The 143061-nt window shown below is 43.9% G+C and overlaps 3 protein-coding genes across 7 annotated transcripts; 2 read left to right on the top strand and 1 right to left on the bottom strand.

Moving 5' to 3' along the window:
* The first annotated feature begins 24841 nt into the window (after positions 1-24841).
* On the top strand, positions 24842-32377 carry GGCT (gamma-glutamylcyclotransferase). The gene is made up of 4 exons (XM_051963423.1): positions 24842-25383; positions 26956-27101; positions 28436-28571; positions 31685-32377. Exons 1-4 carry the CDS (start codon positions 25255-25257, stop codon positions 31820-31822), a joined length of 549 nt encoding a protein of 182 aa, XP_051819383.1. The 5' UTR covers positions 24842-25254; the 3' UTR covers positions 31823-32377.
* Positions 32378-34275: 1898 nt separating this feature from the next.
* NOD1 (nucleotide binding oligomerization domain containing 1) lies at positions 34276-81143 on the top strand. 3 transcript variants are annotated; one of them, XM_051963421.1, is made up of 12 exons: positions 34289-36820; positions 58526-58830; positions 60696-60870; positions 62674-64489; positions 66650-66733; positions 68404-68487; positions 69822-69926; positions 71206-71289; positions 71957-72040; positions 72426-72509; positions 75460-75543; positions 79973-81143. In XM_051963421.1, exons 2-12 carry the CDS (start codon positions 58630-58632, stop codon positions 80040-80042), a joined length of 2871 nt encoding a protein of 956 aa, XP_051819381.1. In that variant the 5' UTR covers positions 34289-36820; positions 58526-58629; the 3' UTR covers positions 80043-81143. The 3 variants fall into 3 exon arrangements, 2 of the variants coding, with proteins under 2 accessions (XP_051819381.1, XP_051819382.1); XM_051963422.1 differs by having other exon boundaries at positions 34293-36820; positions 69843-69926; XR_007947900.1 differs by lacking the exons at positions 71206-71289; positions 71957-72040; positions 72426-72509; positions 75460-75543; positions 79973-81143 and having other exon boundaries at positions 34276-36820; positions 68355-68487; positions 69843-69856.
* Positions 81144-96510: 15367 nt separating this feature from the next.
* On the bottom strand, positions 96511-139096 carry ZNRF2 (zinc and ring finger 2). Of its 3 annotated transcripts, none has more exons than XM_051963590.1 (5): positions 138694-139096; positions 117959-118054; positions 106398-106503; positions 104197-104272; positions 96511-102564 (listed from the first exon to the last, which is right to left on the bottom strand). In XM_051963590.1, exons 1-4 carry the CDS (start codon positions 139094-139096, stop codon positions 104215-104217), a joined length of 663 nt encoding a protein of 220 aa, XP_051819550.1. In that variant the 3' UTR covers positions 96511-102564; positions 104197-104214. The 3 variants fall into 3 exon arrangements, with proteins under 3 accessions (XP_051819550.1, XP_051819551.1, XP_051819552.1); XM_051963591.1 differs by having other exon boundaries at positions 96511-102543; XM_051963592.1 differs by lacking the exons at positions 96511-102564; positions 104197-104272 and adding an exon at positions 110146-110222 and having other exon boundaries at positions 106422-106503.
* Between the last annotated feature and the right edge of the window lie 3965 nt (positions 139097-143061).

The following is a 143061-nucleotide window of genomic DNA, read 5'->3' as shown; positions in this document are numbered from 1 at the left end:
AAAAAGAAAAAGGCCCTCATTAGTTTAGCCTTATTTGATTTCGATTCCTAGTTGATTCATTTACACCATAATGGATCCTTAAGCCTGTGGTTCTAGCTGCAGCTCCAGAGTGGCAACTGAAATGTTATTACTGGAAAATATCTCAGGGCTCCCAGTCAGGTGCGAGCTACCTTGGAAACTCAATTGTGCTCCCTGCAGGGGAAACAGCGTTAGTCAGAGAAAATGCTCCCCATTCAAGGCTCTGAGACACACACTGAGGAGGTCGGGATACTACTAAAAACTCATCCTTCCATCTAGAAGAATCTTCTTAGCAACAGATGGATGGATAGACAGACAGATAGGTGGATGGAGTGGTGTTTGTGGTGGGGAGAGGGATGGTATATTTTTTACAGTTCAAGTCTAGCCCCCCCTGAAAATGTTACTCTTTATTCAAGATCCCATTTGCCTGCAATCTCCTTTCTCCAGATAATAGATTTTGATGAATATGATTCTACTTCAGGGGTTAAAAAAGCAAAAAAGAACCCATCCAGTTCACCAGAGTCAAGCCTCGTGTTTCAACACACACTTGGTTTTAATGACTGTGTGTCCAAAGCGCTGGACTCGGCTGGGTGGAGCAGTGGAGAACATGCTAGATTTGGGGTGAGGAAGACCTGATTTCAAATCCTGCCTTAAATACTTAGCTAAGTGACCCTAGGCAAGTCACTTAAACTTTAGCCATTTCAGTTTCCTCATCTGTAAAATGGGGATCTCATGGGGACCAACTTGTTATTGCTTGCATCTCCCATCTCTGGATTTTGCAGTTTCCCACAATGCACTTCTTCTTCATCTCCGTTCCTATCTTGTTTCTTCAGAGCTCAGCTCAAGTGCCATCAACTACACAGGGCTTCCTGTTTCCTATAACGCCTGAAAAATCATAATTACTGATGATGCCAGAGAGCATCATGGGACTGGGTTAATCAGACCACAGCATGTCACCAGTGATGATCTGGGCCTAAGAAGGGGTATGAACAATTTCATCTGAGGAATAAACGGTAGGAGAATGAGCTGGACCACTCACAGAGGAAAGTGAGATAGATAAGAGATGGACCCTACAAGCCCAGCACAGATGCCCATGAAATGTTAGGGGGTGCAAAGGGAGGCCCCCAGAAAGGTGAAGGAATCATCCATAGTCTTGTGGGAGGACAGGGATGCAAGTCACAGAGAATGAAAGGTGTGGATAAAGAGCAGTTTGTCCTTCCCACACTCTTTGGCCCAGCCCAAGGGGCTTTCTGATTCTCTTACCACATGATTTCACCTCCATATATTTATCCAAGCTCTTCCCTGTTTTGGGATGGCGCCCCTTTCTCACTTCTGCCTTCTAAAATCTAGAATTTACTCTCAGCTCAGTCAGATGCTAGCTTCCTGATCTACAGTCTCCCCTCTTCCCCAAAGTTACCTTCCTTAAAGGGGGGGGGGGGAGATTTGCTTTTCTCACCCACCTGTTTTAAGATAAAATCACAAGATGACATAAAGGTCAACCCCTGGATTGTCCAGTCATCGCTGACTCTTTGTGACTCCCGGGACCATAGCTGTCCATGGAAATTTCTTGGCAAACCTCCGGATTACAGCCAAGGATAAAATCACAAGATAATAAAGAAATGATGAGTTTTAGGAGTCTGAAAGCCTTAAGAAAGTTAAGCAGACAGATCTCCATTCACTGGCTGAAGAGTCATGTACTTGGGGCATGCACTTGAAAGTCAGTGCACTTAGTTTGAGAATGAGCAGCAGCTGAAGGGACTCAAAGATGGGAACCGGCAGTCCAGGAAGAGTCTGGACCTTGGGAGGGAACCACTCTGAGGATAAGGAAGGGTATTTCTCTTTCCTTCATCCTCCTCTCCTCTTCCCCCACTCCCTGCCATTGACCATGGCACTGTTCACCCAAAGGGCGACACTTAACCAGCAGTTGGAAAGTCAGTTCAAGAAATTTCAAGGCACAGTTGAGGACTGTAGATAGCCAAGAATGCAGAAAAGTAGTCACTCAGGGATGGAAACGGCTTCTAAGCATCCAAACACTACAAGTCAAAAAGAGAGCTGGTGGTGGACAGAAAGCGAGCTAGCACTGGAAAACAAGACCCAAGCTCTTAAGGACTCCAGAATTGTAGTAACTCGAAAGAAATGAGATGCTGGCTGTGTGACCCTGGGCAAGTCAATTAACCTCAATTGCCTCAGAAGAAAGAAAGAAAGATAGAAAGAAAGAAAGAAAGAAAGAAAGAAAGAAAGAAAGGAAGGAAGGAAGGAAGGAAGGAAGGAAGGAAGGAAGGAAGGAAGGAAGGAAGGAAGGAAGGAAGGAAGGAAGGAAGGAAGGAAGGAAAAGGAAGAAAGAAAGAAAGAAGGAAGGAAGGAAGGAAGGAAAGAAAGAAAGAAAGAAAGAAAGAAAGAAAGAAAGAAAGAAAGAAAGAAAGAAAAGAAAAGAAAAGAAAAGAAAAGAAAAGAAAAGAAAAGAAAAGAAAAGAAAAGAAAAGAAAAGAAAAGAAAAGAGATGCACAAATTTAGAGACACATCCACTTTCAAAGTTCATGTGGACAACTTGTGCCCAGATGTGGTAGAGCCTTTTGAGCTTGTATTGGTCTGATCAGCCACGGCCAAATGTATTGTACCTTGACTCCAACTCAGTCTTGCCATTTTGGTTCTCTTGGAGAACAAAGGACAACAACCAACCATAGATTTATCTAGCTAAGAAATAATCAGAACTTGGCTCAGAAATGCCCCTTTTCAATGATCACACAAGTATCTCCATAACACAGCCAAGGGCTTTTTGTGTCCCCGCTCCTATCTTTTCCTTTCTTATTGTTATCCCTTCTGTCCTGGAAAATAAATATATTCATAATCTCTTTGGCTTCCCCTTCTCTTTGGCTCAGGCAGACGGAGGCAACTGGAAATAGCAGCCCTTGGGATGTCTCTGTGGCTTGGAAACCCAGGCAACAAATGGAAAGCCAGTCCAAAATGAACTAGACAGAATTGGTCATGAGGAAAGTGATCCCAAAGGGCTTCCTAGTTAATCCAATTTAATGCTTCATTTTAAAAATTAATGGTAGGAGGAAGAAATAAAAATATACTGTATGCTGGGTCTGTTTGCCAGCTTCTATTAGCCTCTTTTTAGACTCATGTAGAAGTACCAAGAAAACTCTTCTTGTGACCATCCTCCATGCCCCTCACTTATCATCTTTTACTCTATTATTCCTCATTGTCCTTCAAGGTTAAGCTGAGATTCTTTCTTCCCTTTGAAGCCTTCTATGACCCTTCCTCCTACCCAGGGAATTATCTTCTTTTTCAAATTATCTCTAAGTTCCCAGTCGAAGTTACAAACCGCAGCCCCCGTTATTATAGATTCCTTAAGGATAGAGACTGTCCCATTCCATTCATGTATCACCAATACCTGGCAAAGAATAAATGATTTATAAATTGGACCTGCCTACCTGGTCCTCATTTATTCTGTGTCACTATTTGTCAAAAACCAGAGGAGCCCCAAATAAAAGACAAAGAACCACCCCTCCCTCCTCTTGAAGACAAGCGGGGGACTACTAGAGCCATCTACAAGTGTCAGATGGGTTCACTGTCTGATTTTGTTTTATTATTTTTCTTTGCTAAAAGATAGGGTTCAGTCTGGAAATTGAGAAGAGGAGGGAGGTGGTTTGCAGAAATGATTGTGATGCAAAACCAAACCCCGCTAATAGAAACACTAAAAGAGAAAAATGAAACTGGAAGATTTCAATGAAATAAGATATCAAGACTTTCCCTTACCTGTCTCCGAGAATGACGATCAACCACCCTCATTTTCAGCCTTTCCATTTTGCCATTTTCCATTTCTATTTTAAAACTGAGATTGTTTGTGCAAATGCAATTTCCGTCAATGTTCAGTAATTTTTAAAACCTCATGCTATATCCTGGTGACTCTCCTGGATGCCTTGGGGGATGCAGAGATGGAGGAGCCACAGTCATTACTTTAAGGCTTGTATCTTTATCACACCTTAAGTTGTCCTCTCCAGATCATCTTGATTTCCATTCAGTTATCAGCACCGGTTCAATTCAACACCAGAAATATAACTTCAACCCCAGGCTCAGCTAGAATTTTTATCCTTTCTAGGCAGCTCTCTCTCTTTTGGGGGGAATATATTCTCTGGAGCTCAGGGGAGCTTATCTGTAAGATCAGTAAATAGAAAGGGACCAAGACGGAATAAGATTTAGAGAAGTCTTGGAAGAAAAGCTAACACGATGAAAGACTTCAAAAACATGACCAATGTGGAGGAGAATGGAAGGAAATTGAAGCTCCTGATTCACTTAGCCTGAGGTACCCTGTGTAGAAATGGATCCTAGAGCTAGAATTAGAAGTCACCTCAGAGGGACAAGGGAAGGGAATAAGCATTTCTTTGCCACATATTGTGCTAAATGCTTTGCAAATATTGTCCCGTTGCAGTGTTATTATAATTTCCATTTTACAGTTGGAGAACTGAGGAGGAGGTTAAATGATTTGCCCAAGATTATCAGACAACTAGGAAGTGTCACAGGGTGGATTTGAATTCAGGTAGTCCTGACCCAGGTCCAGCGCTCTATCTGCTCTATCACCTATCTGCCTCCAGGGACCATCTAGTCCAACGTCTCTCATTTTATGGATGAGGACACAGACACAGAAAGGTCAGAGACATCCAAGGTCACAGGTGACCCTAGAACAGCGCCATGTCACTTCCCAGGTTTTGTGGGAAGAGGAGCCCTAAGACCACTGTCTGAAACATCCAAGCAAAGGGACTGAATTCTTTGGACAGCAAAGAACCAAACAAAAGTGGTCAACAGAGGGTTCACATGTAGGACATGGAGAAGACAATCGGACGGCTTCGAGCTGCCCATAATGAGCTCAAGTCACCAAGGAGGGACTGCCCCTAAGGGAACTGAAAAATATGGATAGGACTGCTGAGCTGCTGTCAGCGAGCTCTGAAACAAAGATGAAGAATGGGAGACGTGCTCCAGAACCGAAGCGGGCAAATCTGCCCCATGTTCTCATAGAGGGGAAGAAGGGAGTGTCTACCAGGGAGCTTGACCATAAATCCTAGGAACCCTGGGATTTATGAGAGAGTTATTTGTTGTGTGAGAATTTAGAGAGGGAAGCTGCTATCACTAGGAGCTTTATCAGAAATGGGCCAAGCCGGACTCAACTCATTCGGTTTTGTCAGTGCTACCAGAGCAGGAAAATGTCAAGTCTCACAAATATGTGGTTTTTAGCAAAGTTTTGACAAAATTCCCCCGATTATGCTTGTGAACAAGAAGGAGAAATGCATCAGGTCTCACAAATATGTGGTTTTTAGCAAAGTTTTGACAAAGTTCCCCCGATTATGCTTGTGAACAAGAAGGAGAAATGCAAGCCAAATGATAGTCCAATTAGTGGATTCCAAGAGGGTTGAATGATGAGACCCAAATGCCTCGCTATTCATGGATTTCAGAGAAGATCCCCGTAGAGTGTTTCCAGAATCCATACGCGGCTCTTGGCTTGGCTTATCAGAGCCAGGAGGGGTGAGTAACTCATCGGTTGGCTGAGGTAGGATCCAAAAAATTCTCAACAGACTAGAATGTTGGCTCAACTCTTAAAAATAAAGCAACTAAATAGATAGCATGATTGGTTTCCAGTTTAGAAATGCAATTGTGTGTGTGTGCATATGTGTATCACTTTCTCCTGTCAATATGAACTTTTTTAAAATTTAATTTTATTTTTTTTCAGTCAATATGTACTTGGAAGCAAGGAAACTTGAGCTTAAATTCTGCCTCAGACTAGTGATTCTGGATAAATAATTTAACTTTCTCAGCCTCAGTTTCTTCATTTGTAAAACGGGGAACCTGCTTCACAAGGTTGTATGGATCAAGTGAGATCATCTCAGGAAAGTGCTTTGCAAGCCTAAATTGCTATCTAAGTACTCGCTGTTGTTATAATAAGAGAAGAAGGTCACGGATTTAGAGATCTTAGGGGTCATTCAATGACAGGGATGAGAATAAAGTCTTAAACCTGGCTTCAAAAAAATCATTTCCCAAGTCACAAAAAGAGTGGTGCTGTCTAAATAGCAGTTCGTGTTTAAAAGATATAGGGACAGTTAGTAATCTGCAACCTCCTGGGACTCTTAATTTTGTGGGTATACCAGTCTAACTCTTGGTCTGTCTTTCTTTCTTTCTTTCTTTCTTTCTTTCTTTCTTTCTTTCTTTCTTTCTTTCTTTCTTTCTTTCTTTCTTTCTTTCTTTCTTTCTTTCTTTCTTCTTTCTTTCTTTCACATGTATTTCCCCAAGTATCGTGCTACACAAGAAAAGTCATTCTAAAAAGGGAAGAAATGAGGAAGAAAAGAAAAAGCAAGTAAACAATAGTAGAAAAGGTGAAAACATTACGTTGGGATCCCCACTTGGTCCCCACAGTCTCTCTCTGGACGCAGGTGGCTCTCTCCATCCCAAGTCTATCGGAATTAGCCCGAATCAGCTCTCTGTTGAAAGAGCCGCGTTAGTGATGACTTTTATTTGCTTGCTGACACGACTTCTTTGGGTACAAGACAGGGCCTGTCCCCCTCTCCTGGTCCAAGGTCACCAGCCTCCCTCCCGGGATCCCAAGCTGCCTCTGGAACCCGTCGGGAAGCTCCCGGAACCCAACCAGAGAGAGGAGGGCGGCCACGGTTCTTGTGGGACAAGCAGGACACTGGGGACGATGTGGGTTTGGAAGCAGAGGGGCCTTTTTCAGGCTCCACTTTGGCTGCTGGATCCTAAGAACAAAGATGAGGATGTGTGGCTCACCTGGGGGTTCAGGGGGATGATCACCATTTTATGGCTCTAGGACTGGAAGGACTAAGGATGCCATCTAGTCCCGCTCTCTCATTTTGCAGAATAGGAGACTGAGGCCCAGGGTAGGGATGTTACTAGAGTCCCAGGAGCGGAGGCAGCCTCCCTGTAGAGATGGAACATTGGGGGGAGGGGGTCTTTCTGAGATTGCCCCCCCTCCGCCCTCCCACCAGGTCCTAAGAGAAGCCACTGATGATGACGAATTCTCTCTCCAGCACAATCAAAACCAACCTTTAGGCTTTCCAATGGCTTTTTGAATTAAAAAAAAAAGATTTTAAAAGAACAGGATGGTCTTTATTTCACAGTGGAGTGCGGGCACCCCCTGGTGGCCGCAGGGTCTCAATGCAAACGCTGCTGGTCGGGGAGTCTCCGGGGGGTCCCCCGCTCCAGCCAGCGGTTTCCCGCCCCTGCGTCCCCCAGGCCACCTTAACGACGCCTCCTTGCAGCGAGTGCCTTCTGCCCCAGCGCCCTCTGCTCCCCGCCTTCCTCCCAGAGTCGGCTCGGACCCTTCTGCAGGAACCCTTTCCTGGCCCGGCCTCCTTCCCTCTCCTCCAGGGCAGGGACTGGGGTCTGGCTTTGCTTCCTGTTCTCCAGCGTCCGGCCTTGTCGGGAAGGGCAGGGGCCTGTGGGTACCGTGAGTCCCTGGGCCCGCGCGCTGGAGCCTCTGGCGGTCCGGGCCCCGGGGGCCACCGGGCCAGACACTCCCTCCGTGTCCCAGACTGAAGCTGCGCTTGTTGCACCTATTTGTGACACAGTGTGGGGGGTGGTCCGGGCGCTCAGCCTGGAGGCAGGAAATCCCGGCTCGGAGAAGAGACCTCTCCACACTCCGCCCCCCAAGGCCGAGTCCTTTACTCTTCTGCATCATCCGTCCCCGCGCTGTTTGTGTCCGATAATACTGACTAAGCAGCCAGAGAGGCGATGGTGAGAGACACTGGGAGCGCCAGCCTAGGGTGAGGGAGAGCCGAGTTCCAATGTATAGTCCCAGACCCTCCCTGGCTGTGCGATCCTGGACAAGTCATTAACGTCCGTCTGCCTCAGTTACTTCAGCTGTAGAATGGGAATAATAACATCATCTGTGAAAATCAAATGAGATAATATATAAAAAAGCTCAGCACGCTGCCTGGCATAGAGTAAGTTTCTTCCTATGTCAATGAAATCATAGTTGTTTTTTAAATCCACAATTAGCTAAGTACTATATAACATACTCTCAAAAAAAAAAAAAAAGATACTCTGTTTTTTTCCCCCAACTTAAATTCATAGGCGTTGACATTGTCCCTGGTACCTGGCTTTTTCATCTGGTGAGTGCCTGAGTCTCCGGAGCCAAGCAGACCAAGTTCCCAGACTCCTGGCACTTTGCGTGTCCTGTGCATAATAGATCATCCCTCCGGCAAATTGTCTGACTTTTAGATCTGAAAAAAGCCAGTAAAAGATTCTGTGATACAGCCAGGCTTTGTAGTACCGAGAGAAAAGAGACCGTGTGAGTCATTAAAAATAGACCCAACAGGGCCGAGGGATGCTCTTCTTTTGTATCCCGCATCCGTAAAATTTGAGGTGACACAGGTGGATAATGGGGACTGGGAAGAAGCTGAACTGGCTTCCTTCATTCCCCTTTTAAACCTCCGGTTTTCTCTGGGCTCAGCACAAAGTATACTTTCTCTGGGAGGCTCTTCTTGATCTCCTACAGTGCCAGTGTATTCTTCCATCCCATAATCTTTGTCTATCTTTTGAACGTAATTATGTAAAATTAGGGACAGGGGGTTGTTGATGGAGTAAATCAACCCAATTACCTCCGGGGCTCAAAATAACTAAGAATAAGGGAAACCTTTGAAAAATTGAAGTAATCCATCAATTATCAGCTAATTATGAAAGGGGTCTAGCTATCTCTCTTCAAGGGTGTTTTAATTAGATGACAGAAATCTTTTTGGATTGATCAGGAGACTTGGTCACACCTCCTGGGGTTGGAGTCCAGTTTGGAGTCAAGATATCCAGTGGAGGGTAGCTGAAGATGGAAGCTCCAGCCAAGTTCCTGAGAAGGGGCTTTGATCTTTTTCCAGTTTTCCTTGTCCAGGAAGGACCTTGTGAACTTCAAAGAGCCAGAGGATTTATTCTTTTTGTTGGCAATCTTTGTGGTTGTGCTCGCACCTACAGCTAAACATAGACTAGATATAGGGAGGAAAAGTAGATCCAAGACTACCCAGAATGCAGCAGGAAAGCTATGCTATAGCGAAAGGGAACACTCGACACCTCCCGATAGGACTTCTTAGAACCGTGTTACTCTTTCACTACATGTGCTCTCTAAGCTAGAATCTACTTTCCTCTCCATGGATTGGTGGGAAAGTGTGCTCCAGACTGAGATAGTGATGGTGATTGTTCCAGCTTTCCATTTTAGTAAATAACCTTTCTAAACTCTAAGGAAATCTGATTAATTGATATTTTCAGATGATCAAACTAGGGGAACACACCAGTGGGGGCTCGGCATACAGCATCAGAAAATCACACGCCCTTAAACGCTTAAGAGCTCTGGAGGTGGCAGAGCAACATGCTTTTGAGGCTCAACTTACTGCTGAATGGGAGCTGGGAAAATCCACTCCAGTGTGTAATGTTGCTTCTCCTGATATAATGTAAGCTCCTGAAACGGAGGCTGTTCATTCTTGTCTTTGTAGTGTAAGTGTCTAACTCATAAGGATACTGCTTGTTGATTTGGCAAATAAGTGAAAACAGAAAGCTTTGCAAAGCTAGTCTCCACTCCTCCCTTCTTTATCTCCTCCCCCCTTTCAATGTCCATTCAGTTCTCAAATCTTGCAATTCTACTTCCACAACATATCAGTACTTTTCTCTCCACTCTCATACTCACTACCCTAGTTCAATCTATTATCTATTCTCCACTAAACTATTTAAAAAAACACACCTTTTATTGATCTTTTTTTATTTTTACAAATGACAGATTTCCCCCCATATTCCTTTCCTTCTCTTCTGTCCCAAAGAACTATCCTTTAAAACAGGTAATTTCCCTAGATTATTAATTAGCACATCATCTTTTTGCAGAAGGAAACATGATAGTAATTTTACTCACTATTTCTATTTTTTAAATAACTTTTTATTGACAGAACCCATGCCAGGGTAATTTTTTACAGCATTCTCCCTTGCACTCACTTCTGTTCCAATTTCCCCCCCCCCTCCCCCAGATGGCAAGCAGTCCTTTACATGTTGAATAGGTTACAGTATATCCTAGATACAATAAATGTTTGCAGAACCGAACAGTTCTCTTGTTGCACAGGGAGACTTGGATTCAGAAGGTAAAAATAACCCGGGAAAAAAAACAAAGATGCAAGCAGTTTATATTCATTTCCCAGTGTTCTTTCTTTGGGTGTAGCTGCTTCTGTCCATCCTTGATCAATTGAAACTGAATTAGCTCTCCTTATCGAAGAGATCCACTTCCATCAGAATACATCCTCAAACAGTATCGTTGTTGAGGCATATAATGATCTCCTGGTTCTGCTCGTTTCACTCAGCATCAGTTCCTGTAAGTCTCGCCAGTCCTCTCTGTATTCATCCTGCTGGTCATTTCTTACAGAACAATAATATTCCATAACATCCATATACCACAATTTACCCAACCATTCTCCAATTGATGGGCATCCATTCATTTTCCAGCTTCTAGCCACTACAAACAGGGCTGCCACAAACATTTTGGCACATCCAGGTCCCTTTCCTATTTTGGGTATTTCTTTGGGGTATAAGCCCAATAGTAGCACTGCTGGATCAAAGGGGATGCACAGTTTGATAATAATCACTATTTCTAGAAACTGCCCTCTCCAAACCATTCTCAACCAGCTGACAAAAGAGTATTCCTCAAGAACAAATCTGACTTTCAAAGTTTTGCTTTTGGCTCAAGGACAAAATATAATCTCCCTTATTTGCCATGTTATCTTGTGACAATTTCCAACTCGACTTTCCGAATTTATCTTATATTGTTCCCATCAAACGTTCTATGCTCCAGCCATATTAGCTTGCTTGATGTTCCCCCAACTTGGCTTTCTACCTCTGGTCAGCCCATGACTTTGCACCAGCAGCCCCTCAGGGAGCTCAGCTTTAGAAGGGCCAGCTTGCTCCAGATCTCAGCTCACAGATATCCTACCAGGAACTGATCCCACTCCGTGACTGTTTTCCCCAAACCCCTCTTCAATTTTTTTGAGGCAATCAGATTAAGTGACTTGCCCAATGTCACAAAGCTGATAAAGTTCTGAGATCAGATTTGAACTCAGGTCCTCCTGACTTCGGGAGGTCATTGCTCTCTCCTAGCCACCTAGCTGCCTTACCCCTCTTCAATTAAAAAAAAATTCTTTATTGTGAATTTATCATCAACAAATACAACTTCAAGATACAAAGAATAACAAAACAATTCTATAAGAAACTTCAAACCTTTGTGAAATTTAGCTTTGTTTTGTTTTTAAGAAATACATATATGTATGTGTGTTTATGTTTTTATGTATGTATGCATGCATGTATTTGTGAAATACTCTTGCTTAGTAAAGTTTGTCAAGCCAGAATAACAAAACACTCAATTTCAAATATTGAAAAGTCATCAAGACTGAAGTTGGAAAAAATGGACAATTGGCCAAAAATCGTTGTTTTTGTCCTGTTTTCCAAGAGGATCATGACATCAGGGAGGTGACGCCATGACATGCAAGTGAGTTGGATTTGAGGGAGGGAGGAAGGGCTGGACAAAGTCACCTACCTCACTTTCCCCTCCAGAGCTACCTGGTCCAGTGGTCAGAGATCAATCAAGAAGACGGGAGATGGCTCCCAGTGGGAAACCTTGATCAACACCCATTTAGTGATTAAGGCTAAGTAGCAATTGAGGCAAAGAATCTCCTCTTTCACCCAGTCCCTTCCCCCCCCCCCAAAAAAAAAATCTAAACAAATAAATGTGGGAGGGTGACTCTGGGTTTCTGGCCAAAGCAGAAATGATTGCTATTTACATTGCCAAAAGCAATAAAAGTGTGGCTCCTTAACAAAGCCTTAAAGACACGTCCAAATCTTGGGAACTCAATGCTGACACATATTAAGGTCAGAGATTGCAGGACAGGACACATCACATGGTGGTCAGGTTTTTTTTTAATGTAAAAAAAAAGATATATATCTAGCTTCTTCATATATATGTATGTGTGTATCATGTATACATTTAGATAATATATGTATAAAATATGTCTGCATGTAACATAAATATATGTATATTCTTATATAATATTATATCATAAATATTATACCTATTCTATAAATAATATGTATTATACATATAATATATAAATATTATACTATATAATAAATAAAATATCTGTGTATATAAAGTACCCAAATAGCCACAAAATGGCTCTGTTATGTCCCCCTCTGCGACTCAGACCACAGTGGATAGAATGCTGGGCCAACCTCACAGCGGGGGCCGATAGACGCTCTGAATGGTTCCTCTGGCCATGATGTCAAGTTGCGTTGGCTACTGAGGCAGAACTCCATTTATCTATTAAAGGCAATCTCCTCCACTCAGGCCTCGTCTTCCTGCTGATGTCAGGGAATAAGGAGGCCCCAGGGTGGGAGGAATGGGCAGGGAGGGGTGTGCCCTTCTCCCCATCAAATCTTCAGGTACATGGCTTCCTAGACAAGCCTGTACCTGGGATCCAGCCACCTCCTGCGGTATCCGCTTTCCTTTGGAACATGGTTTTGTGAGATCCCACAGTAGACACCATCCTCTCTTCCAGGTAGCAAGTTATTGGCTACCAGAGCCAAAATGGCAGCTGAACAAGAAGGGAAGCAAACAAGCGATTATATATCTCCTACTGTGTACCAGGCACTGTGCTAAGTTCTCTATAAATATTTATTCTCATGATAGCACTTCGAAGTCAGCAGAACAGCAAACCAGGAAAGACACTCACTCAGAGAGAACCAGCAGAAAGAAAAAAGTCCACTTAGTGTTGACCAGGCTGTATTTAGAACCAATAAAATGGAAAATGGCTAGCCAGCAGCCCTCCAAAGGACCCCACAGGGTTTGAATACCAGCCTCTTTTTGACTATAATAATTTTATGGTTCTTTACTTAGGCTTCTCTTTCTGTGTGGGAATAAAACTGTTTCATCCACACCTGACTCATGTGGAACCTCTGGATACCTTTCTTACTTCCTCTTTCCTGGGGGGTGAGGAGGGGGACCTCTTAGACCAGAACCAAAACCAGAATCGTTCTCCAAGAATCTGAGTTGGGGTTGGGCACGGAGGCGGGGGACTAGTTTCCTTATTGAGAAACTAGGCAATCTCCAAGAAATGATTTAAAGCAAATTGGGGGTGGGGGAAAAGTAAAGGACAAGGATTGGGGAAGAACTCCTCAGTTTGGCCTCAGTTTGCTGAATATACAAACACAAGAAAAGAAAAGTCTTTTTCTGGGTCAGTACAAAAATTTATAATCATTAGAATCAGCAAAACACAACTGATACTCTCCCAAATCAAGTTTCTTTGAAGGCTGGTATTCTTATTAGAAAGCCTGAAAAAATCCCAAACCAATTCATGATTAGATTATGTAACTAATCAAAATGTTAGTCTCATATTACCTGGCTGGAGACTGTACCCCAGATTCTGGGAAAATAATTCCATTGGACAGCCTAATAAACTGACTTCCTCACTGGCAAAACACAATCACAATATATTCAAAAGATTTGCCAAAAGAAAAAGCAACATGTCTAATATAATCAGCAATAAGAAAATTCTTGTTCAGTCATATCTGACTCTGCCTAACTCCATTTGAGGTTTTCTTGGCAGAGATATTGCAATAGTCTGCTACTTTTTTCTCCAGCTCATTTTACAGATGAGGAAACTGAGGCAGAGTTCGGTAACTTATCCATGGCCACACAGCTAGTGAGTGTCTGTGGCCATATTTGAATTCAGGTTTTTCTGATTTCAGGTATTTTATCCATTATGTTACCTAGGTGCCCTAACAAGAAAATCACTCGCGGTTTCTCTGATCCTGTATTTTCCCTTAAGGAGGAGATAAGGTTATTGTTATTAATAAAATGCCTCATTGTGGGAATAAGATTATACAGAAGACATTATGTTTGAGGACATCACCCTTCCCACCTGTAGGAGGATGGTGAGGGAGAGGCTGGCGGGGGCAGCTCTAAATTCTAGATATCATAGTCTATCCTTCCAGAGAGATTCTAGCTCCCTTTGCTCTTGTCTTGGGCTGAGGAGGACACCTGAGATCCTGCCTACCCTGTATTTCTTTCATCTGGACATCTCTTCCCCACTTGTTCAAGGCTTGATGTGAGCCCTACTCACAATGTGTTTGTTCTCATTGGACTGTGGACAGGAATAATTATGTTACTTGGGGATCTTGAGGCCTAGTATTGGTCAAACCTCTGCCCCAACTTTTTAAATAGCTCCAAGAAACAGAAATGACCCAGAAACTTACCTGTAATTTTTCCTAGTCAGAATAGCTACTGTGGAGGAGGCCCAGAAGCTCAGTTAAAAGAGTCCTACCGGGTCATCGCTGGAGGGAATTCTCTGAACTTTCTTTTCTAGCGAGACCCCTCTTGTTGGGTTAGTCTAGAAATAGTCTGGAGTCTTGCTGCGGGTGGTATAGCTACTGGACATGCTGGGCTCAGAGTCAGGAAGACTCCAAACTTATACCTACTCGACTCCTTCAGCTACTACTTACACAGAAGACCATCACAAATAGTGAACACATTTCTTCCAGTAAATTAAAAAATGTATATAGACGCCAGAAAATAAAGTGAAAGAGCTCTCCCAATGGGAGAAAGCTCTCAGTCCCAACAAAAAAGCCCCCTCATCTAAAGAACAATACATGGCAAAGGTTCAATTTCACATTCAGTCAAGGTTTTCTCTTCTTCCTACAGAGAAATGCTCATGTTTGCAATATTCATAATAATAAAAGGGAAATTTTTTTAAAGAAAAAACTAGAGGAAATATGGGAATTAAATCCTTAATTTCTTTAAGGTAGAATTTTTTTTTAAAGAAAATAAATGCTTCGTTACACCCAAAAAAAGAACACTGGGAAATGAATATAACTGCTTGCATTTTTGTTTTTCTTCCCGGGTTATTTCTACCTTCTGAATCCAATTCTCCCTGTGCAACAAGAGAACTGTTCGCTTCTGCACACATATATTGTATCTAGGATATACTGTAACCTATTCAACATGTAAAGGACTGCTTGCCATCTGGGGGAGGGGGTGGAGGGAGGGAGGGGAAAAATCGGAACAGAAGTGAATGCAAGGGATAATGCTGTAAAAAATTATCCTGGAATGGGTTCTGTCAATAAAAAGATATTAAAAAATAAATAAAATAAATGCTTCATTAGAAATTAATAATGAATATAAGTATGACTAAATATTAGTGCCTATTTACATTTTAAAAAGTTCACTTCATTTATAAAATAATCATGAAATATTTCAATCACTCTTTTTAAGTCCCAGTCAGGATTCTTTGTATGTTCATTTTTCCTTTATTTTTCTTCATATTTAGGTCAAGTATAATTTTTTAAAGATCTCCAAAATGTTGGTTATTTTCCAAGCCAGGTAAAGGGAGTCTTTTCCAAGTATGAGCTATCCTATTGCTTTAATCCATACAGTCCTGGCCCCTAGAAGTTATCACTCACTCATTCCAGGACTGCTTAAAGTTCACTGTTCTCCCAAGACTTTCAGCAAAAAGGAAAACTATCAAATGTTACATACTAAGTCCAAAGGGCACACCATCGTTTAATCTGTCCTGTCAATTCATTAGTAATTAAATCTAATTTAAAAAGCTAATTTGCACGGAAGGACTCAAAATCAAGATACACTGAAGGAAAAGGAATTGTCCAATGGACCGACACTCTAAATTGGAAGTTTGGAAGGAAAAAAAAATTCTTTATGCTGAAGAATTATTCATTAGAACTTGCAGGCACTGAAAAGCTTTAATAAGTAAACGCCAGTATTCAAATGTTAAAAGTTTACTGGCCTAACAAGATCTACCAGTATTGCTAAAGACAGTTGGGAAGGTTTCCATGTGGTTGCCTAATCATTAAACATGTAAACTACTTTAGTGATTTCTTGGATTGGGGATGAGACATAATGAACATCTGTGATTTCATCATTATGATAAAACTCTTGGTATGGGAAGGAAGTTTCTGGTACATGACCTGGAAGTGATGTGGAAATCTTGTTCTGGACAATAGAAAAGTTCACTTCTCAGAGCCAGAGAGCAACCCTGGGTGGTTCTGATAGGAAATGGTTGAGAAAAATGGCAGGAGCAGAGGTGGTAGGATCCAGAAGATCCAGTTACAAAGATCATCAAGGATTCTGGAAACAGCAGTTCCCCCCCAAAAGCATACATACATTTCTGGGGTCACTGGATAGACCATAAGGGATAAGTAAACTTGAAGTGATAGCTGCTACCTCTTGGTTTCCAGGGATACTGCCAACTCAAAACAAAGTGTGGGATTGGAGGCAGTTTTTTTTTACTTGCCAGATTGTAGAAATCCTTCTCCATCTGCATTACCCCACTTGATTTCTTGTGACCTGATACATTCTTGAACTCTTGCATTGCCCATGTGTAGGAAGCACAGGAACTAAGGTGTTCCCTTCTCCATTCAAACCCTGACACGTTGCCCTCTTGGGCTCCACTCAGACAGGGCTATGGACAGAGTAGGAGGCCATTCTCTGGATGTTTTGGAGATTTCTTTTCCATGAGCACGCCAGCTCTGATACTCGTTTGTCCACTGCCTCGTCTTGACAAAGATGAAGACTGATGGACTTGACTCATCATGCAACTGAGGGCTGAGTCATAGGAAAACCACAAAAATCAAAAATGGGTAATTCTCTGCCATACTCTTCTGCAATCCATCTAGATGATTGACAGGCAAATGACAAACACATGATAGCATTTTAAGGTCAGACTCAATATTATAAAAGTCAGCTACTATGATAATGATGGAAACCTTTGCAGCTAAGTTGTTCAGAGGGTAAGACATCGGGGCAGAAAACCCCCAAGAGATCCAATTTGGAGGGAACGATAGATTGCTGGTACACTGAAGATGACTCTGTAGCTACAATGAACATCTGTATATCTAGGACTGAAATCACCTCGACAACAGTAGAAATCATTTATTATGTACCTACTATGCACCCAGAACATACTGTGCTCAGCACTAGAGCACAAAGAGAAGCAAAAACAATCTCAAGAAGCTTATCTTCTAATGAGCAAAATAATGTGCAAAGAGCTATACCCAACATCCCTTCTGTTTTTGGAAGGGAAGATCCATTTAGGAAGTGTGTGTGTGTGTGTGTGTGTGTGTGTGTGTGTGTGTGTGTGTAGTATTTTCACACCTTTATTTCCCCAAAACATTTATGATTAACATTTTTAAATAATATTTTCCCCCAGTTAACATGTCAAAAAAATTTTAGCGTTCATTTTTACAAAGTTTTAAGTTCCAGTTTTTTCTTCCTCCCTCCTTCCCCTCCCCTTTTCCGAAGATGGTAGGTTATACGTGTATTATCATGTAAACATATTTCCATAGTAGTCACTCTTGTGAAAGAGGAAACAGATCAAAAGGGGAAAAAACATAAGAGTAAAGTAAGTGGAAAAAAGTGCTTTGATTTACATTCAAAGCCTATCAATTCTTTATCTGGTCATGGATAGCATTTCCTCCATGAGTTCTTTGTACTTGTCTTAGATCATCGTTTTGCCGGGAAGATCAGAGTTATTCATAATTGATAATTACACAATGTTTTCCTGCTTCTGCTCACTTCACTTTGCATCAGTCGAGACAAGCCTTTCTAAAAGCCACGCACTCATGATTTTTTCTGGAGCAATGTTTTTCTCAGATATAAAGGAAAAGTGAGTATTCCTAAACTCCTTTGGCTTTCAAGTAATTGCCACATCCTATAAAGTTAATAATAGTTAACATTTAGATAATGCCCACTATGAGTCAAGCACTGGGCTAAGCAGTTTAGGTCCCTAGCTGCTAAGGGGTGCCAGGTTTGGAGAGAGGAAAACCAAGTTCAAATCCAGTCTCAGATACTGACTGTATGACCCTGGACAAGTCATTTAACCTATTTGTCTCAGTTTTTCCTCATCTGGAGAGAGGAAAACCAAGTTCAAATCCAGTCTCAGATACTGACTGTATGACCCTGGACAAGTCATTTAACCTATTTGTCTCAGTTTTTCCTCATCTGTAAAATGGGGATAATACTATAGCACCTATCTGCCAAAGTTGTTGTGAGGATCAAATGAGATAATAATCATAAAATGCTAAGCACACAGTGACTGGCACATAGTAGGTGCTTAATAAATGTTAACTATGTGTGTATGGAGAATTTACTGAGATCTCTGAGGAAAGAAATGAAAAATAAGTGAAACACTTCTTAGAAAGGTGGTAATCTGCTCCCTCCCCTCAAGGGCTCATCAATCAGTCATCAGATTGGCCACCCTTGCTCCTGCAACCCTACAACTTTCCTACTCCTTCCTTGGGATCCTACAGTAGGAAGGTTCTACTTGAGGGAAATTTATATGTGCACGGTGGGCTTGAATCAAGAAGACTCAACTTCCTGACTTTAAATCTGGCCTCAGACACTTAACAGCTATGTGAGCCCAGGCAAGTCACTTAACACTGTTTTCCTCAGTTTTCTCATCTGTCAAACGAGCTGGAGAAGGAAATGGCAAACCAGACTAGTATCTTTGCCAAGAAAACCCCACAAGGGGTCATTTGGAGTTGGACATGGCTGACCAACGACAACAAAATAAACGAACAAGAGTTTATTTTCAGTCAGAAAAGCCAGCAGGGATGTGCTGGATTGGGAAAGGAGGGAGCCCAGCTCCAATCAGAAAGACACAAACTAGAAAGGGAAGAACAAACAAGATAAAGATCGGCCAAAGAAAAGGGAGAGAGGGTAGGAGGATCTCTAACGGCTTTGAACTCATCAACAAGCTTTTATTAAAAAGCCTACTATGTGCTAGGCACAGGGATGCAGATACAAGAGGTGGTACCAGATTTCGAGGCGTTCTGCTTACATTTCACTGATGAACTAGGTCATCTCTGAGGTCCTTTCTTGGAGAAGGAAATGGCAAAGCAGGCCAGGCTCGCCGCCAAGAAAACCCCAAATGGATTCACGGAGAGTTGGTCGCAACTAGAAACCCACTCAACAAGAGAGCCTTTGGGCTGTTAGGAGGATGATTGTTAATGATTCATCATCATGTTTTTTAGCAGACCTATGATTTCATTGGCATAGGAAGCTCCATAGAAGAACTTCTACAAATGGAGATCAAGCGTTACCTCAGTCAAATGGAGACCTGTTGAAGACCTCCCTCTACATCCAGGGCCACCTCCAGGTATCCTGAGCTGTATCTGGCCACTGGACCCAGATGGCTCTGGAGGGGAAAGTGAGGCAGCCCTCCTTCACTTCTTTTTACTGAGGCAATTGGGGTTAAGTGTCTTAGCCAGGGTTACACAGCTAGGAAGTGTTAAGTGTCTAAGGATGGATTGAACTCGGGTCCTCCTGATTTCAAGGCTGGTGCTCTATCCATCTAACTGCCCCAACCCTCCCTCCCTTCCGTCCAATTCACTAACACATTATGGCATCACCTCCCTGATATCATGATCCTCTGCCAGAACGAAGGGCAAGCGACCTATAATCTTGGACATGTCTTGGCTTACTATGTGCCAGATGCTGTGCTAAGTGCTCTACAAATGTCCTCACAACAACTCTGGGAAAGTAGGTGCTATTGTGTCTAAGGTTGGATTGACTCTATCCAGTGGGCCAACTAACTGCCTGAACTCCTGTCTTCCTATCTATGCCCTTTCTCTCACTGCATCCATAAATGAAATAAATGAATAAAGTGCTTATTAAGTGCTTACTATGTACAATGCACAGTATTATACCCTGGGAATATACAGAGAAAAGGCAGTCCCTGCTCACACTGTAATGACATAGACAATAAATATTAATAAGAATAATGAAGAATAAATAAACTGACATAATCTTTCATATTTGGCAAGGCTCTTCCAAGCATTATCCCATTTGACCCTCATGAACCTGTAAGGAAAATGCTAGAGGTAATACTTTTCATATTTTATAGATGAGGAAACCAAGTCTGAGGGAGGTTGGCTGACTTGCCTACAATATCCCAGCCCTAAGAATAGGAGAACTCAGTTCTTCTTGACCCAAAGTCCTCTCATGAGATTCTGTGACTTAACTGTTAACAGTTGAAATGAATGAAAAATTGACTTTAAATGAGTTCACCTTCCCAGACTCAAATGCCTTACATCCTAGTGAATCTCGCATGTGTGATCACAGAACCTTTTGATATTATAGAAATAAGGACAGACTTAAATAATTGGGAAAAAATATTCATAACTCATGAGAAAATATCATAAAATCAGTCTATTACCTAAATTAACTCAGACTGTTTGTACCAAACCACTAACAGATTCTCTCACAGACCTGGAAAATAGAACAACAAAATTATTTGGAAGAACAAAAGGTCAAACATTTCAAGGATTAAGAATGAGAAGTGGCAAGAAGTGGTCTGTCTATACCATCTCAAACTGCACTATAAAGCAGACATGATCAAACATGATTTAGAATTGGTTATAAACAAGAGACACCAAGGACTGGAACAGGTTAGGGATGTACCATGCAGAAGCAAGCAAATATATATTCCAAGGTTCAATAAATGAAAAGACCTCATCTAATGGAGCAAGTATTCAATAGGTGACAAAGACTTCTGGAAAATGGAAAAACAGTTTGGCAGAAACTGGGAATATATGGAAACTCACACTCTATGCCAAGATAAACTCCAAAGGGATACGTGACTTACATCTAAAAGATGACATCATGAGCAAGTGAGAGCGAGGAAGAAATTACCTTTCAGATCTACGAATGGGAAGAATAAGGGAAGGAGAAAATCACAGACTATAAAATGGGCAATTTTTTAATATAAAACTGAAAAAATGTTTGCACAAATAAATCTAAAGCTATGGGAATTAGAAGGAAAACAGTTAATTGGTTTAGAAAATCTGCAATAAGTTTCTCCGATAAGTTTTCATCTCCAACATTTATATGGATATGATTCAAATTTATAAGAAAAAGAGCCATTCCCCAAACCATAAATAGCCAAAAGATATGAATAGAAGGTTTGTAAAGGAAGAAATCCAAGAATCAACAACCAAATGAAAAAATGCTCCAAGTCATTAATCATTACAGAAATGCAAATTAAAACAACTCTGAGGCTCTACCTCCCACACCTTCATTGCTCTGTATTTCCTGGATTCTACTATTTACCCCTTTTGTAGAATGGGCAAATCTCTTCCAACAGGCCTTGAAATATGTTTTGTAGAAGTGGTGATCAGCAGAAGCTTTCTTACGTTCACTAAGAACAGGTCAAGCTAAACAAACCTCATTAGCTTTTCCTAGGGCTACCAGGATGTGGAGCAGGGATATGGCATAGAAATCCTGTTAACTGGATTTAAACAACTATAGTGGAGGGAAAGTACTAGTGATTTGCAGAAGGCTCTGTCTTTGGTCCTTGCCTGTTTAATATTTTGATTAACGACAAAGATACACAGTGGAAAGAACGTTGTTCAGCAAATCAGAGGGGGTCGTTCAATGTTGGAATCCTTATTAACTGCTAACTAATTAGAGTTGATCTAATCTTACAAGAAGATTTTGGCCAGAACCTGAAACAAGGTACTAAGTAGAACTAATTAATACAAGGCTTGTGTTCACACCTTTACTCATTGGAGTCCACAAGTATGCTAGCTTCACAAAGTAAACTTTCTAACTTCAAGGGAGTCCACACCTCCCTTAAAGCTCTTTGGGCCAGAGAGCACTATGGGAGAAAACCCATAATCCCATTCTCTCAGAAGATTCACATATAAGGCGAGACAGCCATTCCAGAATACATTTTTTCCTCTTGGCTGGCTGGTCGCAGAAGAGAGTTCATCTGGACTCGAGAGGAGCGACTCTGGTGCAGAGAACACTTTGACGGATCTCAGTGGAGCTACGCCAGAAGCCCTCTCTCCGCGGCAAGTTGGTGGCAAGAAGGAGACAAGAGAGACATTCCATCTTTGTGTTGGTTGGAGGCTGAAGAAAGCAGAGGCAGAGGCTGAAGGACAGAACCTTTGGATTTGGAGATATTCGGAGGGCTCTAAGCCTCAATGCCTGTGTTTTGAGAAGAACAAGAACTCCAACATTTGAACTCATAACAGTTCAAATCTTAGTTCTCCTGCTTACCACCTATGTTATCCCTAGGGGAAATTTGTGAAGCCCTTTGAGACTCGGCTCCCCGTCCGAAAATTGTAAATTGGATAACGTGTCACTTGAGGTCCTTCTAGTTCTACATCTGTGAAACATGCAGGCAACAGAAAACTGGGAGGAACGGATAATGCATTGCATGACACAGTCATGGCCTTCAAAGATCTAAGATGGAATAATTATACCACCATAAAGATCAAATGTAATGTCTGAAATTAAATCTAAAAAATCAACTCTGTGAGTATAGTTTGGTTCAAGGTCATTCTTAGGATGGGTGGGTATCAATCCTATAGAGAAAGAGCCTGGCTCAGTATAGTCAAGAGCTTTCTTGTGACTGCAATTAGCAGAGTGTCATACGGGAAGGTTTCCATCACTGACCATATAGCCATCTAGCTTAACCTTGCATATTCCCAGGAACGAGGAGTTTGTTACTTAACATGGAAGTCCAGCTTAGTTTGGATGTCTCTACTTAACAGAAATTTCTTCCTTCTCGTTAGGGAAAAAAATTAGTCTTTCTGAAACTTCTACCCCTCAGCCCTAAGGACTCTGTCCTCTTTGCAAAATATATATATATATATGTTTCTTCCCATAAAAATACACTATTTGAAGCCATCTCCTATAATCTTCCTATATTCATTTTTCTATGATCAAATTTTTTTCTATTATGGTTTTTTGACCTTTAGCCTTCTTGACCACAACTCTAGACCAAACTCTAATTTGTCACTGTCTCTTTTAAAATGTATCACCCCCAACCTGAGTATTGTAAATGTTTGATGAGGGCAGAATTACATACTTCCAACATTTCCCTTGACCTGAACTCTATCTTCTCCATTTTAGCTTAAAATCATATTTAATAGTAAAAAAAACTGGACTAAGCTGATATTTCCTGTTGATGTCTTGGTCATATAAAGCCTTTTTCATATGAGCTGCTGCTAAGCCAGATCCTCCTTTATTTTGTATATTTGAGTCTGAACCTCAGTTTAGAAGAACTCATGACATTCTGTTCACTTTCTGCAAGTTCACTTCCAGGTGCTTGAGGTCATTTCAGGTAAGCATTCGTTCATCCAGCTAGCAATTCTATTTCCCAACTGGGTGTTATTTGCAAACTGGGTAACTTCACCCTCTGTTCAGTCATGTCTCACTCTCCTGTGACCCCATTTGGGGTTTTTTTTGGTAAAGATACTGGAATGTCCGCTATTTCCTTCTCCAACTCATCGTACTGATGAGGAAACTGGGCCAAACAAGGTGAAGTGTCTTGCCCAGAGTCACATGGCTAGGAAGTATCTGAGGCTAGATTTAAAGTCAGGAAGTTGAGTCTTTCGTGCTGAAATGGGCCTTTCTAGGCCAAGGTGGTGGAAACCCCTTATTTTATAGATCAGAAAAATAAGGCCCAGAGAGGTCAAGTGAGCTTCCCGATCTCACACAGGCATTGTGGCAGGCAGAGTGCATTGTGGGTGGGAGGAATGGGTGCCCATTCTCTGCCACACACTTCCTGGTGCTTTCTTGGGCCAGTCACTTCACCTCTTCCTCTCTCGGCTTCTTCATCTGTACAATGGAGAGGGGAGGGAGGGGGACTCTACTGGCCTCCAATATCCCTCCTGGTTGGATAGCCTATTAAAATCTGAGATGAATTGGAAGAAAATTAGCCCAGGTGGCTCTGTCCTCCCCCTGGGATGGCCAATATGGGTCAGCATCAAAGAGAATAGCACCTGCTGGCTAGGAGTGGACCTAGGAAGAAGGCTCTAAGGCTCTCTTTCGTGGAGGGAGGAAGATGGATGAGAGCGATGACCTGGAGTCAGGCAGGTCCGAGTTCAAATTCGACAGTGACCCCGGGCAAGTCAGTAGCCTGTGGCCAGCCTCAGTTTGTTCATCTGTAAAACTGGCTGTTTTGCATTTGCCTTGGCATCTAAATGACCGCTGATGGATGGATCTCCCCAGTTTTTAGACGTTTCCATAACAACGCAGAGGAGCTCCTACACTAGGCTCCTATTGACCACTTGAAAGGTCTGGGACTTTCTAAACGGGATTATCCCCTCCAGGGACGCTGGCCACCACCCACTGCAACCTAGAGCAAGGACTTCAAGGAGCCAGTCATCCTGTCAGGGTCAGGCTGGCCCTTGGTCTCGGGTCCCAGCTCAGAGTCACGGTGACTTGCTGGTCACTCTGAAAAGGAAGCTGGGACGAGAAAGGCCCAGAGCTCTGTGAGGTCGTCCCAGTGTGGAGGAGCATCCTTCCCTAAGAAGCGCCTTCTGGGAGCGCCTTCCTGGCGCCGGGCACCATTCTTAGTCTGCTCACTTGCCTGATGGGCTCGGGGCAGACGGCTGCGGGGGCTGCCCAGGGGTCACTCGGCCTCCGCCCTCCCCTCCCCCCCCTCACTCTGCGGGCAGCTCCCCAGGCCTGCCCGGCCCCGGGGGAGGGGAGGGGAGGCTCTCCCTTCTCCCTCCCCCCTCCTGGACCCGGCCACACGGGCTGGACCCGCCATCTCCCGCCTCTGCCCCACGTGCCAGAGATGTTTGCCTTGGCCTCCTTTCTCGGTCAGCCCGGAGGCCGCCTCCTACGCGAAGCCCTTCTGGGCAACTCGGGTGGCCAGCCTCGGACAGAGCTCCCCAACACTTGGACCAGTTCCCGGACCGCCCGTCCGGCTCCTCCCTTCTCTTCCATTTGCCCGCGTTTCCCAGGGATACTACGCCCCTCCACTGTGCCACCAATGGAAGGAAAAAAGAGGAGGGGCTTTATATTTATTAGACCAATCAGAAAACAGCTTGGGAACCGCTGTGTTTGAGAGGAGTTAAAAGAGAGGGCCGGGAGTTCGGAGAGAGAAAGGGAGGAGCTCGCGTCGGGACGGCCAATCAGAGGGCGCAGCGAGAAGGACCCGAGGGCCGGCGGCCAATTAGGAGAGGCGTTGCTTTCGTCCCTCCGTGCTGCCGGTCCGAGGCGGGAGCCGGACAGCTGAGGGCCAAGCACTAGGCGCCTGGGAGCCCCGAAGGCTCCGGATCGGCTTAGCCGGGCCCGGCAACGGCGGCGCGGGCGGCGCGAGGCCGCCTCCGATTTCCCGGGTCTTGGCCTGTGGGCCTTTGTTCTCCGCTTATTCCTGCTCCGGCGGCCGCGCATGCGCTCGGCGCTCCATGGAGTCCGGAGGTCCCGGGGAGTCGGGGGAACATTTCCTCTACTTCGCTTACGGCAGCAACTTGCTGAAGGAGCGGCTGCAGCTGCAGAACCCCTCGGCCGAGTTCTATTGCGTGGCCCTGCTGCAGGTCAGGGAGCCGAGGGGGGACGGGCAGGGAAACTGAGGCATGCGAAGGGAGGGGGAGCGGTCATTGCAGCGGGGATCCACCCCGGGGGCGCGGAGGAAGAAGGCGCGTCTGGGGCAGTGCCTCCAAATGGGCAGAATGAGGCAAGACCCCCTCCCCCAGCCAAGCCCCGGAGACTCAGGGACTGTACAGCCATCTGGTCCGAACCACCCCTCCCCCTTTTAACAGGTGGGGAAACTGAGGCACAGAGCACTGGCTCGCCTAGGGCGGCCAACTGGTGTCTGGGGTGAGACACCAACCCCAAAAGGGCACGGGGCCCCGTGTCTGTTCTGATGTCACCGGCTGCACTGCCTCACAGACGATAGTGACTCCCTCTCCCACCCCCGTGAGCTAGTGCGCAGAGGGGAGGTTGTCCTGTGCGCCCCTCCCCCCCCCCTCCCGTCCCCCCGCCGGAGTGCTGGGGGAGGGTCCTGTGCTCCCCCCTACATCTGCTAGGTTCCGGGGATCTGATGCCAGCCATGTCTGATGGGAGGGTGGTAACTGCCTACTTACTGTGTGCCAGGCATCGTACTAAGCCCTTGCCCCGAGGGAGGGCAGCGATCATCCTTATCCCCATTTTACTGGAAGGCAGGTCGAGGGACCAGGGTCAAACACTTCCCATAGCTAAGAAATGCCTGTGGTTGCATTTGAACTGGGATCCTCCTGCCTCCGGGTCCAACACCGCATCCCCTAGCAGGGAATAACGCTGGTCCTTCTCTGAGGATGGCCTGGGGACCCGGCCTGGTCATCCCAAAAAAGTCTTTGGCTGTGGCCCGCGGGGACTGTCACGGGAGGGCCAACCGAGGCTCGTCTCCAGAAAGTTGGCCACCAGCTGGCGAACTATTTAAAAAAAAGAGTCATCATTATTAAAGTGGGGAGAGCTGTGCCCCAGGAAGTCTCCACTCCCTGATGAAACCCCAGGTTTAGTGATGTTACAAAATAGAATTATGTGTGAGAGACAGACACAGAGACTTCTTGGGCCAGCAGCTCCCGATAGGATCAACTCCTGATATCTCCAACAAACCAAACGGATCCGTTTCTGAGGGCCAGCAGAAATCCTCTGTGGTGACCAGATCTGTGTCCACCTTTCCAGAAAAGCCTGGCAGAGAATCGGCCGCGAGGACAATTGGCGGCCGATTGTGACAGAGTCTTTGCAGACTGATTGTCCCTTTCGCTGGTGTTTATTCAGAGTGTAGGCACAAAAATCCACTAGGAAAGCTAAATCTTTAGAGACGGGAATAAAGGTATTGGTGTGTGGAGCTGATGGATGAGATGTATATGTAATACGGAACCTCCTTTTAACGCAAGGCCCGACAGGGGAGAGAACAAATTAACCCTGGAGGGTATTCCACCAGTAGGATGTTCCACAGACATGACATGACCCTGACGGTGGACATAGCCACGTTGTTCACGTGGATGAGAAAATGCTAATCTGTGCATGTTGTGGCTAACCCAGCCTTAAAACCAAATCTTGATATCGAGAGGTCTCTGAATTGAAGCAAAGACTGATCATAATTTCACTGGTTTTCTTTACAGGATTTCAAACTTGACTTTGGAAATTTTCAGGGTAAAACAAGTACCTCTTGGCATGGAGGTATAGCTACTATTTTTCAGAGCCCTGGAGATGAAGTGTGGGGAGTCGTATGGAAATTGCACGTGAAAAATAAAAGTTCTCTGGATGAGTAGGTGACTCCTAATTACAATTTAAATGATACTAATTCAGAAAGGATATGTGTGTATGTTGGGTTCTTAATGGTGCTCAGCCCAGTGCCTGGCACATATCAGGTGCTTAATATATACTTGTTGACTTCTCTACTTAATGCTATGTAGCATTTAAAAAAAAAGAAAGAAAGAAAGAAAGAGGAAAAAAGAAAAGAAAATATTACACAGAATTTAAAAGTGGCTTTGGTTTTTTAAATTATAAGGATGTGGGGCCTACTCCATTCAAAATTATTTTAAACCAAGTTTATGCTAAGGAGATGATTTTGTTTTCAAAATTATGATATACTTTGAAATTCATCAGGCTTGTTTCAGCAGAATGTATTTCCCTTTTTAGAACCCTTTGCATCTGAAGATAAATGCCTTTCTTTCTTTTTCTTTTTTCAGTTATTTGATATTTTAACAATAAATATACACTAAGAAATTTTTTTAGTTTAAATTCTGAAAAATGAATATTTTCAAAGTAACTTGTTGCCCATTTCTTAAAAATTCCAGAAGATATTCTAGCTTTATTAGAACTAGTCTTAACAAAATGCCATTTATTTGTTCTGATGGGAATGGTCTAGAACAATAATGTTCTTTGATCGAAACATTAAGGGAACGGTCTTCTTTCTAACAAGCTGGGATGGGTGAGGTGGGTAAAGGGAGTGTATTATTATAAATCTTGATAAATTGTCGAATAAGGGGATGGGAATTGGAGATATCTTTTGTTTTTTGGTCTCTTTAGAAGAGAGAGATATTTTTGCCATACATTTCATAGCACAGAGAGTAGTAATATTGTAAGTATGTATAGATTGAAACAGTTACTTAGTAGCATGGGTGCTGATATATTATTTTTCTGATAACAGAAGCTGAGAGTTACAAGTAAAGTCATATTCACTTGTAGGATTACCTATTTGAAATCATTTACTTTTAAGGAGAAGGCTGCTATCCTAGTGCTCCTAATTATTTTTGCAAACATTTAGAACATAAATGTGGCAAAAAACATCTTGAGCAAAGGGTTCCGAACCCAAACTCTGAGCTTTGTTAAAAAAAAAAAAAAAGTTACGATCACTCTCCAGCTATAATTGAGTTTCTTTTTAATCCTCTGTATTTTATTTGCTGCATTTAACAACATGGTTCTGAGAAGGGGCCTAGGGGACAGCAAAGGTGAAGAACCGTGAGCTAAAAGAATCAATGTTTTTAATATCATTGGACATTCATTCTGTGTGTGTGTTGCACTTTGAACAAAGGAACTTGCAGAACACATGAAACTGGGGAAATCTGCTTACAGGGACTATCTGGTTTTGGGTTTCAGACAAGAAGGAGTTGCAAATGGCACGTATATTCCAATTCAAGTTAAGGTTTCCACTCAAGAAGGGAAAGTGTTAACCTGTCGAAGTTACCAGATGAATGATTACATCTCTGCACCTCCCTCACCACAGTATAAAAAGGTAAGGCCAGTGAAACTCAGACCTCAGATAAATATGTTTTGAGGGAAATAGGATTAACTTTTATGGGGAAATTTGTCTCTAGGGAGTCAGCAGAATACTGTGGAGACTCAGGAGGATTTCACAGCCAGGGTGTGGTTCACATCTGAGCAAGCATTTGCTCGCTGCTGGTATTACTTGTATGTCCTTAGGAAATATCACTTATCTCAACAGGTCTCAGTTTCCTAATCTGTAAAATGTAGGGGTTGGAATAGATGATAGTAGAAGCTCCTGGCAGCTCTAAATTTATTATCCTCTAAGCTTCCATTTGTTAGAGAAATGAAAAGAAGAATTTTCAGTGTTGTTTCAGGCTCTTTAATTATGTTTTGTTTTCTTCTAGAAGAAGAAGGGAATAAGCAGTTATATAATATTTGCTATGTGCCTGGCACTGTCCTAAGCACTTTAGATTTATTTCATTTGATCCTCATAACAACCCTGAGCAGGAAGTGCTCTTATTATTTCCTCTTATAAACAGCTGGTGTTCTGAACTCAGTTCAAATCTAGCTTCAGAAAGTTACTAACTGTAACTGTGACAAATCACTTAATCTCTGTTTCCCTCCATTTCCTCATCCATAAATGGGAATAATAACAGCATTATCCTAGGCTTGTGAGGATCAGATGAAATTTAGCATAGTACTGAAACATAGTAAGCACTATATAAATGTTAGCCATTATCTAACAGCATTATTATAATTATAAAGCACTTAGCACAACTTAGCCTAACACATAGTAGGTACTAGCAAATGCTTATTCCCTAATCTGTCCCCCATGAGGTACCTTCCTCAAATGCTTTTCAGCCCTTCAGGTCTTCTGTTTTTTTCCTAGAGTGAAAGTTTACAAAATGTGTTGAGGCAAATCTTATTTAAAGGAAGAAGTGTGTTCTGGGAAAGAAAATATCTCTTATTCTAAAAAAATTTAAAAACTGGAAGTATAACTACAAAATACTTTTTGTAGAACTAATCCTCATGTGTTCTGAAAACACAAATTGATTTTTATAGTGGGAAACTTCTTTGCTGAGATGGTTTCTCTAAGGTGTAGAACACTGCATCCTACAGGCCTGAGGTGCTGTGGGTTAGTTTTATTGAGCTGTCTTATTTTTCTTTCTTTTTTTTTTTTTTATTGTTATAAGATGTGGCTCTCTGAGTGAGGAAGAAGGGAAGGGTCATATTTAAAGGTGAAGGTAAAATAAAGATGATAGCAACTTTTTTTCATTTTAAAAGGTTAATGGAAAATGTGGTTTAATTTATGTCAGAAAGACATTTTCATACAAAAATAGTTTCCTATAAGCAAAATATATTGGTTCCTGCCAAACTTTCTCCATCTTCGATAGCTAAAAAGTGCCGGACTCGGAGCTGAAGCTCATCTCTGATTCTCCTCTCTCATTTCTTCCTCATCCTCACATCTAGTCAAGTTCTAAATCCTATTGTTTCTACCTATGCTGAATCTTTTGTTTATCCCTTCTCTGTAACTGTCCAAGTTTAGCTTCTTATTACCAGTGTACATGATATACCTCAGCTCAGTAACTTTCTGTGGCTCCCTATTACCTATCAGATGAAGCCTGACACCCTTGGCTTGATGTATATAAGGTTTGCCTATGGTTTAATTTTATACTAAACTTTTTCATGGGCTTTTTTTTCATGGGTCAGAGGATGTTAGTGGATTAATAAAGTGCTGGGTTGGAGGTGGAGGGTGTCTATCAGCACAAGACAGATCCTAGGTACATCCTGTATTTGTGACAAAGTTACATCTTTCGAGGTAGGTCTTTACATCTTGGCATTGAAACTCTAGTGAATCTTTTTATTGTTATTTGCTTACATTTTGTTTTCTTTCTCTCTTTTTCCCCTTTTGGATCTTATTTTTCTTGTGCAGCAAGATTATTGTATAAAATGTATGCATATATTGGATTTAACATTTATTTTAACATGTTTAACATATATTGGATTACTTGCTATCTGGGAGAGGGGGTGGAGGGAAGGAAGGGAAAATCTGAAACACAAGGCTGTACAAGGATCAATGTTGAAAAATTATCCGTGCAGATGTTTTGAAAATAAAAAGCTTTAAAAAAGAAAGAAAGAAACTCTAGTGAAAAGATTTCACTTGTCTGGCAGTTAAATGTTATAATCATTTAACAATCATATAATCTTAACAATTACTATATAGCACTATTCAACAGAGAACGAAGAAGAAAATTTCTATTTAAAACTCCTCGAAGAAAATCCAAGTGGAATTTCACAGACCTCAAAGAGAATCCAAGTGTTTTTTCACTGAACTGGACATTAATGGGGGGGGCAGGGGAGGGCCTTCTTACAGCCACCTGGCCTAGATGCTGGGTCTCTTGTATGTAACCCAGTGAGGAAAATGCCATTAAATTAGCAGAGCTATTTTGGGAACATTCTTCTGTTTCTGTCCTAACTAGGAAATATTTCTTGTGCATTTGTGCCTTCTTGGAGAGTGAGATTTTTGAGAGCAGGGATAGTCTTGGGTTTTATTTGTGACCTCACTGTACAGAAGCAATACTTGAGAAGTGATTGGGTTTGAATTTAACTAATTAATTAATTTTCTTTCTTTTTTTTTCTTTCTTTCTTTCTTTTTTCTTTTTTTGCTGAGGCAATTGGGTTTAAGTGTCTTGTCCAGAGTCACACAGCTAGAAAGTGTTAAATGTCAGATCAGATTTGAATTTGGGTCCTTCTGACTTCAGGACTGGTGCTCTATCCATTGTGCCACCTAGCTGCTCCCTAAAGTAATCTCTTAAAACAAACAAACAAAAAAATTTAAAGGGAAAGAAGGAAAAATCAATTCAAATTAACCAACATTTTAACCTAGTCTGCCCATAAATGCTCTGTTTCACACCCAAAGTCCTCCTCCCCATGCTCTCCAAAGAAGAGAGGGGAATGGTATCCATATTTCTCTTTGGGGAAATTTAACCATTAAAGATTTAAATTTGGCATTTAATTCCCATTTTATAATTGCATGTAAGCATTTTTTTAAGGGCCATGTAGGCCTCGAAGCTGCAGCATTTGGCTCTTTGAACAGTCACGCTTTCTAAAAATCTTGTTTGGTTTTCTGTCCATTTCCAGGTCATCTGCAAGGGGGCCAAACAGAACGGTCTTCCCGTCGACTATCAGAAGAAATTAGAAGAAATCGAAACAAATCACTACAAAGGTTCCATGGAAATCCTTAAAGAAATTGAAGCCATCATCAATGAACCGTTATAGCAGACATCCATTAGAATTTTAGGATGTATATCTAACCCGACTTTTTGCCTCTTAATTTATTTTCATTATTGTCTCTCCTTGCCACTTTTGCATTTTTTAATATCCGATAGGATGAATCCCAAATTGTCCATAGGAACTTATTCAGGTGATAACACTACGTCCCTATCTTTATCACCATTTTCTGAAATGCTGCTACCTATTGATAGTTTCTCTTGTTTCCAACTTCCCGCGGGCATTGGGGTCAAGGCTGGGCACTCAGTCTAAAGACATTGTAGGAACTGTGCGGGGTGAGATCCTTCTTTGGACACAGGCCATGATTTTAGGTGTGGTCCCTCAATAGAGAAGGGGACGCCAACCGTCTTCCCCCGGAGTCCGTGGGGGGCCACTTCCTTTTGTTTAGCCAGGGTGGGGAAAGTGGAAATTGCTTTAGCTAGAGGGTAATTTGGATAATAAAATGAATGTAAATGACCTGTTACAGTTAGAGGAATAAATGTACCTTATGATTCCATATTGATTTGATTCTGTTCTAGGAAGAAGTAAAAGTTTTTATCTGAACCTTTTGTGATTGTGGCTCTGGCTGAGAACATTTCCTCATTTTTTACTCTCCTTTTTTTTTATACTGTGTGTAACCCCCAAAATGAAAGCGGGCTTTTGAAGATTCAACCAATAAGGTTGAGAAGAGGGAGGGTTACAGCGTCTCCCTGGATGGAACTTGAAGCTGAGATCTTGGCCCTCTGGGGCTTGATAGAGAGCTGCCTCCCTGGGAGGCTCATTCTCTCTCAGGCATTCCAGTTCAGTGATCTTGGGCAAGGCAACCAAACCTTCCTCAGACTCAGTGTCCTCATCTGTAAAATGGAAATATGCATAACCTTCACCTCCCAGGGTCATTGTGAGGACCAAAGGGGGGAATGTAAGCGCTCTCCAATTGGAGCTCCAAGATCAAGGTGGCTTTAAAGGAGAGGGGCCTCCTGCAGAAGAAACCACAGTTCTCATTCCTCCAAAAAGCTACCTTTTCTTGAGGATTTCTCGTTTCAATAATCATCCCAACCGGGTATTTGGAGAAGAGTCCTGCCAATTTATGTGGAAAAGTCATCCCAGTTGATGTGGAGAACAATCAACTATTTAAAACAAGTCTCTGAGAAAAAGGAATCGTGTGGGATCATCAGTCTAGAACGGAATGGTTCCCTCATCATTGATTCCAATGCCCTTACTTGGCAGATAGGGAAACTGAGGCTCCATCAGGGATCTGTTAGTCTAACCTTGATTTACTGTTAAAATCTAAGAAGAGTGCAAATTAAGTGACTTCCTCCTCCTCCTCACAGTCACACAACTAGTAAGACTAGAATTTAGAGCTCTCCAATGTAAACAACAGGCTTTCGAGGTCCAGCCATGAATCTCTGGCAGGGCCAGGACTCACAGTTGACAGACCACACTTTGTGACTTTCAGACTTGATGACTGGCCAGAAGCTTCCAACCTCTCCTCCCACCATTAGGAGTGATACTGATACTATCAGGGCCTCAGAACCTGGTGGGATATTCCTGTGGATACTAGAAGTTAAATGTCATTCCCATAAATTAATCCCACCACCCATCACTCTAATGTTTTACCTCAAAGGTTGACCCTTATTAACATTTTCCCTGGTCCCTGCCTTGGAAGGAGCCAGTTTCCATATTCCTAATAGCTACCAAGCTAATTGCAACTGGCATTTCCAAAGCAGAAAAAAAGTTTATAGTTATTACTTTAGGACATCTTAAATGAAGGATTTGGAAATCAGATTTGCCACTTGTAAGTTTAAGGAAAAATTTAAATACATTTAAACTACTATGTAACTTTCCTGCTTCACCATCTCTGAAAAGGCCATTTTATAGTACATTGGTCAATGTGCCAGGGTCTCTTCATTCTGGGGGATGCCAGTGGCTTTGGTCCTCCTAGTTCTGTATAAAGGATAATCCTGATCGTACTTTGTTCTGAGCTTCAGATAAGGGTAAACTGAGAGAGTCACTCTATTAGGTTTCCCTACCTTTCAGATGAACAAATTGAGGTTTTATCTTGTTTATTATGTATCTGTCTTCATGAAATCATAGGATTAAGAGCTTGGTGTGTGACTCTGGGCAAGTCACTTAATCCTAATTGCCTCAGCAAAAAACCAAATAAATAAATGAAAAAGAGCTTGTGATTCTAGTCAGTCTCCAAATCTAATAAGGAAACTGAGGCCCCATTGGTGAAGTCACTTGCCCAAGCTCATACAGCTAATAATAATTTGAATAAAAGCAGGAGTTAGTCCCCCCAGCTGCTCTGCCTCTGACTGAGGGAAACAGCCTCTAAATTGTGACTCTGGCTATGGGGCAAAAGCTTCCTTTTGCAGGAGTGAAACATCCTTATATTATCGTAGGAACCAAGCTTTTGTGTGGATTTTAATTTTTTAACATTTGAAATTTCTTCTAAAACATTGCGCTTTTATTAGTGACCCATTAGTGAACCTCAGTGTCACAGGGACAGCCTTGGACCCAGACTCCAGCCTAATGCTTGAAGCCTCTGGTTTGCTAATAATGCTCACGTGGGTGTTCTAAGACTCACATCGTACTTTACATAATGATCATCACAGATCTGATTTAGAAGGAATACAGACATCAGGAAATCTGACCTCAGTTTACAGATAACTTGTCCAAGATCCCACAGATTGTGGAAGATAGAGGATTTAAAGGGTGTCGTTTTATTCTCACAACCCCAGGAGGTATGAGGTAAAACGATCCCCATTTTACAGATGAGGAAACTGAGGTGATTTCCCGGGGTCATCTACTAGTGAGTATTTGAGGCTGGATTTGACTGCAAAGCCAGACACTAGGCTAAGGTGCCCTTTCTCAATTACTTTTATTTTTAGTGTATATATAAAACTTGGATTTGCCCTCTCCAATGTGGAACCACGAGGTATTTATTCGTTTAACACTAACAGACCATTCACAAGCTCTGACTCCTCCGCCTTCCCCTCCCGGCACTCCCCTTTCCTCCCCCCCACCCTCCCACCCCCGCCTTGGCTCCTTCCAGATTTGGCTCAAATCTTCCCTCTTACAGAATGCCTCTCCCAGCCTCCCGCTTACTGCTAGTGCTGAGAACCTATTGATTTTGTATCTAGCAGTCAGTAAACATTTATTAAGCACCTACTGTGTGCCAGGCACTGTGCAATATTCACAAAGCAAAAGGGGAGCTGTCCCTGCGCCCAAGGAGCTCCCAGTCTCGTGGGGGAATATCATCAGTCAGCAGAGGGAAGGCACTAGAAATAAGGGGACGGGGAAAGGTTTTCTGTACAAGGGGGGACTTTCGCTGGGACTCGGAGGAAGCTGGGGAACCAGGAGGGGAAGTGAAGAGCGAAGGGAGCATCGAGGGAAAGCGTCCGGGAGATGGGCTCCGGAGAGAGACCAACATGAGGAGACAGTCAGAGGACGTTGGCTGGATGGGGGTGGGGTGGGGGTGTGTGTGTGTGTGAGAAGACTGGAAAGGGGCCGGCGTGGGCAGGGGATGAGGACTTTGAACGCCAAGCCCAGGAATTGGGTCTGCTGGAAGCTGTGGGGAGCCTGGAGTTTATCGAGTGGGGGATTGGGACGGGAATGCGTGACGTGGGCAGACTTTTGCTTTCAGAAGCTCTCGGTCCCCTGAAGGGAGGATGTGAGAATAATCGAAAGTGGGAACGAGCGAGGAGGCACTGGAGGGCGGGCAGACCCCATCCCCGCCCCCAAGCCATTGCCTCTGGCCAGGCTGTGGAGAGGAGGACCTGCCCCAGGTGGGAGATGGGAGACGGGCTGCATCCGAGGCACGTACCTGGTGAACTGAACGGGCGTCGGCACCGCGGAGGAGGTGGAGGATGTGCCTCGGCCACAGTCCGGGGGGCGGGGAGCGTGGGGCTGCCCTCAGTAGAGCAGTGAAGTTAAGAAGGTTTGGCGGGGAAAGTGAATGTACATGAACAGAGAAATTTTACTTGGCTGCCCCATTAGAATGTGAGCTTCTTGAGGGCAAGAAAAGTGTGTGTGTGTGTGTGGGGGGGGGGGGGGGGGTTGTTGGTTTGTTTTAACCTTTCTCGTATCCCCAACGCTTAGCACAATGCCTGAGACCCTTTAATGAATGGCTGTCGACTTTCTGGGTCTGTTTCCCCATCTGTAAAGTGGGGGAGGGGGGTTGGTTTGGAGGCCTCGAAAGTTCGGCCCAATTCTAGAGTCTGGACTTTCGGGCAGCATATCCTACGTTGCATCCCCGTAATCCCACCAACTCTGAGGTGAGGGAGGGAGAACCCGGGTCTCCTATTTTATCACTCTTTCAGGACGGAGCTCGTCCGCGGTTCGGCTGGTCCGGGCCAGACAGCCTTTTGGTGCCGTGCCCCAGTTCCTTTCAGCCCACTCTCACTTTGCAAACTTTTTGCTGACTCCCCGGGGCCTTCCAGGCTCATTTCCACCGAAAGGAAGAAGAGCGAGGTCCGGTTCTGAACTCCCTTTGGCTGCAGTGGGCACGCTGGGAGGCCCCACGGTCTGGCCCGGACTGGCTGGCTTCACCCATCCCCCCCAACCCCTCACTCTTCAGTCCCCCAGGGTAGGGGGTAGGAGGAGTACTGAGGACCCCAGGGCGGTGCCGCGCGGCGGGATCCTAGCCCTTGACCCGCCCCTCGTCCCCCTCTCCTCCCCCTCCCCACTTCCGGCTCTCAGCCGCCGCCAGCTCCAGTCGCTGTCGGGGCTGAAGCCGCAACATTGTGGCCACTTGTGGCGCGCTCCCCCTGTCGCTGCCGAACTTGGCCTGTCCTGTCGGTCGCCTGAAGGGGCGGCCGCTGCCTTCGGGGCGGGGCGGAGTCTGGGGCGGCGAGGACGGCTGCTGGGCCGGGGCGGTCGGGAGTGCTCTCCGCGCTCTCGGCCCGTCCCAGCCGCGGCGCTCACGTCCCCTTGCGCCTCTCCGCCCTCGGCTCGCGGATGCTCAGCTGGGCCCTCTCTTGACCCTCCCTCGCAGCCGTGTTGGACGTAAGTAACTAGGGATTGCCCCCCCCCCCCCCGGAGGGAGGGGGAGAGCTGCGCTGGCGGCGTTTCTAGGGGTTCCTCGGCTTTCTGACTGGGATCCAGGAGAGGGGAGGAGACGAGGGGGCGGGACGGCCGGTCCAGCCTCCGCCTTGGACCGTCCTGGGACCGGACCGGACCAGACCGGACGTAGCCGGGGCTCGGTACTTCTCACCTGGGTTCAGACTTGGGTGCTATCGGGATCCCAGTTGGCATAACTCTGAGAGATGGAAAAAGGGGGCGCAGAGTGTGTGGGGGGGCGAAACAGCGGAGAGCTCCTTCAGAGTGCAGACCGTCTACCCCGGGGTCCTGCTCTTGGCGTCTCTCCCGGGGTTAGATGGGGGTCTGCAGGCGGGCCGCTCTCCCTGTCCGAGTGACTCGCTCGGCTATGGGAAGAAGCGGACCTGCTGTCTCCGATCCTCCGGGGGCTCCGTCGCCGGGTTGGGGACGGGGAAAGGAGACAATGTCTGGCAGAGATCCCTGATCCTTGGGATCCCGAGAGCAGAGGATGTGCGGGCTTTGGCTGACTATGGGAAAAACAGGGACTTCCAGCTAAAGTCCCGGCGGCCCTGATTCAGTAAATGCGACTCACGCGTGACTCTGGCCGAGGTCCCTTTCCCATTAGGTGGGCCGGTTTAAGGATGAAGCTTGATGGTGCCGGGCACCAGGAGGAAGGGGATGTGGGCAGTGTCTTTTGGGCTTCCTTTGGAAATGTGATTCTAGGCGGGCTGAAAGGCAACGTTGGGAATGGGCTGGTTCTCAGGCTCTCTCATGCCAGGTGCCGACGGTGAGATCCCAAGCCCGGGCAGATGAGCAGGGAGAGCAGGGCCATCCTCTCTGGGAGGCAGGGCGTTCTCTGAAGCTTGCTGCCTTGGTGGCAGGTCAGTTCCCTGGAAACAAGCAATCGCTTTCGAGTCAGAGGACTTGGCTTATTGACTCTGAGTCGTCTGTGTGACTTGGACTAACTTCTCCCGTTAGAGACAAGTCGAGAATGAGATCTGTGATAAGACCGAAGGGAAAGAAAAAACCAGGGAACCAAGAAAGAAGTGTTTCCAAGGTTAAAACCAGGATCAGCTCTTACTTTCAATTTGGAATTTGGTTTCCAGCAGCTAGCCAGAATTCGGGACAAAGGCTTCCTTGGGGGACTTTCCCCAGTCATTTTTTTCTTCCAAAAATCTTTTACTAGAAGCCGTTCTTCCTGCTGCATTTCTTTTCCCTTTAGCTAAGGGCCCTCTCCATCATTTCCTTTTCTTTCTTAAGGTTGTCTGGTACCTTGCCATATGCTTGCTTAAGGGAAACCTGGTGGAGGAGGGGACAGTTCTTTAGTGACTCCGTGGCTGTCAGCCTCTTCATCAGGGCTTTACAGAAGTGGGACCCACGTGGCCTGCTTCCTCACTCTGCTCTCAGTCCTCCATCAGATCCCCTGATGTTCCCAACTCACCTGCCCCCATGAAAGTAACTTGTATTAGAGAACCGTTTGGTTCTGCACACATATATTGTATCTAGGATATACTGTAACATATTTAACATCCCCTCTAGGGAAGGGGGTGGAGGGAGGGAGGGGAAAAGTGGGAACAGAAATGAGTTCAAGGGATAATGTCGTAAAAAAATTACCCAGACATATATTCTGTCAATAAAGTTACAATTAAAAAAAAAGTAACTTGTATTTACCTTCTATCTATTTGATATAAAAGATGGAGAGTCCAGCATGGTGGATAAAGTTGACCTTGAAGGTTGAAAGTGCTGCCCTCAAGTTTTCAAAGCAAATTTCTCTGATAAAGCCTCATTTTTCAAACATAGGGGGAACTGAGTCAAATTTATAAAAAAAAAATAAGAGCCATGCTCCAGTTAATAAATGATCAAAAGATATGATCAGTGCCCAAAGGGCTGCAAATTTATGCGGATCCTTTGATCTAACAATACTGCTACTGGGCATGAATAGCAAAAGAGATTTGGGGGAAAAAAACAGAAAAAGAAAAAAAGGGAAATGACATATATGTACCAAAAATATCCTTAGCAGTTCTCTTCTCAGGATAAAAAAAAAAAAATTAGAATTTGAGGGGGTGCCGATCCATTGGGGAATGGCTCAATAAACTGTTGTGTGCCTTTGTGATAGAATGTTATTGTTCTCTGGGAAATGATAAGCAGGATGCTCTCAGGAAAAAACACACACAAACAAACCAACCTGGAAAGTCCTCCATAAACAAGGTGAAATATACTGTATACAAAATAATAGCAATGTTCTGGGATGACCATCTGTAAATGACTGTTATTCTCAGTAGTACAATCGTCCACAACTACTCTGGAGGATTTATGATGAAAAATCCTGTCTCTACCCAGAGAAGGAATGGATTGTGTCTGAATACAGATTGAAGCATTCTCTATTTCTTTCTGTCTTTTTAACTTAATTTTTCTTGAGGATTTTTCTTTTCATTGGGGTGGGAGATCTACAGTTTCTTTCACAACTTGACTTCTATGGAAATGTTTTGCATAACTTCACATGTGGTTTCTTAATTGCGGTTGGGGATAAGGAAGAGAGCTCAAAAATCTTAAAAACAAATATTTAAAAAGTTGTTTTGAATGTAACTGGGGAAAATACTAAATAAATAATTTTAAGAGAAAAAAAGATAAATAAAATTAAAAGAGAAAGAAAGAAATTACTGTCCCTGTTATATCCCAGTTATAACATAACCCTGAGCAAATCACTTAAACCCCAAGTATAGCTCTCTAAGAACATACAGAAAAGAAGAAGGAAGAAGCAGTTATTAGGCACCTACTGGGTGCCAGGTTTTATGCTAAGTTTACAAATAAAATGTCAAACCACAGAGAGGGAGTTTTCTTATCAGGGAGTTAGGTCAATGAAATCATTGATTCAGTTCCTATATGACAATGTTTTGCACATATTTATGTGCAATAAATGCTTGTTGATTGTTTGATAGCTAACCCTACAACCAGATTCTTTGGTTGGGGAGAGGTAGAGGGAACAGGCATTTATTAAGTATCTGCTATGGGCCAGGCACTTTTGCTAAGTGATTTATAGCTATTATTTGATTTGATCCTCCCAACAGCCCTGGAAGGTAGGTGCTATTATCCCATTTTACAGCTGAGATAATTGAGGCACACTGAAGTGAAATGACTTTACTTTTTTTGTTTTAGAAAAAAGATTTCTTTTAGTTCTTGAGCATTCCCCATTAGCAGACACATCTTGAAGATAGGGTTTTGGAAAGGCAAGGGCTGTTTGAAGGGACATTTGATTTATTTTGAAATGGATGTCAGGTCCTGAGCCTCTACTTAAATGGTGATCCTTTCATGCTGCTCCCTCCCCCAGCCAGGTCCCGGAAGCCAGAGCTTCAGAGAGCTGGGTACCTTGGGGCATCGGGTAGGAATTCTGCAGCTGTTTATATTCAAGCCCTGGCTGAACCTTTCACCTGCACACTCATCCTCTGTGCATTCATGATTAATAATTGCACCCAGGCATTTCTTTAGTAGTGGTGCTGTTTATGTTAGAAACTTAAGTAGTGAGGCAACCCAGACATAACTTTTGTGTTTGATCATCTTAGTTGCTTAATCAAACAATTGAAGCCCAGTCTCTTTCTCTAAGACTGAAGGAACCTCTTGAATCTAGCTCATAAGCATCTAGTAAGCACCTACTGTATACTCTACAACTCTACCACCCAGCAACTGTTTTGTATCTGCCCCCAGTTAGTTTATAATCCAACCTCAGGAAAGATTGAGCAGGGTCCAGTGGAAAATATCCTTGTGCAAGTGGATCAATGTTCAAATCTCCCTCCCGCCTATATGATTTTAGACAATCTGTGTTGGACCAGATGGAAGGAACTTCAGAAACTAATAACCCCATTGTTTTACAGGTAAGACTGCTTAGGACTAAGAGGGGCCTTAATTCATACTCGTAGTGAGTCTCAGAGGTAGGATTTGAATCCAACTCCTCTGATTCTAGAATGCAAGCTCTTTTTCACTATACCAAGCTATATCAATAATGGGAGGCTTTAAAATGCCATATGTGCAGAATTTTATCTTGCAGAGGTTGGGTTCTAAACTGTTCTCACAATTTACAAGAGCACTGTTTTCTCTTCCGGGCAAATTCGCTTGTTTGCAATATGCAATACCTAGTTCTTTTTTTACTGTCTTCAGTAAAGGTCTAGACTTGTCTCCTGCAAAACGCCCCTTAGGCTCATCAGAGGCTAGTTTGATGGCAATCGTGCCTTCCTGCCTTGACTCGTGTCTTAGGAGGAAAGGAGTTTGATAAGTTGGCATTGCAGCTAATGAATGGGATGAAGTAAAGGAAACCCACTGCCAAACACTCAGCTAATTCTCCTGGCACTAGAATCTGCAGGGACTCTTTTGCATAGAAAAACCTTCACCACCTCCTAGACTGGGGGCTTCAGAGATGGCTGGATCAGGGAAGCCTCTCACACTGTCCTGTTTGTGTAATCGCTGGGAAAGTGCATTGGATCTAGGATCAGTAGAGCAGGTGCAGTGACATTTTAGCTACACGAAGTGGGCAAGTCCCTTCCCCTCTCCATGCCTCAGTTTCTTCTCTATAAAATCAAGGGGATTATACTAAACTAGGAATTCTTAACTTGGGGTCCATGGAACCCCCATGCATAAATAGGTTTCAGGGAATCTCTGAACTTGGATGGGCTTTGATCATAAATGTCAGCAACAAAATGGGATTTAGAGAAGTGGTCTAGAGGCTAATCTAGACTATTGCCAGAAAAAGTGGTAAAGCCTGTCCCGAGCTGTCTCACAGATCTCTTCTTACTCTGATCTTTAGAGAAATGAGCAATATTGCCACAAAAAGTGGTAAAGCCTGTCCCGAGCTGTCTCACAGATCCCTTCTTACTCTGATCTTTAGAGAAATGAGCAATATTGCCACAAAAAGTGGTAAAGCTTGTCCCGAGCTGTCTCACAGATCTCTCCTTATTCTAATCTTAAGAGAAATGAGTAATGTTGCCATAAAAAGTGGTAGGAAAGCCTGTCCCGAGCTATCTCACAGATCTCTTCTTAATCTGCTCTTTAGAGAAATGAGAAATATTGCTACAAAAAGTGGTAAAGCCTGTCTTGAGCTATCTCACAAATCTCTCCTTACTCTAATCTTTAGAGAGGAGCAAACTTGATTTCCAGTTACTACTGCCAGATTCTCGGGTCCTAAGTAGTCCAACATTTCCCATCACCCTTGGAGCATCTTCCTAATAATTCATTCCCAAAGCACTTTCAGTACCTAAAACAAACAAACACATTCATTATTTACAGAAACCCTGTGAAATGGTGCGAATAGGAGTATCCTTGTTTTGCAGGAAAGGAAACTGATCCTCAAAGAGGTGAAATAGTCCACTGAGGGTCACAGAGCCAGGATTCAAAGCTAGGGCTTGGGATTCCAAGTCAAGCATTCCTTCCACTCTGCTAGAAATGAACAAAGGAATGAATGAATGGATGAATGGATAAAAGAAAGAAAGAAGAAAAGAAAGAAAAAAGGCCATAGTATATTATTGTGTGCCAGGCTCTGTGCTATGCTGGGGATACATAGACAGAATTGAGTCTCTCTCTGCTCTTACAGAGTTTGCATTCTGAGAGGGGGAAACATGTCTAGGGGAATAGTGTACAAAGGAGTCACTGAAGTCACTGCAGCTATCCAATAATCGACGGACACGCTCTTTCCAGGAACGATGATAAAATAATAATGTTGATTTGATTTCTGAGCTCAAAGCTAGGAGTAGAAAGTGAAAGTGGGGGTGGGCAGGAACTCTGTATTAAGGGGAATAGCAATCTGGACAGGGTGGATAGAGGGAAAGCACATGATCACAAATAAATGAGTGAAGGTGGGAGTTAGGGTCCAGGAAATTGTCAAGTTGGTCCAAAAGAAATAAGGTTGGGGAGAGGAGCAGCTCAAATTTCCCTCACCCCCAGACTACAACTATTTACCATTAATGTGTGGGTGTATCTGTATAGGAAGGAAGGAAGGAAGGAAAGAAATATTATTAAGTACCTACTGTTTCCCAGGCATTATTTAAATGCTCTACAAATATTCTCTCTTTGGTCCTTAGCAATCCTATTAAGTAGATTGGTATCCATATTTTTACAGGTGAGGAAACTGAGGCTGAGAGACATTAGATGATTTGTCCAAGGTCAAACATCAAATATCTGGTGTTAAATTTTGAATCTTTCAGTCTCCACATCCTGTGCTCTACCAAACATATTGGATACACAATATACACACACATCCTTCCACCATTGTATAGAAATACAGGGGGAAATATTCATGGTTTATATTTTGGGGTAGTTCTTTTTTGCTTCTCTACATAAAACTGAAAGCAGAGTGAAGCAATATCTTGGCTTGCCTTGGAGTCTGGAAACCCAAATGTCTGCCTCCTGCTCCTGCCTCCTTACTTTGTGACCTGCAGCAGGTGAAATGAAACTTCCTGGGATGAGTGGAAATCAGAGGTCTGGACCCCCCAAAAGCACAGTTTTGTAACATGGCCATTATTTGCCCAGAAAGAAAATCCTTCTGTAACTTTGCTCCTTTGAGTTTGTGGGATCAGAGGTCTCGATCTAGAATGGATACATCTCAGGCTTTTCATTTTTCAGAGAAGAAAACTGAGGTCCAGAGAAGTCATGATTCTCATGAGGACCCACAGGAAATAGTGACTTATAAGGTGCTTTTCACAGTATTTGGCCCACTGTGTAGAAGAAGAAACTGAGGCTCAGAAAAATTAACTGAATTATTCAGGATCACAAAACTGGCAAATGGCAATCCAAGTTCTATGACATCTTGTTTGTCTTATGTAACCTACATATGGTAGGAGAGCAAGCAGACCATCTGATTTCTTAGCTAGTGTCAATCTGGATAATACTGTATTAGAATCATCATGGTGGGATGGAAAGAGACCCAGATTTGAAAATGGAGGGCTTAGATTTGAATCTGATTCTATCGCTTATAACATGCGAGTCTTTGGGCAAATTTCTTAAATTCTCTGGCCTCAGTTTCTTTATCTGTAAAATGGGAGAAAGTAGACTAGATGATTTCTGAAAGCCCTTCAGGTTCTAAATCAGATCAACTGACAAGCGTTTGTAACCCAAGGATTCCTTTAGTTCATTTAAACACATTTGAAAAGTACTATTTGTGAACCCCAAACTAGAAATTCAGTAAGAGAAACTGTGGAAAACAAGCCTGTTCTTTGTCCTGGCCACTGCTATCGCTCCCTCCCCTTTCTGTTTATGGGCTTGAGGAAAATGAATCTTTTCATGGAGATGGCAGTGCTTCCTTGGGCTCCTTTTGAAGGTAGCCATTGTTTTGTACATTTCATGATACTTACGAAAGGCAGCCTAACTTGGTGTGGAGAGCACAGGGGCAGGAAAGTTTGCCTCTGACACTTATTGGGAAAGATCCTTGGCCTTTCGGTGCCTCAGACACTTCTGTAAAAGTATGTAACACACACACACACACACCCCCACAAACACACACACACAAACACACACACACACCCACAAACACACACACACAAACACACACAAACACACACACACAAACACACACACACATACACACACACAAACACACACCCCCCCCACACACACAAACACACAAACACACACACACACAAACACACACACACAAACACACACACAAACACACACACACATACACACACACAAACACACACACACCCACACACACACAAACACACAAACACACACACACACAAACACACAAACACACACACACAAACACACACACAAACACACACACACAAACACACACACACACCCACACACACACAAACACACAAACACACACACACACACACACACACACACACTTAGGAATATACTGCCTCTGCTGGGCTGAGAGAGGATACACAGCACTAGAGAAAAGTCCCCGTTTCTCAATGCCCATGACTTTCCCCAACCTGCAATTTTTCAGACTTTCTCCTTTAACCCTCACCTAGACCTATTGTTTAAAAAGCTTCATATCATTTCAAAAGAAAAAACAAAAAAACAAAACGTGAGACTGTTTTTGACAAAAGTGATCAGGGTGGATGCGCAATATTTATTTTGATATAAATGTAGTTCTCGAGTGCCGAGATTGCTAGCTAGGACAAAAGGAAGCCAGGCCGTGGTTGGTAATTAAGCATTCCTTCAAACCAGAAGTGTGTATCTATTGTTTACCAAGCATGTTTCTAGGTGTGCTGAGGCAAAGGAAGAGTTTAGATAAAATGAAGTGCCAACCCTCATGGAGCCTGTGTTCCAGGAGGATGATTTATTGGCATTGGGGGTTTACAGTATGGAAACTCCTTCTACTAATGCAGATTGCCACTTGTTACCCAGGACACTGAGAAATTAAGAGACCTCCCCAGGACCACAGAGCCAACGTGTGTCAGAGGTGGGTCTTGAACCCAGATCTCCTGACTCTGGGATCAGATCTAGGAAGCCTCAAAGGAGGAGGCGTACGTAGTGTGGCTTGATTCATGAATTAGCTGAAAGAAATCTCTGTGCGATCACAGAGGAAGTATCTCTACCAATGGAGGGAACCAGTGAAGGCTTCCTGGAGGAGATGGCATTTGCTTTCAAAGGTGGGTTAGTAGAGTACAATGGAGAGAGGCTCTAGCAGATTGAAATGCCTATTTGTGAGACTACTTTTAACAACCCCAGGCCTCAGTTTTCTCTTCTATAAGGTGAGGAGATTGGACTAGACTACTTCTGGAGTCCTTACCAGTTCTAAATCTGTGATCCTCAGGGCTATTAGGAGGGAGGGGCAGGGGCAATGATGGCCCCATTTGTCTAGATTGGCCGGGGTATAGATATAGAAAAGAATGTGAGATAAGCTAGAATTACATTCTGGGCAGCTGGGGGTCCAGTGGAGAATCTGCTGAATCTGGATTCGAGAAGACCCGAGTTCAAATTCAACTTCAGACACTTCCTAGCTGCATGACCCTGGGCAGGTCACTTCACCCTGTTTACTTCAGTTTTCTCTTCTGTCAAATAATTTGGAAAAGAAATGTATCTTTGCCTCTAGTATCTTTGCCAAGAAAACCTCGAATAGGGTCATGAAGTCAGATATGACTGAAACAAATGAACAATAAAAGTGCTAGATGGTGTAGGGACTTGAATACCAGGTAGAGGAGTTTAAACTTTACAAAGTAGGCAGAAGAGAACCTATGAAAGATTGTGATCTGAAAAGTAAGTTTCCCTGATCGTAGATTCAAAGCTGGATGAGACCTCACCCTATCTAGCCCACCTTCCCCACTTTTGATGAGGAAACTGAGGCACAGAGGGTTTAAGTGGCATCCCTAACGACATGTAGTCAACTCCAGGAGCAGCTCTTGAATCCAGGCCCTTGGATTCTAGAAGTAATACTCTCTCCATGGGATGGCAGGAGTGGCAGGACCAGTTTGATTTGTAAGAAAGCTGAATCTGATTACAGTTAGAGGGATACTACTGGGGGTGAGAGATTGAACAGGAAGATGTATGATTAGTTCTGGAAAACTTTGGGACTCTTTAATGGCCCTTAACAGCTCAGAGTCTTGAAGGGCTGAGGATCAGCCAGTCAGGAAGCATTTATTAAGCTCCTACTATGTGCCAGGCACTGTGCCAAGGGCTGGTGATCAAAAAGGGACAAAATACAGTCCTCTCCCTCAAGAAGAAAGCTCCCTGTTTCCTGGAATTGGTATTCATACACAGCTGCATTCTTTAAATGACATTTAATTTATAGTAGGGTGTGTAACTCCTCACCCTTTGCCATATATTTTCTATTCATTACTTGTTTTTTCTCCCCACCCCCCCTTTCTCTTTCTCTCTCTCTCTCTCCTCCTCTTTCTTCTTTCTCTTTCCTCCTGTTCCTCCCTTTGTTCTTCTTTCTCTCTTTTTCTCTTCTTCTCCTCATTCTCCTCTTCCTCCTCCTCCTCCTCCTCCTTCTCCTCCTCCTCCTCCTTCTTCTTCTCCTCTCTCTTCTCTTTTCCCCTCCTCCTTCTCTTTTTTTCTCTTTCCTCTTCCCCTCCTCCTCTTTCTCATTCTCTTTTTCTTCTTGTTCCCCCTTTTCTCTCTCCTTCCTCCTTTTCTTCCTCTACTTGTTTTTCTCCTCATTTTCCTCCAATTCTTTCTTTTTTCTCTCTCCCCTTTTCTCTCTTCTCTTTTTCTTTCTTTCTCTTTCCTGATATTCCTCCTTTTTTCTTCTTTCTCTTTCCTTTTTCTCTTCTTCAACTGCCTCCTCCTCCTTTTCTCCTCCCCTCTCTTTTCTCTCTGGATTTCTCCCTCTTCCACCTCCTCTTCTTTTCTCTTCCCCCTTCCCTTCCTCCTCTTTCTCATCCTCCTTTTCTCCTCCTTTTTCTTTCTCTCCCTCCTCTTCTTCTTTCTCTTTCCTCATCTTCCTCCACTTCTTTTTCCTCTCTTTCTCTCTCTCCTCCCCCTCTTTCCTCTTTCTTTTATTCTTTTCATTAGTTCTCGCTAGCTTCCAGGAAGGCACGTATCAGTTAAGTTCTTGTCAACATTATCTAGGATGAACAGCACATCCTCTAAGGAGGGATCTGTGGATACTTTAGGAAATATAAACACAACAGAGTGGGCTGATGGAGCTTTAATTGGTTTGGTGGCTTTCCTCCAGTGTGAAGGACTCGGTTAGATTGCCAACCAACCAAGTGTCAAGAATAGTTTCAGAGAGAAATGCCGGTTCTTAAATTTTCTTTCGGCACCGAACAATTCTCCAGGTTCCTTGCTGTAAATCTATAGTCATAGTGTCAATAAATGCTGCGGCGGCTGCTAGCTTTTAGGAACTAGAGATGTCTGGCCTGCACAGAAAAAACTTGGTGGGGAGGACCATATGTTGGGAATTTTCCAGGCTCTTGTGTCAATGAGGGCGAGAGCTGCTCTCATTCGATCCAGAGGGAGAACTGAGCCCATCACCATCATGGTGGACTCATCCTCGCTTCTTAGGGTCCTTCCAAAATATGGCTCTCAGACTGAGTATGGTGCTCTATATGTGATCAGACCAGTCTCAGCCTGGTGATCAGAACATCGTTCCTCTTACCACTGACTGATTCTACATTAAATGTCTTGGCTGCCTTGTCCCAGGATGACTCCTTGAGTTTGTGGCCCGGGTCCTTTTTGACATGATCTGCTATCTAGTAACAGCAACCACAATAATAGCTAGCATTTATATAGCCCTCTAAGGTTTGCAAAGTGCTTTATACATATTATTTCATTTTATCCTAACAACTCCATTTTACAAATCAGGAAACTGAGGGTGACTTAGCACATAACTTGCACATAGGTAATGAGACAAGATTCACATTCAGATCTTCCTGACTTCAAGTTCAGAGCTCTATTCACATAACAACACAGCTTCCTCAGTAAGAAAAATAATTGCTACTGTAGCCTGTTTGAGCTTACAGACTTCATAACAACTCTGGGAGTTAGGTATTCTAGGCGTTATTATTCTAACTTTACAAACAAGGAAACTGAGGCTCAGAGAGATCCATATTTTTCAATTATATGTAAAGACAAACTTTTAACATTCATCTCTATAAAATTTTGAGTTAAAAATTTTTCCTCTTCCCCCTTTCCAAAAACAGTAAGCAATATAATAAAAGTTATTTATGTGCACTCATGTAAAACCTATTTTCATGTTAGTCATGTTATGAATGAAGAAACAGACCAAAAGGGGGGAAATCAAAAAATAATGAAGAAAGTTAAAGTACTGGGCTTCTATCTGCTTTCAGAGTCTTTTCCTAGATGTCAGCATTTTTCATCATGAGTTCTTTGGAATTGTCTTGCGTTATTGCATTGTAAGAGGAGCTAATTCTATCACCGTACAATGTTGCTGTTATTGTATACAATGTTCTCCTGGTTCTGCTCAGTTCACTTTGTATCAATTCATGTAAGTCTTCCCATGTTTTCTGAAATCCACCTGCTCATTTCTTTGAGCACAATAGTATTTCATTACATTCACATACCACAGCTTGTTCAACCATTCTTCAATCGATGGACTTCCCTTCAATTTCTATTTTTCCCCCTCCCATAAAGCTATCAGTATTTTTTTGTGCGTGTAAGTCCTGTCCCCTTTTTTATGATCTCTTTAATATACAGTTGTAGTAGTAGTGTTGCTGGATCAAAGGGTATGCATAGTTTAATTGCCCTTTGGGCATAGTTCTAAATTGCTCTCCTGGATAGTTGGATCAGTTCACAACTTCACCAACAATGCATAAGGGTCCCAAGGTTCTCACGTTATCTCTAACATTTATCATTTTCCTTTTCTTTCATATTAGCCAATTTGATAGATGTGAGGTGATATCTCAGAGCTGTTTTAAATTTTATTTCTCTAATCAATAATTATTTAGAACATTTCTTTATATGACTATAGATAGCTTTGATTTTTTTTAAATCTGAAAATTGCCCATTTATATCCTCTGACCATTTATCTCAATTGTCTGTATATTGAGAAATGAGGCCTTTATCAGAGACACTTTCTATAAATATTGTTTCCCAGCTTTCTACTTTCTTTCTAATCTTAGTTATATTAGATTTGTTTGTGTAAAAACTTTTTAGTTTAATATAATCAAAATTATTCATTTTACATTTCATAATATTCTCTATCTTGTTTGGTCATGAATTCTTCCTTTCTTTATAGATCCAACAGTAACTAATTTCTTGCTCAAAGAGGTCTGCATTCATCCATAATCCCCTAGATGTAGAATTAAGACTTGAATTCAGGTCTTCCTGACACCAAGCCTGGCACTCTCTTTTCTGGGTCTCACTGCCTACCTCATTATCCTACCTCATTATCCCTCACCTTATATTGAGGTAATTTGGATTTTGAATCCAAGTGCAGGATTGTATATTTTATCTTTTCCAAACTTTCATCCTATGAGATTCTGCCCGGGGTTCTAATCTCCCTAAATGTCTTTGGATCCTGGCTTTGCTTTCTTTTTATTTATAAATGGGACATGTTTGCCATCGATATTGTGGTAAGATATTTTTTAAAAATGTAGAACAGCCTGAGATCAAGGACACATCCCTAGAGTTCTGTAGTGCAGACCTTCCTCTAAGATTGCTCTAAATTCCAATCACTTTACTTTGGGTTATTCAACTTTCCACACCCACTAATTTCGCTGTCATTCAGTCTACACTCTCATATTCTCCTTCTTGTCCACAAAGCTATCTTGAGAAATTTGTCTTTTTAAAAATGTAGAATAATTGTGCTCATGATATTTCCCTGATATGTCAGTTGAGTAACCCTGTTTAAAAAAGGAAGTATGGTTAAAATAACTTGCTTTTGATAACCCCTCCCAGTTTCTAGTGATCATCACTTCCCTTTTTAAAAAAGAATATTTTATTTTAGTTAAAATAATTGTAACTATATAACCAATATTAAATTCCTTGCTATCTTGGGGAGGAGGGAGGTAAGGGTTAAAATAATTATAAATGTATATAACCTGTATTAAATTCCTTGCTGTCTTGGAGAGGAGGTAGGTAAAGGAGAAAGAAAAAAAATTGGAACTCAAATGTTACAAAAATGAACATTGAAAATCATCTTTACCTGTAATTGGAAAAATAAAATATTAAAAAAAATTTTAAATTTTTTTTATTGATAGCTTTTGTTTTTATATTGCCTAAATTTTCCCCTGTATCTCTTCCCCTACTTTCTCCCAGAGAGCCATCTTTTATAAGAAATTTTAAAAGAAAAACAGAAAAAAGAGGGGGAAAAAATTAGCACAACCAATAATGGAGGGAGGGAAAATCATGACAATATATACAGTGTTTCACATTCGGGAATCCCTTCTCACCACTTATGCTAAGGAACAGCCAGAGGTGACTTCTATCTCTTCTTTACCATCAAGGTATTTTTATAATTTCCCAGCATTCATCTTTGGTTATTTTGTAGCTGTTATTCTTAACATTGTTATCCCAGCTCTACTGCCTGTGCTTGCATCAATTCATGGCAATCTTTGCACACTTCTTTTGCATTCATCACTTTCGTTGTTACTCATAGCACAGACATATTCCATAATTTGTTTAGTCATTCCCCAGTTGATGGGCATTTACTTTGTTTCCATTTCTTGGTTAACAACAAAAGTGCTCCTATAAATAGCTATACTATAAATAAAAAATAAATATAAATACTATTTCTTTTCATCAATTATTTCCTTAAGGCATAATCTAGCAGAAGAATCAGTAGGATCAAAGATTATGACCATGATTCCAAATTTCTTTCTCAAAGGTTTATGTCTTAATCACTTCATCACTAATTATTGTGCCTTTTCCAATCCCTTCAATTTGACTATTCCTGTGATTTATGCTTCATTTTTTAAATGCTCACGAGGCATCCCTTTTTAAAAAATACATTCTAAGGGACGACTAGATGGCTCTGTGAATAGAGCCTGAAGTCAGGAGGACCTGAGTTCAAATCTAGTCTCACATACTTAATAATTTCTAACTGTGTAACCCTGGGCAAGTCATTTAACCCAAATTGTTAAAGAAAGAAAGAAAGGAAGGAAGGAAGGAAGGAAGGAAGGAAGGAAGGAAGGAAGGAAGGAAGGAAGGAAGGAAGGAAGAAAGAAAGAAAAAAAGAAAGAAAGAAAGAAAGAAAGAAAGAAAGAAAGAAAGAAAGAAAGAAAGAAAGAAAGAAAGAAAGGAAGGAAGGAAGAAAGAAAGGAAGGAAGGAAGGAAGGAAGGAAAGAGAGAGAGAGAGAAAGAAAGAAAGAAAAGAGGAAAGGAGGAAAGAAGGGAAGAAGGAAAAGAGGGAGGGAGGAAAGAAGGGAAGGAGGAAAAGAGGGAGGGAGAGAGGAAGGGAGGAAAATTGGAACATTAACCTCCCACTGATTGAGGTCTGTAAAGTTGGTAATTTTGTATGGCCTATGAATATTGTTGTAAATATCCAAATGGCCTTGGCAGAAAAAAAAATTCCTCTGTGTCCAAACGACTATAAAACCGTGGCTATCCTTTGACCCAGCAGTGCCATTACTGGGGTCTGTATCCCAAGAAAATCTTAAAGGAGGGAAAAGGACTCACACGTGCAAAAAATATTTATAGCAACTCTTTTTGTGGTAGCAAAGAATTGGAAAAGGAATGGATGCCCATCAATTGGGGAATGGCTAAACAAGCTGTCGTACATGAAGGTAATGAAATATTATTGTTCTATTAAAAAATGAAGAACAAGCTGATTTTAGAAAGGCCTGAAAAGATTTACATGAACTGATGCTGAGCAAAATAAGCAGAACCAGGAATACATTGTACACAGTCAAAATAAGAATTTGGTTTCTGTTAATTTAGGTTTTCATTTTGTGAGTTTTGTCTATTAAAGTCTTAAAACAGCCACATGCAAATGAGTTGAGGGACCACAATGCTCTGCAGCTCCAGCCATTCCATGGGCTTCAAATAAGTCCAATGTATATAGCCTTCATCTCTGACACCTATGTTTCTTTGTATTTGAAATTTAAAATCCTTTACCATTTGATTTAATTCTTTTTGTTCCTTTACCCAAAGGTACTTTTTATGCCCCTGTCAGCACCAAACTACTACCCATGAAAGGGCAGACATCTTGAAATACACAATATGTATCCAGTAGACTAAGTACTGGAGATATAAAGAAAAAGCAAAAATAGCCTTTGTCCTCAAGGAATTTACATTCTGTTGATGGAGACATCATGAATAGAGATAGATATAAACAAGATAGGGCCTGAGCAAATGGAAGGTATCCTTAAAGGACAAGGACATTAGCAACTGAGTAACTGGAAAAGGCTTTTTGTGTAATGTGATGCTTAAGCTGGATCTTAAAGGAAAACAGGTATTACTCCAAGTTGGAAAGTTGAGAAGGAATAGCATTCTAGGAATGGGGAATGGCTTCTGAAACAAAGTGAAAAAGAGAGAAAGGGGGAAGAGCAGATAGGCATCCCGGTCAGACTGTAGCATCATAGAAGAGAGTAACATGGAAGAACAGAAAAGTAGCAAAGACCCAGTTTATAAAAAGCTTTAAATACTAAATAAAGGAGTTTATTTGATCCTAAGGGATGAGGACATCAGATCTATATTTTAGGAAAATCACGTTGACAGCTATATGGAGGGTAGAGTGGAATGGAGAGAAGAGGAGAGATGAGAGACCAATTAGGAGGCTTCTATAGTCATCTAAGGAAAGGACTTAGCTAGGGTGATAGCTGTGTGAGGGTTGAGAAGAAGAATCCTAGAGATGTGTAGAAAGAAACGACAAGATCTGGCAACTCGTGGTCCTGGCCAAGTCATTTGCCCCAGTTTCCTCATCTGCACAATGAGTTGAAGAAAGAAATGGCAAACCACTCCAGTATCTCTGCCAAGAAAACCTCAGATGGGGGCACAGAAAGCCGGACACTATTGAAATGACTTTCCAACAGATGTGTGCCAGGAGTGAGCGTAAGAAGTAGAGAATGTCATCTGGGGGACTGAAAGGATTCTGGTATCCTCAAAAGTAAGAACGGAGGAAGAGAAATATAGAAGTAAGCAAGGAAAGAAATAGGGCTGTTTCTGAGGAAAAAATAATGAAGTCCAGCTTTGCCATGTTGAATCTGAACTGCCTAAATCCAATTGAAAATATGGCTCACCACCAGCATTTACAGGACCTCTCAAATATATCTCAAATAAGCACTGAATAAATAATAGTAATGAAAATAATGAATAATAATAGTAAGAATGATAGCTGGTATTTACATAGTCTCTAAAGATTTGTAAAGAACTTTACAAAAGCTATTTCATTTTATCTTCACAATGAGTAAGAAGTAAGTGCTATTATACCCATTTTACAGATAAGAAAACAGGCAGAGTGAGGTTAACTGATTTTCCCAGGGTCATACGGTAAACATCTGATGCTGGATTTGAACTAAAGCCTTCTTGTCGCCCAAGTCCAACGCTCTAACTGTTGCACCACCTAATAAAGGCTGACCTTCCTCAGCATTGTCCTGAACACGGCACTCCCTCACCCCGTGTGGCCAATCCATTGTCAGATCCTGCTGTCCCTGGCCCAGCTGCCCTCCAGACAGACACTGCCTTCGTTTTGCAATAGTTTTCTAAGTAGTTTCCTGGCCCAGTCTCTTGTGGGCACGGCCCATCCCGACACTGCTGCCAACGTGAATCCACCCATTCAGGCAAGGCCAGTGATGGCTTCCTGTGGCCTCTGGGCTTCAGTAGAAATCCCTGTTTCACTTTTAAAGCCCTGCAGGATGACCCAGCCAGCCCTTTCAGCCTCAGAGCTCTCCCATCCCATGGCAGTCCTGCCAACTGGTCTTCTCTCTGTTTTTCCCTCTCTCTCATCTGTCGGCCCTGGGTCCCAGGCCTGGCTGGCCATCCTTTCAAGGACTCCGTACCTGTCTCGCAGACCCCCACTCTGCCCTTTTGGAGGTGCTCAAACATGCATCTTTTTCATGCAGCCTTTGCTGAGCTCCCACACCTGTTAAAGCTCTTCTTCCTCCCCTCATTTGCCTTTAATAGCATTTCTCTGCACATTTATTCACTTTATATTTAAAATAAAGGTGATTCTGTGGGTCTCCTTGGAATATAGACTCCTGGAAAGGGGGACCTGGGTCATTCCTTGTATTTGTGACTCCAGCACCTACCAGAGTACTTGGCACTAGTAGGTGTCTAATAAATGCTTGTTGATTGATTGAGCAATTGCTGAAGCATTGGAGTTTAAAAGAGAAACTAGGGCTATGCAAAGATGATCACTGAACCCAGGGAAATGGATGATTGCCAGACGAGAGGGTGCAGGAGAGGGGAGGAGGGCCAGGGAGGACTCCCTGCAGTTAGTGGCCTGGACCTGAAGATCCAGGACAGGACACGAGGAAGGGGGTGGTGTTCAGCAGGGCCATGTGTTCCCAAGGGGCCCCCAAACATGAACCTGTTCCCCCTTTCAAGGAGTCTCTGTTCTAATCTGGCCTTATGGAAGCATCTGTACTTTAAATATAAAGTGAATAAATAGAAAATAAATCTTCTTAAAGACAAGCCAGGAGGGGAGGAAGGGTCTGAGAAAAGGGCACGACATTGGGCAATCTCCAGGTCCTCGGTAGCTTGGGAGAAGTTGGTTGGAGTTGGCTGGAAGCCAGTTTTTGGATGCTATGCTTTCTAAAAAGTTCCTGCCAGCTCTGCTGCTCCTCCCCCTCTCCCCCCCCTTCCACCCCCCTTGGCTTTCCCTGCCAGAGCTTTCTGTCACTTAGAGATTCTGGGAAGTCTCCTGATTTGCCAGAGCTCCCTTGGCTTTTCGCCCTGCTTCAGACATTGAGGGGATCCTGCTTCACTGAGGGGCTCGCCAGCCTCCTACAAGAGAAGGGTGGTTGGTTCAGACATTGGGGGGGATCCTGCTTCACTGAGGGGCTCGCCAGCCTCCTACAAGAGAAGGGTGGTTGGTTCAGACATTGGGGGGATCCTGCTTCACTGAGGGGCTCGCCAGCCTCCTACAAGAGAAGGGAGATTGATTCAGACATTGGGGGGATCCTGCTTCACTGAGGGGCTCGCCAGCCTCCTACAAGAGAAGGGAGATTGATTCAGACATTGGGGGGATCCTGCTTCACTGAGGGGCTCGCCAGCCTCCTACAAGAGAAGGGCGGTTGGTTCAGACATTGGGGGGATCCTGTTTCACTGAGGGGCTCGCCAGCCTCCTACAAGAGAAGGGCGGTTGGTTCAGACATTGGGGGGATCCTGTTTCACTGAGGGGCTCGCCAGCCTCCTACAAGAGAAGGGCGGTTGATAGACCTCATATCTGCTTCTCTGCATACATGGGACCCCAAGCTGGGATTTAAATTTGAATTCAGGCCTTCCAGTCCAGGGCTTTATCTGTTATTCCATACATAAAACTTGCATCTGCTTCCCGTATTCATGGAACCATCTGTGACCCCTGGATTCTGGGCCTAGGATTTGCATCCAGGACCTTTGCTTTCACGAGAGTCCCTTTGTACCCTGTTGTCTCTGCAGCTGCCCCAGTTTTCCCTACAGGTTTCAGGTGATACCCGAGGTAAACGCGTACATGGGTGAGTGGTATGAGCGCCAGCCAAAATGGCAGCCGGCCAGCTTTTCCACTAGCACCTGTCCTTGGTCAGAACGATGCTGTATTTGAGTGACAGTCGGGTTTGATGGGCGTCCACCTCATGCTGAGTCACGGCTGTGAATGCCCTAGTCCCTGCCCAGGGTTGCTGGGTAACCCACTCTGCCTCGGGTCTCACCGTAGCAGAAACACCAAAGCATTTTGATCAGCAGAGAAAGCTGCTGGAGAAGCCAGCTGAGGGAGTTCTCCCCCTCGGGACTGTGTGACCCTGGCCTAGTGTCTTCACCACGCTGGGATCTTCTCATCCATAAAGTGACCTCCTGGAGTTCTTCTTCATGATGACCTGGCAGCTTCAAACTCTGTTGTGATCATCTCCATTTTACAGATTAAGAAACTGAGGCTGGAAAAGTGACATAGCTCATGCATTTTGGAGGCAGGATGGTTCACTAGCCCTCATTCATGAAGATGGGATACTCCTCTAGGCAGTTGCTCTTAGCCCTCCCTCCATTGAGAGAACAAGGGCTTGGAGGGGACCTGGACTTAACCGAGTGCCTTATTAGCCTCCCTTCTGCCAACCAGTGGGCAGCTAGAGTGCCAGTCCCAGAGTCAGAAAACCTGAATTCAAATTTGCCTCAAACGTGACCAGCTGTGTGACCCCAGGCAGGTCACTTCGTGCTATCTGCCTCAGTTTCCTCATCTGTAAAATGAGTTGGAGAAGAAAATGGCCAAATCTCTGCCAAGAAAATCCCAAATGGGTCACAAGGAGCTGGACACCGCTGGGAAACCGCCGCTGGGGGCAGGCTCGTAGCTTAGAGCATGTCTAAGACTCGCCGCCCCCAAGGCTTCACACTGACTGAGGCACTCCTTCCCTCTGCCATCCCCTTGGCTCTTCCTGGGGTGGCCCTTCCCCCAGTCCTGAGACCAGATGCACCTGGAGCAGGTCCAGGACAGGTTCCGCTGCTGGTGCCCTGTTCTGACTTAATTGGCACTCTGGCACAGGCCTCCCAAGCCCCACCCAAGCAAGAAGGACTTTCTGAAAGGACTCTACTGGGTCTTCTCGCCCTGTCCCTGACTGTTTGACATTCCCAACGGCTTCTGGGAACAGGCTGCCCCGCTCTGTGCTTCCGCCTCCTGCTGCGCCCCACAACTTGCCTTTCCTTCTTGTCGGCACCTGCATTTCCAGAGAGAATCTGCTCACAAAAAACATCAAGTCTAGACAGTCCACGCTAAGCCCCTGCTGACCAGGGTTAAATTCTAAACCACAGAAAACATCTTGAGTTCATCCAAGGTTCCTGGCTGACCCCTCCTGGCCTATCCCCTCCTGACTGGCCCCTCCTGACTGGCCCCTCATGGCCCATCTCCTCCTGGCCTGGCCCCTCCTGGCCCATCCTCTCCTGACCAGTCCCTCCTGGCTCATCCCCTCCTGGCCTGGCCCCTCCTGACTGGCCCCTCCTGGCCCATCTCCTCCTGGCCTGGCCCCTCCTGGCCCATCCTCTCCTGACCGGCCCCTCCTGGCTCATCCCCTCCTGGCCTGGCCCCTCCTGACTGGCCCCTCTTGACCACCCCCTCCTGGCCCATCCTCCTGACTTTCCCCTCCTGGCTGGTTCCCTCCTGGCCCATCCCCTCCTGACCAGCCCCTCCTGGCCCATCCTCCTGACTGGCCCCTCCTGGCTGCTCTTGGCTTCTGGTCACACCTTCCACAGGTCAGCGCTTTGCCCTAAAGCTGGAAGGGACATTGGCAGTTGTCTGATGCAACCCCTGCATCGTACTTTGGAGGACACTGAGACCCAGGCAGATGAAAATGACTTCTCCAGAGTCACAAAGGAAGTCAGTTTTAGACACGGGATTTGAATCCCAGTCCTCTGAACTCCTTAGTAAACCAGAAGTCACTAAAATCAACAAGGACCCCAAAAGAAGGGATGCTGGAGGGCTTCTATGCCTGAAATTTATAACTTCTTAGTAAACCAGAAGTCACTAAAATTAATAAAGATCCAAGAAAGAAGGGATGCTGGAGGGCTTCTTTTTCCTGAAATTTATAACTTCTTAGTAAACCAGAAGTCACTAAAATTAATAAAGATCCAAGAAAGAAGGGATGCTGGAGGGCTCCTAGTTTTGCTTGGTTTCCTCTTGTTCCTCGTTAAGCAACTCTTCCCACTCCTGCTTAGAAAACTAAACTGCCCAGTTTGAAATGATTTTCTGGAGTCCGGGCAGGCAAAATTGTTAAAAGAATACACCTCCTTTATAGGATTGTACCTTTTGAAAACAAAGTCGAGCTAATTGTGTCTCGAACAAAATCCTTGCTCATGCCTAACATTGCCTCTCCTTTTCCCAGAGAGGACTATGGGAGGCAGAACATGGCAAGAGTGCTGGCTTGGAGGAGAGAGCCTTGAGTGCCCATCCTGCCCCGAACACACTAGCTGTGTGACCCCAGGCAAGGGATTTAATCTCCTGTTTTCTCAACTGTACAATGGAGCTAGAATAGCGCCCATCTTCCAGGGTTGTAATGAGGATTGAGTAAGATACCTTCTGTCAAGGCTGGGCCTGGAATATAGTAGGTGCTTAATAAATGCTTATTCTCTTTTCTAATTTGGGTTCAGCAGAAGAAAATGACTGCGACAGTTGCTCGGTTTTACTAACAGCTACTGCCTTTATTTTTCTAGGCCTTTGGTGAGGAAGGAGAAGCCACAGGCATGAAGGGTCTGCTTGCCAAAAGACCTCCGAGACAGATGCAGCCAGAGGTGAAACTGGGGAAGGTCCCTTAGCCATGGACACCCAGGCCCTCCCCGAGGCGAGGGCGGCGCCCCAGGACGCCCGCTCCTGCATCCGGCTGCTCAGGGTGGAGCGCGAGCGCCTGGTCACCCACCTCCACAACGTCCAGTGTCTCCTCGACAACCTGCTCGTCAACGAGTACTTCTCTGGGGAAGACGCCGAGATCGTGGGCGCCTGCCCCACGCTGCCCGACAAGGTGCGCTGTTTGCTGGGGGAGCCCTCCTCCAGCCCAGAGGTCCCTGGGAGCTGGATGCAACAGCGAGGAGGGCAACCCCCCCACCAGCAACTCAGACCAGGAGGTCTCTGGCTTTTTTCTTATTTTGGATTTTGACTCGGTAGAATGCCGGAGAAGGAACATTGGCTCTGGAGTTGGAAATTCGGGATTAATGATGCTCTGTGTGTGTGTGTCTGTGTGTGAGTCCGTGTATGTGTGAATGTGTCTCTGTGTGTCTGAGTGTGTGTGTGAATCTGTGTTGTGTGTCTGTGTGTGAGTCCATATGTGTGTCTCTGTGAGAGTGTGTCTGTATGTGAGAGTGTCTGTGTCTGTGTTGAGTCCGTGTGTGTGAATGTGTATCTCTGTGTGTGTGAGAGTGAGTCCATGTGTGTGTCTGTGTGTGTGTGTCTGTGATTGTGGGAAAGTGTGTGTGTCTCTGTGTGAGAGTGAATCCATGTGTGTCTGTGTGTGTGTGTGTGTGAGTCCATGTGTGTGTGTGTGAGTGTGTGAGTCTGTGTGTATGTGAGTCTGGGTAAATCCCTGCCCTCCCAGCACATTTTTAGGTGCCTCCCCTTCTGCTCCAGATAAATCGTTCTGTAATCAGTAACCCCCCCAAAAGCTCAGCACAAAGACCCCAAGCGGCCACTTCCCGCTTTCACTGCCGTTTGTTAGCCAGCGGGTGTTTTCACTTTCACAACTAAGTAGGGGGGGGGCTGCTGTATTTGCGAGGAGTTTTGGAGCCACAAAGCACTGTTTTCATTCATGTTGAAGCCACAGAATTGTTAAGTGGGACCTTCGAGTAAACTGCCCCGTGCCATCTCTGAGGATCCCGGGAAAGAGCACGGGGGCTGCCCCAAGGTTACCCCCTCCTACCCAGCAGGAGGCCATGCCTCCTCAGCACTTGGCTGTGGTGCTTCCAGCTCAGCCCTTTGCCTGGGGGAGCAAACAGCTCCCCATCACAATACTAATCCCTGCTTCCCTAACTCCTTCCCTCTGGGACTTTTTGTGGTTCTTTTCTGCAGGTAAATGAGCCAAAAAGAAACTTTGGGTTCTGGCCTAGGAGAGCCGGGCAGCTGCGGGGAAGGGATGAACCTGAGCAAACCCATCAGATGTAAACCACACAACTGTCTGCATCCTAAACTGCCTATACACAGTTTCTCACAATCTGAGAGTCAAAGGGCATTCCCTACTGGGACTCTAAAGACCATCTTAAAATTTGTCAGAGATGTTAATTCTCAGTCTGATGTGGGTTTGACTCAGGGTCACTGAGGTTCTTGTGAGCTCTGAGCTCTTTGATGCAGTTTTTAAAAAGTAAAAATACTTCAACAGCAACAAGTTGGGGAAAGTTTTGGTTCTTTCTAGAAAATTTCCCGGGGATCAGATAATCCAGGGGGTTACCCATAGCCCCAGTGGTCTTGCCCTTTGTCTCCCTTAACTGTAAGTGCAGGTTTTATCCCTGGAGGGGAGGGATGCACTGTGTCATTGCTAAGCTGACCAGCTGTCAGGCAGGTTCGTTTCTCCCGTGATGCTCCACCAGCACTGTGCCTCAGGGGCTGGTCCAAGATGATAAAAGTTCCCTGACTTTTTTGAGACGATCATAGAACACCCCATTCATTCCATACTGTTAGGGCAAGAGCAGAGATCATGGGAAAAGAGAAAAGTTCTCAGGTGGCCTTGGGTAGCAGCCTCCGGAGGCCTCCAGCTTAGTTCTGGGGCACTCCCGCTTCGGACAAGCAAGCAACAGCTTCCCTGGGCCGTCACCATGGACCCCTTCCAAGTGCCCAAGCACCAAGAGAACTGGGGGGAAGGGGTGGGCTGATGCCCTGCCTGTTTGTCACCACCCCTAGGTCCGTAAGATGCTGGACCTGGTCCAGAGCAAAGGGGAGGAAGTGTGCGAGTATCTCATCTATGTGCTGCAGCAAATCCCAGACGCGTTCGTCGATCTGCAGCCCTGGCTGGAGGAGATCCGCTTCTCGTCCTCAGAGCTCGTGAGGGGCAGAACGATCGTGAATACTGATCCCGGTAAGACAGGGAGGTGCTGGCACACCGAGTCACGGGGCTTTATTTGCCAGGAGCTCTGGGAGTTCCCGATTCCGAGCCATCCCCTCCCTCTCATCCTTTGTAGGAAACACTCATTGTTTTCCTTTTCAGTCAATCAATGAGCATTTAGTAGGCTCTGTTAGATCTGAGCTCACAAATACAGTAAATAATTTCTGCTCATAAGGTTTACAGGATCTGTATGAAGCACTCTTAGATCAGTCAATCAGCAACCATTATTAAGCACCTATTATGTGTCCTCCTTATATAATAACATATGTTATATCATATATAATAACATTATATATGATATAATAATGTATTATTATATATAATATGTATTAATAAATAATATAATAGTGTGTATTATTATATGTAATAACATATTATATTATAATATAAACTTATATAATTGTGTACATACCCACAGAAGTGTAAATTAAATGAACCTAGGTTGCTTGGGAGGGAGGCTGCTAGCAGCAGGGGGCTATCCGCAAAGGCTTCCTGGAAAAGGGGGTGCGGGATTTGCTTATGGAAGAGCATTCCAGCCCCGTGGGACAGGCAGTAAGGGGGGGATGAAGAGCCAGCTTCTCCCGGCACAGCTGGTCAGGTTTGCCAACTGCTCTCTTATTCTTTGTTACCAAGAACCCCCACCCCACTGTCCAGTCTGCTCTGTTGACACCTTTATACCCTCTCTCAGATATGTCCCCTTTCCTCCCTACATTGCTGCCTGTGCCCATATCACTCCACTCCTGGACCACTGCAGTTGTCGCCGGCAGGTCTGCCCCCCCCCCCAACTCATCCTCCATTCGATTGCCAAGGTGATCTTGCCAAACCCAGGTCTGACCCATCACCCCCCCCCCCCTTCAGTAAATTCCTGGAGCCCCCATTCGGCTCTTAAAGCCCTTTATTAAAAAGTCCACATACTGTGGGTTCCGATACCATCAGCCTCCCTGCTGTTTTTCCCACAGGACATTTCGTCTCCCAACACTTTCCCTGCTGTTCTCCCTCCTGCTGCCTCCTCGGGCCTCCGAGTCCCAGCCCAAATCCCCCTTGCCCAGGCCCCTTGCCCCGATTCCCCTTAATTCTGGCGCCTTCCCTCAAATACTTCCTTCCAATTGATCCCGTGTATAAAGCTTGTTTCTACGGGGATGTTTGCTTGCTTTCTTGTTCATTAGAATGGAAGCTCCTTGAGAGCAGGAGCTCTCTTTGGCCTCTCTTTGCATCCCCAGACCTCAGCATCTCCCCTGGCAAATAGAGGTGCTTAATAACTGCTTATTAACTTGACTTGATTTTTTACTAGGGATGGCTCTGGGTAAGGCAAGAGGATAGAGACAGTTGGCTTTGAAGAGAATATAAAAGATAAATAAAATACTTTTTTTTTAAATAAAAAAGCATGTTATAGGTGAAAAGTTCTGGTAATTTCTTCCTGAATCACAGGAGGGTGCTCCTGCACTTACTGTGCACAAGATATATGAAGCCAGGCTTCTCCTTCTTGGAAATAAGTTTGCTCTTAACTTTCTTTCTCTGTCTCCCTCTCCTGTTCTCTCTGCCATGCTCCCTTTTTTCTTTCTCCCTTCCTCTCCTCTTTCTTTCCCCCCTCCCTTTTCTTCTTCTCTTTCTCTCTCTTTTCTCTCTCTTCTCTGTCTTTGTCTACGTCTTTCTCTCTCTTCCTCTCTTTCCCTCCTTTCCTCTCTCCCTCTTTTTCCCTCCCCCTTTCTCTGTACCTCCATCCTTCGCCCTCTCCCTTCCTCCTGCCGCCCCTGCCCTCCCCCACCCCCTCCTCAGTGAGCAGGTACACGCAGAAGCTGCGCTCGGAGTGGGGCCGGGACTCCAAGTTCCTCACGTGCTACAGTCAGAAGGAGGAGATGCTGCTGGCGGACGCTTACACCGAGAACCTCATGGAGCTGGTGGACTTCGGCAACGAGAGCCTGGGGGGCGTGGGTCTGGGCTCCCTGCTGGACGACTCCACGGGGGTCATCAATCAGGAGGGAGAGACGGTCTTCGTCTTCGGCGACGCGGGCGTGGGCAAGTCGGTGCTGCTGCAGAAGCTGCAGAGCCTGTGGGCGCGCGAGGAGCTGGCCGCGGGGGCCAAGTTCTTCTTCCCCTTCCGCTGCCGCATGTTCAGCTGCTTCCCCGCCAGCGCGGCGCTCACCCTGCGGGAGCTGCTCTTCGCGCACAGCTGCTGCCCGGAGCTCGAGCCCGACGCCGTTTTCGCCTTCCTCCTGCGCTTCCCTCGCTCCGTCCTCTTTACCTTCGACGGCTTCGACGAGCTGCACTCGGACTTCGACCTGAGCCGCGTGCCCGACGCGGCCTCCCCCCTGCAGCCCGCCCACCCCCTGGCGCTGCTGGCCAGCCTGCTCCGAGGCAAGCTGCTCCCGGGCGCGGGGAAGGTGCTGACGGCCCGCACCGGCGTCGAGGTCCCCCGCGCCTTCGTCCGGAAGAAGGTGCAGCTGCGGGGCTTCTCTCCCAGCCACTTGCGGGCCTACACCTGCAAGTTCTTCCCGGACCGGGCCCTGCAGGTGCGAGTCCTGAACCAGCTGGACGCCAGCCCCCACTTGTGCACCCTGTGTTCCGTGCCCTTGTTCTGCTGGATCATCTTCAGGTGCTTCCGCCACTTCCACGGCGCCCACGAGGATGGCCAGCCTCTGCCCGGCCTCACGGTGACTCTCACGGACATCTTCCTGCTCATGACCGAGGCCCACCTGAACCGGGCGCTGCCCACCAGCCTCGTGCAGCGCAACACGCGGAGCCAGGTGGAGACGTTGCGCTCCGGCCAGGAGACGCTGCGCGCCCTGGGCCGCCTCGCCTACTGGGGCATGCTGAAGAACCTCTTCGTCTTCAGCCAGGAGGAGGTGGAGGCGGCCGACGTGCAGGAGGCGGACCTGCAGCTGGGCTTTGTACGGGTCGTGCCCGAGCCGGGGCCCCTCGGGGACCAGCCCGCCTACGAGTTCCTCCACATCACCCTGCAGTCCTTCTTCACCGCCCTCTTCCTCGTGGCCGACGACAAGGTGAGCACGAAGGAGCTCCTGAAGTTCTTCGGGGAGTGGATGCCCGGGGGGCGGACGGCCGCCCTTGCCCTCCCCTTGTTCAGGCTGGGCTGCCTCGGGGGGAGCAACCCGGACAAAGGGGACCCCTTCCGGAACAACGACCACGTGCAGTTCACCAACCTCTTCCTGTGCGGGCTGCTGTCCAAGGCCAAACAGCGGCTGCTGCGGCACCTGGTGCCGGCCGTGGCGCTGCGCAGGAAGCGCAAGGCCCTCTGGAGGCACCTGTTCGCCAGCCTGCGCTCGTACCTGAAGAGCCTGCCCCGCACCAACACGGGCGAGTTCAACCAGGTGCAGGCCATGCCCACCTTCATCTGGATGCTGCGCTGCATCTACGAGACGCAGAGCCAGCAGGTGGGCCGGCTGGCGGCCAGGGGCATCTGCGCCAACTACATCAAGCTCACCTACTGCAACGCCTGCTCCGCCGACTGCTCGGCGCTCTCCTTCGTCCTGCACCACTTCCGCAAGCAGCTGGCACTCGACCTGGACAACAACAACCTCAACGACTACGGCGTGAAGGAGCTGCGGCCCTGCTTCGGCCGCCTCACGGTCATCAGGTGAGAGCCGCTCCGCGCTCCCCGGCCCCACGGGTCGTCAGGCGAGAGCCGCTCTGAGTCGGCCTGCTCTGGCTTCTGGCCGCCGGAGGGGCTGCAGAGAGCCCGCCTGCCTCCTGCCTCTGGGCGCCTGGGCCTTCCAGCCACTGGCCGCTTCTTTGCTCATTCAGCAAAGTTACTTTTTAAAAATTTTAAATTAAATTTTAATTTTATCTATTATTAATTATAATTTTATATAACTATTAATTATTAAATTTAATATTAATTTTAAATTAATAGCTTTTTATTTTCAAAATACGCTCTAAGATAATCCCCCACATTCACCCTTGCAAAACCTTGTTTTCCAAACTTATCTCCCTCCCCTGGGCAGCAAAAAACAAAACAAAACAAAACCACCAGGTGCATCTCCTCCCGATTCATTTCCACATTTATCATCAGCAAACATTGATGAAAGCACTTCCGCCGATTAGAACTAGGGATTCACCCACAAAGGCATCCAGTCTGTACCTTTAAGGAGCTTCTGTAGCGTTGGCGAAAAGGTAGCAAACCCAAGGAGGGAAATGTGAGATCCATACCACGTGATCTGGGGGGAAGAGCCAAGTGCTAAGTGGAGGGAAGGGAAAAGCCTCACGTAATAATAATAGTTAATATTCCCATAGCGCCCTTAGGTTCTGGGGCCCTTGCTAAGCCCTTTTTGATTATCTCAGTTGATGTTCACAAAAACCTGGGCAAGTGAGTGCTTAATAATTTTGGAATTGGGCGGGAATAGGTGACCTGATTTGCTCAGGATTCGAACTTTTATCTTCCTGACTGCACCTGCATCACCCAGATTAAGTGAACAAATTTGGGCCTGATACCTCCAAGTTTAAAGCGTCTGGTTGAAGTCTCTTATTGTGTACAAATTCAGGATTTCTGAAAGTCAGGAAACTCCTGGATTCAAGTCCCTGTTCAGAATCATTAAGTTTTGGGAGGCATTTTACTTATAGTCATCCATTTGGTTCTCTCAACAATCCTATAAGCAAATGAATAAAAAGATTTATTAAGTGTTTTTTTCTGTGTCAAACACTGTGCTAAACAAATACAAAAGCAAGCCGGTCCCTGCCCTCGGGAAGCTTCCATTCTATTAGGAGACTACTACTTCTGTGGAAGGAGGCTGATCTAGCCTGGGTGTTTAGCCCAGAGAAGTCCCAGAGTTAGAGACAGGAGTGGGAGCAGAGTTTCTTGACAGGTGCCTTCTGGGAGGAGTGGCGGGTGTCATTTATTAATGATTTCAGAGCTGGGCAGAGAGAAGTCAAAGGTGGGAGGGGACCCAGCCAGATGGTGGCTAGAGTGGACTCGAAAGATCAACCGGAGCCAGTAGCCACGTACTCCTCAGGGGAGAGCTCCAGAGTGGAGTGGCTAAAGTCCCCTGGAAAGGTAGCATCCCTCTTTTGATTCTTTCTAATTTTTCTCATCTGTATCTTGATATGTAGTTGCTTGCATGTCATTTCCCCATTAGACTGTGATCTCCTTGGGAGCAGAGACTGCTTTTGCCTTTCTTTGCATCCCCTGCACTTAGCACCCTGCCTGGTACACAGCAGGTGCTTAATAAGTGCTGGCTGACTGGCAGCACTTCTGTGACTTCCTATCTGCAGCAAGTGGCAAGCAGGGGGGATCATGTTTGAACCCAGGTTTTCCTGGCTCCAAGTCCGACCTTGTCTGCATGTCTCCATCCATTCTTTATAGAATGGGCAAATCTTGGGTGAAAACAAGGCGCCGTGTGGGCCTCCCATAGAGTCAGCAAGACCTGAATTCAGATCCTGCCTTAGACATTTACCTGCATAAGTCACTCTTCAGGTTCCTCATCTAGAAAATGAACATAATAACAGCATCCACTTCACAAGGTTGTGGTGAGGATCAAAAGAGATAATATTACGTAAAAGTCCTGGCACTTTGCCTGGCACTTAGTGGGTACTTAATAAGTGCTCCTTCCTGTCCCTTGTCCCTTGAGTTAGTGAGTAGCTCAGTATTTGAGGGTCTGTGACAGCCAGCAGAATTGTGCCTCTCAGTGCCCGAGAGAATCTCAGGGCCTGCCCTTCTGGGCAGAACCACCGGTCAGGGACCCAGGCTGGTGAGAAACAGCCAGACTGTTCTCCATTGTGAGGATTTCCTGTTTCCTTTCAGACTCAGTGTGAATCAGATCACCGACTGCGGCGTCAAGGTGCTGTATGAAGAGCTAACGAAATACAAAATTTTGACCTTCTTGGGGTATGTATTTTGGGGTATGGATGGGGACAATGTGAAGTCTCCATTTTGGGTGTCAACGCCCTGGGGGGAAGTGAGCCTGGTGTTCTAGTTTTGAGTCTGCTGGGTGATCCTGGATAAGTCAATTCTCCTCTCCAAGACCTTAGTTTTCTTAGTCTGTGAAATGGGGGGAGGCAGCCAGATGACTTCCAAAGTCTCTTTGACAGACTAAGCTTCTCTAACAATCCTACAATCTCACTTGAAGCTCCATGGCACTGATCTGTCATCAAGGATGTAGGGGATGTTGGGATGATGTTTGACGTGTATCTGGAAGGGCACGATGGGCTGACATGCAAGTCTTCTCTGATGACACTGATGAGATGTGGGGGCTGGAAGACCTTGCCAACAGGTTCCCCAGATCAGAAAGATTTCAGGCCTACCTCTGAGGAGGACTGTGTGACTGTTGTCCAAAAGTGTCTTGCCCAAGTTGGGGAGGGGATCAGTTTTGTAGCCACATCAGTTTTTGAAGACCATCCTCGGGGTTCTGCAGTGAAAAAAGCAAAGCTTTGGGGTCGAGGCAACGTTCAAATCTTTTCTCTAACATTTATTCCCTAGGTGATCTTGGCCAAGTCCCTGGACTTTGATCCCAACTAGTTATAGAGGTGTTTTTCTATCTGTATCTGTCGGGGGAAGGGGACACAGTCAACAGTAGGGACAATTTCTGGGCTGGTTTTAATTTCCTCCTGGCCTTTGGAATCTCTTCTCTGGCCTTGTTACCCCAGGTTAAGGGAACCATGTTCTTTTAAAAGAAAAAAAAAAAAGAACCTAACAAATTTGCCCTAAATACCTGTAGCAAGACATCTCCCCGTGTTCCTTTGTGGAACAGCGAGTGTGGAAGCGGGATGGCCCACAGGTGGGGAACATTGGATATTCTGGTAGATTTTGCTGATGCTTTAATGAATTTCCCTGATTTTTCTCTTTTAAAGTCTTCATTTTAATAAATAGTTCTCTGGGAAGGGAGTGAGGAGAAGAATATTGAATATGAAGAAACAAAAGAGACTAAGAGTTACTCTTTTTAGATGATTTTGATTTCAAGTTGAAAGAAATCTCAGAAGTCATTCAGTCTAGCTCTCATTTTTCAGTTGGGGAATATGAGGGGGAGTATGTTGCCACCATGCTGAGCAGTGGTTGAGCACTAGACTAGAAAATTCAAATTTGGCCTCAGATACTGTGTGACCCCAGGCACATTTGCCTCAGTTTACTATCTGTGAAACAGGATCATAATAGCACCAATCTTTTGGGATTGTTTTGAGGGAGGAGTAAAATGATAAAATATTTGCAGAAGGCTTTGAAGTATTCAAGCATCATAAAATTCCAGGTAGTATTATTATTATATTATACTTGTAGTAAGTGACGGAGTCCGAATTTGAGTGCAAACTTTCGGCCTACAGCTTCCCAGCTTCCTAGCTTCCCAGGTTCCCTCCTCCCCTCTTCCTTTTCTCACAGCTAGGAAGGGTTAAGTGTCTGAGACCAGATTTGAACTCGGGTCCTCCTGACTTCAGGGCTGGTGCTCTATCCACTGCGCCATCTGGCTGCCCCCTACAGCTTTTTTTCATCACAGCGTTTTAACTCTTCAATCCTCCAGCCCACACCAAGACACCATAAGTTTTGCCTGAAACCGATTTCTCTCCAAGGTTATACAACAACCAGATTACCAATGTTGGAGCCAAATATGTTGCTAAGATTGTGGAGGAGTGCACAAACCTCACACACTTGAAGTGAGTGAAACTGCCTTGGGGTAGAGGGGGAGGGAAGGAAAGGAGGGAAAGAGGGAGGGAAGGAAGGAAGGAAAGAAGGAGGGAGGGAGGGAGGGAGGGAGGGAGAGAGAGAGAGAGAGAGAGAAGAGAGAGAGAGAGAGAGAGAGAGAGAGAGAGAGAGAGGGGATGGTATGGGGAGGAGAAAGGGGAGGGAATGGAAGAAATGATGGGAAGGGGAGGAGGAGGAGGGGGACTGGAGCCAGGAGGGAGAGGGGAGAAGAGATTGGGAGTGGGAAGGAGAGAAGAGAAATGATGGGAAGGGGAGGGATGATGGGAAGGGGGGAGGAGGGGGAAAGGAAGGGGAAGGAGAGAAGAGATGGTGAGGAGGCATGGGATCCATTTTCTCCCTTCCCTTAGCTTTGTGGAGCCCTGTTAAAACTTGAAAAGTCAGCCTCGGCCTCAGGAAGGCCTGGGCCCTGGCAGTTGGGCCTTAAGTTCATCCAGTGCGATTGCCCCCCCCCCCCTTCCTCTTTCATTTTACAGATAAAGAAACTAAAGCCCAAGGAGAGGCCGGGCTCTAAGAGCAGAGTGAGCAGCAGGAGAGCGGGACAGGGCAGCGGCGCCTCTGGCTCTCCAGTGCTCTGTCCTTTATCCTGGTCACTGGAGGGTCAGTGGTCAGGGATGCTGTCAGGGAGACTGCTGTTTAGCTACAAGTCAGATTCCCTGGAATCCACGTATCCGCTGATTCTGAGATTCTGGGATACATTATATGCAGAGGGTAGAGCTCTGGGCTCCCGAGTTCGAATCCAGCCTCAGACCTTCACCAGCAGTGTGATCTTGGGCAAGTCTAATCCCGGTCTGCCTCAGGTTCCTCCTCTATAGAATGAGGACACTTTTTACACCTCCCCCCTTCCTTCCCTCCCCCCTCCCACATTGTTGTGAGGATCAAATGATACATTATCATTACTATTTATTTATTTTTGCATTTGGGGGTAAGTGACTTGCCCAGGGTCACACAGCCAGGAAAACTGTCTGAGGCCAGATTTGAACTCGGGCCCTCCTGACCTCAGGGCTGCTGCCCCCGAATGATACATTATTTGGGAAGTGCTTTAGCGGGGCTCCCAGCACGAGGGAGCACGTCAGTGTCAGCACTAAGGTAATTCCGAGGCACCTGTGGGAGAGCCTGGCCCAGGCCAGCGCTCTGTAAATGCCGGAGAGGAAGAGGAGGAGATCCTCTGGGGGTTCCCGTTGCTCGAGTGCCTCAGCTGCTTTCTGATTGGTCAGCCGGCCCGCTGATGACCAGTAGGTCCAGTCGGGGCCGCAGCGTTTCTGGTCATTGCTTGTTTCCCGTCCAGACGCCATAACTTTCTCCACAGACTGGGCTCAAACTACATAACGAGCGAAGGAGGAAAGTGCCTGGCTTCGGCGATCAAGAAGAGCAAGTCGATCATGGACGTTGGGTGAGTGGAGCCTTCTTAGCCCAGGCCCTTGGTGAGCGGCATTCTGGGACACGGGCTGCCCTCTGTGAGCCGCCCAGGGCCCTCCAGGAGAGGGGAGTCTTGGGGGCCTTTCTGGTATCCCCAGAAGTTACCCGTGGCAGGCACTGAATGCATGTGGATCGGTTGATGAGCTGTCAGAGCACTAAGGTCCCGGCCTTTCATGCTCGTGCCATCTTGTGAGGTTGGCACCTGTGATCCCATCATTCTGACCTCTGTGTCTGATGAGCTATGAGACCATTAAGGTCCAGCTTGTTCATGCTTGTGCCATCTTGTGAGGTTGGCACCTGTGATCCTGTGACTTTTACCTCTGTGTCTGATGAGCTGTCAGAGCACTAACGTCCCGGCCTTTCGAGCTCGCGGGGTTGGCACCTGTGACCTGTGACCCTGGGTCTGTCCCAGTTATTATTACCTAGAATGGAGAGGGGCACAAGTTTCCGGCCATGTGACTTCACTCGTCATGGGTTCACCTCTTCCTCCGTTCCCAGAGCCCCTACGTCTCTAGATCCAGCCCCGGGCCCTCCCGTGAGCTCCCGGCCCTTCTCTAACTCACAGTGATCTTCAGCATTTATGGAACGGACAAAGCACTTTATGTTGTTTTCTTACCTTCCCTCAGCCACCACCTCGGTGACTTGCCTAGAGCCACGCAGCTAATAAATATCTGGGGCTGGATTTGAATCCAGGTCCTTCTCCAAGCCTAGCCCCCCACCCACGTGCCTCCCAGCCTCCTGGAACTGCCTGTTAGAAGTCTCCCCCGGGGTGTCTGAGACCCAGCTCGGGCTCCACCTCCCCTGAGAAGACTTCCTAAAACCTCCCCCGGACAAGCGCGCTCTCGTCCGATTCCTCCTGGACTCCCGGGCCCCCGGCTCTCCACTGGGGGGTTATTTGTGCCCCCTGAAGGCGGGCCGGGCAGCCTGGTCTCTGCACCCCTCCTGCCCAGCCCACAGGCCTCCGGGACACGAAGGAAGCTTCTCTCTCTGCCCCCTGCGTTCCCCTTTGTGCCGAGCGAGACGGTTTGGGGTCTCGTCCACTGTCTCAAGGCCAGGCCCTTTCACACGCTCGCTCTGTGAGCGGCCACCTCCCAGCGTCCCTCAGCTGGTCTCGGAGCGGGGCCGGAAGGCGCGGGCTCCAAACCTGGGGATTTCTCCCTGGGCCGCGCTGCCCCTCGGCCGCCTCAGCTCTTAGGCGCCTCTGAGATGGCTGGGTGAGCCTGGGGATACCGAACTCCCTCTTTTCCCTGCAGGATGTGGGGCAATAAGATAGGGGACGAAGGGGCCAAGGCCTTTGCGGAGGCACTGAGGAATCACCCCAGCTTGTGCAACTTGAGGTAACCAGGGTCCCTCGGTACCTGTGGGGTAACATGTTCTTGGGAAGCGGGAGCAGCTCCCCCCTCCAGGCCCATCCCACGTCCCTCCTCCTTTGCAGGGGAAGAGGGATGGCTTGTGTTAGAGTCCCACCCCCTTCTCTTGTTTCTCATTCTCAGAATTCTGGGGGTGGGAGAGCTGCCCACCTCCTCTCCCTTCACATCCGCCCCCTTCTCCATCCCAGTCCCTCCTTAGTCCTGCCTCCGGGTCCTGGGCCTTCCTGTTACACAGACCTAAGGAGATGGGACCCAAGGCCGGCGGCCCTGTCCGGGGAGCCTTGTCCGGGGAGACCAGCGGCCCTGTCCCGGGGAGCCTGGCGGCCCTGTCCCGGGAGCCCAGCGGCCTTGTCCGGGAACCCGCCAAAGAATTCCCCATGGCCTGCTGCTGGCCTGTGGCCACAAGATGGCCTGAAAGACCTCAGGGTGCTTGGAGGGCTCTGGAGACCTTTGCTGAGGGTTTCCCTGGCTGGGCTCTGGACACGGCCGTTAGCCGAGCTCGGAGGGAGGCTTCTCCCCTCGGCCAGGAGATCAGCGGGTCTGACTGGGAAGGTCCCTAAGGGTGGCTCCCTGGTCAGCGCCCGGGGATGGGGCAAGAGTGGCTGGGAAACAGCCCTTGTGGTTCCCTCCCCAGTCTCGCCTTCAACGGCATCTCCACGGAAGGAGGAAAAAGCCTCGCGAAAGCGCTCCAGCAGAACAGCTCGGTGAAGATCTTCTGGTGAGGGGCGCGGGGGACCCGGGCCCGGGAAATCCCAAAGGGCGGCTCGCTAGGCCATGGAGCTCTCAGTTGGCGCATGGAGAGAGCGTGGAGCCGGAAGTCAGGAAGCCCCGGGTTCAAACTCTGCCTTGGGCGTTTAACAGCTGTGTGACCCTGGGCAGTTAGTGCTCATCCCTCAGCCTCCATTTTGTCATCTGTGAAATGGGGATAAAAATAGCACCTGCTCCCTGGTATAAACACAGCACAAAAGGGGAGGGGCTAATGACTGCGGAAGCAGGAAGGTGGGGGGGGGGGGGGAGGCCGGGACGGGGGACACAACATACTCTAGTCGACTGAGCTTTTCCTTTGCTGCCCAGGACAAGCTAACCACATCCTGTCTGTCCAGGTTGACCAAAAATAACCTTGATGATGAAGTAGCCGAGAGCTTGGCGGAGATGCTGGAAGTCAATCAGACGCTGACGGATTTGTGGTAATTTTATCTTCCACAGCCCCCCTTCTTTAGACCAGGGACGTCCCACTCCTACAGGAACGGGGTGACTAAAAGGCAGCCTCACGTGACCAGGAGCTGCGTCCCGCAGTGCTTCTTGTTTTGTTAAACGTGGCCCAGTTAAGTTTTAAGTCTGGTCTGGGCTGTGGTTGCTGACTTTGCTCTCTGTCATTTTTACATCTGTGGGATAGAGGGAAGCGTGAGTGTGTGTCTGTGTGTGAGAGAGTGTGTGAGAGTGTGTGTGAGTATGTGTGTGTGTGAGTGTGAGAGAGTGTGAGTGTGTGAATGAGTGTGTGAGTGTATGTGTGAGTGTGTGTGAGTGTGAGTGTGTGTGAGAGTGTGTGAGTGTGAGTGTGTGTGAGTGTGTGAATGAGTGTGAGAGTGTATGTGTGAGTGTGTGTGAGTGTGAGTGTGTGTGAGAGTGTGTGAGTGTGTGAGTGTGAGTGTGTGTGAGTGTGAGAGTGTGTGTGTGAATGAATATGTGAGTATGAGTGTGTGAGTGTATGAGTGTGAGTGTGTGAATGAATGTGTGAGTGTATGAGTATATGTGAGTGTGTGTATGAATGAGTGTGAATGAGTGTGTGTGCGTGTGTGTGAATGAGTGTGTGTGCGTGTGTGTGTGAATGAGTCTGTGAGTGTATGAGTATATGTGAGTGTGTGTATGAATGAGTGTGTGCGCGAGTGTGTGTGTGAATGAGTGTGTGAGTGAATGAGTGTGTGTGAGTGAGTGAGTGAATGAGTGCGTGTGAGTGTGTGTGGGGTGATTGTGCAGAGCCCTGGGCTGTGACACGAGAGCACCTGTGCCATTTAGGGGAGGAGAGGAGGGACCAGGGGGTTTTACAGCCTGACACTCAGGGCCCGGTGCGTTGGACACGTCCCTTCCCCTGCCCCAGCTCCATCGCTGCCCCTGCCCAACGAGGAGGTTGGACAAGGTGACCTCCAAGGCCCCGACTGTCTCGTGTCTGCTCTGGCTTGTGCGGACTTACTGGACGTACGTGCGAGTTTTCGCCCTTGTTAGAATATAAGCTCCTCGAGACTAGCAAATGTTTTGCTTTTGTCTTTGTGTCCCCAGCATCCCCAGCACATAGTGGCTCCTTTACAAATGTTTGTGGACTGATTAAATCCATGACAATCTGATGATCTCTGCCAGTGCTGACTGAGATAGAAATCAGGCCGGGCCAGGGGCAGAGGGAGGGGCTCCTCCCCAGGAGACCCCCTTCTCTCCTCCATCTCCCCACCTTATTCTTTAAGAGAGGCGGCAGCAGGAAGGGGGAGGGAAGGGGGACGAAGTGGAGGCGGTCGGGCTGAGGCGGGCAGGCGTCCACTTCCAAGGATGGCTCTCGTGGCCTTGTCCAGGGCCCCAGTTTGCCATCGGTAACTTTGGTCCTGGCAGAGACCTGCCGTCCTGGGCCAAGCTTCCCAATGGTTATCGCCGCCATTTTATGATGGATAAAGTACCCACCAAAAATTCAGCGACCCGGGTGTTTCTAATGGAGAGAGCTGGGTTTCTAACTCACAATGAGGCTTTGGTCAATTCATTTTTCAATTGAGTAAAAAGCCTTTGTTAAGGACCTCTAGAGCAGGTGGTCCCAGATCCAAAGCCCGTGATAGAGATGAGCAGGCCCAGCCTCTCACCTCCCACCTCAGCCCCCCTCGGTTTTCCAAAGCAGTTGCCTGTTGGGAATGGGAGCTTTGAGCCAAGTAAAATACCCAGCCGGCCTCGCCTCCCTGCTCCTGTTTGCCCCTTGCTCCAAGCCAGAAGAGTGAGCCTTGGAGGGGGTGGGGGTGGGTGTGGGTGTGGGGGGCTTTCAGAAACACACTGTTCCTCGTGGCCACGTCCCGACCTCGGGAGCTTTTGGCCCCTTCCCTCCTTCCTGGAAGACAAAGTGATTTCTGATGGCCCAGGGCAGGACGTGTTCAGAATTACCAGGCCATGAATGTTTAATGTAGGGCAGAGCTATCTGTCTTGTGTCGAGTCTCACGGGTTCTGGGAAAGACTCAGGACCCCGAGCGAGCAGTAACGCACCCGGCGCAAGCTCCAGCCACGTTTCTTGTCCCGACTCTGAGTCTTTACTAAAGCCTGGCCTAAGGACCTCTGGTGGCTCTCCTGCCGGGACCCGTGAAGACTTTCAGATCATGGCAGGTGAAAGCCGACTTCTCTCTCTCAGAAAGTAGAAAGGATCAGAGATCTGAATCTAAGGAGGAAACCTCAGGGGCTGCCCAGCTGGTCCAATCCCCCCATTTTTCAGATGGGGAAACTGAGGCTAGGCAGTGCTATTGTAACTGGAAAGTTTCCTGAAGTTAAGGTTAGAGGCCGAACAGCCCAGCCCCTCGTTTTACAGATGGGGAAGGGAGGCCTAGACTTGCCCAGTGTCACACACGGGCGGCAGAGTTGGGACCCGGCTTTGTCTCAGTAGCAGATCCCGTCTGCCTTCTAGAATCCACTCTAGAATCAGAGTTTGGAGGGTATGGGAGGGAGAAGACTGAGGCAGAAATCGCCCTGACTATGTAGACCCTCCCACCTCCTCATGGTCCCAGGTAGCTCCAGCCATCCCTCCATTAGGTCTCTTGGTCCAACCCACCGCCTTCCACTAGAGCCCCCTCTGCATCCCGGGGGGGAATCGCGAAGCCTCTGCTGGAGCACGTCCAGTACCGGGGAGCTCTGAGGCAGAATGTGCCACGAGTCCCCTTGGTCACGGCTTAACCCCATCTAACACCTGAAACCCGGCCATCCTCCTTCCCCATGAAGCAAAGGGGGTGAGTACAGCAGCCCGGGAGGGTCTTTGAGAGCAGCAGTTAGAAGGAGCTCTGGGGAAAGTGCACCTCGGCCATGAAAATTGCTCCGTGCCCCTGCGTGCTGCCCGTGTCCGCTGCCCTTCTGCCCCCGCGCCACGATGAGGGGTGTTTACCACGTGGCCCCTTCTTTTTTCAGGCTCATTCAGAACCAGATCACGGCCAAGGGGGTCTCCTGCCTGGCGGACGCCCTCCGGAAGAACTCCACCATCCTCGATATTTGGTATGGCCCTTCCCTCCTTGTGGGCGGGGACGGAAACACTGGCGAGCTCGGGGTGCGCGAGATGAATCCCCTCTCTGGGACTGTTCCCCTTCTCCTCCCACTTCCTTGGATTCCAGACAGGTTTCCAGATCCTGAAGCGCGCTCCCTCAGGTCAGAGGAAGCTTGTGCTGAGGAAGAATCGCCAAGTGGTTTGCTCCTCTTGTGTTAATGGAATTAGTGATTCTGCATAAAGGGTTGACCTCGAGGACCCTTTCAGCCCCTCCCATGCCCACCAAGGGCACCATGGCTACAACGGCCCTGAGAAAGCCCTGATTCCAGTGTCTGGTAACCACCCATTGGGTCCAGAAGAGTAAATGACGACACAGATTTCCCTCCTCTCCCAAGGAAACGGGCAACCACGGTAACGGAAACGTGGCCCGGGCCGGCAGACGCCATGGCGGTCTCCGCTGGTTTTGTAGCTTCCCAGCCGGACTCGCTTTATTCACTGTGACAGGGAGATCAGTGAGAGGGGGCGATGACGAGGGCTTCTGCCCTGGGTAACTAGCGGCTGGGACTCTCCAACCCTGCTGCTCACGAGCCCCCTTTTAGGAGGCTTCTTCAGTGGACCGTTGACATCCATTAGTTTTGACAAAGGATTATTCACTAGAAAGGTGTAACAAGGAAAGAATCCCCCCAAACTCCGACTTCTTCACCCGCTTGATCTAATTTAAAGGGGTCGATACAAAACATCTCTGCCCCAGCCCAGGGCCGAGCTGCCGCCAGAGTTCTTTGTTAAGGTTTTGGGGGACATGTCTCGATCTCAGTGGTCACCTAGCATTCCTTGGATGTGACTCCGGTTACATTTCGAGCATTCCCATCTCGGAAAACGCACTCAGCGAAGTCGGCAGAGAGGGAACGAAATGCAGCAGCAGCAGCTCTGTGTGTTCACAGAACGTGGCGGCAGCTGGGAGGAGAGCCTCCCTACCTGGCAGCCCACAGCAGTCTCCCTCACTGTTAGATAAGCGAAGGAGAGCTCACCTGCTCAGAATTTTTATCCGCATTCAGTGGCCGCTTAGTCCCAGGGAGATCATTTGGCTTTCCAACTTTTCAGCTAAGAATACTCTTAAGTTTTATCCTCAGATCAAAAAGCCCAACATTTGTCCTCAAAACAAGTTTTAAAGACATTCTTGGGAAGGGGGAGATTGTGGGTGAATAGGGAAGGGAGGAACATGGAAGGTTTTTTTAGGGTACACTCATGAAGTAGGAAATGAGGTCATCTGTTAGAGTCAAATAATGATCCTTGCACTAAATTCATTTGTTTGGGGTTATTCTTGAAGGTATACACCCTCTACATTTCAGTGCTCTGAGGCAAAGCCCTAAGTGTCCTACCCTAGGCCAGTCTGCTATAGACATGGGAAGCAGTATAGATGGAAAACACTGGAAGCAGAATAAACCAAATACATATTCCTAAAGAACTAAGCTGCTCTGCAATAGGGAAGGGGCAGCTTGAGCAGGAGAGGGGCTGGTTTAGTTTCCTCATGTGCCCAAATGGTCCTTGTCACACAAGTTTCTGCAACAACTCAGGCATGAAGCTGTCCTTCAGGACGCAGGAGGGGCTCCCCTGAGAACTGGGAGGAGCGGAGGAGGGCTTGGTAATGCTGAAAGTCTGGTCTTGACTGTCAGTCCAGGTCCTCACGCCCTCGTTCTGGGCTGTAGAGGGCAGGAACTCTGGACCTCCAGAAAGCTAGCCCAAACATTATTCTGGGGGGTGTGGAAGGCTGTCTCCGGGTGGGCCAAAGGGCCAGATTGTTGACTGCTCAGTCAGTGGCCGGGGAGGCAAGCTCCAGCACAGATAATCCTGGCTGAGCTTCCACCCCCTGAAGCCGGTCAAGGACCTTGTGGTATTAGCAGCTGCAAAGTAGCACCCACCCCTTCTGTCTGAACAGTGGGTGGGTGTAAGTTAGCAGAGTTTTTGTTTGTTTTAAAAGGGAAAAAAAAACCATACGCCCTTTCCTTCTAATTCCGGCCAGACTGCCCACTCCCTCTTTTGCTGGTCAGACAGATCAGCCAGGAAGGCAAACCATACTTTGGGTCTGTGTCAGACGGGCCCCATTCAGGGGCCTGGGGCGTGGGGTTCCACACTTTAGGAAGGGCGTCTGATGATCTGAAGAATGGTGGGAAAGAGAAGCTGGGGTGGGGGAGAGCCACCGCTAACAGGCTGACGCATCGCTATGCACTGACTGCACCAAATACTCTGCCAAAGCTGGTGACGCAAATTAGCGACAAAAAGTCCCTGCCCTCAAGAGGCGTCCGTTCTGACGGGAGACAGACACACGGATGATTATATAGGAGATAAAAGGGAAGGGAGGGACCTGCAGGAAGTGATGTTTGGGCTGATTCATAAAAGAAGTCACAGCGGAAACTAAGAAACGGCATTCTAGGCAGGAGGAACTCACAGAGAAAAGGCCCAGAGGTGGGAGACGCCATGTAGAAGGACAGCCAATAGTGTCTGCTGGAGAGTGTGAGAGCAGGAGTAATGTAAGAAAAGAAGGGCCCAGATGGAGAAAAGCTTCATGAGCAGTAGGGTTGGACTAGTAAAGAAGGGAATGTGGAGCCTGGAGATGAGATGATCTGGGGATGCGGTGCCTGTCTTGGGATAGTTGATGGCCTAGGGCTTTGACTTGCTCTGCTTAAGCTTGAAGCAGGGTTCTTAACCTTCCTTGTGTCCTGCACCCCTGAGCCTCCCCGCTCCCCCCAATAGTGTCAGGCAGCTGAAGCTGTGGACTCTTAGAACCGAGTTTGCTGCTCACATTCAGGGTGAAGGGAGAGGCTCAGTTTCAGTTGGGGGTTAATAAAATGAACAAAGTCATTTCCCCCTCCCAAATGCACGGACCCCCTGAAATCTCTTCCTAGACCCTTGAACCTCAGAAGCTGGTCCTCATCAGTGCCAAGGAAGGAGGAGGTCAATAAAGAGACATTTCCAAGGGGTTGATTTAGGCTTGTTGGAAGGAAAACTGCCTAAGGAAACATAAAGGGTAGGGAGGTCTTGGAATGAAGGATGACACTTGAGAGAGAATGACTGGGGCGGCTAGGTGGTGCTATAGCGTACAGATCATCTTCTCTGGAGGCAGGAGATGGGTTCCAATCCAGACCCTTGCCTCAGTTTCCTCATTTGTAAAATGAGTAGAAAAGGAAATGGCAAACCACTCTTGAATTTTTGCCAAGAAAACCCCAAATGGGGTCACAAAGAATCAGACACAATTGAAATAACTAAACAATAGAAGGGGAAAGATGCTCAGATTGGACCAGATGGCCCCCGAATTCCCTTCTATGGACAAGTAGCAACCAGAAGCCCCTGCTTGCAACAACTGGTTATGTTGGTTGAGGCTATGGAAAGGCTTGGAGGTACCAAACCTAGTACAAAAGAGCTCGGGGAGCCCTGGCTTGTTGTTCATAAAGCACACCTTGTTGAGGACCACTTGTAAAAGTGTAGAACCCAGAAAAGCCTGTAAAAAGGTTCAAGAGAACTGTACTTTTAAGAAAGTGGCTTGGTTCTCCAAAGTTACCCCCCCCCCCCATTGTGACCACTTTTTTTTTATTAAAGCTTTTTATTTTTCAAAACATATGCATGGATAATTCTTCAACATAAACCCTTGCAAAACCCTGTGTTCCAATTCCCCCAGCTCCTTCTCTAGATGGCAAGTAGTCCAATATTTGTTAAACATAGAAGTATATGTTAACTCCAATATATGCATACATATTTATCTAGTTATCTTACTGCACAAGAAAAATCTAATCAGAAAAAAAAAGAGAAAGAAAATCAAATGCAAGCGAACACCACCATAAAGAGCGAGAATGTTATGTTGTGAACCACACTCGGTTCCCAAAGGTCTCTCTGGGTGCAGATGGCTCTCTTCATCAGAAGATCATTGTAATTGGCCTGAATCATCTGATTGTTAAAGAGAGCCATGTCCATTAGGATTGATCATCACCTAATCTTGGTGTTGTCATGTACAATGATCTCCTGGTTCTGCTCGTTTCCCTCAGCATCAGTTCACATAAATCTTCCCAGGCCTCTCTGAAATCATCCTGCTGATCGTTTCTTATCGAACAATAATATTCCATAACTTTCGTATCCCAGAACTTGTTCAGCCATTTTCCAGCTGTCGGGCATCCCCTCGGTTTCCAGTTTCTTGTGTGGCCACTTTCTGAAAGGGACAGTTCCCTTGAACCTTTTTACAGGCTTTTCTGGGTTCCACACTTAAGTGTGGCCCTCAACAACATCCCCTTGTTTCAATAGTGTTGAGCTGTCACGTGGGAGACGCTCGGTGGGAGTCCCGGCCACTTGGAGCCTCTCCCAGCATCTTGAAAAATAGTCGCCTGAACCCCCCTCCCCTCCTAAATCACCTTGTGCCCCAATTAACTTCCTTCACCTTCTGCTTCCCAACAGCTTAAATGGGAACCCCATCAAGCCTGAGGAGATCGGAGTTTTTCAAGATGAGAAGAGGTTCCATTTCTGAGGAGCTGCGTCTGCCAGCGCTTTCTGGGGCCGGAAAGAAATGCGCCGTCGGAGCCAGAGACGCAGCCTCCCGGGCTTGGGGACGAGAGCCTGGGCCGGCTGTCGGGGCGGAGCTTGGGGACAACGGTGGTCCTCATGGTGCAGCCCCCTCACCCCCCGGGGCACCGGGCAGACGAGGCCGCTGAGAGCAGCCCATTTTGCCTTTTCCGATAAAGGATTAGGGGACAGACCGGATTTTTCTCGCGGCAGAATCCGGTTTTTGGACATTTTTGGATCGTGTTTATGTGGCCAGAGGCTCGTGTCCACAGCCCTAATTTTCTGTCCGTTTCCATTAGCAGTGTTGTGCACACACTAAGCCCTTCAGCTGTGGTAAGGGGAAGAATTTATTTTTCTATGTAATGGGAGGAAGAAAAGTGTAAAAGAAAATTCCGAGCTGGCCGAGCTTGGTTCCTGCCAGTGCCTGAACCTCCCCCGAACCCGAAGGCCGCTGAGCGGTGCAGTGGATCAGGGCACGGGGGACTTACAGACAGGAAGACCTGAATTCAAATCCTGCTTCACATGCTGGCTGAATGAAACTCGGCAGGTTTCCTCATCTGTAAAATGGGAATAATGCTAGAACTTACCTCACAGGGTGGTTGGGAGGATCAAATGAGATACAGAGTGCCTTGAAAACCTAAAGTGATGCCTTAAAAAAATTATTGGGATTATTATCGTGGAAATAAATCACTGCTGGCATCTAGGAACTGAGAACCACAATGACATGGGGCCATAGATTCCGAGTGGAAGGGACCCCACAGTGGGGAGGAATAAGCACTTATGTGGCGCCTACTGCCTATGAGCCGGGCTCTTTTTACAAATATCATCCCATTTGATCTTTGTCTCAGCCCTGTGAGGTCGGTGCTATTATTATCCCCATTCTGCAGATGAGGAGACCAAGGCAGACAAGTGCTCTGGGCCCTCTAGTCCAGCCGCCTCAGTAGGCACATGAGGAGACTGAGGCAGGAGATGTGGCCGAGCCTGACGTCTGGTCTCCATGTTGGCGTGGCCAGCGCCGGCGCGCTTCTGGGACTAAGTGCTCGATAAATACGAGTGCTTCATCAAACCGTCTCTGTTGTCCTCATTCCACAGTGCTACCTTAAGGGGTGTTGTTATACCCACTCCCCAGACGGGGAGACTGATCCCCCAGTGACTCAGGGCCCCAGAAATGGTTAGAAGCCGGTGCTTTGTGCTTGGAAGGCAGGCAGAAGCTTTGGATCTCTCAGATCCAGGACTTGTGGGCTGAAGTCTCAGCCCCCCCAGAGCGGAGGGCCCCCGGGGCCAAAGCAGAGACAGGAGGGAGAAAGCTAAAGCCCCGTGACAATCCGCACTGGGCTCGGGATTGGGGGCGGCTCTCCATGCAGCCGGGGCGATTGTGGGGGGCCCAACCTCAACCCAAACGGCTAAGAGGAATTACCCAGGATGCAAAGCAGCAAAGGAGCGGCCGCGAGGGCAAGGGGAGGCGGCGGTGTTGGCCACGGGCTAATGGGAAAGCCTGACTCGGGCTCAGCGCCTGCGGGAGCTCAGGACCTTCTCAGAACCGCGGCTTTAAAACACGTAAAGGACGTGGGTCCCCAAGGAAGCCAATTATGGTGAAAAATAATCGTCAAAATGTTCCTTAGAACCCAGTTCTCTGTCTCCAGGTTCCGGATTTGGGGGAGACTCCCAGAGTGCCGCTTACTTCCTGCTGAAGGATCCTGGGCCCTCCCGAGACCTCCAGGCTCGTGCCATCCCTCAGCACCCACCAGTCGGGGGAAGGGGAGAAGCCCCGCTCTGTGGGCTCCGCTTTGGCCCTTATGGGGGAGGGCCCCCCTTCCTGGCCTGGGGGCGGTCCCTGTCTGAGAACTTCTGGATGGAGATCAGTCCCCCCCCCACTCCCCGTCCCCCTGCAGATGTCGCCTTCTTCCCTTCTCAGGCCAAAGCTTGGAGGCGAAAGCCTGGCTGAGAGCCCAGTGAAGAGCGGGCTTTGGGGGGCAGGTTCGAGGGAGGGAAGGCACCATGGCCCACCTGGGGAGGCGGGAGGGACCTGGGGAGGGGGGGTCGGCTCTGGGAATGCTCCCTGGGAAAGGCTGTAACCTGGAATATTAGCAGGGGCCCTGGAGCAGGAGAAGGGCACTCTTGGGAGCGTAGGACGCTTGGGTCCACTTCGGGACTGGGCGGCCATGATGGCTTGACCGTTTTATGGGAATGAGGTTGGAATAAAGGGGCCCTGTTCAGGCAGGTCTGAGGAACCGATCCTCTGGGAAACAAAACTTTTAAATTCCTGGTTTTAGCTATAGGGAGCTTCCTGAAAGGGCCAGGGTCCGGACCTGGTCACTTTATCCTGATTGCCTCAGTTTCCTCATCTGTCAAATGAGTTGGAAAAGCAAAAGGATCTTTGCCAAGAAAACCTCAAATGGGGTCATGAAGTTGGATACGACTGAAAAATAACTGAACAAATATAAGAATTGATTAAAAGAACTGGGAAGGTCCGGCTAAAAAAAGAATCTTGAAGAGAGAGAGAGAGGACACATTGAGAAATGTAGGTGATAAAAAAAAATCCACAAATAAAAGTTCATTTTTAAAAGAAGAAAGTCCAGGGAGGAGAGAACAGGCTGGGGGATGGCCCACTGTTCAAAAAAGACAAGTCAGCGACCAAAAAAGAGGTTTGTGGGAATAAATACGGCAAGCTCCGAGCACCCAACGCAGCATCTCTTTGGGCCTCATAACCCCATAGTCCCCTAGGGAGGGACACAGGAGGTACTCTGACGTGCTTATGCATCCAGACCAGCCATCCCAGCTCTCATCTGGGGGCGGGGGTGGGGGGTGGGACGAATGCCAGACAGACCCTCTCTGCCCACACATGTCATGGGGGTGAGAAGCATGTGGGCAGAGCTGCCCCGAACGAGGCCCGAAAGCGGGAAATGAGCCCAAACACAGCCTGGAAAACCTTCTCACTGCCCAAGACTGTAAGCTGCAGAGAAGGGCTGGCCTGCACTGTCTCACTCCTAGGCCGGTCATCCAACATGAAGCAAAGGATTCGTCCAAGAGTCGAGAGTACTGGGCCGGACTGGAGCCTCCCGGGAGGAACGCCACCGGCCGCCAGATCCTCCTCCGCCCCAAAGCACATTCTGCGTCCGCTCAGGCCAGTTGTTGACCACGGTCGCCTGGACTCACAGCACAAAACACAGCGAAGGAGGAAATGGGCCAGCCCGTCAGCACCCCCCGAGGCGGCCGGTCAGCAAGCTCTCCCCACCTTAGCAGGGACAGGCTCTGCGGAAGTCCCACCGCTAACTAACTCACTGTTCAACGGCCAGAGAGGAAATAGGACTCCTGTCCCCCTTGGAAGACAGCCCGGAAAGCCAGTGTTCCAAAGGTCCTTTTCCACACGGCCTCCAAACCTGCCGCGGAGGCGAACAGCCCCAAAGTAGGCCAAAAGGACCAGCCTGGGTCAGCGAGGAAAAATGGCAAGTTCTTAGTTCTGCAAAACAAAGAGAATAAAAGAGGAGAAATTTAAGCACCTAAACAACGCTTGTCAATGAAGGGCAGGGAGGGCACAAATGATCGGTCCTTGTTCTAAGCTCTGAAGAAAGAAGTACGAGCAAAAAAGTGGGCAGTGCCTGTCCTCAAGGAGCTTAGGTTCTAATGGAAAAAGATCATCCATAAAAGGGAGCTGAGTGTGTGAGTGTGTGTGTGTATGTGTGTGAGTGAGTGTGTGAGTGTGTATGTGTGTGTGAGTGAGTGTGTGTGTGAATGTGTGAAAGTGTGTGTGAGTGTGTGTGAGTGTGTATGTGTGTGTGTGTGTGTATGTGTGTGTGTGAGTGAGTGTGTATAAGTGAGTGTGAGTGTGTGTGTATGTGTGTGTGTGAGTATGTGTGAGTATGTGAGTATGTGTGTGTGTATGTGTGTGTGAGTGTGTGTGTATGTGTGTGTGAGTGAGTGTGTGTGAGTGAGTATGGGCGTGCAGGATCCCCAAAGGTCTTGACAGCCTATGATATTGGGCCACATCAAATTGCTTTCCAGAGTGAGTACCAAGAGAGTATGAGTGCGCCCACATTGTTTGACAGCCTGCAGAGGGGCAGCTGCGAGGGGATTTTTAGCTATGTCACATGAGAGTGGGCAGCGAGGGAGTACCATAGTGAAAAGAGCATTGAGAATCAGGAAGACATACTTCCAACCGAGGTATGACCCCGGACAAGTCCCTTAATCCTGTTTGCCTCAGTTTTCTCACCTATAAAATGAGCAAATGGGAAACCACTTTAGTATCTTTGCCAAAAGAACCTCAAATGGAGTCATGAAGAGACAGATACAACTACAAAAGGACTGAACAACAAGGATGAGAATTAGTTGAAAGAACTGGGAAGATTCGACTGAAAAAAGAGACTTGAAGAAATTGGAATATGGGAGAGAGAACACACTGAGAAATGTGAGTGGTAAAGAAAGATTTACAAATGAAGTTAAATTAATAAAAAGAAAAAAACAGAATGGAATTATTAGACAAGGTCAACTCCCCGATAGGGTATGAGTTCCTGACCTGGTCCCATGAGCGCTGTTGATACCACAGTGGAGGATGATTCATTGCTTCACCACTTGGCTACACCCTTGGATTTGCCCTCTAAAAGGAGGGTGGGGAGGCCAAATGGAGAGAACATCGGGGCTGAGAGACCTAACAGGGTGAGTCAGTCAGACACGAGGGACCTGGGCTCGCTCGGGAAAAGCTGACACAGGCGATCCCCCACCCCAAAGCCCCTGGCCCGAGAGGGAACGGAACGCAAGCTGGCAGAGCCCCAGCTTGGAAGAGCAAACCTCGCCTCAGACCAGGGCAACGTAGAGAAATGGAGATTTCTTAGTGTCTGTCTCGCGGGCTGTTCCGAGCAGGACAAAACATGGCATTTTCTTTCTGTTAAATAATAAAGCCTCCCCTACACTGCTATGTTCACCTGAGTGCTCACAGGGGAACTGAAGTCCCACTTTCTTTTTGTTGTGGATATCTAGAAATAAGCCAAATTCTGATGTTTCCAAGGAAAATCCTGTCCAGGAACAAAAGCCAGAGAGAAGCCCTCCAATTGAACATAAGTGGTTTAAACCTAGAACTTTGGTTCTAGACTACACAAAAAAGCAATCAATATTCAGAGAGAATATGAATCAAAGAATTTCAGAAGTGGAAGGGAATATGTGATGAAGAACAAGATCCTCATCTTACAAATGAGAAAACTGAGAGACAAGGATGTTATATAAGAAGTTTCGAAGGAAAATCCTATCCAGGAACAAAAGCCAGAGAGAAGCCCTCCAACTGAACATAAACGGTTTAAACCTAGAACTTTGGTTCTAGACTACACAAAAAAGCAATCACTATTCAGAGAGAATATGAGTCAAAGAATTTCAGAAGTGGAAGGGAACATGTGAGGTAGAACAAGATCCTCATCTTACAAATGAGAAAACTGAGAGACAAGGATGTTATATAAGAAGTTTCGAAGGAAAATCCTATCCAGGAACAAAAGCCAGAGAGAAGCCCTCCAACTGAACATAAACGGTTTAAACCTAGAACTTTGGTTCTAGACTACACAAAAAAGCAATCACTATTCAGAGAGAATATGAGTCAAAGAATTTCATAAGTGGAAGGGAACATGTGAGGTAGAACAAGATCCTCATCTTACAAATGAAAAAACTGAGAGACAAGGATGCTATATCACGAGTCATATCTAACGTTTTTTGTGTTGGAATATTAGATCATACATCCCCTAAAAATGTTCCATTATTCGACCTGAGCCGCTGTTCTCCGGACCCCATTAGGAATTGTTTTACCCTACCCTAAGGATCTGCCACTTCTACAGTGTACACATTCCCTTCCACAGCAGATTGCAGCCCTTCCACGCCCTCCATCCTGCCTAAGTTTGGTCCGCGTTGTCCCATAAATGTAAGGGAGCTGGGGGGGAAGGGGGAGGGCGGACCTGTCCGCTGCCCAAGCAGAGGGCTTCTTGGCCTTCCCTTGAGTCCCCTGGCTGCCAGTGGGAGGCCGAGGGAGCCATGGGAAGCCGAGGCCCCCGCCCCAAGAGGCGCCTCTGCTTCCGTCCCTTCCATACCAAGCGCTTCTTGGAGCAGAGACCTTTGAAAGCTGTAGGAGGCGCTCCCGAAGTTGGCCACGAGAGGGCAGAAGGCGTCCATTGTGGAAATGCAGCCCGCACCCGGACTCAGGGAAGGAGCAACTTGTCCATCGCCTGGCCCTGTTTAAATAAAACACAACCCAGGCGCGTAGGCGCGGACCCCAAAGAGGCGGCGTGTGCGATCGGGGTGAGGGGATTGGGGGTCACAGCTCAGCTCTCTTGTGAACTCAGTGAGATTCTCTCTGTGCCTCAGTTTCTCCTCAGTCAAATGAAGGGGTCGGATTCCGGGGTCCCCTTCAGCTCCGGTGCCACGATCCCCTGAGCCTGGGAGACTCGGGCTCCAGGAACCACAATCAGAGCCAAGTTGTGTTAACTACAGCACTCTCTGGGTCACCTTTCTTCATGAGATGAAATAGCTGAGTCCGAGACTCCCAGACTGATCATTCCTCCTCCATCTTTTCCCCGGCCTCAGAGACCCACTGGTTTTTTTTTACATAATCACTGTTTCAGTATTCAGGGTTCCCTTTGCTTGCTCACAAGCTGTCTGTCTATCTGTCTGTCTCGTGCTTTTCTCTGTCTCTGTCTCATTTTCTCTGTGCGTGTGTGTCTGTCTCTGTCTCTCTATGTAGCTTTCTCTTTATTTCTCAATTGTCAATTGAAGGGCAGGAAGGTCACAAATTTCAGGCTATCTCTGTATATGTCTGTCTCTCTGTCCCTCTGTCTCTCTTGTCTCTGTGTCTGTGTCTGTCTCTGTCCCAGTTTCAGTCTTTCTCTGTTTCTTTTTCTGTCACTGTGTATAGTTCTTTCTCTGTCTCTGTTTTTGTCTGTCTCTCTGTGTTTCTGTCCCTGTTTCAGTCTTTCTCTGTCTATCTTTTTTTTGTCTCTGTGTATATCTTTCTCTGTCTCAGTTTTTATTTCTCTTTGTCCCAGTCTATCTCTGTTTATATGTCTCTCTGTCCCTCTCTCTTGTCTGTTTTTATCTGTCTCTCTGTGTCTCTGTCCCGGTTTCAGTGTCTGTCTCTGCCCCTCTCTCTCTCTCTCTCTCTCTCTTCTCTTTTTCTGTCTTTCTCTGTCTCTCTTCTCTCTGTCTCTGTCTCTGTCTCTCTGTGTGTGTGTGTGTGTCTCTGTGTCTCTCTCTCTCTGTCTCTCTTCTCTTTTTCTGTGTCTGTCTCTCTCTCTGTGTGTCTCTGTGTGTCTCTCTGTCTCTCTTCTCTTTTTCTGTCTCTCTCTCTTTCTGTTTCTCTATCTCTGTTTGTCACTGTGCTTGTATGTATATCTGTCTCTGTCCCTCTTGTCTGTTTTTGTCTTTATCTCAGTCTCAGTTTGTCTCTCTCTGTCTGTTTCTGTCTTTATCTCTATTTCTCTCTCACTTTCTATCTCTGTTTGTGTGTGTCTGTCTGTCTGTCTTTGTCCCTGTCTCTCTGCATCTCTGTCCCAGTTTCAGTCTCTGTGTCCATCTGTGACTTTTTCTGTTTCTGTCTCTTTGTGTGTGTATGTCTGTCTGTCTCCGTCCCTCTTGTCTTTTTGTCTGTCTCTCTGTATCTTGGTCCCAGCTTCAGTCTCTCTTTTTCTCTGGTTCTCTGTCTCTATTTCTCTCTCACTTTCTATGTGTGTCTGTCAGTTGCTGTCCTCTGTCCCTCTTGCCTGTTTTTGTCTCTCTGCCTCTGTCCCAGTTTTAGTCTCTCTGTCTTTTTCTGTGTCTGTCCCTCTCTGTCTTTATCTTGGACTGTCTCTCTAGGTCTCTGTCTGTCTGTCTCTCTCCCACTTTCCACTCCCTCATCAAGCTCATTCCCACCCGCCCATTCAGTTGTCACCCTGCAAATGATCTGTTCCCAGACATCTTTTCCAACCCCCGGAAGACCCGTCTCCGACTGCTGGAGAACACCTCCGTCTGGCTGGCCCTGTTCTGCCTGAAACACAGCATGTCCCGGCGTGAGTTCCTCCTTCCTCTGCTCCCCCGGCCTCCTCTTCCTTCCCAAGGGACTGTTGGGCTCAGGGACATCCCGCATTCATCCCCTCGGGCTCCTGTGTATTCTCTTCATAACTTTCCTGTCCCACACTCCTCCTATCTAATCAGCAGTTTCAACCTTTTTTCCCTACCCATGGGGCCTTCCCTTTCTCCAGTGTGCCCTCTCCACAAGGGTCAGACCAATCCTCCTTATGCCCAGCTCTAATCCCGTTTCTGTCCACAGTCACGTTTCCTTCTGGCTCCCCAGAAGCCCCAGTCCCACGGCCAGACCGCCTGAGATATCCCGGCCTGCTCCCCTTATTTGTCCAATGTTCTTTCTGACCGAGGAGGTCTGGCCAGGCCCGGCAGGACCCCCACTAAGTTCCTGTTGTTTACGCGGAATCTGGATAAGGAAGTACCCCTAAGGCCGCAGGCAGCCCGGTGGAAAATTAACTTTGTGAAAAACAAGATTATAAAACAGGGGAGGGCGAGGAGTCCATCGACAGGCAGCCCGAGTCAGGTAACCTTTGGGAAATTGTCTGAGTGACGACCTCCCACCCCTTCCACCCCAGCTGTCAAGCTGATGCAGCGGTCAGCCTTTGGGGGAATAGTTTTTTTTTTTTTTTTGGGGGGGGGGGGCATCGCTGCTCTTCTGACCAGGAAAGACACCCTCCCCCAGGGGCTGCTCCCTAAGGGACTGTGGGAAGGAGCTAGGGGAGCTCCATTTTGATTGCAATCGCTATCCCGTCTGACTTTGCCTTCTCGGCCTGATTGTGGGAGAGGGCAGCATCAGCTCTGCCGTAGTCCCGGCTGTTCTCTCAGGGTTAGCTGGGTCTCTCCTGGTCTTCCTCCAGGAACTCTTGTGAAATCACTCAAACTGGACCCTCATTCTCCTGACACATTCTGCACCTTTCCTTGGCCAGCGCCATTCCCGGGCCTTAAAATGCCCTCCCCCAACGCGGTCCTCCTGAGTTTGCTCCACCTGAGCCTACCCTGCCCGTCCCTTAAAGTTCTGCTCCAGTTCTAGTTTCCTGAGCCAACAAGTCGGGAACAACCATTTGGCCTTTGTCTCTCCGACAAAGCGTGTGTTCTGTAACCCAAGTGTTTGTCCTCTGCTACCTCTTGTGTCTCTTTGTTCAGTCCCTGGCAAAAGTTCTGTAAAAACAGAGAACTTGGCGCAGCTCGGCGGTGCAGTGGGTAGAGCACCAGCCCTGAAGCCGGGAGGTCCCGAGTTCAAATCTGACCTCAGACATATAACGCGTCCTAGCTGTGTGACCCTGGGCAAGTCACTTACCCCCAACTACCTCAGCAAAACAAAACTGAGAACTTAAGTGGTTTTTAAACTGATTATGACCCAAAAAGCTTTCTTACTTAGTGCTAGTGTTGTCTTAAGGCTAATTAGGAATAAAGGAGGGAGGAAGGAAGGTCCTCCCTCTCAATAGCTTTCCAGAGGTCCCAATAAAATCATAGTGCATTTCAGCGTTGGAAAGATTGGAGGCCGGTAGCCAGCTTACAGAGGAGTTCCAACTCACTCAAGTCAAGCATTTGTTTTATAGAAATGTGTGTGTGTGTGTGTGTGTGTGTGTGTGTGTGTGTGTTTGCGTGTGTGTGTGTGTGTTTGTGGGGGGGGGGAGGGTTGTACCTGAAAACGGCTCACCTGGGTGGGGGGGAGGGGGGTTGTACCTGAAAGTGGCTCAGCTGGGAGGGGAAGGGGGGTCCATGAGCCTGAGGATCAGGAGAGACAGCTACTAAGAGGTGGGTGGTGGGATGCCGGAATCAGTCCCAGCCTCAGAACACTTGCTAGCTAGGAGACTCTGGGCAAGTCACCATCACCTGTTTACCTCAGTTTCCTCAAATGAAATGGGGATAATGACAGCATCGTGAGGACCAGATGAGTCCTCTGTAAAGAGCTTAGTCCGTGTCTGGCACACAGTAGGCATTGTCTGAGTAAATGTATTATTACTACTACTAACAGATGAAGGGTTGTGGAAAAGTGGAATGAGAAGGAGGCTCCTCGGCTCCCAGGAGTTCAGACAAAGGCTGGCCCAGCCCGGATCCGGGAGCAGAGGGGAGGCTTGGGCAGATCTGGGTCAGCGGAGGAGCTTCCAAAGTTCCTTCCCAGGCTGCAGTTCTAAGACTGTAAAGCCTGAAATCGATTTCCCCTATTATTTGCATTTCAAGATAAGCAGACTTGCTGTCTGTGTTTCCAGCAGAAGTCGGGCCTTTTCTGGAGTTGTTATTCTTCCCAATCCCTTTCCTTTTCCAGAAATGTATGTGAGGAGAATCAAGGGCCGGGAGGAGACCGGGGCCAGAGCCCGGGCTGTGGGATCACGGAGGGAACGTCTGAGAGCATGCTTGGAATTCTCCTTGTCTAGCTTCCCAGATACCCTCCCGGGCAGGGCTCCAGGGCCGAGGCCCGCGGTAGGCCGGGAACTTTGGCCCCTGATCCCAGGAGCCTCGGGAACATTAGGAGGCAACGGGCAGCGGGCCAGCCCAACCCTCCGGGGCAGCTCCCCCACTTGGGCAGCTGCCAGGGTGTCTAGACTTCCCCCACAGCATATTTACAGGACCACAAATCCCGATGGGACCTTGGTCATCACCAGGCCCCGGGGAATCGGCGAATGGGTGCAGGGACACTAAGCACTTCCTGGGTGCCAGCTGTGCTCGGCACCGGCCCTGAGAAGAAGCGGGCACTCCTTACTTTCAGAGATCACACACAATCCGGGGGAGCCGGTGCCTAAAAGTTCGTTGCAAAACAGACAGGCCTGGGAAAGCAAAGGGTTGGAGGGCAAGGCCCAGAGGAAAGCAACACAAGGACGCGCTCAAGGTCTCTTTAAGAACTTTAGAATCGATCATAAAATCGACATAGGATACCCTGCCCAGGACCGCCCGGCATGGCGTGCCCTCCTCCAGGAGCACAGCAGGATTGAATTAGCCCAGAAGAAAATGTGAAATGCACAAAACTAGGAGTCCTCCCCAAATGTTTATAAGAACGATCGTGGCTAGCATTCCCAGCTTGTACTGGTCTGATCAGCCACAGCCGGACACACTGAAACGACCCTGACATTTGTGTCATTTTGGTCTTCTTCGAGAACGGACAACAACCAGCCACCCTAGGTGACCCAATGTGCCTGCCTCAGTTTCCGCCTTTGTAAAATAAGAACAATAATATCTGTTTCCCAGGAACAGTGGAAGATAAAATAAGATTCACACTTTGCAAATCTAAACCGCTCTATAACCGCTGGCTGTGATTACTAATATTTTGCCAAGTGTATTTCAATAGACTTGTTTTCTTGGCGATCCTAACTTAGCCATCACTCTGTCCCTAGGTTTCAGCAGGCTTACAAAAAGGTCCATGGCCCCAGAAAGGTTCCCAATCCCTGCCTTGGTCCAAATGCTCCTCATAGTACGCCAGGGGATAGAGTGTCCTCGGATGCACTGGTCAGAGGGCAGCACTTGTCCCGGAATCTTTCCTCTTAAATCTTTCCAGTCATGCGGGAGCGAGTTCTAGCTCTGGACAGAAAAGACCATCCTTTTGTTCATGATCTCCAAAAGCTCCAGGACCTTCCAGACACTTGTGAAAAATCACATGAAAACATTTCACTTTAACATTCGAATTGGGTTTCTTTCCACAATGGGATCTGCAGTGAGCCCAAGTGCAATCCAGGCCGGAGAACTGTATCTAGGTTTGGTTCCGAATTCTGGGATTTGGGTAAAGAATATGGGGGTTTGGTTTGGTTTTGTTGCTGGCGGCAGTTTGTTATGGAAGGCCCGATCTCAGGCCTCTGCCGATTGCCCAAGAGGATATTCTGGATGGACTGGCAATTAGAGAAAGATGGGAGTGACCAAGGCAAACCTTCCTAGCTGAGGAAGCTCATGATCTCCCACCTCCTTAGCAGCATTCCTGGTCCATGTCCTCGGGCCCTCCACCTAATCATAGCCTCCCAAGGGGGAAAGCTCTTGAGGCAGGTCTTTGTCCAAAAATCACTCCTCCCCTAAATTTTCTTAAAATTATCTGACGAAAAGTAATTTTAAAATAAGCAGTATTAAGTCTCAAAGTCACTCATTTAAATGAAGCTTGGTAACTTCAGTAACTATGAATGAGCGAAAATACTAGTTTTGAGAAGGGTCTCAGTAACCCTCGCTGTCTGTCCCTTCCCCACCCTCCTTTCTATTCCTAAGAAACTAATAATTTATTATTCCATTTTGGAGGGATTGGTGCGGTGGACAGAGTGCCAGGTCTGGAGTCAGGAAAAGTCACCTTCCCGAGTTAAAATCTGGCCTTAGTGGCTCACTAGCTGTGTGACCCTGGGCAAGTCATCTGACTCTGTTTGCCTCGGTTTCCTCCTCTGTAAAAGGAGCTGGAGAAGAAATGACAAGCCACTCCAGTGTATGTGCCAAGAAAATCCCAAAATAGGGTCAGACTTGACTAAACAATAACTCCCTTTTGAAAATATTGCTCATTCTTGCACATCTGACAAAAGCTGTTCAGGAATAATTTAATCAGTCAATTGAAAAGGCTAACAACTACTAGCATTTATATAGAAAAAAGCCTTAAGTTTTGTAAAACACTTTAATAAAATCTCATTTTATTCTCACAATGACCTTGAGAAATAGAGACTATCATTATTTCCATTTAACAGCTGAAGAAACAGAGAGAGGTTACCTGACTTGGCTGGAGTCACACAGAGAAGTGTCTGAGCCTGCATCTGAATCCATGTCTTCCTGACCCCAGGTGTTGGATCTCCGATGATCTTTAAGACAGTGTGCCAGGTAGGCACTGGGAATTCAGAGATAAAAAGGAACTGTCCTTATCTGAAGGAGCTTGTGCACTAGGTGATATAATATGGAAAATATGAATTTACAAAAAATAAATATGAAGTAACTTTAGGAGGGAAAGAGCACCAGGGACTTTGGGGATAGGATGGGCAAAGGCTTCATGGAGGTTGTAGCAGCTGGGCTTAGCCCTGAAGAGTCTGAATGGCAGATAAAAGAACTCATTCTGGTGATAGGGTGTGTTTGGTGCCCTAAAAAGGGTAAAAGGAAAGGGTATTTCTGACTGGATATTATGGGGAAAGAGGAAAAATCAGGAATAAGAACTAAAATGGGATTAATCAATGAGTCTATATGAGGTACTTTGTAGATCTTAAAAATAAATGTTCGATGTATTTTGCTCTGAATTTCTCTGAATTCTATTCATTTTTTCATATAGTGTAATACAATTTCATTCCATTCAGAGGCCATGCTGCGTTTAGCCATTTCCTAACCAATGGGCAGACTTTTATTAGGGGGGGAAATGATGCTACAAATTCAACATATTCTTGCAAAGGAGAGGCCTTGAGATAGAGGTCAGGCTCCTGGAAGGTACCCCGATTCCAAGGATACATCTCCTAGACACTCATTCACATGAGCCATTCTTTTTCATTGTATTTTTTAAAATCCAACCTGAGGATTTATTAACCCCAAACAAATTTATCCAGTTAAGCAGGCGAACAAGGTAAGCAAGCAGGAAGAATCACTTTTCCACCTGCTTTACCACAGATCCCCAGGGCCCCAGTGTGAAAGTAAAGTCACTGTTTGGGCCAAATATTGTCTCGCTTTATACTGCCTGTAGTCTCAGTGCAGAGGTTTGGGGCTTCTTGCACATAGTTGCTTTTCTTACTTCCCACTTCTGAAGGGCAGGGACTTGACTGTTTTTGCATTTTATCTCCAGCAGTTAGTATGGTACCTGGCACCCACTAGGCCTTTAACAAATGTTTTATTGACTATTACAACCTCAAAAGGTTGGAGGAAGCAGTTAGAGCAGATAATCTTGGTCCTGCTTTCCTGCAACTGTTCTTTTTACATAAAACTTAATTTTTTTTTAAAGTGGGAAATTGGTGATACTAAATCTAGAAGAATTGAAGGTATACATGGCATCCTCCATCAATCTTGGGTCTAGTACTCAATTAACCCATTGACAACAAAGCAGAACTGAATCTCACAGCAAAATACCAAACTGCAGATTTGATATTTTTGAGAATTGAATTCAAGAAGTATTAATAAAATTCCTCTAGGACTCCTAACTCTCCATGCCCACCCAAAAAGGAAAAGATACTGTCCTAGTTACACTAAAGAGATGGGTATTATAACCTTTTGCTTAATTATGTTTATTATTTGGCACTAGGGCTTTGTATTCCCTTTTTCTTGTGGGGACAAGGGGAAAGGGAAAGGGACACAGGAAGAAAAATAAAGGCGTTATGATTTTTTAAAAATAAATTTTATCTTTTGAAAAAAAATTACAACTGAGCATAACTTGTGTGGTAAAAGGATTGGATCCAGGAGGTCTCAATGGGTGCCCAAACTCAGGTGCTTTGGAGGAAAGCCATCTGTCTTTTACTTAAGGAAAGCCCAATAATCAAGAGTTCATTGATTGGGTTGGCCAGGATATTGCCAAGCAATAGAACAGAATGAAAAATAGCATAGACTTAGAATGAAAATCTCGTGTGTGTGTGTGTGTGTATCATAATGTGGAAGAAAAGTGTAATATGACTGAAAGGGGACCAGTTCTGCAACCAAAGGGTACATCGTGACTCCAAAAACTTCTCATCTTGTCAGTTATTTCCTCATTCGTAAAACAGAGGAACTACATAAAATGATCTCTAAAGTTTTTTAATTCTAATATTTTATGAAAAGTCCCACTTCTTTCTATAGTTCATCATAATCTCTAAATGAAACTCTGCTGATTCACAAGGAATTTGGAAGAACTTACAACTCTAGGTTCTATATACTCCCTTTAAATTTGTTCCCGGTTATATTGCAAAATAAAATATATCCTTACTTCCTCACTCCTCTGCTTTCAGAAAACCATTCTCTTGAGAAAAGGAAATTTTACTGCCTTCACCTTAGAGTGCAGGCAGGCCAAAGGTCTTTAAATGCTCCTCCCTGACTAGTCTTCTATCCAACCAGCCATTTCACTTGCACCTGCTGAGCCCCAGGCTGCATTTAGGGGAATTCGGGTTTCTCCAGGCAGGCAGTTTTTCCTCTTTTTTGCTTTGCTAGTCCTGTTTTATTTTATGCATTTAAAGACATTCTGAGAAGCCATCCATATGTTTTACCAGGCAATTTTCTTAAAGAAAACTAAATCTAGATTGGGGACTCAAAACTCATGATACCCCTTTTTAGAGGAAAATGTGACTCGGAGAGGGCAAGTTATTTGTTCACCCTACATAAGGTCACACAGAAGGTGAGAGAGAGAATATCTTTATAAATTGGATGAACTTGCTCTAATAGTGGATTAGTACCATCTGACTTTGTTGGGCCCCTAAACTGTTTCCCCTTCGATCTGGTACATGGGGAGTTTAATGTTTATTGACTAACTCTCCCAATTCCCTTCCTTCTTTACTCATTACACCAAATATTTGTTTTTGTTGGAACAAAATAACTCCATTATGATATCTAAAAACACTTTCAGAGCTACCAAACACTTTCCATATATATTACCATTTTGATCATCACCTTTGTGTGGAAGGCCCACAAGATGCTGTATATATTTAATTATACTTCAGTACCACTGACACCCCTTTAACCTCCCATATGACTATACACAAAAGCCTCACATAGAAATCACAACTTTAAGCACTGAAAGGAACACAGGAAACCTGTGGAACCATTTTAAGTCATGTTAGGTCTAAGAGATTTTGTGTACTTGTATTATTCTGAAACCTAAGGGCATTGAAATGTTACTTTTTTGGTTCAAAATGTCTTTGTGTCAGAGACACAGACACAGACACAGACACAGACACACACACACACACACACACACACACACACACACACACACACAGAGTCCATGGGGCCCATGTTATTTCTACCAGGCCATAATGGCTTCAAATGGGTATTCACTTTTCTGTATATAAGTGTTGACTAACACAGTGATGTCATTTGATCCTCTTTAAGAATGAAGAGTAACCAAACTAAATGAGTGTGATGCACTTGAAATGGCTTGCTTTAAAGAATCGATGTTTTAAAACCTAGTCACTTTCTGAGATGTGCTTAATAAACTCTGAAGATGAGATAAAGTGTTTTTCACCAAATCTGGCAATAACTTCACATTTACTGCAGATTAATCCTAATAAAGGTGTTCTGAAAGCAAAGTATCCAACCTGCGGGAATAATACTTGCAATTTATAGGTTAATTAATCTAATTAAAGTCATTGTACTTAGATAACATCTAGGAAACCTAATGAATGGAGTTCCTATTCAAAGTTTAGGATTGTCATCTTCTAGTCTTATATCAAAGCCTGCCATTTTTGTTCATATATATGAATTACAGTTATCCAGTTTCTAATATGGGATGGCTGACAAGAAATGAATTCAGTGGAATGGTATCAAACCTAATGAAAAAAAGGACAAAGAAAAAATTAAGTAGAAAGCAAAATTTTTATTTCTCTGAAACTTTTGAAACAAAAGTAAAAAAGTGTAGAGATCAATTTAAAATTCTACAATCGATTATGATTCCACATCTCAATTCAGTAGCACCTTTCCACTTGGAGCTCCCCCATTCTTGGTGTGCATGACAGTGATGACCTAAGCTTTGGCCATTCCACACAGTCCCTGATGCTGCCAGTATTAAATTGTAGGTTCACCATGCCTTCCTAGAGGATGCATGCCCTTCTCCCATCTGCTCTTATCTTCCAACACAGATTAGGGGGAGAGAATCTGAAAAGTAATCTTCCAGGGGCCACCTTTTACTAAAGCTCATACTAGAATGGTAATGGAATTCTGGAAGTGGAAGGGATCTCAGAGGTTCTCTTGGTCCAAACCCAGTGAGGAACAAAAATGCCCTGACAAGTGATCAACTTTGATTGCCTCTTGCTATCACTACTTAAAAACCTAATTTTGTCCTTGTTTTCTCATTCTTAAATTGTGTTCCCATGATCCCGTGCTTCCCTCTTTAATACATACTGGCTTCACATGATCTTCTTAGACAGCTCGTCTCCTCAATGGCATTGTTTGTGTCTTCAGAAGTTACATTTATAAGCTGTGTTCACCCTGGCCACGTCACTTGACCTGTCTTCCTGTTTATAAAACTGTAAAATAGGAATAATTATCTAGATCATAGAAGCGTTATAAGGATCAAATAAGACGGTTTAAAATAAAGAGCTTAGCCCAGTGCCCAGCACATAGGTAGCTAAAATGAACAAAAAAGTCATCTGCTCAAGGTCATGCAGTCAGGTTTACCTACAGAGTTGAAACTAGATCCCAGAACCTGATTCTTTCTACTACATAACAAGTTTGCTTACATTGAACAAATTCAATTGGAAATCTGATTAAAACTAAAATGGGCTAACCACCTCCATAAGAAAGAAACCTTGAGAACTCAACATACCTGTCATCGCAAATTGTGCTTCAAAAGATTTATTACATTTTCTTTACATAATGGAATGTTATTAAACATACAACCTAAATCAAAAAACTATTTTATGATTGTGTTGGCAGACTGTCAAAAATCCCCACCATCTTAAGCCTTCAAATCACGTTTCAATCACAAAATCTAGAAGCAGGCACTACATTCAACAATTCAAACGTTACATTTGTTTAAATTTAAGGTAACGAAGGAAGACCATCACCACTAAAATAACAATTATTTTTTAAGTGATTTACAGTTTCATCTAATACCTGTCAGTACATTTGTTGGGTTAAGTGTGCAAAATCAAATACTCATATTATCATGTAACATTAATGCTAAGGAGGGCTCAGTGTCCCAAACTTTTCCAGTTCTGTATTAATGCTGTTTGGGACACAATCTAGAGACAAGTTAAAAATACATTCCCTCGAAAGTCTTCTCTCCTCTTTCTACCTTAAAATATTTTGACACTTGGCAAAATCACTAAGAGAATAATGTATTCAAACACCGAAAGTGGATGCCCTATTTTAGTTGGAACTCAAGAGATATGGAGTTAATTTGCTACTTTTAATGATGGAAACCTTACGCTCCCTTAACAGTATTACTCTAGTAAATTCAGAAGAGCTAAAAGGAAATGGTGGGGAACATTACCAACAGAAATTAAGTCATGGTCACACATTTCCTTTATTTTCAAACAATGATACTCATGGCAAATTATTTCTAGAGAAATAGTGGGATTTATTCTCCTAAATCCAATCAGAAAGCATCATGCAACTATGTCGAAGGGCAAAGCCTCCCTCCTGAGTGCTCAGTGTGGTAGCAAGAGGCCACAGAAGATAATAAAGGCCTAATACAATGTGTATGTGATGGCTACACAACAAACGCTAGTTAATAAAAACTTCATTTTAGACTGTTAACCAGACCTTCCTAGTGCCTCTATGTGAAGTGGTTACCTAATTTTCAATACAAACCATCAAGACCCAGCAAGATGTGTTCAGCTCAGAAACTAGGAGGGAAGGTGTGAGTCTCAACAGTTAAAAGGGCAATGGCCATAAAAGCCTGATATGGGGTCAGAGGGCTCCGAGGGCTCCTTCTGGAGTCTAAGTCTTTCACATCCTATGCACGCACACCGGGGATCTGAGGGACGCCCGGCAGCCCAGGCAAAGCTAGCACATGTCAGCAGCCAGGTCTGTTGGCCAGGATTCCAGCACACACGTGCCATTCAGTTCCTTAGTTCTGGCATCCTCTCAGAACTATTGTGATGGCTACTGGTTGAGGTAAGATGGCTTTAAGACTATTAACACACTTGTTCCCAATGACAAAACCAAAGATTAATGCACCCGATTACCTTTGGTGCTAGAAGCTATTAGCAAGCTGAGTTGGCTAGGGAGAGGACATATTTCCTAATAAATACAGTCATTCTTTGTTTCAAATAGAGACCACGTGACTAGGCAACATTCCGAGTAAGGATGTTCACTCAGAGCTTCAAGCTGGGGATTGTTTTGTCTGAGCAAAGCAAACTAACCTGCTGTTGCCAGGCAAGGACCACAAAGAAATTTGGATGGCAATTCCCTTTAAAAACTAGCAAGCAGTAACCTATCAGGATAGAAAAGAAAATGAGGGGGAAAAAACCAACAACCCGATAATCAGCCAGTGTTATGCATAAAACGCAGCAATCAGTAGTCATACATTACAGGAAAGGGGATGTAGAGGCTGGAGCCTGACGTTGCCTAGAAATGTGGAAACCTCCATTTGCCTGCCCCTGGTGCTAGTCTCTTTCAATTGCTGTCACATAAAAGGCTCCTTATTTCAAAGTCTTGGATTAAACTCCTAAGAGGGGTTGAGATCCAGCAGGAACTACTCATTTGTTTTGATTTACTCCTAGCATGTGCTTATTTTATTTAGACGCGAAAGTTGATGTCAAAAAAAGTCAGTATAGTGGAGGAATGCCAATGGCCAGTGAAATTCAAGTATTCTGTCTGAAAAACCCAGAATTTACAATATACTTCGCCTTACAATCTCACTTGTTGTTATGCCATCCACACTCCTTGATTAGGAACAGTAAGTGTAAGTGACATTTATCTGTAATTTAGTCTTTTATAAGGCGGCAAAACAAGTCTTCACTTGTTCACATAAAGCACTAGGATTTACAAGCACTTTCACCAAACCTGTCTGTCCCATATCACAGAATCTCTGAACCTTGACTGGTGATGGGAACATTTAAAGCCAATCTTAGGACATTCTCATGAAAGGAACTCAAAAATTAACTGGGCATCTGTCCTGGGGAGAGGGCCCTGAGGCTCCTCTAGCCCAAGGTGTCCTTTTAACACCAGCAGCTGCTGTTTGATTTTGCCCGAGTTATGGCAGGAAATGCAATCACTTTTTGTAAAATACAATCTATGCTCCAGCTTCAGCCCAAATTTTAAAAATATGCCCTTTAGAGTATATTCTGTTTACTGGTCTGTCAAACAGCTCACTTAATGGTAAAACCTGAGTTTTTAGGAAGATCTAGTTTTTCTTGCCTATTTAGGCAAGAAATAGGTCCAGGAAAAAGACTGGGGAGAGATGTGTGCCGTGTGATAAAAATTGGCAACGGAGCCAGGAGGTACAGACACTATGACAGAACATGTGCGACATGTGGGGAGGGCGAGACATTTTGCTCATTTGGGCTTTCAGCTCTCCCTCCATTTTAGCCAGCAGGGCTGGTGGGGAGAGAGCTAGGTCTCTAAGACCTAGCACCTCTAGATCATTTACAAATGTCAAGCATTTTCCCTGGGATGTTTTTCAGGGTTTAACTGTTTGGAGCTAAAATTCTGAACTGTTTAGATTTGAGTAATTTTTTTAAAAAAAATTGCACATGAATATTTTGGGAAATCTAAATTTAAAGTAAAAATGGCAGTTTTTGTTTTTGTTTGTTTTAAACCAGGCTGGTCCTCAGATTTCAATAGAAACTGCTCTAGATCAGTAATGAAACAGATCCCTGCTGGCTCCACAATCAACTTAGAAAACCACAAACCAACACCAAGTTACGCTTTATTTTTAATTCGGTAAACCTTTCCCAGTGACATCTGGATCTGGTCCTGGCCCAGCAGAGCTAGAACACTTCCGTTCTAGAGAGAGCAAGGCTAAAGGAGGCAATGAGGCCCAAAGATGTCTTATTGCAGGGCACACAGTCAGAAAGGACTCAGGTCAATGTGGGTTTGACACCTACTGTCAGAAAGGAAAATGAAAAAAATAATCACCTTGAAAAAATCAGCCTGTAGGAGAACGTGGTCAGTGAGCCACCCCCACTAGAATCAGTTTCTTGTAGGGAACCCCCAGGAATTCTGCCCACCATGGAGTCTCCAGAGTGTGGAAAGAAACATCCTTCACAGTCTAATTGGTTGATAGATGATGAGGGAACCATTCACAAAATTGAAACCATAAAGCAGCTTCGACTGAGATAAGAGCCAACATCTGAGGGAGGAATCTTGTCCTGAATAGGTTCAGGAGCACCAGGACACTGTGGTCGGATGATACACGAGTGGCTTTGGAATCTACAATCGTGTGCAGCATCACACAAGGCATTTCACAGCAGAGTTTCAGGGGAAATGTGATCTAAGATTAGGCTCTCACAGCAAGCAATCAGAGAGGGGTCGCAGGGGTACGCACGTCGTCCCAGGCGCGGCGGGAGAGGGCAAGAGTGTGGGAGCCCAGACAGCAGCAAGGAAGAGGAGGAAACATTCCATCTGCTCAGAAACTGGCCTGGATGGCTTCCTTCTGAGCTCCAGAAAGTACACTGCAGAATCTTCACTGCTAACATTTCCCTTTGTGTTGAAAATGCAGAAACTACTTATTGTATTGATAGAAGACATTCGCTTAAATAGCCCTGATTTCTCCTCAGTTTAAACCATTCAGATGTATTTTGTGGGAACTATTATTTATTTATTCACATAATTTTCCTCAGTACATTTCCCCTACAGGACTGTTTAAAAGCCTCTGTAAATTAACATACATATGCAGCACAGTAACAATACATTAATAAATTATAAATTAACAAAATCTCCATACTTGTTTAAAAAATTATCAAATGCTAATCTCCAGATTATCTGGAAAATGAAAGATGCAAATTGCTATGAATCTGCCATGCAAATTAAATTTGATTTTTTTTTTAAAAAAAATCTATAAAATGTTCTGCAAATTATTCTGAGCTCCATCCAAACTTAATCTTAGGAACTTGGAAAACTTCTCTCCCCATATTTCAGCAGTTATTCTTAAGTTTTCATATTTTGCCCCCACTTGGAGAGGCAGCCTGGAGATGAAAGTACAGAAAAATAATTACCTGAAAAAACAAAAATACCCGTTAAAAGAAATTCCCATTCCCGGCAGCACTTAAAACTGGTCCTTCCTTAGGAAGTTGCATAGCTGCACGGAGCTGCCACCACATTGATGGGCAGGGGCTTCTCCCCAACGAGGAAGGAAGCCATCCAGATTGAGCAGGTCTAAGGGAATCGATCCCAAATTTCACTGGGCTCTTTGAGCCACATAGAGCTTTTCACTTTTCCTTTGGAGGTGTCTGGAAGAACGTGAGATCATGGTCTGCATTCAGAAAAAAAGGTTTGATTGCTGCTCCATCACCTAGTTTGAGGTGTTAATCCCCAAGAAGAAAGTTTGAGGTCATCTTTACTTTAGAATCTGAGAATGCAAAAACTTCCAAGTTGGGAGGAAAAGAGAAAAACCCCAAACCCCTAAATCCATTTACAGCTCTAGGAACTTAGGAAGAAGTAAATCCACTATGAAATTAGTTAACTTTGGCGTCTGAATACAAAACGTTTACCAACAGTAACTATGGGTAGACGAAGACTGAGGGCTGTGCAGCATGTTCAGAGTCCCTGCGAGGCGTCCTTTTCTGGGCACCCTCGGTGCACCCAGCTCTGGGTGAGGAAGTGTCCTCGTCTCTCTGATTGTCCATCTCTATATGATCCAGTCCCATAGAACTCAGGTTTCTGGCTGCATATGTTTTTTCCCCAGAGACAGGTCCTCATATTCTCTTATGTTTTCCAAACATCTTGAAAAGACATAAGAAAACCTGTTTTAAAAACAAAAACAAAAACAAGCAGGGCATATGCTTAATTTAGAGCAGTCCCTGACAGCTGTCATTCAAGCTAAGAGCACAGGATTCCTACTGATGGCCTCTGAGACAAGCACCACATCCTGCAAACATTTTGCTTTCCTATCTCCAGAATTTCAGATAAAAGCTAATATTTTATTGAATATACAAGGAATAGTTTCTGAGGCTTAATTTTCCAACACTAACTAAGCCTTGTATTGCACAGGACTGGCCCAGTGGATGGTGCTATCATTTTGGACAACTATACCTTTTTAATTTCCTTCCTTCCATAATTGAGAGACAGGTTATCTTGAACCTAACAAGTACTTCTAAAAATGTTTGCTGGATAAAGAAAGTTTAGAGGGGAAAGTTTTAAAAAGAACATTTTTAAAAAGTTTAGTTGCTAGATAAGGTTTAAGAGAAAAAAGTTAAAAATTTAATAGTCTTCCCACTTTTTTCTACTTAAAAGCAACTTGTATTAAAATAAAATAACGGGAAATAAAAACTCCCTGTCTTCATTTTAAGCAATTATTTTGTCAGTATGGTAGGCTTTTTAAAATTAGTGTCAATCAAGTCTTTAAGCTTCTTCCATTTCTCCATCTGCAGCTTTCTCTGCATAGATGCTAACTTGGGAGTTCTCATTTCTAATCTGCCAGATAGTTATTGCTATGAAAATACTTGTTATAACCTCAATCAATTTTCTAATCGATCTAATTTGCTGGCTGGCTCATTAACTATAAACGTCCAGATTCAAAGCAATGAGTGGTTGCCAGATGTTAAGCAGGGCAGATGTACAGAGCTAGAAAGTCTTCGACATCTCAGACCTTTGTGAGAGAGCTGGAAGGGACACAAACTTCTAGGCCAATTCTTTCATTTTATAAATGAGGAAACTGATCCAGTAGCTTGTTCCCTTGTCTAGCCCTGGACTAAAAGAGGTTCCGCTCCTTGGTGCCCTGGGCCAATCTGGGACAGTCTACAAGTCCCTCATCGGAATAGTATTTGCAAAGGAAAATATTATATTCAAACAGAAAAGATATTCACTTTTTAGAGATGGACTCCAGGTGAGGAATCACAAGAATTTGGCTCTCTACCTACTGTCAGCTCTAGCAGCCAAGCGGCTTTTATAAACCCCTCCTTTAGAAGGGGAGCCTGTGTCCCCTAAGAATAAAAAGGAGCTCCTCACAGCACCAGTCAGCAACCCATTTCAGAAAAGCCCAATGGACTGTGTGAGCAGTGAAGTTATGTCAACTTAAAATCCCAATTTAATTTTCTCACATCAGAAGGGGAAAAGAGCCCCTACTACTCCCTAACTCAATGTTTACTGAGAAGGGCCACAAAACAAGACAATTAGCCATGCTAATAAAAGAACAGTGACAGACAACTTGTAATACTTAGTCTAGAAACTACTTTGTGTTTCTGTACATGCTTGGCAAGAATGTGGATCATAACTGAACAGATTCAGTTGGTTCAAGTTTGATAAACTGTCAAAGATGTGGATAAACGAGAATTGGGATTTTTTTAATGACACAAAAAAATTAAAATGGAAAATTCTACTATAGCTTATTTTTAGAAAAAAACTAAAACAGAGAAGATAGGGAAAAAATTACATACAAAACAGGAATCAGACGCTTAATCTGAAGGGTGCTCAGGACAAGACCTATTGACTTCAAACCATTCGTCTATGCAGCTGAAAAAAAAAAGACAAAACAGAATCAATGAGATCTCATGCATCTAAACTATGACCAATAATCACAAATCTTTTTCTTTTAAATATGACTAGAGTAGAAAGGTGTATTGACATTTCCATTTTTAAATTTCACAAGTTTATGGCAAATACATTTCTGTTTTTTTCTCTGGGTAGATGACACAGTAAGTTACTGTAGCTTTAAGCATTCTCCATGAGAATTTTTATGTTTTCTTTTAGTAAAAAGATCTGTACTGGTTATTAAGGGAACCACCGTAAGTTATCTCCTAGCAGCCCCTAACAGGAATATAACAGAGATATTCCCATCTGTATGATTGACTCCAAAGGGTACAGTTTAGTGGATCCCTAAAAACTTGATGAAAGATCTCTAATTATATATGTAATGCTGTATCATGAAGTGAAAACTTAAGTGAACACGGGAGTAGGCAGTAAATTTGCTTATCCAATTTGGGCAGAATACTGGATGAAAGGAATGATTTTAGTTCAGGTTCTTTCAATTAAACCACATGGATTGACTTAGGACCCCTTAGGGCTATAAAAGGACCCACTTCAAATAAGCTAAGAAAGAAGCTCTTATTCCAGATCTGATTGTCACTAACAAGGACTTTTTTGCTGGCCTGAAAATAATGGTCGGGGGGGGGGGGAGGAGGGGGGGTAAAGTGTGTATGTTTGACCAATCTGTTCGATTGTGATAGAAAAAAGAAAAAGGAAGATATGCATGTTAGGGGAGAATAAAGAAAATCATGACCCATTCCCATCAGAGTAGCTAGAGAGCTAAAAAGCATAAGAAAAACTGTGGACAATAAAAGGTTTAAAAAAAAAATAAAGAGGAAACCACCTGATTTCAATTCCTGAAAAAACCCTAAGTGGTCTTAAAAGAGCTAACTGAACACCTAGGATAGGGAATGGTGATCACTTTTAAGACCTAACATGTCTTTGTCAAAAACCAGTCATAATCCTATTTGTAAGAGGACATTTATAGCTGCTTTTTCTAGAGGCTAACAGACGAAAATTGAGGGGATGCCCATCCATTGAGGAATCGCTGAAAAAGCTGTAACATATTATTGTGACATAAGGAATGATGAAGCAGGCAGATTTCAGAAAAACATGGAAAGACTTCCAGGAACTAATGCAAAGTGAAGTGGGCAGAACTAGGAAGAATATTGTACACAGTAACAACATTGTTTGAAGAATTGTGGATAACTTGGCTGATAATATCAGCAATACAAAGATTCAAAGTATTCCAAAGGATTTAGGATGAAAATTGCTTTCCATCTCCAAAGAATGGAGAGTCTGTATGCAGGCTGAAGTATACTATTTGTCTCTTAAAGATTTCTTCCACAAAATAACTTAAAAGAAATCTAGTTTTACATGGTTGCACATATATAATTTATATCAGATTGTTTGCCATCTTGGGAAGGGGATAGGAAAGGGATAAAATTTTTGTCAAAAAACTTTTTAAAATTAACTATTTTTACATGTAATTGGAGAGAAAATAAAATTATACATATACATATATATAAGCTAGTACTAGCTTAATCTTATTTCTCATTCTTGGCGGGGGGAGGGATAGCATAAAGGAGAGAATACAGTAAATATAATTTATCTAGATTTTAGTAGAGTATTTGACAAAATCCAATGTAAAAGTAGAAGCAATGTAAGCTAATCAAATGTGTATGTGCTCTGTAAGGATTTTAATGGTAGATGTTAAGTGCAATGATTGGTTGGTTGATTCAGCTGGCAGGATCCATCCAAGAAACATGGGAGAGAAGCCTGGCATGAGATGCCAGTCTGGATTAGAATGGTAACAATGAGAGGAGGAAGAACTGCACGGTGCTGAAGCCAGGGAATCATAGCGTGCACACAGCACATATGAAACAGCAAAAAGCTGGGTCTGAGGGAAAGAACTTGGATTTTGGACACTTCTTTGCTGGAAACAAAATAAGACATTCAGAACCATTTTGAGATAAAATATCCATGAATATGTGATAAAATGAAGTTGCAAAATTTTAATAAATTTTCTTGAAAAGTGACGAGGTTTGAATTCTGACAATTTGGGAGATCAAGAGACCAATGTCAGCTTGTTTCCTAGTGACAAGGCACCTACCTTTTATGATAAATGCACAGACAAGGCAGTCTTGCTATCGTGTCTCCTTGCAGCAGTTCTTCCAGACATATTGCACATTCTCCAGCATCTTTACTTAGCACATCCTCTATAGAGAGAAAGAGTAAAGGAATTTAGAAAATGTAATTTACAATGCAATCTGCATTGTGGGACAGTAATACTAACAATGTCCCAAGAAGCCCCAAACTAAGCCATTCTGGGCATACCTGCTCTCAGAGCACAATGCCTCATCAATGTCGGGTAGGGAATCATCTTTGAGACAATAAGATTTAATGAATCAATAATTGAGTCTGAACTTAAAAACTATGTCATTGGTTAGTCACGTCCCTGCACAAATGGTGGTAAGGTTCCCATGGGACAAGGACTGGATCTATGATTTTACTGGTATAAGAACTTTCAAATAAGGAAACTTCCTTTACTAATAGAGACTGATTGACACCTCAGACTGCTATGTTAAATGACATGTCTAGAGGGTCACCCAAGGCCACAGAGCAAGCAAGTGTCAGGGAACTCCAAGGTCTCCTATTACCCAAGGATACCATGATGGCCATATTCAATCCATAATTTAGTTAACAAGTTGTACATTTGCAATGAAAACAAAAGAAACAGTAATCACTGTTACAATGGAACAAAAATACAAATTGGAAATAAAATTGGACATTTATCTTAAGAGCCTGTGCCAAATAGTCATGATAAGAGGCAGATGGAAAACTCTTAGGAGAATTCTGAAAGGATCTTGTAGGCACTTTGAAATCAGTGAAACCAGTTTTTATAATCTAATTAATTTCAAAAAATACTTTTCCTTTCTCTTGGTAAAGCTGTGTCACTAGTACTTTTTAAAAATCCTTGAGCCTGAATTAGTCCTTCTTTGAAAGGAAGAAAGCTTATTCTCTTCCTGAAGTCATCTAAGAAAAAAAATAGAAGTTGAAGTATATGTACACATCCCACAGACTGCCCGAGTTAGGGGCAAGAAGGAAGGAAGAAAAACCTTCATAGGCCACCAGCAGAGGAGAGCTGCTGTTTTATTAGGGAAAACAAGATGTAATGAACTTTCAGTGATCTTATTAACTCTTCTGGGTTCAATTATCTCCACCTAAATGATTCCCAGATCTACACAGCCACACTCATCATTCTCCTGAGTACCAATGCAGCATCACCAGTTGCTGGCTGAACATTCTGAAGCAGATGTCTTTCCACATTACCCCTATCCTTTTATTCTCTTAAGTTTATAATCTAAATCACCCTTAAAATCTTCATTTTCTCCCACCTCATGTATCCATCCAATTGTCAATTCTGTTTCCTATACCTGTCCTTTTACAGCCACTTTTCTAGCTTAGGTCATTTGTCACCTGGACTACCAGAATCCTGCCTTTCTTAAATTCGAGATCTGACTACTCTCCTGCTGCCTCTAAAGTAATTCTAATATCCAGCACACAAGCTCCTTGGCCAATCTGGCTCCAACTTCCTTTCTATGACTGGGTCAAAACTGCACAGGAATCATTTTGCTCTTGGTGCCTTTGGCACAGTCTACATCTCCAGGGAATGCTCTGGCTTTAAGTAACAGGAGGCCTTTCTTTTTGTTGAGGCAATTGGGATTAAGTGACTTGCCCAGAGTCACACAGCTAGAAAGTGTTAAATGTCTAAGGCCAGATTTGAACTTGGGTCTTCCTGACTTCAGGGTTGGTGCTCTATCCAATGTGCCAGGAGGGCTTTCTTGATCCTATGCCTCACTCTGGGCTCTCCTCAACCCCAACCCCAATTTGTATTAGGGTTGTTTCCCTCAATAGAATAAAAGCTTCTTGAAGGCAGGGACTTCCTATATTTTAAATTCCTAACGCAGTCCTTAGCACACCAATGGCTTTTAATCAATTGCTTCCTTCTTTTGCTTTGGACACTTCATCCATGTAGGTAATTCCCTATAAAAATGCAGATTGCCAAAACATTCACATCTTTTCCTGAGATTATTGTCCATTTCTTCCTGTATTCCAAGAGCTCCATTCAATGTGATTGCCAAGACACATATTAAGCACACAGGCTGTTCATCCTATTTCTTACTTTCCAATACAATAAACAGATACTCTTATCACAGAAATTCACATTTAGATGATAACTCATCTCAAACTCAATCATTTTTGGACGGTCATCTCAGATTCAGGAGCTGGATGGCCTAATTAGTTAATTTAATGACCTCATTTTATGAAGAAAAAAGAAGCTTGAAGACATGACATAATGCAATAGTTGTGACGCATTCCTCCCTCCTATCATGTACCTGACAGTGATCCTTCAAGACCCAAGACTTGACCCCTAGCACTTCATTTCTAGACAGCTCTTTCTACTAGCCAAATACAGCTCTTCCATTAAACGATGCTCTCTGGAAGCAAATGGAATTCAGTTGGATCCTTTTTATGACTTCAAGGTCTCAATTTTAGGAGCATATTCTTTACATGAATTGTTCTTGTGGAAAACAAGCCATTTATTTAGCGTTCTTAATTTCAAACTGCAAGAACCTTTTACTAAATTCGCTCGATAAGCTTCAAATATTGTTATTAAGACACTTAGCAGTATATTTGAAGCACTTTGGAAGAACTTAATATTAATACCCAAATAGCTTCTAACGTTGGCTCCTCCACTTCCTTTTGTGCTTTCTTCATCTTAAAAATCAAAAGAGGATAGAGAGAATATACTTGGATTATGCTTTTTTCTCACCTAGCTCTATATAAAAATCTAAAAATTAAAGTTCTTCCAAACTCACTTCTCAAATTTCTTTTGAAACACCATACAGATGAAAAGTGTAAAAAGAGTGTAATGGTTTGTTATGTATATGTTACAAAAAATTGAACAGATGTTATTTCAACTAAATGCTTACAGCACTTCTGCTATATTTGAAATGCATCAAGAAAAGTTTTCAGCAATAGCCCTAAGGTCAAAGATGGAGGTGGTTAGGAATGGAATCTAGAACCAGCCGGGTGGTTAGCAGCCAGGGTTTATACTGACACTCAGGGCTCTCCCTGCTACGGCATACTACATGTTTGTAAGTTAGAAGCCTTCAGAGAAAGGAGACAACTAAATCTTTATGCAACAGAGCAAAAGACAGCACTGGTCCCAGATAGAAATCACTATCGAAAGATAAATTGGGTCCTACGCTCTAGAATTAAAGATTGGTGACTCTAAAACTTGAATGTCACTTTAATACAATGGAAACATGCTCATTAATAATGAGTTCTAAATTTCAAGACTCACATTGCCACGTTTGAAAATTCACCAAGATTGATGAACAATTTTGTTTCTACTTGATCTTTAGGAAAAAAAGATTGATTCTACTTTTAAAAACTGCGTTCTATATACAAAAACTCATGTTTTTGTCAATAAAGATTCATAAACGTGACCTGCTTTAATTTTGTTCTCACTGTTAAATTACTTGAAGCCCAAAATACTTAATTCAAAACAGCCAATATGCAAAATTAAAAATTAAAAGTGTTTAGCACGTCCAAGCAAATGCCTATATTGTTACTGCAGATCAAGGCAACACAGAAGAAAGCCAACAGCCAAAAGTCTGAAAATTAAAATATAAAATTTGTTAAGAGGCAGCCAAGAAAACCCCATGCGTAATTTCATAACCATCATGAAATTTAAGCTCAAACACCCCAACGCATCAATGAGCTCTTCTGCAATAAAAAACAAAAAACAAAAAACAAGCACTATAAATCTGGATTAACATCAGGCATTTTACCTGAAGATTTATTTTTTGATGTTGAACCCTCAATGATAGCAGTAGAAAACAAAAGCAGCTGAAATGTGAAACATTTCCTAGAAAAACCAAGAATTAAAATAAGTTTACATCATTAGTAAGAAGCAATTATATAAAGAAAATTGGGGGCTCAAGAGAAATGTAAACACTGTATTTTTAAGGAAATTTCTTATCTAAATAACCCTAGATTTCACTGTAAGAAATAGGTAGCAACAGAATAACCATTTTAACATACTTTTTCCTATCTGGAACCCTGTGTTGCTACTCATCTGCAAAAGATCAATTGCTTAATTGCATGTAACAAGAGAATTCTAGAACTCAAACCATTTCCCCTCCAAATTAAGACAGACAAAAGACAATCCAGGAGTGTTTTTTGACATGCTGTCTTTCCCCCAGTAGAGTGTGAGGTACTTGAGAGCACACAGTAAGTGCTTCAAAGTTCAGTAAATCATTTTCTCTGGCTTTTTTGTTTTTTTTATCCATCTTTTAAGAAAGAAATTGGGCTTGGTAGTCCCAAAGGTGGGTTTTCTTAAACTGTAATTCATGGAATAATTTGAGGGAACTATAAACAGAGAGCTGGGATACTAGAGGACAAACAACCAGTCTTGTTCTCTTTTGGTCAGGGTTAAGACTTGGCTTTTTAAAAAAACTTCTGATATCTAGACAGGGATCCTAAAGCTTCACTGCCACGGGATAATGACACTAGGTTAGGAGGCCCTCAAACCAAGCACCGGAGCACTGATATGCAGGCTAAGCACTTTACAAATCTTATTTAATCCTTAGAATAAAAGGCAAGGAAGTAGGGACTATTACTGCCTTTTGTAATTAAGAAAATTGGAGAGGTTAAATGATTTCCCTGTATTTTAGTTTAGAGTTCTCTTAGCTTAAGCCCACCACAACATGACCAATTGCCTCAAAGATGGGTTTTTGGAAAAAGGGTAGAGCCAGGTTAAGTGACAGCTAGTTAGGTGTGTGAGGCTTCCTATCTGATTCAAGTAGCTCTATGGAAGTCTGCTCAGGGATAGAATGAATCACTACATGCATTCCATCTGAATCTAAGATCCTCAGCCTGGTACTCCATGGTACTTGTGTATTGGAACACTAGGTTCTACTCTTATCTCAGATACTAGCTAGAAATGACAGTGGTAAAATCACTTCCTCTACCAAGAAGGCATCTATCACAAAGGTTAACAAAGCATAAACAAGTTAAGATCTATAAAGAACTTTGCAAACTTCAAAGCACTATTAGAGAATGATTTGATTGAGCCTCTATTTGAATTCAATTTGATCAAGAACAGAGATGTGAAGATTCCCCCAAGGCTTTTCAAGAAGGGTCAACTGGAAAAGGAGTAGGGAGTGAAGATTTATAGCATGTCATCACATGAAAGTTCAGAAAAGCATTTAAGAGATGCACTGAGCCTTCAGGATAGAGGTCTGGCTGTAACATAGACAAGAAAGGTTGACTGGAGATGGGCTTGGTCTATAAATGCCAGAGATGTTTGTATCTCAGCCTGCCAGGAATGAACCAAAGTTACTGAACAAGGAAACAGTCTGGCCTTTGTCTCAGAAATATTAATTTTGTAGCTTTGGGGAAAGTGGATTAGAGACCAGGCTTTTTCAGTAATAATATCTTAATAGTTCTGAGGACAGGTGAGAAAACCAGACCGAGTTCAAGAAAGATATAAGGGATGCTACTATATATCTACACTAGATAGATAGATAGATAGATAGATAGATAGATAGATAGATAGATAGATAAATGGTCAAAGGATATAAACTGACAATTTTCAGATGAAGGAATTAAAGCTATTTCTAATCATATGAAAAATGCTCTAAATCACTATTGAGTAGAGAAATGAAAAATAAGACAACTCTGAGGTACAACTACATACCTCTCAGATTGGCTAAGATAACAGGAAAAAGATATATATATATATAGTAATCCCTACATTTCCTCAAGGAGCTTATATTCTCCTAGGCTGGCAGCTGATTACACATGGGGAAGGGCAATAAGATTCAAGAATTATTCTAAAGGTAAGAACCTGGGTAAATGAGATAGAGGTCTCAAAATAGAGCAATCTGGAGCAGGGATGGGTTTGGGGTGGGAGGAGGAATGGAGTTTTGAATAAGTGGAATTTCAAAGACACTGGCCAAAGTCACTTAGCCTACCTGGTCTGTAAAGCTGAGGGGGATATGGGGTGTTAGAAGTGATGAGTTCTAAACCTATAATTCTGTGCCTGAAAATTAAAAACTTTTGAAGATTCTTAGAAAGCCTATCATATCTAGTATTTTCCCACTATGAAACTATGATATGTGCTTCTCTCCATCAGCTATCAGAAAAATCGGTGGAGGGAAAGGGAAAGGCACCTTGCAGCCTTGGAAAGCTATAAAACTTACAAAAATGTAACCTATAGCAAGTCCTTCTGGAACAAAAATTCTAGAAATTATTTAGGGAATACTGGAAAGGAAGCAGTGACCATCCAGAGGTCATAGATGCTAGCCTAAGTTCACCTAGACTGTAGGCAAAATCTTCGGTGAGGCATTTCTTGCTGAATCCAAAAAGTACATAAAAAAGTATTAGTCAATGGCTCAAGGTCACATTGGAATAAAGTCTCCAATGGCAGGCCTCAGGTATCTGCTTTGACCTTTACAAGGATCTGACGTAAGGCAGATGAAGCATAGCAGTCAGACTAGTTGGTAAAGAACCAATATTCATTGCCTCAGAAGCTTTTTAATGGACTTTCTTCTCAGAATCATATCTAGTTATATATACTGAAATATAGCTGTCAAATTCTGGTCCCAGGATAGGAACCTCACTGTGGTGGGAAATAGCTGGTAATATAGTAATGTCTGAAAAGTAGTTAAGTCAGGTATAAATTCTATCATCGGATTTTTCCAAAGTTGAAGTCAAGGAATGTACAACAAAAATGTTCACTATAAAATTTAAATTAATCATCCAAGTTTATAGATGACCAAAAGTACCTTGGAGGCTTTTTCTCTTCTTTGGCCCCTTACATCCCTAATGAGAACCTAAAACTTACTCAAAAGAGTATTCAGTGACAACCACTTTGCATAAGGATGAACAACACTGCCCAAAACAAGTCCAATTTAGTATTGAAAACCCTTGCCAGACTTGTTCACTTCTCACACAGCCATGATTCACTAAGTAGCCTCCCTCATTTCTCTTCCAGGTTTGTACAAGTTCTGCAATATTCTCCCTCACCTTCACACCTCTGGGAATGTCTGGCTTTCTTCAAAGCTCTGCTTAACCACCCCTCTTTCACATATAAAGGTTTCCCCAATTTCCCCAACCACAATATGGACTGGTTTCATGTGAATTTATAGGTGTCCACAAAGACCTCTGAATCCAAAGAAGCTTCCAGGACCCTGCCTTGACATCTTCAGTTCTGAGCAGGGGCTGAGACACATCATAGAAGACCATTAAGAGTTTTAAGATGGAGAGGGCCATGTGGTGTCCACTGAAAAGGGAGAGGCTGGAGGCTCCTCAGGGCTAGGCAGGAGAAAGAGCAGCAGGGAGACCACTAATGGAAGCACATACAAAAAAACAATTATCGAGATTGGCGAACTAGGGTGATGTTTCTAAGAATGGAAACAGACAGGTGCAAAAGACATTATCACACTGGAAGAAATAATAGGCCAGTGATGGGAAGGCAAAGGATGAATCACTGCTCCCAAAGGGATGGATGGCAGCACAGAACTGCCAGACAAATCATTTCACTAGCCTCCTCCATTCTTGTTCCTTTTGCTCCCAGAAGCCTTTTCCTCATTCAGACAAATTCAGGAGACTGCACTTGCTTTTTATTTTTATCAAACCACTACTCTTTTTTGTGATAATCACAGAAAGTATTAACTACAACAACCAAAAAGAAAAAAAAAATGAAATTTTAAGATGTCTGGGAAAGTTGGAAAATGCTGTGGCAGAAAATAGGCATTGATACCTAACACCCTGTATATCAAGATAAGATCTATATGGGTTCATTATTTGGACATAAAGGGCAATACTATAAGCAAATAAGGAGGACAAGGTTTTAGTCTACTTCTCAGATCTGTGGAGAAGGAAGGAATTTATGGCCAAAGAAGAACTACAGAACATTATGAAATTCAAAATGGATAACTGATTATATTTTAAAAGTTTCCATATGAACAAAACCAATGCAGCCAAGATTAGAAGGAAATGTAGAAAACTGGGAAAAAATTTACATCCAAGGTGTCCAATAAAGACCTCATTTCCAAAGTATATAGAGAACTGACTCAAATTTATAACATAACCATTCTTCAATTGATAAATGGTCAAAGGATGTAAACTGACAATTTTCAGATGAAGGAATTAAAGCTATTTCTAATCATATGAAAAATGCTCTAAATCACTATTGAGTAGAGAAATGAAAAATAAGACAATTCTGAGGTACAACTACATACCTCTCAGATTGGCTAAGATAACAGGCAAAAGATAAATGTTGGAGAGGATGTGGGAAAACTGGGATACTAATATGTTGTTGGTGTAGTTGTGGACTGGTCCATTCATTCCAGAGAGCAATTTGGAACTACGCTGGGCTTATATCCCAAAGAGATCATAAAAGTGGGCAAAGGACCCACATATGCAAAAAGTTTGTAGCAGGCCTTTTTGTAGTGGTGAGGAATTGGAGACTGAGTGGATGCCTATCAGTTGGAGAATGGCCAAACAAGTTATGATATATGAACATTATGGACTATTATTGTTCTGTAAGAAATGACTAGCAGGATGATTTAGGAGAAGCCTGGAGAGACTTACATGAACTGATGCTAAGTGAAATGAGCAGAACCAAGAGATCATTGTGCACAGCAACAGGATTAAACAATGATCAATTGTGATGGATGTGGCTCTCTTCAACAATGAGATGATTCAGGCCAGTTCTCCAGTGATCTTGTGATGAAGAGAGCCATCTACATACAGAGAGACTGTAGGAACTGAGTGTGGATCAAACATTGTATTTTTATCTTTATTGTTAGTTGAGTGCTTTGTTTTTTTTTTTTCCTTTCTCATTTTCCCCCTTTTGATCTTTTTTCTTTTGAATACAATAAATTGCACCTGTGTGCAATGTTGATTTGCTTGCTGTCCAAGGGAGGGAGGTGGGAGAAGAGGAGAAAACTTTGTAACACAAGGTTTTGCAGGGAGGGACGAATGTTGAAAACAATCTTTGCATGTATTTTGAAAATAAAAAGCTATTATTAATTAAAAAAAAAAAGTTAAAATGTCAAGAGCATACATTTGTATGTGGGATTTACATCCAGGAACATAAGCTTAACCACATGGTTCCTTAAACAACCAAAAATACCAGCCAAATTTAGAATCAATTTTCAAATAATATTTACCAATTTGATTGGTGTTCCCTCCAGCAGCCAATTTAAAAATGGTGGGAAATGTCATGCCCTAAAACAGAAGCATCACTGTACCACCTGTTGTGAATATCCACTGGATACTCAATTCTATCAAGCAAGAAGCACAAACATGCCCATCTACACTAATAAATACAACTCAGAAGTAGAACTAAGTGAGGTCAGTGTCTACCACCAGACAAGCTCTTTCACACTTTCTCAAACTCCCTACCTCCCTCCTTCTCTTCCATTTGGGCACCACCAGCAAAGAGACTGACCCTCTTGGCCATGACTGGAGAAGCTCTCTCCCTGTGGCCTTCAAGATCAAACACAATTCCCCTTTCCAATCTAATGGATGACATTTCCCTCTCCAAACTCTCTAATATGGACACTTCCTATGCCACTGGATTGTCCATTCCAAACCTCCCTCCTGTGACTCAATCCCTTTTTCACCTTTTGAGAGCTAACACCATGCAACAAAGGATAGGTGGGGTCAAGTGAATAAAGCATTAGGCCTAGGGGTGTCATTGGTTCCAGATAGGCCTGAAATCATTAAGAAGGACCAGTTCCAATCCAGCCTAGATGCTACCTGTGTGACCCTGAACAAGATCTCAGAGAACCTTCCTTTTTCAGCCTTCCCCACCTCACATTTCTATACAGAATATATTGTCTCTTCCCATTCCATCCAATCTCTTTGAGATGATGCTCTTGTGTTTGTTTCCATCTTTCTCAATACTTGGGACATAATAGCTCTTAATGTTTGTTGGTTGCTTTAACATTCTGAGGTTCTCAGACTCTTTAGATATGTGTGGTTCACAAGTAGAAGGTACTAATAATCCCTCAGTAGTGTGTGTGAAGAGAGAAGGGGGAGAAATGGGGAAACCGAAGATGAGAAGTTCTGGAGTTTTAAGCTGCAATCAGGTTCAGTCCAACATGGATGTAGTGACAATATTTGTTGGTAGTCAAATATTTCAAAGCAAACTATCCTGCAAATGTTGAGAAAGGTCAATGACCCCACAAGCTGGCCAGCATATTTTAAAAAACCACAAATACTTCCTCCTCCCTCCATACATATCCCAGATTCTAGGATTTAAGATGCAATTATAAAGAATCATTTTGAGGATAAAAAATTTTTTCTTCCATAAACTCTTATGTTGCAACAAAAATCAATTCAAAGGAAATTCGAATTATGTATCATAAAGATATTCACCTGTTTTACTGAGTTCTTGTTATTATTCATAACAAGGATTTCTTTAAATGTTCTAATGTTTCCCCCTCTACTTAAAAAATGCCAAAATTTTAAATGCACAACCATTTAAATCAACTTTCTTCTCCAAACTTCAGTAAAATTAGACAACTGCAATCTACAATGCCCCTTTTAAAGATGGTTCAGATCCTCTTTTCTTCTTAATTGTAAATGACCTAAGTAGAATTATAGAATTCTTCCCTTTCTAATTTTTTACTTCACTTATTTGATGCCAATTTTTTTAAAATGAAAAGATATGTACCTCCAAAGCCTGTAATCTATGATCCCACACTGTGACCACCACAGATTCTATAAAGCTTTATTTTCACTAATTCTAGTAAGTGATTTTTCCTCAGTGATGGACCTTCTATTAAATGTAAAACCAGGAAAATTTGTCCAATAAAACTTGGCTTAGTTATGTGGGTAGAGATTGAGTTCTCACCTACTCTCCCCTTTTCACAGTAATGCTAATATTTACATTTTAGAAATCGTAAGTTAAAGTTTATTAAAAAACTGACTTATTTTTACATACACCTTTCCCTAGTTCTGACTCGATACTGAATTTGTTTTGAAACTATGTTACATCACAAATTAGTCATGCTAGCTTTTTTCATGACCATATTCTTGTTAAGACAATATCCAATTTTCTATGAGCCAGAGTCAAGCTAGCTTCCTACCATATCCCAGAGTCCAGTCATCCTTTGGGGAAGGTGGCTAACTGACCTACAACTTATTAGTGTGAGAAACACTTCTCAGATGGCCTTTTTTCAAGGAATCTGGCTAATTGAGGCATCAAAAATATTTCCTGTTAGTAGAAGTAGCCAATCAAAAAAATCTAAGAAATGACTCTAAAGAACACAGCCCTAGTGGGCAGGGTAGTAAAGCAAACTGCTGAGAGGCAATAGAAGCATTGTGATTCAGTCTCTTCCTCCCCTCGTTTCCAGTGGCTACAGCATCAAATAGTGCTGGCTAGTCTTGGGGATGAGTTGGGGGGGAGAAGGGGAAGGAGAGATGTGGTTTCACACTCAGAGATAAGTTGATTTTTCTCTTAATGGCACTTGGATTTTTTTTTTTTTTAATAATGACTCTCAATCCTTTTGTGAAGATCAATTTGTGGATAGTGAAATTTCATTAAAGCACTATGAGTGACCAAGCCCAACACTGGTGACTCACCATTATAGGTTATCCGTGGCTTTGTTAAACACATCACAAGATGCAAATCCATTTCATCTGAAGGTACAAATTTGGAGCACACCGGGCACTTGAAACCTAAAAAAAAAATAAATAGGAAAACCATTTGTCTTTTTACTTTTCTGGATCCCGATTTAGCCCTGATAACTTCTCCCTAGGAGATGATAGTGTGGATTATGGATACATAATAGACTTGGGATGTAAAAATTGTATTGAGAGAGAACTATGGAGAGTTAGTGTGGTTGGAAGCATAATATTTGTTTAAATAAAGATTCCACATATTTAATCTATCCAGATTGCTTGCTATATCTTGGGGGAGAGAAAAAAAAGTTTTACAAAATTGAAAACGATCTCTACATTTCCCTAAAAACCTGCACCTGCTCCACCCCATGCTCCTTAGGCTACCAGTCCTTTGGGAACACTATGGCAATCACTTGTTAGCAGGTATGGCCCATCCCTGAATACTTCTTTGGACCTCAGTTTCCACAGCTACCTCTCACAGTTCCCTTCAAGTCTTAAACACCCCCCAGATCTGTAGTTCTCTTATTAACCTTATTACCTTCTCTGCAAAGCCCAATCAGACAGTGGTGTAGCAAATAAAGGCCCAGAAGGCAGAAAGTCAAATGGAATGTCAGGTTTATGGAAAGTAAAAAAGTAAAAAATAGTTATCAAAACCAAGCAAAACATCTACCATGAAAATAAGTTTTAAAAAGAAACTGTATATTGATATATTTACTGGCAATCTTCAAAGTTCTAGCTGGACATTTCATGCAGGATGGGGGGGGGGAAGAGGGAGGGGGAATCTTGGATTCTCAAAACCTCAGCCAGCACAAGGCCATCCCTCAAAGCCTTTCTGTTTAAAAAAAAAAAAAAAAAAAAAAAAAAAAAAAAAAGATACCCCACTGTCTCACTGTAGCCCTCACTTTTACCTTTCTCTCTCTATTAGCTTGTTTCCTTTGGCACCCACATAAATTTGTAAAAAGTTTTCAAAGCATATTCTACACTTATTATAAAATCTCTTTTTAAAAGTGTAAGCACTTAATGGTCATTATTACAAGATAGTAATAAATATAATCAGTGTGACAATCTCACTCTTCTGTTAAAAATGCCTCACTGAGGTAATGGAGTATTATTGTTCTATAAAAAATTATAAACAAGCTGATTTACACATACTGATGCGGAGCAAAACAAGCAGAATCAGGAATACATTGTACACAATAACAGCAGGAATGAGATCTGATCAACTATGAAAGACTTGGTGGTTCTCAGTGGTTCAGTGATCCAAAGCAATCCCCATAGACTTTGGACAGAAAATGCCATCTGCATCCAGAAAAAGAACTGAGACTGAACATAACTCCACACATGCTACGTATATTCACCTTTTTCTTTCCTCTCCCATGACTTTTTCCCTTTTGCTCTGATTTTTTCTCTCCTAAAATGATTCATAAAGCAATGTACAATAAAAATAAATAAACCCACTACAATACTTATGACGATGACTCCCTATTACCTAAAAATGATCCCACAATAACCCAATCTACTTTTTCAATCTTTGTTTCACATGATACCCACCCCCCTTTCACTTCTCTTGATTACAAATAACAGCCTGCCCTAGCCAGTCCTCTCCTGCTTGAATAATAAAGGCAGGTCAGGCACTTAATTAGGTGGTAGGTGGAGAGTTTTAAACAAAAACTATACCTTATTCTTAAGAAAGCTTCAAGAAACTCAAATCACATATAATACTATTCACTCACTGTCCATCTTCTTCAGTCCATTTTCCAAACTGGTGACTTGTCCAGGGTCACACACCTCAGGAAGATGAGTCTTCCTGACTCTAGGCTGGGCAGTCTATATTCTATGGTACCCCCTAGCTGCCCCAAGGATTAAATTATCGTGAATGCTGACCCAACACAACTGAGTTAAATAAGAGAAGGTGGGACTGAGAGAATTCTGACTGGGGACACAGAGAGGCTCATGGCAGAGGGCAGGACGGCAAGAGTTTCCTTGCAATTGCTTCTAGGGGCACCAGAAGCCAGCGGAGTTTAGTGAAGAGTAGATATGGGGCAAGAAAAGTTGCCTGGAGAGAGGAAGCCCCCATATGTTGGATGTTTAGACAATTCTCAGAACTATCACCCACTGACAATCCCAGGAGAGAATACTCCAAACCACTAATATAAGGCACACAAACCAAAAATCAAACTGATTTTAACTCACTCAACAAACTGGAAATTCAGTCACCACCTCACACACCAAACAGAAATTTATGAGGTCCTATTATAAACAAAAAACACATTTTTACATTTTTTTCTAAAGAAAAACTCCCCAATCAGTGAAACCTCACAGGGCCTACTATGTACCAGGAGCTAAACACAAGGGATACAAAGAGGCAAAGGCCAGACCCAGCTACTCTGTCCTGCCACATTCAGATCAATAAACACCAAGAAGTCAACAAACCTACTATACATTAAAGGCTGGGAATACCTGAAGAGGGAAAGAACAGTCCCTGTCCTTGAACTGCTCAGTCTAAGGGAGAGAGGCAACAAACTATAGACAGGATTGAAAGCAAATAAGAGAAAGGGGAGGAGTGTTAAAACCCAAAGGAAGTTTCCTGTACAGGATGGAACTGAAAGGACATCCTTCATGCGGGAAGAAGCTCTGGTGGACCTCCAAGTGTCTCCAATGGCCAATCACTTCCTTCTCCTTTTTCCTCCCTTTCCCAGAGAGCTGCTTTTTCAATGTTTACAGGACTTTATCTGCCAGGTCCTAGTCTACCTTGGACTAGACTTGTTTGCAAACACACCCTTTTCTATAGCTTATTGGCACCATGCACAAAAAAGGCAATAAATGTTATATTGTGCCATCTGCATAGAGAGAGCACTATGGAGACTGAATGTGGATCGAAGCATACTATTTGCACTTTTTTTTTGGTCTACATTTTCTGTGTGATTTTTTTCCTTTTAGTCTGATTTTTCTTGCATTACATGACAACTACAGGAATGTTTCAACGATTGTGTGTGTGTGTGTGTGTGTGTGTGTAAAATATCAGATTGCTTACTGTCTTGGGGAGGGGGGGAATGAGAGGGAGGGAGAAAAATGTGAAACTCAAAACTTACAAAAGTGAATGGTGAGAATTATTTTTATATGAATTTGGAAAAATAAAATAACTTAAAGAAAATTAATGTATTTTTGTCTAACAGAATTGGAATTTACATTGAACTACTGAAAGTTACATTATAATTAGTTCAAATAAATCAACTGGACTCGAGCTGAACTGTGGCATCAGAAAGGAGGAGAGAAAGAGGTCAGAAAGACCTCAGAAGTTTGATCACTTGCCCTGAGCCCCAGGCACAGAAGGGAAGTTCTAGGCCAATGGCAGCCAGGAAGGAATGGAGTGCCCACCCCCTCCCTCATCACAAGTTTTGGTCCACTCTTCCCCCACAACCCCCTCCAGAAGGTGATTTATGGTCCCAAGCTTGAGATAGGTAAATTTTATCCTTGTACCATCATTGCTGGCTATTCAGTTCCTGGATTGGTCCTCAGTCTGACCATTCATTCTTTAGACCATTTCAGGACCCCAATTACTGAACCCTAGTCAGCAGCTCATTCCTTCAAATCCTTTAACTGAGGATAAGTGACCTGTACAAGGTAAAGTAAAAACAGCCATCTTCCCTAAGAACTTTTAAAAAATTTTGCTTGGATGTTATTGACAAAAAGATCATACAGACACTGATACCCACACCCCCCAACAAAATACAGCAGCACTATTTGGGGTGGCAAAAAGTTATAATGTAATCTACTAACTGGGGAACAAAACTAAAAACCTGCAGTTATATTAACGTAACAGATTATTGTGCCATAAGGAACAATATTTTTGAATTTCGGATAAACATGGGAAGCTTGGTACCCACTTTCCTTCTCAATCCCTAGGACCTTAGATTGGATTATTTTATTTATTTCAACTCATAAAAAAACCCAAATACTCTGGCACAGTATTTGTTCTCCTTAATATTATCAACCTTTATGACTCTATTAATAAACATGGTATTTTCTGAGTAAAATCCTCTCACCAAAATTAAGCTTTCCTTGCAACAAGATGAAAAAAATCCAACCTAGAAATTAACCATCAACCTCCATATATTTTTCTGGCCAAAAGGAAAATATTGTTTCCTCTTTTCTGTGAATTCAAGATTCAAGATCAGTACCTAGAATTTCCACCTTATTCTACTCTACATTACTGTAGTTGTCTGTTCTCTTGCTTCTAGTCTTATAAATATGAGCAAATGAGATTGCTCACTGGATTAGACAGGAGACATTGAGAAGGTGAAGCCCAAACTCCCAAGGCCCAAGTCAGGCCACTTAGGAAGTAGCACAATCGGTTGGATTCCAGGGCCTTTGATGTCAAAAATTTTGCTGTCACATAATTTTGTCCAAAAGAGCAAATAAGGAGGATAAATGGATGGCAGTCTAGGGTGAACTGCAAATTAGGGGGGCGAAGAAAGCATCAGCAAATCAGTTCCTCAATTATGAGTCAAGCACTGCCTTAGACACAGCTGATAGGAAAACAAAAAGTTTCAATCCCCAGGAGACAAGTCACAAGTATATATAGAACAAATGCAAGGTAATTGGTAGAAAACAAACAAGCCTTTTTCTAGACCTTATCACAAACCGAGCAAGAAAGGAATGTCCCTAAACCTAGGGCCCCAATCACAGGGGAAAGATCCCAGGTGGAAGATTTAAAGGGAACCAACCACTCCCTGGAATCTGAGATTCCGAGCTGGGAATTCTTCTGGAACCCATTGAGGGCTTGTTAGCTGCACCTTCCCTATGATAATCAAACTGTTTACAAGTATAAAGATTAAGTTTTCTGGGATTAAGTATGTCAACCTTATTCTCATTCCATGGGAACATTTTAGATGGAAAGGGTTGCGTAGCAATAAGGCAAGACTGTGGACCTAGATGTAGATTCCATCTCTGGGGGATAAGTCAATCTCTCCTCATCCATCAAAGGAAGGTGTTTGATTAGATGATCTCGAAGGCTCTTAAGTCATATGACTCTACAAGGTCAGATAGTGGGACCAAAGATACAGAAGTATTTGAGCTGCTCTTATCCAGGGATAAGCACGTGACTATGACAAGGCTGGGGAGGATCAGAGGGCAATACTAGTGTTTCTGTTTAATTAAATAAACCAATAAATTAAAGCGGGCTAGCACTGTCTTTTTTTTTGACTGAAAAATTAACTCAAACCACTAAATAATGAACTATTCTTATACTACATGATTTGTAAATTAAATCAAATTCTTTTTAATACATTTCATGAATGTATTTAATATAATTGATTTCTGTAAATGTTTCTCTGAAAAATAGTCAAAGGGTTTAAAAAAAAAAAAAAACTTCCAAAGGAGTAAAAGATGCAGGATGACTTCTGGCTCAGAGGCTAGCCCAAAGTACTATTTTAATCATTAAACCAGTAGTAGAGTGGCACCTCCTTCCCCACCCTTCTCCTATACACTTAATAGGAAATTCATATGCTCCTTGGCCTGCTGAAGATCACCAAGTCCTCACTTCTTTCAGGTTCTGACTTGGTTTCCTCCCATGCTGTATTCAAAATATTCATGTTCTCACTAATTAGCTAATACTTTTAAATGTTGTCATTAAAGACCCTGAATCTGGTCGGAAAGATAAAAATTACAGAACCAACATTAGGCTAATTGGAAAGCAATTTAACACAACTTTTGTTTTTAATTTTCAACAATATCAGAAAATGAACTGTGAGTACTACAGAAGCTACATTTCATGAAAATTGCTTTTTAATAATTCTGGCATAATTTGAATGAGTCAGGACTCTTGATCTGTACTTATCTTTTATCTCTTTCAATTCTTCTAATATTTTCATTATTGAAATACATAGGCTCATTGGTGATGAAAATTGTCAAATCTGAAGGAACAAAGGATTGCTCACACAAATCAAGGAAACATGGAATTGAGGACAAATAAATGAAAATAGTAGCACCATGCTGAGGAAGAATAATTCATGGCTCTACAAGGAGGGGATGGAAAAGGTGAACAGTCATATTTAATAAACAAAAAAATTGGAAAGACTTTAAATGATGTGGAGGAAGAGTCTGGAGACACCTCCTGCTTCATTATAAAAAATGCAGGAAAACAGCAGTAAGACTAGTTGAAGGTAAAGATATCTGGGTAACACAGGGACACTGGGGGGAAGAGAGGGAAGAAGGAGGGGAAAGGCTGGCACACACACAAGCTTCACCTCTGGGCAGGGAGCTAATTGGATACATAAGACACACAGCCAGACACACACATAGCCAAGTGAATACCTTGGAAATCTTGGAGGATGTAGTCTATAAGAAGTTTTCACCAAGCTATAGGAGGTTAAAAGCATTGGCATGAGGCCAAAAACTTTTTAAATCGGATTTGCTTGATATACTTACCATAAAACTATAGACTCCGGGAAGAATATAGGTAGCAATAGCAGGAAAAAAAGAAGAAAACCCAATCAATGCAAAGTGATGGTGGGGCTTCATTAACCCCACACCCTGGTAATGGTTGTGGAGCCCCACTCCTGGCAGTTAAGAACCTACTCCTATTATATTATTGCTCTGTAAGGAATGACCAGCAGGATGAATACAGAGAGGACTGGTGAGACTGACATGAACTGATGCTAAGTGAAATGAGCAGAACCAGGAGATCATTATACACTTCGACAACGATATTGTATGAGGACATATTTTGATGGAAGTGGATTTCTTTGACAAAGAGACCTGAGTTTCAATAGATAAATGACAGACAAAAGCAGCTACACCCAGAGAAGGAACACTGGGAAACGAATGTGAACTATTTGCATTTTTGATTTTCTTCCCGAGTTATTTTTACCTTCTGAATCTAATTCTCCCTGTGCAACAGGAGAACTGTTCGGTTCTGCAAATATGTATTATATCTAGGATATACTGCAACATACTTAACATATATAGGACTGCTTGCCATCTTGGGGGGGGGGGGTGGAGGGAGGGAGGGGAAAAAACGAAACATAAGCGAGTGCAAGGGATAATGTTGTAAAAAAATTACCCTGGCATGGATTCTGTCAATACAAAGTTATTATTAAATAAAATAAAATTTAAATTAAAAAAAAAAAAGAACCTACTCCTATTTCTGCTCTTAGGCTGCCTTTGGTCCCTCGTATGCTCAAAATTCACTCTAGAAAGTCTTGTCACTTGTTCCTAATACCATAAAAATGGAACTGTATTAGGTATGGAGGAGAAATATGTTCAAATAGTTTCTGCAAGTCCTTTATTTTAGCTGAATTGGTACCAAGGATTCCCCCAACCATGTGAGAGCTGACCACATATTAATTGGTTCATTGTTCCCTATTTCACTGAATGTCACTTAGAATAAGCTTTGTTTCAGGAGAATCACTAAGTAAGGAATATGCACATATGTGGCTAATTTTTTCCATTGAAAATTCTGTAAGTAACTAGAAGGTGAGGAGGAGGGAGAGAGACACCAAAGACAATTATTGTTTAACAGATACTTTTCAAAGTAATGAGTAAGTCTAATAAAAGAATTCAGATTTGAGCTGAAGAAATTTTCCTACTTCACTCTCACTAAAAACCTACATAAGAAACCTATCTTGTGAATAAATGATGTGTCAAGTTTCAAATTAAGATAAAACAAGCCAGGATAAACGTATCCTTTTAATACTGTAGTAAGAATGAACCCACAAACAGAATTTTCTCAACTAAGGTTAAAAACTTCAGGCATATGCCAACACTTTAGGTAAATCCCATGCAGGTCCACCCAGATTTACAAAATAAGGGCTGGCTATATTCCCCATAGGAATCCTATAAATAGCAAATCTTATTTTAAGACTCTAGAAGAATCTCATTAGCAAAAAGTGAACCACAAACCTCACAGAAATGCTTTTGCATTTAATTAAAATGTAGTGTATATAAATGTTTTTCCCTTTTTCCTGAGGGACCTTTTAAAATAAAGCTGAGATGGCCAGACTTTACTCTTTGGGGTTTTTCTTACAAACGTCCCTACTAAAATTGTGTTTCAATATACTTGGCTCTTAATCTTTTTCCTAAGGATCGGTGGTTGTGAAAGCAACTGATTATTGACCCACCCCCAAAGAAAAAAAATCCGGTTACATCCAAAGGCCTCAGACAAGCCAGAGAGGAAGACCAGAAGCAGCAACAAAAAAGAAATCACTTTCTTGGAATGTGGGTTTCTATCTTCTATGTGAGGTCTGAATGATGCCAGGTTATTTTAAGTCTCCATTAATTTTTAATTATCTTTTTCATAATTACTGTCTACATTTAACAGTTTCCCATGCTATGAATGACTTGAAATCATTTTTTTTTTTTTAAAGCAAGATACAATTCAAATCTGAACAGTTTTAAGGAATAGATTTGACTTTCATACTACAAGGGCATAACCCCATTTTTACAAACAAAAAGGTTGTTTCTACTTAAAATTGCAACCCTTTTGAGTAAAAACAAATCACTTTTACAATTTGCAAATGAATCACACTTTGAAAATAGGTAGGAACTATAACTTCTTACAGAGCAAACTGGGTTTACTATATAGTTGGGAAATTGACAGGTTAGATGGCCAAGATAATTAACATATTAGCTTGGTTCTACAGAGATCATTGCTACAAATTACTCAACACAATGAATGCTTTTAGCTAATTGTTTTTGTCAAGTAAAATTATTTGCCTTAAAAAAAAAAGCCCCAAATGGTTTTATGCTATAACACAATGTTAACAGCTCAATTCTTAAGTGTTGATTCCAGTCTAAAAGACTGAGATCCTAAGCACCCTCCCAACCAAGAATGGAGGTAGTGTCCCTAAAGGCAGAGCTAGTGAATTGACTTCTTTCTTCTCCAAAAGACAAGTCTTATATTTAGTTTATACTTAGTCAGCATAGTTGCAAAGAAAGGTCAACCTATTCTTGTCAAAGGCAAGATATTGAAGGCCCAACTCTCTTGTACTTGATGTTGGAATTCAGTCTGCATTTAATTCCAAAAACACTAAATGTCTATCATCTGCACAGTATTATTCTAGCTTTAAACACCACATATTACAAGGATACAAAGCAAGGGTAACTGGCCTAGTCAGCAGAAGAAGTAGCCCCCAATTTCATTCCCCATGAATCTTGCCATCTGGTCCACACTCATTTCAGTGTTCCCAGAAAGATAAGTAGCCCCTCCTCACAGCTGGTCTGTAAAAGAAGACCCTACCATCATTGATCCTAGTCCTGGGCTCCATTTTCTCAGCTTTTATAGACAACATTCTCCTGGTTTCTCCTCTGAGCAGTCTGAGCTCCAGTTTTCTTAACAAATAGCTAAGGTTCTTCCAGGGTTCTGACCTTCCTTTATGCTAATTTTTTTGGTAATCTCAAGAGCTACCATAAGTTTTATCAGATGACTTGTCTAGCCATATATCTTTGGGCACTTCAAGATGCTGTGTAATGCCTTTGACATAATACAAATCTAAAATATTATTTATTTAGGAGGACTGTAGACAGTTGTTTTATCTTATGAAATATATTTTTTAATTTGAGTAAATTCTTTCTGAAAAGCACAATTCATAACATAAATCAAATGTTTACTTTAACAATTTGTTGGTAAGGAAGCAAGAAAGAATAAGCTACATTTGTAGAATTCTGAAACTTCAGCTTTCCCCCTTCTTTATAAAAGATTAATTTGCAATTAACCTTTCCTACCCAAACTAGAGATGGGCAGTGAAATATTCAAAACATAGTGAAAACACAGGCAGAAGGGGCTGAAGATAAGAGCAGCAAGGACTGTGGAGATGACAGGACTTTTTAAGGTCTTTTTTCTTTTTTTCCTACAACGTTTACATAGTTCTGGGGCGAAATGGAACTTCAGAAAGCTTGGTCCACTCCACCTGGGAGCCCAGAGAAGTTAGCAAGTGCATTAGAGAAGGGATTTAAACCTTCTCAGGTTGTTCTCAGACTTCAGAAACCAGAGTTCCTTCCACTATTGCCAGGCTGCTTTTTAATTATTTAAGAAATTCATAGTTATACCAACTAGCATGTAGCATATACAGCTATAACAGTTCATAAAAATTTAATCAGGACAAAAACAATATAGGACTTTAAACAGCCACAAATTTAAGCTCTCCAAATCTTTCATTTCTAGCCAACTTTCAATTTTCCAGGAGCTCATGATCCAAGTCTCATGCTTATCCTTCTGTCAGTATTTTTCCTATTAGCATCTGCATCAGATGCAGGAGAAAAGAGATTCCTGTGAAAGCTGAGAATTGATGAATAACACCTATTTACATTCCTAGAAAGTTTTCTAACTACATAGAACTTTCTCTCTTATATTCTCAACTGAACCTCTGAGGACAAAGAGAAAAAGGAAGAAAGAGGAATTAATTAGCAAAAAGGGAAAGAAGGAACTATACATTTGGTGGTCCAAAATGCTATCCACTCTCCCTCTGGTCCACAGGAGTGCAATGATTAAGAGTCAAGGCTTCAATTTGGATCTTTTCCACCTCAGATCCAGGGATATTTCCATTATACCAAAAGAAAATTATAAAATGTTTTGGTGGGTAAAGGCAGTTGGCTAAAATGAAGTCTCAAGTTATGTTTACGGCATGTTGTGTAAAATAGCCTAATTCTCCAACTGAAATCATCAGAGAATAGATTCTTTGAATCTTCCATAAATAGATAGGATCTCAAAAGCTGCTCTAAAATGTTGAATGCAAACAAATCGAGGTGCTTAGGATGGAATTTAGGTTTGTCATTCTGCTATATCCCTTATTTGTCATTTTTAAAGTAAGTGTTTAACTGGCTTAAGGGGGAAGGGGAGGAACAGAATGGGGCATCAAATTCCTAGTTGTAAGATATGACAGAAAAGTTACTGGCAGCTAGGTGACCCAGTAGCTAAGAGCACTGGCCCTAGAATCAGGAAAACCCGAGTTCAAATCCAGATTCAGACACTTTCTAGGCATGTCACCTTGGGCAAAACCTTCTGCTTCAGTATCCTCAACAGTAAACTGGGAATAGCACCAACCTCCAAGGTTGTTGTAGGGTTGAACATGGATGAAAATTGTAAAATGCTTAGCTCAGTCAGTGTCTGACACATAAAATACTATATACATATAGCTACAGTTCAATAATCATTATCATAATGATTATATCAGGTTCAAAATTTTAACTACATCTCTTTGAACAGGGAAAAAAAAGGGGAGGGAAGAGGGATAAAAAGGAGGGAAGGGCAGAGAGAGGATATGCAACTAGAAGCAGCAAGTATAGGTTATGATATTCTCCAAACATCTTTAATGTTGAATAACATTATATATGGGTCATTTTGCAATAAATCATAATCAAACTGTACCACAACACAACAAATACCCACAGCCAGGACTACGAGTCACTAGAGAAAGAAATTTGGTACTTCTCCATGTCATGTTTGCACAGAACCAATTTATGGTGTGTGATTATTTGTTTCTGGAATACAGCAAAGAACAAAAAAAGCAGCCAAAGAACAAGAAGAAAGAATTTTTTTCCTGGGCCACCTTCAGTCTCTATACACTACACTTTGGTTCTATTTTTTTTTTTCCCCAGCATATTTCTACTAACAAACCTTGATTATTCCACAATAGAGTAGAATTAAATAATGAGATTGTTAATAAATTTTTTTTTAAAGTGTGAGGGAACAGGACCTAGAGCCTTTTAAAGACACAAACAGCAGATAATACCTCAATAAACACCTCAATCTACAAAACATCTTCACAAAGATATCACTATATAACAGCACACTGATGATCATGAAAATGAGTTACCAAAAGTTAAATTATTTTCACTGTACTTTTTAAAAACAGAAAGCAATGCCTTTAGTTCTACACATTTTACAAAGTTGTGTATTTGTTATATTTAGTATGTAAATACATCATTCTGTAACTACTGCAATGAAAAATATTAAATACTTATCAAGGCTACTATATTGCCAGTTTTAGTTAAGATGAGTGGCAGACTCAGGCTCCTTTTACCAACTTCAAGATGAGGGAAAAAAATTGGTTAAGTTTCTTCATTTGTAAAGAGGGAATACCTCTGCCATCAACTACCTCTAAGTGCTGTTATATAAAAAAAGCAAAATGTTTAAAGTTACTAAAGGCTGACTAAATGCAAGGGAATGGTCTAGGTACAAAATGGAGGAGATAGCTGAATGAGGACTGCTCCGAAGAAACTTGCACTCTGCTTGGGGGGAAGAGAGGAGAAGGATGCTAAGTAAGAACAAAGTTAATTTGCAGAGGGAGAAGGCACTGATAACTTAGGAGAAATAATCCTCATTGGAGGTGAGCCCAGAAAGCATTCCAACCCTGGTGAATGAAAGCACAGAGTTGTTCAAGGAACAACTAATAGACAGAAGTTTGTCTGGAATGGACAGTACCACAGTGGGAATAACAGGAAATAAGGTTGAAAAGAATGGAATCTTATCTTTAGAGGGCTTCACATACTGGAACAAGAATTTGTATTTTATCATTAGAGAGCTAGTTTTTGTTGTTGTTGTTGTTGTTGTTGTTGTTGTTGTTGTTGTCGTTGTTTTTATAAAGAGAAAGTGGGCATATCAGAGCTTTACAAAAAGTTTTGGGTACTGTATTGTGATGTATAATAATGAGTAAATTATGGTATATAAATGTTATGGAATATTATTGTTCTGTAAGAAATGACCAGCAGAATGAATACAGAGGGGCCTAGAGATAGACTCACATGAACTGATGCTGAGTGAAATGAACAGAACCAGGAGATCATTATACACTTCAGCAACAATACTATATGAGGATCAATTCTGATAGACGTGGCCCTCTTCAGCAATGAGAGGATCCAATTCAGTTCCAATTGATCAGTGATGAACAGAACCAGCTACACCCAGTGAAAGAACACTGGGAAATGAGTGTGGACCACAACATAGCATTTGCACTCTTTCTGCTGTTGTTTGCTTGTATCTTTATTTTTCTTCCCAGGTTATTTTCACCTTCTTTCTAAATCCAATTTTTCTTGTGCAACAAGACAACTGTATAAATATGTACACATATATTGTATTTAACATATACTTTAAAATGTTTAACATGTATGGGACTGCCTGCCATCTAGGGAAGGGGGTGGAGGGAAGGAGGGGAAAAGTTTTTGCAAGGATAAGAAGAAAGATTCCAATGCCATTAGACAGGGAAAAAGTGATAAGAGATCTACCAATGTGGCAAGAGAAAGAAGCACTGATAGATGTTAGAGTTTGGACATGGGGAGTTATGGAAACAAAGACTCATGGTTGTGAATCTGGATGACAACCTCAAGGGTGGTGGTGACTCAAAGGGACTAAGTTTGAAGGAAAGAGGGAGGCTGGGGAGGGTAGAAGGGAAGATCAGCTCTCTTTTGAGTATGTTGAGTTTGGTAGAACATTATGAAATAAGAGTTCAGGGAGTTCAGGGAATTCAGGGAAGAAATCAGGTCTGAACTTATCTGTAGAAAGAGATAATGGAACTAGATAAATGAAATCACCTAGAAAGAGTTAAGAGAAAGTGGAAAGAATCGAAAGCTGTATATAAGTTGATTGAGATCTTGGAAAAGAACTGGTAAAATCTGAAATAAAAAGTTCATTCAAATGGTGGATTAAAAAATCAGAATAAAGGATGGAAAACTTTATTACTAAGTGAAATTATGTTACCTGAATAACACAATTGACATGGGATACTTCAATTTGCAAATGACCTCCAACAAAGCACCAATCTATATAAAATTTTATGTAACAAATGTATCTATTTTGGGTCCAGGTAATATAATAACTCTTTTTCTGACACAAATTTGATACTCAAAATCTCATGAAATATTTGCAGAGATAATTCTTGTCCACTTGTTAGGGGGACATGCTTTCTTTGGACTATTAAGTCACTTTGAAATTACGTTGACTATTTACTTTTAATGTCATTATCAAACATTGTTAGATACATATATTGTTTCATTTTATTGGTCAGCTACTAAAGACGTAGGTAATATATCTCTGGGATAAAATACTTTGGACCTTTTCAGAGTGAAGAGAAGCAGGAAGACAATTATAAGATACACTGAGTTTGAAATTCTTTTACAGAATTTATAGTTGTGCAAAAGTCAGTGCCCTAGTCCTAAATAGCTGTAAAACCACCATCTCTTGATGAACTACAAAACTCAACCTACCTTTCTTTAAATTTTAGAAGAAACTATACTAAATACAGTCAGGAAGCAGTCTTACAAAATGTTTTACAAGTTTATAACTTTCTCACTTATTTTTCCCATACCATTATATAAGATCTATTTTAAACTGTCAAATATTAAAGTCTTTTATATTGTATTTAAATATATTTATTCCAAAGGGCCAGAAGCATAAATGTGCTTTCTTAGTACCACTGGCTATTGAAATCTTTGTAAGCCTCTCCCCCAAAAATTAATCTACATTGAACATTGTATTTATTACTATCTGCATAACCCAAATATTCTTTATATTAATAAAATATGCTTTTTTCCTTTAAGCAAATTTTTTTTAAAAAGCAAACTGTAGCTGATGGGAAAAGCTTGTTTTAAAAAAGGATTCTATCTGCATTGTAGACTGATAATTAATATTTCTTGAAGCATTAAAGGGTTATTTGTTCAAATCACTATAATCTACAAAAGGCTATTCTATAGCACATTTTTTTTTAAATGCTAAAATTCTGAATTGTCATAGAACTCATCTTAGAGGGAAATGAAAACATCCCAAAAATAAACAAAAAAGGCAACTGAAGCTTTTTCTACACTTTCCAGTCCTGGGAGAAGGAAAGCAATAGCTGCTAGAAATGTTAGCCAAGGGAAAGGAGGCTGACTTGTTTACATTCTCTAATTTTGCTGACTAAGTGCTATAAAACTGTTTAAGTGGCTTTATATGCCAAGCAGTGTGGTTAGATGTGTTGATGAACAATCCCCACACATAAGAAAGCGAGCTTTAAATTACAGAATGACAAACAAAATTCTAAAATATAAATTTAACCAATAAATTCATGCAAAAATGATAGTCTATCCATCAGTCAATATTTTAAATACATTCTTTCCTTTTGTAAGCAGTTCCACAACTGTGAAAGAAGATCCACAGTCCATACTGCTCAATTAAGTAATTAGGCCAAAGAATTTGCTGTATTAAAAATTGCCTTCATACTTTCTTTGAACTATTAACTCACTTTGAAATCTCACCTGGCAAGCAAACCGCTGATCTTTATAGGAACAATGAAAAATGAAGTTACCTAAAACATTCTCTAGAAATGCCTTTTAGTGAGATCCAGTGCTGAGCAGAATGCCTATCATATAGTAGGGTAGGGCTTGTGGATTATTAAACTACCTGTGGATCAATGACAAAATCCCCAGCAGGGGTAGAAGTGACAGGACACTGGCTGCACTTCTATGGGAGTTGCTGAAGTATCTAGAGGAACTAAAACAACTGAATTTGTATATGGGCCCTATTTTGGCTTCCTAGGCCCTTCCCAAGTACATGTTGAAGAAGGAGCTTTCTCCTATCTCTGTACGAGTCAACTCTCTCAGAAGAATGTCAGAAGAGTGAGGCCTGAGCCAATCCAGCAAAGCAGTCCCTCACAAGTGATGAGTTCACTAATGGGATGGGAAATTAGTGTCTTATAAAAATGATTCTCAATGATTAAAGAAGTTGGTTTAATCTTTCTGTGTGTTTTCTGGACCAATCTGGCAGTCTGGACTTATGTACCACTAGCAGAAATGATAAAATTGCCATTATATTGGAATGTTTCTTTTAAAAATTCCATGGCCAAGTAAAATCCCAGGTGCAGCAAATATAGTGACTAATGTCCATGGTTATAGGGCCAGAAGCAGACCTTGAACTTAGGTCATCTTCAGGCCCAGGGCCTGCTCTGATCCTCCAATCTCTCTCTCCCTTCTCCCTCTCTCCCTTTTTTCCTTCTTCTCCCTCTCTCCCTCTCTCTCTCATCCATCCACTAACAGGCTGAATTACTCATGACAAGTTGAAGCAGGAGTATTGCATCCGAATTAGCTATATAACCTATGCAATCCCAAGTCTCTACTTCAGCTGGGTAAGACAGGAAGGGTGAGGGAAGAAAAGCTGCTGAACCTGCTTCTGTCAATCTCCAAGTTCTGAGAGTCTACACTTGCCCTCAGAGCCCATGCAAAAAAAAAAAACTGGATCTAGCAGTACCCAATGCAACCTAATTCTCTCAGTGTCTTGTGCCCATTCTTCTTTCTTTGCTCAACAGATTAAGAGAGAATCTATTAATGGGAGTGTTGTCAAATATTATTAAAATTCAGAGAGTAAGACTCAGGTCCCATCCCACTGGTGCAGGATACCAATATGGAATAACAGTGTTAGAACTTGACATGAAACTAGACAACCTGCATTTCTTTGGAACTCAAAGCTACAAAATATCTTACATAATTCTCAAATCTTTAGAAATAATTTAGGTGTTCCTCACCTGTTACAGTATTTTTTCTTGGGCCCAGAGTAAAGTTTAATCTTACTTCACATATTAATATCTGTTCATAATCTAATACAATACCAAATATTCACTGATTCAGAAAGACCTTTTTCACTTGCAGTTGGGAAGTCTTTGATTGTTGCATAAAATATATTTTAAAAGTTAACCCCTCTCCAATCCATCAGCTGCCAAAGTGATTTTTCTCCTTTATGGGAGGGAGGGAATATAGCACCTACTGTGCCTGACACTGCACTAAGTACTTTACAAATGTAATTTCATTTGACCCCCACAATAGCCCTGGAAGGAAGGTGCTGTTACTACCCAGCTTTTAGAGTTTAGGAAACAGCCACCTGAGTCAAGTGCCTGATTCCAGACCCAGTGCTCAGAAGACAGCACTCCATATGTCTCGCTGCCTCTAGGATCAAATATAAGGTCACCCTTTATGGCCTGCAAAGTTCACTATGGGACAGCATTTATAAGAATCCTCTTCACCTACACTACAGCGGGGCCCAAGAGAGGCTTCTCCAGCTTCAACTTTGACATGAAGGCATCTCTGCCCCCTTAAGAGTCCCTTCAGGATAAGGCCCCACCAAGGTACCTTCCTCTTCACAAAGCCTGGGCTGAACCGTACACTCCAGGCAGCCCAATTACTTTGTATCCATGTTGTGTGATTTCTTTATGTTTCTATAGTATTCACAGCCACAAGCATAGCCTGTGCCCTAGGAGTGAAAGCTCTCCCAAAAGTCAAGCATTGTTTCACTTGTCTGTTGGCGCCCTGGCTTAGTACAGAGCCCAACACACATTAAGAGTCATACTATTCAAGACCATCTGGTATAGGCTAAGCAGAAAGAGCAACCGAACAAAGTAGGCAAGGAGATTCAGAAACAATAGAACTCAAAAAAACCCTGGTGCCTGATAAAGTAAACAATATAAATTGGGAGGGGAAAAGAAAACCTTTTTTTTTTTTTTTTTTTTTTTAAACAAAAACTGCTGGAAAAACTGAAAGCAGTCTGGCAGAAATTAGATTTATATCAACACCTTATACCATAAAAATTTGAAAGACAAACAGATCATATACCCTTCACAGCCATGGGTAAGAGATGAGAGTATTCTTAAACAGATAAGGCAATTATAAAAGATAAAATAGGTAACTGATTACTTGAAACTGTAAAACTTCTGCACAGACAATATTAGTGCATTTGGGATAAGGCTAGTCCACTGGGGAAAAAATCTGTCTCAAATTCCTCTGATAAAAGTTTGGTATTCAAGAGATACAAATAAAAATAAATGTATACAATGTATGTATAAAATTAATATGCTATTTCCCAATAGAAAAATGTCAAAGGATAAAAAGTTCTCAAAAGAATTACAAAACAATACATATCAAAACAAACCTGAGCTTTCACTTCACACTGCAAAACTGGCAAAAATGGCAACAGTAAGACACTGTTGGAAGGTTTGTAAGAAGGTAGACATACTGTTGGTGGAACATGAAGTTGTACAACCATACTGAATAGCAATTTGGAATTATACAACTAAAGTTAATTGAAATGCCAATACCCTTTGAACCAAAGATCTATTACTAGCCTTATTTATACCCCAAAGAAGCCATGAGAGTGAGGAGAGAGAAATCCTCATATTCCAAAATGAATTATAGCAGCATTTTTTTCTAACAGTTAAGCATTAGAAACAAAGTAAAAATTCAACAACTGAAGAATGGCTAACCATAGTACCGTCTATGAATGTAACAGAAATGTACTGTGCTATAAAATGTATAATAACTACAGAGGCAAGGAAAGAGCTACATGAACTGATGAGTCAAGAAAACCACATACTGAGTGATACCAAAATATAAATATGAAAATAACCATATGTCATATTTGTCATTTACTATTGGCATATATGTATGTATGTGTGTGTGTGTATACCAAAAGTAAATGACAAAATTATAAAGATCAAGCAAGAATGAGACAGAAGACCTTCCCCTCTCCCTAACAAAAAGGCCCCTTCCTAAAGATAAGGTCCAACAAATGGCACATATTAAGAATATTTTGAACTTTTTCCATGTATCAGATCAATTGTATTGTCTTTTTTTTCCCTTCTCTTAAAAAATACTGTCATATGGGGTAGCATTCCTAGAAGGGATGAGATAATTAAGGTGATATAACAAGTCAATAAAAACTTAAAAAGAATAAAAAGGGAGCTATAATAAATGCTTAGTGTTTGATTATCTCATTGCTAATTCAACTAAATGATGAGTAAAATTCCATTAAATCAAATACTATTAGACAGCTAGATGGGGCAGCAAATAGAGTACTGGCCTTGGAGTCTGTAGGACTCCAGTCCAAACACCAATTTCCTTGCAAAAAAAATCATCTATCATCAAATACTATTACAATGGCAATCTATTTTTTTCTTTTTTCTTTTTTTTGCTGAAGCAATTGGAGTTAAGTGACTTGCCCAGGATCACACAGCTAGGAAGTGTCTGAGTCTATATTTGAACTCAGATCCTCTTGACTTCAGGCTGGTGCTCTATCCACTTTGCCACCTAGTTGCCCCTATCAAATTACTATTAAAGGAGGACTCTTCTATAATGAGGATTCCAAGATATGGGAACAACATTTTGCAGACCAAGTTTCACCAGTAATACTTTAACAAGTAAGATGGATCACTTTTTCAGGGGCCTTTTCATTTTCAAACAATCATTCTTAAAAATTACAGGCACAACTCTTTTTGCCCTTCAGAGCAGCCATTCTCTTAGAGAATAATCAGCCTAACAAACCCCAATTACTCAAAAGTCCAACTCCAACACCACATAAGAAAGGAAGGAAAAGGGGAAGATGCTCAGTATGCCCCTCTTTTAATTTCCCAGTTTTGTCATGTTTCCAGCTTTTGAATTGGAAATGTAATTTATTTCTATTAAAAAAACCACTCACTCTAGCTACACAGGGAAATTGTTATAATGGAATCCCCTCTAATCATAATCAACAAGCTTGAAAAAAAGATCAATTTGATCAAACTACTGTCCTTTTAAACTCCTGCTTCTTTATATCTATAACTTTTGGTAGAAACACAGTATTTGCCAACTTTACTCTATTATCTATAAACTCCAGGTTTGGGGGTAAAAAAAGAAAAAAGGACATATCTTTCCTTCTGGATGTTAAAACCTCTGCCATTATTTCCTATTGTAATTGAACTATGGGAATAGCCACCGTGACAAATATTTGTAAAGGTCAATAGGAAAAGCTTTTTTTTTTTTCCCCCAAGAAAAAAAATTACAAAAGCTATCTTAAGCTCAGAAAGTCAAGACTTTATACAGGGGAAAATTCATTATAATTCTATTTAGAATGAGAAACAGAATTCAATTCAGCACTTCCCTTTTGAACTTAAGACTAATTTGAAAACTGAAACTGAAAACCAACTATATAAACTATATATTACACAAGAGGAATAAATTCAACAGGTTTTAAGGAGTCTTTTATTTCCCCCCATAATCTGAAACGTTTACTAGCTAATATCCCTTCCAGGGGTACCTTTTTAAAAAAGATATTATGCATATTTGTATTTAACATCATTTTGTGCAAACACCAAAAATTTGCTCTGACAGTGGTTTCTCCAAACCTGGTTTCAATAGCTGACGTTTTGAAACCGAGCAGTATGCTGTAAAAGGCCACAGACAAAGGATATTCCATTTTTCAAAAAAATATCATCCCTAAATTTAAATGACTCCCATGTCTATTTAGGACAGATTAGGCGGCCCTGCCAAGCTTCCTTTCTTCCTGGACACAAACCACTCTCCTGGGTGTTATAAGATAACGCCTTGATCAAAGGAACCGAGGATTTCTAAAATTGTTTTCAAAACGTTCGCGATGTGGAAGGGAGCAGATTTGTATTAATTAGTGCTTTGCTCTAGATAAAAATAAAAGCAACACCCATTAAACTGTAAATTGCGTTAGGTGATAAACTCCCAACCCAACAGAGGCCCCGCGCCCGAAGAACCGCGTCTGGGGCCAACACCGTCCTGCCCTGTCTACCTCCCGCACGTGACGCTGTAGCAAAGCTGCCAAAGTTCCACCGGCCGCGGCGTCAGGGGGGCCTCCGGGGGAGACCCGGGTCACAATCACGCTGCTGCCCGGCAGGGGGACCTGAGGGGGGGCGGTCAAGGCCAAGGGCGCGCGCGCGCACATACCCCAGCCGCGGACTCACCTCCGAACATGTGCGGGGAGAGGTGCGCGGGCAGCGAGCCTATCACGAGGCGGGGCCCGCCGGCGGCCGAGCGGCCCTCGTCGGAGGTGCTGTTCACCGAGTCCTGCGAGCCGTACGGGCCGCTGCTGCTGCTGCTGCTGGGGATATGCACGGCAGATTGCGCCGCTCGGGCGCCGCCGCCGCCGCCGCCCAGGGAGCGGCCGCCTCCCCGGGACGCCGAGGCCGAGCCCGAACCCGAGGCGGCCGCGGACGAAGCGGGGGCGGCGGCCGAGCCTGAGGCGGCCGGGGTCGGGGGCGCCGGCGCGCGACCCCGCACGGCGCCGCCGGCCGGGGGCAGGTCAGAGCCTGAGTAGGCGCGGGCGCGGCCGTTGGCAGCGGCGGGGGCGCTCTGCTTGGCGCCCATGGCCGGGCCGGGCCGGGCCGGAGCCTCAGGTGGGCCGGAGCCGCCGCGCCCAGGAGCCGCCGGGGCCGCCGCTAGGTGAGGCCGCTGTCCCCTCCCCGGGCCTCGGCACCGCCTCCTCCTCGGCTGGGACTGGGCCCAAGAGCGCCGCCGCCTCCGCTGCTGCTCCCGCTGTCACCGCCGCTGCTGCTGCTGCCGCTGCTACCGCCGCCGCCGCCGCTGCTGCCTCCGCCACCAGCGCCGCCGCCGCCGCCATTCTCCGCGGCCGCCGCCTCCTCCTTGTGAAGCCTCCGCCGCCCCAGGCCTGGGGGGAGGCGCCCGCCCGCCCGCCGCCGCCGCTGCCGCCCGCCGGGCCGCCTGCCCCCCGCCCCCGGCTCCGCCCCCTCCGAAGCAACGCCCCGCCTCTACGGCCGCCTCCCCGCGACTCCCGGCAACCGCCGCCGCGCCCCCAGTAACGTGCCGCCGCCGGGGCCAAGGGCGAGGATGAAGGGGGGGTGCCGTTGGCTAGGGTCACGTGGGGCAGCCACGGCAGGGGAAAACTCAGGCCGTCCTGGCCGTCGCCGGATGTGGACATTCTTCTTCTTCTTCGGGGTTCGCGGTTCAGCTTCCTCTTTACCCTTCCTTTCACACATTGATTTCCGCTCCCCGGACTTTTCACCCCTCTATTGAGCTAAGGTACAGTCCGCTCAAGAGGATCTCCTGCGGACTGAGCGGCTGATGGACATACTGCTGCCCCGCCCCCTTCCCCAGTCTTTCCACCCCCGCGGGGCTGAGTCGAGGTACAATCCGCCCCCGAGGGCACGCCGGGGGCAGGGTGGGATGATGGACGGTCCGTGGCTCCGCCCCCTGTCCTCCAAGGTGAGCGGTCCTCGGGCACAGCCCCGCCTCTTCCGCGGGCCGAACGCTGATTGGCCGATAGGCGCAACCGGTCCTAGGCCAGTCCCCAACTGGAAGCTCCCTCCCTTCAGGCCCCCCACGGTGAGCACGTGGTTCCCGATTAGGGAGGCGGCTTCTGGGAATTGCTTTGTATGTTTTGGGGAGAGTGTTGGAGGATTGAATTTAGGCTACCGGGAATTCCCTCCTCCCCCCCACCCCCTCCGGTAGCTGCGATGGAAATCTTGGACCTAGGAACTCACAACCTCTGCTTGGAGGTAGCCCGTGACCTTGGTCAGCTTGATCTCCCTGCCAGTAGCTTGTTTATATTCTGTCTCTCCAGTTGGATAGGGAGCTCCCTGAGGGCCAGGACTGACGTTTGCAATGCTCGGTATATAATAAGTGTCCAGTGAATGCCTATTGGCTGACCACGTCGCCGAATTTTGTTCGTACGCTGGGCAAAATGAACACCCAAATCCCTAAGACGCCTGTGCGGGCTACCTTCCAAGGCTGTTCTAGCCTCCCCCGGGCCCGAAGCTTGGATCGGACAGTTCCGGGAGGGGAGCGGACCCTAGCGACGCCTTTTCCATTCTTCTAATTGATTAAGAGCTAAGCACTACGCATAAACTGTGTCATTTTGCAGATGAAAATAACTATACAGATAACAGAAACCGCAGTGGAGAGACTGGACTAGCCTACCCAACTCGGAACAATCTAAATCTGCCTGCGGGCAACTTTCACTCAAAGCTCCTAGCTCTGCCCTTTGGGGCTGAGGACAAAGGAAAGCCCTTTCAAAAGAAAGCCTTCCAAATACTTGAAACAAGCTGTTTTCTTCTCTTATCAACTTTCTCTTCTCCAGAACGTCTAACTGCCCCGTTAGTGCCTGATCTACCGCTCCTTCACCATCAGATTTCAATGTTCTTTTAAAAAGCGAGGCCTGGAGCTGAACTTAGTGCTCACCTCTAATCTGGGCAGGTCTTTAAAACGTTTGCTCTGCCCCCACCTGCCGCCCGCTGTTATTCAAAGTATTTCCTTTAAATGGTAATGAACAATTCTCCGGCTCAAAAGGGATCCCTCCGGGAGAATATTGGTGAACTTTAAAAAAAGGGGAGGGTGAAGTTAGACCAGAGTGGCACAGCAGCAAGATTAGGCATGGAGACACCAGCTTCTAATCTTGGGATGCCCCTTTAAAATTGCTTTCTGAATTTGGGCAGGTCATTTAAATGTGAAGATTTCAGTTTCCTCATCTGTACAATGAGAACGCTAGAGTAGATAGGCTCTGAAATCACATCTAGCTCTAAGATTCTATTAGCATAGTGCCTGGTACACAATTGGCACTTAATAAATGCATTTTAATTTTTAGACCCCTGGTTAAGATAGATTGTAAGCTTGCCTATGAGTTCTAAAACATATATTAAATTTAATAAATAATCACTAAGTGCAAGTCCCTATGTCCTACAAAAAGACTAAAACAGTCCTCCCCCAAAGCATACAATCTATCTGTTAACTCAGCCAATGTAAGAGAGTTTAGATAGGGAGAGAGCACTTAACTAAGGAGTAGCAAAAGCTCCCTTCTTAACCAGAAGTCTAAAAACTAGGGTGAAGGAAACTTTTTATGTTTATCAGTAACCTTTTTATTTAAAAACATGATACTGAGAAGCATTTCATAAACGTCACCACACAACCCCAGAGATCTGTAAGGCACATAATTGTTGATAGATCTCTGCTCTGGGGGGCTGATTACATGTGAGTTAAGCAATGAAGGAAGTTAAAGCCAAAGGGCATTGAAGGCATGATGACAAAGGTGGGAGATGGGACACTGAGTTAGTTGGGGGCAGAGTGCAGCTAGTAGTTAGGACAAGAATAAGGATTGAAGAAATTCATCTGAAAAGTTAGGCTGCCTTTGCAGTCTTTCTATTTCTCTGCCTTCCCATATTCTCCTCTGCTTAAACCAGTCTATTGGCTAACTGTTCCCTGCTTCCATGGTGCCATTGCACCTGCAATGTACCACTTCCTCTTACCCCGTAGGATTGTGGGGCATAGTTGAGATCCCTGATCCCTAGCTGGGTGGTGCTTTCTCTTTGAAAGTTTGTATTGAGAGATAAGTAACTGTATTTATTTCTCTTGGCAGATGACCTGTTCCCTGCATGAATGTATTCAAGGGCAGCTACTGTTTCATTTTGATGTGTGTCATGTTATGACTTGGCCCTGGGAGGCTCATTGAATAGAATCTGAACAGTTTGGAGGCTTATAGGGTTATTTCATTTAGTGTACATGCAGGATTATACATACATATGTGCCATATAGAGATTATCTAGGTCAGTTTCTCAGTGTGGCTGCCAATAGCTAGTTCTGATTCAACAAATTTTGCTTGGGGGCAATGCAGTTGGCTAAACCAGTTCTAGAGAAAGTACCCACGTGGAGGTGGGGATGGGGATGGAGGTGGAATGCAAACTCAAGGAGTCCACCTTATCTAAGTATTTTCTGGGCCAGGCTTCACATCTCAGAAGCAGCCCACCTCTTCTGCCCATCCCTGGTTCTTGGAACAGTAATTTAATCAAGTGTTTAGCACTTAGTGTGGTCCTGAAAGGAATGCTTAAAATATGCCTAGGGGCTTATTTAGGAGATTATCTCTGCTTCCTGATTGGTGGTGACCACTTAAGCCTATTCACTGTTCCAGTGATTCACCAGACCACAGCTCTCTTTTCAGCCTCACATTCCCAAATAGAATGTTGCCATCCGCTTTGGAGTATAAACTACTTGAAGAGAAGAGACTTTTCTCACTTGAATATTTATATCCCTGGTATTTAGCACAATACCTTATACCTAGTTAGTGCTTAATAATTTGGTGATTGATTAATGAGCCTGTGTCCCATTTAAATGAACATTTATTATTTTTCTGCTCTCGTAATTTAAAAATTATTTTAACATTCATTTAAAAAAATTATTTCCAATAGATGCAGAAAAAGCATTTAATAAAAATCTAACACCCATTCCTATTAAAAACACTAGAGGACATAGGAATAAGTGGAGTTTTCCTTAAAATGATCAGTAGCTTCTATTTAAAACCATCATCAAGCATCATATGTAAAGGG

The sequence above is a fragment of the Antechinus flavipes genome, chromosome 5, assembly GCF_016432865.1.
Source record: "Antechinus flavipes isolate AdamAnt ecotype Samford, QLD, Australia chromosome 5, AdamAnt_v2, whole genome shotgun sequence".
Classification (NCBI taxonomy): Eukaryota; Metazoa; Chordata; class Mammalia; order Dasyuromorphia; family Dasyuridae; genus Antechinus; species Antechinus flavipes.
The sequence above is the reverse complement of the archived record's forward strand: the minus strand, read 5'-3'. Positions and strand labels throughout refer to the sequence as shown.

What these genes read in the sequence shown, in the direction of transcription:
- GGCT (XM_051963423.1), top strand. Translation starts at nt 25,255, where the DNA reads ATGGAGTCCGGAGGTCCCGGGGAGTCGGGGGAACATTTCCTCTACTTC. An exon ending in AATAAAAGTTCTCTGGATGA is followed by an intron (nt 27,102 to 28,435) that starts GTAGGTGACTCC and finishes TTTGGGTTTCAG; the next exon opens with ACAAGAAGGAGTTGCAAATG. An exon ending in CCTCACCACAGTATAAAAAG is followed by an intron (nt 28,572 to 31,684) that starts GTAAGGCCAGTG and finishes GTCCATTTCCAG; the next exon opens with GTCATCTGCAAGGGGGCCAA.
- NOD1 (XM_051963421.1), top strand. Translation starts at nt 58,630, where the DNA reads ATGGACACCCAGGCCCTCCCCGAGGCGAGGGCGGCGCCCCAGGACGCC. An exon ending in CCCAGCTTGTGCAACTTGAG is followed by an intron (nt 71,290 to 71,956) that starts GTAACCAGGGTC and finishes TTCCCTCCCCAG; the next exon opens with TCTCGCCTTCAACGGCATCT. An exon ending in CAGACGCTGACGGATTTGTG is followed by an intron (nt 72,510 to 75,459) that starts GTAATTTTATCT and finishes TTCTTTTTTCAG; the next exon opens with GCTCATTCAGAACCAGATCA.
- ZNRF2 (XM_051963590.1), bottom strand. Translation starts at nt 139,096, where the DNA reads ATGGGCGCCAAGCAGAGCGCCCCCGCCGCTGCCAACGGCCGCGCCCGC. An exon ending in CTCCCCGCACATGTTCGGAG is followed by an intron (nt 118,055 to 138,693) that starts GTGAGTCCGCGG and finishes TTTTTTTTTTAG; the next exon opens with GTTTCAAGTGCCCGGTGTGC. An exon ending in GCCACGGATAACCTATAATG is followed by an intron (nt 106,504 to 117,958) that starts GTGAGTCACCAG and finishes TTCTCTCTATAG; the next exon opens with AGGATGTGCTAAGTAAAGAT.